At 43.3% G+C, this 144,179-nt stretch overlaps 2 protein-coding genes across 2 annotated transcripts; both read left to right on the forward strand.

The window, feature by feature from the left end:
• Positions 1-9,281: 9,281 nt before the first annotated feature.
• Positions 9,282-30,655, forward strand: STRAP (serine/threonine kinase receptor associated protein; the record flags this gene model as incomplete). Its single annotated transcript, XM_080705280.1, has 10 exons — positions 9,282-9,393; positions 9,975-10,110; positions 17,959-18,040; positions 18,900-18,972; positions 20,407-20,503; positions 21,009-21,146; positions 23,857-23,993; positions 26,095-26,244; positions 27,154-27,219; positions 30,594-30,655. The coding sequence occupies 10 exons, from the start codon at positions 9,282-9,284 to the stop codon at positions 30,653-30,655; spliced, it is 1,053 nt and encodes a 350-aa protein (XP_080561406.1).
• Positions 30,656-51,680: 21,025 nt separating this feature from the next.
• On the forward strand, positions 51,681-115,279 carry DERA (deoxyribose-phosphate aldolase; the record flags this gene model as incomplete). The annotated part of the gene is made up of 9 exons (XM_080705039.1): positions 51,681-51,720; positions 53,077-53,174; positions 54,484-54,631; positions 57,666-57,761; positions 60,130-60,264; positions 71,215-71,343; positions 109,988-110,100; positions 114,817-114,966; positions 115,223-115,279. The coding sequence occupies 9 exons, from the start codon at positions 51,681-51,683 to the stop codon at positions 115,277-115,279; spliced, it is 966 nt and encodes a 321-aa protein (XP_080561165.1).
• Between the last annotated feature and the right edge of the window lie 28,900 nt (positions 115,280-144,179).

The raw sequence follows: 144,179 nt of genomic DNA on the forward strand, positions 1-144,179 counted from the left end.
CTCAGCCTCCCAAATGCTGGGATTACAAGTGTGCGCCACCATGCTCTACTGAGTGAGTTTTTTTTTTTTTAACCGAGAGAGAATAAACATTTATATGTGTGGAGAGGTGATAGTATCTTTTTTTTTTTTCTTCAGAAAATTGCAAGTATCTCAATGCTGCTGGAAACTGAAGTTAGAAACTTACAGTTCATCCAGCTGTTCCACTCCTGGAGATCTTTCCAAAGGGCCTGAAATCAGCGAGTTACAGTAATACATGCATATCCATGATCGTGGCAGCACAGTTCACAAGAACCACCTACGGAACCAGCCTCGGTGTCCATCCACAGGTGAATGGATCACAAAACTGTGGGATATACACACATGCCATTCTCCTGAGCAGTCAAGAAGAACAACGTCATGTCACCTGCAGAGAAATGGATGGGCCTGGATAACATTGTGTAGGATTAGCCAGCTGCAGAAAGTGACGGGTCAGGCGGGCGTGATGGCGCGCGCTTGTCATCCCAGCACCTGGGAGGCTGAGACCGGAGGATCGCGGTTCGTGGACAGCCTCAGCTATTAGTGAGGTCCTTCGCAACTCAGTGAGACCCTGTTTCAAAATAAAGAATAAAAAAATAGGGCTGGAGGTGTAGCTGGGAGGTCAAATGCCTCTGGGTTCCTTCCCAGACCTGCAAAAAAAAAAAAAAAAGAAAGAAAGAAAGAAAGAAAGAAAGAAAGAAGAAAGAAAGTGAAGGGTCATATATTTTCCTCTCATAACAGAACCTACAGAGTAAGGGGGATACCAGAAGGACTTCAGATAGCAGAGGAGTAACTGCAGTGGAGCCAGTGAAGTGGTTTACGGAAAATGGGGAGGGAAAGGAAAGATTAATGAGGGAAGGCCGGGCGTGGTGGTGCACGCTTGTAATCCCCACGCTTGGGAGGCTGAGACAGGAGGATCGCACGGGTTTGAAGCCAGCCTCAGCTACTTAGTGAGGCCCTCAGCAACCTAGTGAGACCCTGTTTCCAAATAAAATATAAAATAGGGCTGGGAGTATAGCCCGGAGGTAGAAAGCCTCTGGGTTCCACCCCCAGTACCACCAAAAAAAAAAAAAAAAAAAAAAAGATTAATCAGGGAATCACTTCCATTGACAGTGTGAATATGTGAGAGAATTAACAGGACTTGGAGAAGTGAGTGAAAACCAGATGGAGAAAGACCGGGGCGATTGCAGCTAGCTCTATTGTCTGTTGAGATAGTTGGCCAGTGAGGAATTTGGGTAGTAGTTTGACATTACTAGATTTATACGTCACAAGACAATAAAATAATTTTATACCGATGTAGGGGACAGACTAAAATAGCAGCTGCCAAAGCCAGCTGCGTTTTAGAACTACCCAGGGAGGGAGCTTTAAAATCGTGGGTTTCCAGACCCCAGGCTCACTCAGTTAGAACAGGATTCTGGGGATGAGATATTTTTGAAAGTTTCTCAGATGATACTGTAATGTTCCTAGGAATGAGAATCACTAGACTAAAGGGAAATGAAGCCAGAGATGGAAACACCATTTAGAAGAGTGTTGTATTAATACTCATGTTTCTGGCAGCATGATTCACGAGAGTCAAACCATGAAGCAGCCTAGTTGTCTGGCAACAGATGGATGTATAAAGAAAATGTGCCATATAGACTCAGCGGGGTTTCATTCAGCCATAAAGATGAACAAAATTATGTCATTTTCCGGAAAAATGGATGAAACTGGAGAACATTGTGTTGAGTAGAATGAGGCCAACTCAGAACAGTGAAGAGTTGAGCCAGAGCTGGGCGTGGTGGCTCAGATGTGTAATCCCGGGACTTGGGAGGTTGAGACGGGAGGATCAAACACAGATTCATAGTGAGCTTTAGGAACTCAGTGAGACCCGTTTAAACAAATAAAATAAAAAGTTAGAGCCAGGCGTGGTGGCGCACGCTTGTAATCTCACGCTTGGGAGACTGAGACAGAAGGATGGCGCGGGTTCAAAGCCAGCCTCAGCTACTTAGTGAGGCTCTCAGCAACTTAGTGAGACCCTGTTTCCAAATAAAATATAAAATAGGTCTGGGAGTATAGCCTGGAGGTAGAAAGCCTCTGGGTTCTACCCCTAGTACCACCAAAATAATAATAATAATAATAATAATAATAATAATAATAATAATAATAATAATAACAACAACCACCCTTGGGCTCTGTACCTAGTACCACAAAAAATGGAAGGAAGGAAGTCAGTCAGTCAGTCAAGGGTTGTATGTTTTTTTTTTTGTTATATGTAGAAATTAGAAAAAAAAGAAGAGAAAAAAAGTTGGAGGATCTCATGAAAATGGAAGGGAGTCCAGTAGAGTAGAGAAAGGGGACCAGAGGGAGGAAGAAGAAAATCTGATCTCACATCTTATATCGGAAGTATAACTTTAATATTAATTTTTACGTTGACCTTATTTCTGAGGAAATAATAACCCTAGAGTTCTTGGGTAAGGATTTTCTGGCTTCTCTCTGGACATGTCCACATTGCTAGAACCATTGCTTTAGTTAGAAACTGTTCTGCACAAATCATTCAGGGAAATGGCACAGGCCTCAGATGGATTCTTCCTGATCATGTAATATTTCCTCTCAGTAAATAAAAGTGTCAGTCATGATGGTGGAAGGAAATCTTATGGTGTTCCGCTATACCATCTCTGTCTTTATCTCTGTTCACAAAACCACAAACACACATAATTTCCTCCAGAACATTCAGGTAGAAGCAATACCATGGGGATTTATACCAGGTCTCTCCCTCTTCGCTTCTTATATACCTTGGGATTTTCCACAATAAAAGCAGCTTATTTCATACCAATACTATAAACTAATATTAGCTAAAGTTGTAAGAATATACCCCAAACGATTTCTGATTAAAGAGGGGGAAGAAACATGCCTACCCTATTTTTGCACAGATAATAGGCTAAATGATTAGACTTCCCCTGCTTAAAGATGAGTGAAGTGGGATCTGTGCATTGAAACTTTTTTTTGTTTTGTTTTATTTTTGTTTTTTTGTTTGTTTTGGTGGTACTGGGGTTCCTAGAAACCCTTCTATCTCCAGACTACACTCCCAGACCTATTTTATATTTTTATTTGGAAGCAGGGTCTCTTAAGCCAGTGGCTGGCTTCGAACCTGAGCGATCCTCCTGTCTCCACCTCTCAAGCGCGGGGATTACCAGCGTGCGCCACCACGCCCGGTGAAACACGTATTGTTTTAAAATGAATGTAAGTGCAAAAGATGTGTAGAGAATTGTTGAGAAAAAGTAAGCCAATGTTTAGTCAAAAGCGTCCCTTACTGTCTAACACAGTAACAAGAACATAACTTCTTTACAACATGACAGCAAAAACTTAAAAAAAATTAAATGTGTTAATTTTTTTGGTCCTGGGGATTGAACCAGGGGAAATTTTACCTCTGAGTACACACCCAGTTATTCTGAACTAGGGTCTCACTGAGTTGCTGAGAGCCCTGGTATGTTGTTCAGGCTGGACATAAACCTGTGACTTTCCTGTCTTGGTCTCCCAAGTACCAGAATTACAGGCATATGCCACCATGTACAGTTAATTTAACTTAACTTAAAATAAAAATATAAAAACAAACGGAGAGCCTGATTTGGTAGCACACTGCTATAATCCTGGTACTTAAGAACCTAAAACAAGAGGATTGCAGGTTCGAGGCCAGCCTCGGCAAATTAGAAAGACTCTGTTTCAAAACTAAAAAATAAAGCCAGGCGTGGTGGTGCACGCTTGTAATCCCAGCATTTGGGAGGCTGAGACAGGAGGATTTGGGTTCTTGGCCAGCCTCAGCTATGCAGTAAGGCCCTTTGCAACTCAGTGAGACCCTTTTTCAAAATAAAGAATAAAAAATAGGGCTGGGGGTGGAGCTCGGAGGTAGGTTGCCCCTGGGTTCCATCCCCAGTACCGCAAAATAAATAAGTAAATTAATTAATTAATAATAAATATAAAGGGCTGGGGTGGAGCTCTGATGTAAAATTCCCTTGTAAAAACACATGGAGTGTAGTGAGAAAGATAACTCAAAGAGAAGAAACAACTGTGTACAGGAAAAAAGAAACCACTGGGTATAGAAAAGGAGAAAACAGCTGGGTATAGAAAAGGAGAAAACAGCTGGGTATAGAAAAGAAGAAAGCATTGAATACAGAAAAGAAGCAAGAGCTGGGTGCAGTGGGTGTGCCTGTGTCCCAGTCACTGAGAGAGCTAAGGCAGGAGGACCGCTGGAGCCCATCCTGGAAAACATTGTGGAAACCTGATTCAAAACAGATAAGACAGGAGGGATCCATTAGCATTGTGTGGTGACCAGATCAGGGTAATCGATGGATGCACCGTCACTGTTGTGGGTGTGTTTGGAGTGTCTTGGAAAGGGATTGTGAAATTCTACCCCTTCTCTCTGATAACATGTGTGTGTGTGTGTGTGTGTGTGTGTGTGTGTGTGTGTGCACGCACGTGCATTACTAGGGATTAAGTAAGCTCAGGGACATTCTACTTTAAAGATATCCCCACAGCTCTTTTTTTTTATCATTATTATTTTGAAACAGTACCTTGCTAATGACTTCTTTTCTACCAAAGGAAGACTTAGGCTCCATTTTGTAAAACTTCCAGTGTGTAACTTCACATGTGCTTGTATTCTGGTAAAGATAGATTTTCCTGGCAATCGTGAGTGCCAACTCCTCTCACGGCCTTCAGCCAATGGTGTAAAGGTTGTTCCCACTAATATGAGCATAGCACAGAAGCCCCTGAAAATAAAAAAAATAAAAAACCCCAGCAAGTTTTCATCATGTTTTTCTTGCACACCTGACTTTACTGGTGGAAGGATCCCTTATTACAAAAGGTAAAATTCGCCTTGCAGCGCTGCTTTCAAATGCGTGTAAATTTACTTCTGACGTGAAGTTGCTGAGGCAGGTTTCCAACCTGAGATGCTCTTGTCTCAGCCTCCCAAGTACTAGGATTACAGGGAGGCCATAGCATCTGGCTTCTCTCTGATTCCTGGTTCAGGAAAGGGAGCCCCCCCCACACATCTGTTCCTACTGTGATGGCTAGCTCAACAGTGGCCAGTCATTTATTTATTTATTTATTTATTTATTTATTTATTTATTTATTTATTGGTAGTACTGGGGTTCCTGGAAGCCCTTCTACCTCCGGGCTACACTCCCAGACCTATTTTATATTTTTGAAACAGGGTCTCCTAAGCCAGCGCGGCTGGCTTCCAACCTGCGGGATCCTCCTGTCTCGCCTCCCAAGCGCAGGGATTACAAGCGTGCGCCACCACGCCCGGCGTAGCCAGTCCTTTAAAGGATCAGTGCCATACATTTGTGGATTTTCATAAATATTTGGCTACAATTTGGTTCCTTTTTTCACTTCTTCATTAAATATTGTGTCTGTTTTTAAACATAGCATACCAAATTACCACGACATGAATCACTTATAAAGCTAAAAAGTTTGGGAATTCTGCTCTGTGTCTGAGATTATTGAAATGAAGGGATTGGCTGCTGTGTCCTCGCCTGAAGGCTCAACTAGGTGAACCCCCACCTACAAGCCTCTTCAGGCTTTCCCAGGGCAGTTGTGGGAAACAATTCCTTGGGGCTATATACTGAACCCCACATTTTCTTGCTGGCTTCAGCTAGGGAGTGCTTTCAGGCCTTGAGTGTGGGGGTCTTCCCGAAGCATGGTACTTTCCCTTCATGGCCCGTAGAAAAATCTCTGTGGTCTGCTACCATGGAGCCTTATCTGAGCCACACAGAAGTGAGTGCCCCAAGGACTGTCATAGAACTCCGATTTCAGATGAGAAGTAGACATTTTTTTAGAGCCAACATAGGAGTCATAGCTATGTTATCTATACACAGCAAACACTAAATGAACATACATCAGTATCTGACCAGTGTGTCCTTCATACCTGCAGGTGTCGTATTAATTCACCTCCATCGTATAAATTAGCTGCCATTGGTAATGGAGCAATCTATTTAATCAGTAAACAGTCATCTGCCTGACTTCCCAATGGTTGCTAAATGTCACTCGAGCCTCTTGACACCAGGGTACAAATGAAGACACTGTAAGCATTGCATTCAGGAGCTCATCACTTAAATATGCAAGTAGTGTGTATAGACATGTATGAAAGAGATGCGGGGTGGTGGCGCATGCTTGTAATCCCAGCATTTGGAAGGCTGAGACAGGAGGATTGAGGTTTGTAGACAGCCTTGGCTACTTAGTGAGGCTCTTTGCAACTCAGTGAGACCCTGTTTCAAAATAAAGAATAAAAAATAAAGCTGGGGGTGGAGCTTGGAGGTAGAATGCCCCTGGGTTCCAACCCCAGTATTGGGGGAAAAAAAGGAGAGAGAAACAGAGGAGAGGGTGTGTGTGTGTGTGTGTGAGAGAGAGAGAGAGAGAGAGAGAGAGAGAGAGAGAGAGAGAGAGAGAGAGAGAGAGAAGAGAAGAGAAGAGAAGAGAAGAGAGAGGAGAGGAGAGGAGAGGAGAGGAGAGGAGAGGAGAGGAGAGGAGAGGTTTGAGGAACTATGGGGAAAACTTGAACCAAAGAACAAAAGACAACAAGAAACCTATCTAGTAAGTGCTGTGAGTGAATAAAGAAAGCATTAAGGAAATAAAATGAAGACAAATGAAGACACAGTCCAAGTTCTCATTCAAGACGCTTGACTTTATTGGCGGCTCTGGCAGCGGCTGCTTGCCGTTGTCCTGCACGGAGGCCTGTGGCTTCACGCAGATCTCTAGCAATGGTTCCCTGGTTCCTGCCGCGGAAGGCCGCTGCTCTAGGGTGGCTCCCTGACACTAGTCTTTCTTGCATGACAATGACACAAAGCCTGATATAATAATTTTAAGAGAATTTAATAACTGGGGGTTTTGAGGAGGAGATAGATGACAATTCTACCGCCCTTCTGTAGTCGGCACCTTACTTTTACAGAAACTTTACACAGGCATCATATAAGCTAATCAAACACAGAAGCAAACAATTGTCACAGGTCACAATAAAGAAGAGCAGTAAGGCAGGCATGCGACAAGCCTGGAGGAAGGAGGGATCAGACATTACTGGGTGGAGATGACATCAAAGACCACACCGCCGAGATGACACCAGGTCCCTTGAAATTTGCCCTCTTCTGAACAAATCCCACAAAGCCAGATATCATGTGTTCAAATTGAGTTGGTCCAAGATAATAATCTCAATGTACCTTCTAAGATAGCCCTCAACATGACTTGAATCTTCAAGGACAGCAGATATTTGGCACAAAATGATGAGAAAATAGTCACACATTTTTTGCATTTATTAAATACTTAGAGCCAGGCGTGGTGGCGCACGCTTGTAATCCCAGCACTTGGGAGGCTGAGACAGGAGGATTGCACTGGTTCTAAGCCAGCCTCAGCAACTTAGTGAGACCCTGTTTCCAAATAAAATATAAAACAGGTCTTGGAGTATAGCCCAGAGATAGAAAGCTTTTGGGTTCCATCTCCAGTACCACCAAATAAATAAATAAATACATAAATAATGGTAGCCAGGTGTAATGGTGCACAGCTGCAAACCCAGTATTTGGGAGGCTGAGACAGGAGGGCTGCATGTTGAAAGCCAGCCTTAGCAATTTAGCCATACTTTCAGCAATTTAATGACACCCTGTTTCAAAACGAAAAGGGAAGGGGAGGTTGGTGTGTAGTTCAGAGGTAGAATGCCCCTGGATTCAATCCTCAATACCAAATATATATGTATACACACACGTATATATGCCATGGCCTAGGTAATAAAGTAGCAAACAAAACAAAAATCTTTGCTTTGGGGTTACATTTTAACATTAATGAAACAAAGAAACAACTTGCCCAGAGTAAACCTGTTTCCTTCTAAGGAACATTTCTGTGCAATCAATGACCAGTTTATCACGGAGCAGTGATGTACCAGCGTTTCTATTTCTTTGCTTATTCAGTTCTTTAATACTTCTATCTTTACCTGTTGTGCGTGTATGCAATTTGCCATGCAAATTATTACCCCTGAGTTGAGGGTGCAGGCTCAAATGTATTGATACTAGTATTTCATCAAAACAAAATCTCCAAGGCTGGGCGTGGCGGCTCACGCTTGTAATCCCAGTACTTGGGAGGCTGAGACAAGATGTTTGTGCAGGTTCGAAGCCAACCTCAGCTACTTAGTGAGACCCTGCTTCCAAATAAAGTATAAAACAGGTCTAGGAGTATAGCCTAGAGGTAGAAAGCACCTGGGTTCCATCCCTAGTACCGCAAAACAAAACAAAACAAAAAAAACCCTCCAGTTCTCAGAAGTTTTCCAAGGGCGGGGGGAGTTTGAATTTAACTATTTAAAGCCACATTGAGTTGCCCAGCAAAACTAACCGCTGGGGAAATTAGCTGTGTTAAGGGTCTTTCTGGTAGCCAAGCCCAGTCGCTGGGCATTTATTTAATTCATTTATTTATTTTGTGGTACTGGGGATTGAACCCAGGGCCACTCAACCAATCTGAGCCCCCCATCCCTAAAGAGGGTCTCGCTATCTTACGAAGAGCCTCGCTGAATTGCTGAGGCTGGTCTGAAACCTATGTTCCTCCTGTCTCAGCCTCCCAAGCAGTGGGATTACAGGCGTGGGCCACCACGCCCACTTGGCCACTCTTTTTTTTTTTTAACTAAAGTCAAAAAAGTTGGCAGACGATGTTTTCTGGTTTGGGCAGCTTATTTATTCAGAAGCGGCGCACTGCCCTAGTCCACAGCGGTCGCCATGTCCAGGAACTGACAGGGGTGAGAACCGCCTGTGCCCGGCCCCGCGGATTCTGCCCGGAAGGGCTGGACGTTGGGACCGAGCACTTCCCGGCGTCCAGCGCGGCGACCGCGAGGCCGGGGTCACGTGCTCAGCGAGCGCGCACCTCGCGCCTGCGCATTCCCGTCCTCGCGGCTCCTTTTCTTTTCTCCCAGATGAACCCGCCGGAGCGTCACCTCCGGCGGACGCCCGCGTCATCCGAGCGTCACTTCCGGTCGGTACCGGTGTGGACGGTGCGGATCGCGGCGGGGCCGGTTCTCGGGGCTCCCCCTCCCCTGCTCTCCTCCCTCCCTCCTTCTCTCTCCCTCCCTCGGCGCCGCCGCCCGCCGCCGCCGGCTCCCCGGCCCCTCCCTGACCCCTCCCGGCCGCGGAGCCGCCGCCCGCCCGCCCGCCCCGCTCGCCATCCCGGGCCCAGCCCAGTGCCAGGGCCGGGGGCCTTGAGCGCCCGAGGCGCCGCCGCGGAGAGAAGGAGGACGACGACCCCCGCGCCCCCCGGCCGCCGCCGCCATGGCGATGAGGCAGACGCCGCTCACCTGCTCCGGCCACACGCGGCCCGTGGTGGACCTGGCCTTCAGCGGCATCACGCCCTACGGGTATTTCTTAATCAGTGCTTGCAAAGGTGAGCAGGGCGGCCATCGCCCGGCGAGGGCGCGGGCCGTGGGCTCGGGCCTCTGCGGGGGCCCGCCCCGGGGCGATGGGGGGAGACTGAACATCACCCCCACCCCAGCCCAGGCCTCTCGGCTTTTGATGGCTCTTTCCGGGCAAGCCCGATTGAGCCTGCTTGGACGTTCTGCATCGCGGACACTGGAAATAGCTTTCCAGGGTGCGGGGGGAGGAGAAATTAGGCCAGGCCGAGGCATGGCTTTACGGAGATGTTCGCTCTGGCCCTCCCCGGGGAGTCTTTTGTGGGTCTACCCCCGGTTTTTAGATGGGAAGCGAGATGGAGGTTAAGTCCTTTTTGTCCAAAATGAAGGCCTCGCATCCTGATGGTTTGGGACGCACATCAGTGTTTCCATCGAAGCATGACTTCTCGGAGAGCGACCAGTTCGGCCTTTTTTTTTTTCTGGGTATAGTGACCGCGGTGAGAGGGAAGGGACAACAAAAGCGGGTTTTCACTTTACTGTTCATCATAAGCATTTTACGTTTGAGGCTTTCGACGTCGAGACTTGTGAATCACGTGTCTTTTTAAATGCTTTCCAGATGGCAAACCTATGTTACGCCAGGGAGATACAGGAGACTGGATTGGAACATTTTTGGGTCACAAAGGTGCTGTGTGGGGCGCCACGTTGAATAAGGATGCCACCAAAGCTGCTACGGCGGCCGCAGACTTCACAGCGTAAGTGTAACCAAAACGGGCAACTTTGTTCTCCGTGGACTGTGTCCGGAAACATTCACCATCCTCTCTGGCTCCATAGCTACCGGGTAGGATACATTGTATTTGATCTCACCCGGATTCCTCTCTGCTTCTGTGCTGCCTTGTTCTCGAAACTTTCACAGGCTTCCATGACTTAAGCTTTGGCTTTGACTATGATGCAGAAATCTGTGTTATCACCAAGCACCCCAGATCATGGATGATAGTGACCTCCTCTACAAACACTTCTCCCTTGTGTGCCCCCTAGTTATGCACATAACGGCCCTAGATTTTTATTTTTGCCTCTCTTTGCTAACTACCTCTAGACATATTTAGAACTGTGTCACAATTTTGTATTTATTTTCTTATTTATCGTGGTAACATACTGGGAATGGAACCCAGGGATGTTCTATCACGGAGCTGCACTCCCGGCCCTTTATTTTTTTTAATTTATTTTGAAACAGGGTTTCACTAAGGTGCTGATGCTGGACTCAAACCTTCAATTCTCCTGCCTCAGCCTCCCAAGTACTGGGATTACAGGTGTGTCCCGGGATTACAGGTGTGTCCCGTCACGCCCATCTTTATTTCCTAAATTTTTAAAGATTGGCATCTAACAGCTTCTGACTGTAGTGTTTCTCCTGTGTCCTTCCCATGCCTTGGGTCAGGGTTATTTTCAGCTCCCCACCCTCTAGTTCCCTTCTGCTCATCTTCCATCCTGCTGCCAGTTGTCCTCATGAGAACAGCTTGTCACCCTTATGACCTTCTTGTTTTCTTTCCCCTTTGCAGTTTTGGGGGTTTATGACTGTGGGTGTCCATTAGCATGGCCCAGAAAACAGAATAAATTCAAATGCACGTGTCCTAGAAATTGTGGTTTGGCTGGCCTGGGAGGAGAGTCCGGTCTCTGGTGTTTTCTCTCCCTGATGTTCTAGGTGCTGTGCAGCTGAGGACCATGGCCTAACGGAGACATTTCAGTTGTTGGCCCTTTGGGTTTGGCCTGGTCCTAGCACATTCATAGCATTTTCTGGCTCTGCACACTAAACCCTGAGGTCTCCCTGTAGTAGGTGTCCCACTGCAGGCATGCACTTTCCCTGCTCTGACATTGGTTTTGCATATATTAATAAACTGACTTGTGGTGGCCTTCTTTTGGCCCTCCTTGTTTTTTTGTTTTGTTTTTTTCTTTGTTTGTTTTTGTACTTTCTGTAGGTATTGTTTCTACCTGTGTTTACAGACACTTCCGTTTTAAAGTAAAATGACAAGGTCAAGAGCTGTTGGCATAGTGTAGACTTTATTAGACAAAAGAGCCTAGAGAATAAAAGTGGTCTTGTTGGGGTTCTAAACAGTGTCACAATAAGAAGCAGTTGTGAGTTTCCATCTTTACTTTAAGCAAATTCAATATATGAAGTTTAGTATGAAAAAAATGGAAGCGGATTGTGATAGACACATGCCCATATGTTCTTGTGGAGCCAGACCTGTGTATACCATGGAGTGGATTTTACTGTATTAAACTTTAAATTTCATTTTACAGGTAGAGAGTAAGTAATGCTACATGGTAAATTGGAGATGGCGAAAAAAACACCAGTAAGAAAAGTTATAAATGCCCATCTCTTTTTCGGTCCCTAATGAATAAATTGCTATCGTGCCACTGTGCATGACCCTTGCAAGGCTTTCATCTCTTCTCTGTTATATAATACAGAGTCCTGACAAAATAAATGACTTTATGGGAATCCTTCCATGTTGATATTTTCAGGCCAGATGTTACTTTAGATGTCAGTGTGCTTGCTAACTCATAATGCTGTGGTATACACAGAAGGTGAGAACAAGGGGAAACGACAGGCACTCTCAGGGAAGACGACGCAGTGCTGGGGTTACACGCAGCATCGTCTTCTCTGTGTTTAGACTTTTCTGGTCCTTTCTATTATGTGTCGTTTACAGTCAAGAGCTGTGTTTTATATCCCTGGTTCCTTACTATATACTTTCCAGATAAGTAATCTGAAAAAATTCTCTAAAGTATTTCAGAAGATGGTTAGCTCATCTTGATTTCACGTCTGGAACATTTGTGTCGATGCTTACCATTAGTTAGCCTTTTTTCTTCTTTGCTACTTCTTTTTTTTAACTTCATTTCAATAAAAACATGCCACTGGGAGCCGGTCATGGTGGCGCACGCTTGTAATCCCCGTGCTTGGGAGGCAGAGACAGGAGGATTGCGCTGGTTCGAAGCCAGCTGCGCTGGCTTAAGAGACCCTGTTTTGAATTTAAAAATATAAAATGGGTCTGGGAGTGTAGCCCAGAGGTAGAAGGGCTTCCAGGAACCCCATTACCCCCCCCACACACACACACAGAAAAACATGCCATTGGGGGGATAAATTTTGTCCATTTTCTTAATGTAGGAAACATTGGATCAACATGCACAACTTCAGATTTTAGATGCTTGGCAAACAAATTGGAAAATTTTTAGTATGAGAATTGGGTTCCTGTGTGATGGCAGTGACTTAATGAAGTGATATTTTGTTTTAAAATTTAAGTTGTAGGTGTGGACACTGCAAATACTAGTATTAAAAGGTAAGGTTTTAGATTGCAGTTCTGGAAAGATACTTTTGTGGATCTCAATTCGGCGGTTATTGGCCCTAACAGTGCTCACTACCTAAGCAGAATGCGCTGCCATTTCCTGCTTGATGATCCTGCTCTGGTTTGTAAGACTCGTCAGGGAGAGAGCCGTACTCCTAGTGAAATCCATGAAGACTTTTGTTTTGGACATTTCACCCAAATGTATTGCCAGCCCTCAAGAAAAGCCGTCAGGGCAGTAGGTAGCAATGACTGCTCCTGGGACATTGGAAATGGGGGGAGATGCCAGGAAACAGACTGAGTAGGTCACAGAAGCCTGCAGTCCAGATGTGCCTTGCCGGCCAGAAGACCACTTGTCTTTGCGTAGGTCACCTACAGAGCGCTGCTGGCACAGCAGGATTAGACATTTGAGGACAGGCTGGGGAATAGCGTTGTGTTTGTGCCTTGCCAACACCTCAAGGCAGTGTTGGTGTGCTTAAGTGGTGGTCGGAGCTTCAGCGTTGCAGGCACATGGCCTGTGTTTGAATTCTAGCTCCATCCTTTTCTGTCTCTAAACCTGTTTCCTGGCTTGTTATGAATGGTAAATAAGTTAATATGTTACAAATACTTAGAACAAAGCCGGAAGCCTAGTAAGAGCTACACAAGTATACACGTAAGGTAACAATGTTACTTAAAAGACAAATCATACTTGTTACTTTGAATCTACCATTGGGTTTCATTTAAAGAAAAATAGAGTTTAAATATCAGAGAGGGAGAGTTCTTGTTTGTTTTTTTTCTCTTTACATGCCCTGATGGAGTGGGGCGCTCCAGTCAGCTGCGCGGCAGGCCGCTTGAGTTCATGCACTTGCGGGTGCAGCTCGATCGTGGTGTCTTGAGCCCTGGTTTATTTCTGTAGGACAGACTGAGGCCACTGGAGCGGCAGGGAGCTCCTCCTCCACTGTGTGCCCAGGTTGGCGTCGTGCCTGCCTCTGCGACCTGAGATTTCTCCTCGCGTTTCTTTTATGCCTGCCCGTGAAGTGTGGGCGTATGTGAGTCGAAGTGTTATTGTCCCCATTTAGTGACTTGTACAGGTTGCTCTGGTAGCACCTGAGACACCTAAAGAGCCACTCCCCCGCTCCGAGACAGGATCACAGGGTTGAGGCCAGCCTCGGACGACTTAGCGACACCCTGAGTGACGTGGCAAGACCCTCTTTGAAAATGAGAAAAATAAAAAGGGGTATAGATTGGGGGCAGAATGCCCCTGGGTTCAATACTTAGCATCAAAAAAAAGTAGCTTCCTCCAACTTGCCAGTTAGTCTTAATGGGTACTAATCATTTTTAGTAACCTCCCCTTTCTTTCTTTCTTTCTTGCTTATTTTTTTTTTTTTTTTTTTTTGATACTGGGTATTGAACCCAAGGATGTTCTACCTCTTAGCTACATCCTAGCCCTTTTTATTTTAAAACCGGGTCTCGCTAGGTTGCTGAACCTGGTCTCAAAAACCAGCACTTTTCCTGTCTCAGCCCCCTCTCCACCCCATTCTTAGTTTATTTCTGTTTCTTGTGGCGATGTGTTGAGAGCAGACCGGTGGGTCAGTTTAGACTGTTGTTGGGAGTGGCTCTGCCATTGAGCTTGCAGTGAGTACAGTCTCAAATACCATCCTCCGGTCTTCTCATGCATGTGCTACGCGGCCTTCCCTTGGGTGCTCTCCTGGGCTGCACCTCTCTGAGGATCCTTTGGAGACAGTGAACAGATAGATGCCTGTGCTCTGCTCCAGAACCTGCTCAGGACAGACAGGAGTGGCCTGGGATGGAGGATAGTAGCTGTGGTTTTCCCCACCAGATTTCATGCTGGGCTCAGGCCCACTCTAATGGCCTTGCTGTGGTGGGACTTGAAGAGGTAGTCAGGTCACGGGGACACTGCTTCTGTAAATGGGCTAATACATTTTTCAAGGGACTGGATTAGTTCTCAGCAAAATCGGGGAGCTTCCCTGCCAGCCGTCTCTTGCACACGAGTGCCTGCTTCCCCTTCCTTCGTCGCTGTCAGGTGCCTCGGCGTGAAGCCCTCCCGAGCCGAGCCCCTGCGCCGCCATGCCCTTGGTCTCCAGAACCATGGCCGCAGGAGCCTTTCTCTCTAAGTTGCCGGTGGGTGAGCCGGCTTCCCTCCATGTTAACATGTACCTGAGGTAGTCAGCCTGTGGGGAGAGGGTCCGTGTTTGGCTCAGTGTCCGAGGCCTTGGTCTTTGATCAGGCAGCCCAGTTGCTTTGGGCCTGTACTAGCACGTGGCTAGGAAATGAAGGAGAGCGTGAGTCCCGGATCCCACAGCCGCCTCCCAGGGTGGGCACCCAGTGACCTGAAGACTGCCCACCAGGGCCCCTCTTAAAGACGTCTCAGCAGCGCCGAGCTGGGGACCAGACCTGAGCAGGACTTGGGGGCAGATCCTAACTGTGGCACCCAGCCTCAGGTTATTTGTTACGGCAGCAGAGAACAGACTGTGGCAGTAATCAGAGTGTATGCTTGGTGTTTGTTTTTGGTGCTGGGAATTGAACCCAGAGCCTTGTCGTAAACCTTCCCTACTGAGCTATCCCTCCAACCACTTTTTCTTGTAAAAGCCAATACAAAGATTTACCTTTTCTCGGAATAAGCTTCTTGATAAATCAAAGATGGCATTATCTCCTTGATATCTGAGTTGATGTGTCAAGGTAAGTAGGTTAAAATGCCCCTGGAATGGCGTCCTTGCTTTGTTGAAGCTTTAAGTGAGTGAGTCAGGCAGCCCTTCTTTTGAGACTTAGGCTTGGCACCTTCGCAGGATGTGAAGTGCACTGGACTGCCATTGAGTATGCCGTGCAAGGGACTGAGCTGGGAAAGGCCCCGTGGCTTAGGGCGCTGGCGAGTCCTCCTGGGTTATGCAGGAAGCAAGTGCTGCTGGATTCTCTGATGAAAGACGCCGTCAGCGCTGCCGCGGTGCCTATTCGAGTCCTGCAGCCAACGGTCGTGTTGGCCTCTTACATCAAGACAGAAGAGTGTGTCGGAAACACTGATACTGTTCAGATTCTTTTTAGGGCTTACTGTGAACCGGGCGTGGTTGCGCACGTTGTCACCCCAGCATTCGGGAGGCTGAGACAGGAGGATCACGGTTCGAGGACAGCATCCACTACTTAGGCCCTCTGCAACTCAGTGAGACCCTGTTTTAAAATAAAGAATAAAAAATAGGGCTGGGTGTGTAGCTTGGAGGTAGAATGCCCCTGGGTTCCATCCCCAGTACTCCAAAAAAGGACTTACTGTGAGTAATGGAAGCTGTCAGCGCTAGTGCAGGGGACTAAGCATGCCGTCAGGGAGCACTCGCCTCGCGGTCCGGGTGGAGAGGAGGACCGTGGGACCGTGGCTGCGTTAGCTTGCTCCGGTGCCCAGTGAGTGCGTGCGGTCTTAGCGGAATCTTACGACTTAGGAAGTTTTGGGGAGATTGTTTACTATACTGGAATGTAGCGTTTCAAAGAACATCGCTCAGAGTTTGCTGAGACTTGTGCAGATAACTTGGATAGAAATTTCAGGGGCTTTGGATGTTTTCTTCCCATTGGACGCTTCTGTCGTGCAGTCTTCCTGCACTAACCATAGCGTTAATACAGTCAGATCCTTGTGTTTGAGCATAAACACGTGGGCAAAGCCAGGTTAATAAGCATGTGATCAGTGAGCCGAGATCCGTGGGAGAACAGAAGGAAATGGTTAATTATTTGGACCTTAGGATTGAAAGAAGGTTAATGGGAAAAATAGCATTGAAAATGAGCCCCAGGCGTGAGAAGAACTTTGGTAACTAATAATACAAAGTATGGACTTCAAAGAACATTTTTGGCAAGGAAGGACTTAGGAACCTGGGGAAACCGTTCCGGGGATAGTTTGTATCCGGTCTAGTGGCAAGATTCAGAGAAATAATCCAAGTAAAGCTGGGGAGGCCAGTGGGCGGGATTCGGACGGCTGGGAGGCGCTGCAGCAGGCGCCCTGCGCAGAGCAGCACTCCCGAGCTTGGCAGTAGTAACCGCCTCGTTGGTGTTTCTCGTCTCAGCGCGTTTTCGGCCACACACACGGCACATCTGTAGTACGCAGGGCTTGAGAGCGTGCCTCTCCTGGCCTTTCCTCGCCATCCCCCCAGCTTCCAGCCCCGGTGCGTGTTTGCCTGCTCTCTAAGGCTCTACCTCTGGCTTGGCTTTTCCCCACCTGGCTGGCATCAGTAAGGTGGTTTTTTTTTTTTTTTAATTTTTCGGTAGGCATTTGTACTTGATTTTCAATTGTATTTACTAAATGTATCATTTAATGTGTGTTTTTCTCAGCTAAAGCTCTACTGAAGCTGGGGTTTTGCGTGGGATTACTTTTTTCTTCCCATTTGTGTCTTGACACTGAGTCTAGGAGGACCTATGATGCTTGGTATATTTATAATGTGCTTCGTAAACAGAAGGAAAGGTTGAGGCCCCATGTTTTGCTTTTGGGCTCCCTCTCTGCTCTAGTGTCCACTTTGTTCCTAAGTATAAATGTCAGTGGTATTAAAATGGAACTCTCTGAAGCATTTTTAACATTTTTTTTCTCCCTATGTGCAGTTTTCTGGTTTATTTTGTACTGACCTAAAATTCTTCTAAAAGCAAAGCTCCTCCTCCCTATTCTGGAATTACAGTCCTGTACTATCACACCCAGGACAGAATTTCTTTTGTGTGTGTGTGTGTGTGTGTGTGTTGTTGGATATTGAGTCATTCTACCTCCTACTATACCCCCAGACCTTTTTTTTTTTTTTTGAAATAGAGCTCATTAGGGTGCTGAGAGTGTCACTAAATCACGGAGACTGTCCTTCAACCTGTGATCCTTCTTTCTCAGCCTTCCAAGTACAAGTGTGTGTCACCATGCCTGGCAAAAAAAATTCTTACTTTTTATTTTGCATCTTCATGTAGGTAAATAATAAGAGCTGGCATGGTGAAACTAAAACTTGATTATAAAATGTTCGCGAGCATTCGAAAGGGCTCTGCGTGGCTGCAGGAAATGCTGATTCCTGAGCCTCGTTTATTTATATTCTTCAGATTGTTTGTAGTGTCAAAGAAAACTTAGGAGTTGAAGGCTTTCAGAGAGGAAATTTCTTTTCCCTTAAACTTTTAAAAATATTTTCTCAAATGAAGTCTAATAATGAACGTAAATCTCCTTTGTCCATCAAAGAGTTCACATATGTAACATATTTGAAAATAAGCAAAATTACATTATATATATTTTTTTATATACTAATGTGGCATGTCTTTCTTTTTCCCCTTCACTTTTAGCAAAGTGTGGGATGCTGTCTCAGGAGATGAGTTGATGACCTTGGCTCATAAACACATTGTGAAGTCTGTGGATTTCACACAGGTAGGAACATGGGATGGGCTGGGGCGTAGCTCAGTGGTGGAGTGCTTGCCTCACATGAGCCAGGCTCTAGATTCTATGAATGAAAGTTACATGATGTACATAAACTGCTGTTATTTTGCAGTATGATAAGGTTTTAGATTTCATTGGTTCATGTGTTTGGGGCCTGCATTTTGTCGAATATTTGGTATATATTGGTTCATATTTGATTTGGTTACATATTAAGCTAAACAAATTTTATTTTCTTAATCTTATAAAGCTGTTAGACACCCTGGAAGTCTTGTCTTAATCGTCAGCAGTAGTACTAAATATCTAGAAAAAGCTCAGGCAACCTTTCTCAATTGTTCGGAAGGAAGTTTTCTTCCTTTCTTTTTTGGTACTGGGATTGATCACAGGGGATTTCTCTCTCTGAACTATATCTCCCAGGCTCTCCATTTTTTCGTTTGCAACAGAGTCTTTATCCATTGCTAAGAGTCTCGGTTACATTGCCGAGGCTGGTCTTTAACCTGCCATCCACCTGTCTCAGCCTCCCACTTACTGGAATTACAGGTGTGCACTACCACACCTGGCAGGAGATGAATTTGAGATCATCAAAGAAATGCTACTCAGGAGAGGGGAGCAGAATGGGGGCACAATGAGGCTGTGGTAGCAGGTAGCAGAACACATTTAACTGGGAAGCTTACGGGCGGGAAGTTGTGGGAGTGCTCGGAAGTAACTGGTTGTGTGTTGAATCTCTTTTGATGTCTCTTGCAGTAATTAGATATTATTTGGTGTTGAAGTTTCAAAGAGATATAACAAAGTGGTAATCTGTTGGTAATCCCTAACGTTTTACTTTTTTTTGTTTTGTTTTGTTTTGTTTTAGGATAGTAATTATTTGCTAACTGGAGGACAGGATAAACTGTTGCGTATATACGACTTGAACAAACCCGAAGCAGGTAAGCACAGTTCATGCATCAGTTTATGGTTTTATGTTCTTTTAATTTAAATAACTATCCCATCATTCAGGAGGTTGAGACTGGAGGATCTCATTCGTGGCCAGTCTCAGCTACTTAGTGGGGCTCTTGGCAGCTCAGTGAAACCCTGTTTCAAAATAAAGGATACAAAATAGGACTGGGGGTGTAGCTCGAAGGTAGAATGCCCCTGGTTCCATCTCTAGTACTGCAAATAATAATAATAATAATAATAATAATAATAATAATAATATTTAACTGATAAGGAGTACATAAATTTAGAAAATGTAGTCACAAGGAAGAAAATTAAAACACAACTCACATGCATTATTAGTTACTGTTACTATCTAGTTTTTGCATTGTAACGCCCAGTCCTTTTTTTCCTATGAGGAAGCCCATTTTAATACAGATTTGCTTACAGCATTATTCTTATATAGCCTCCTTGCAGTTTAAAAACTTATTCTGGCAACGTTTTTCACTATATTGAGCTTTATAAGGTACAAAACGTTGCTACTGCATGTTGTTAATCTGTAGAAGGTGAAAATGATGAGAATTCTGTCTACATGCTAGTGTTTAGATACTTGAACCGCGTGAATATATTAACTGCTAAAAACGTCTTGTAAAGCTGGGCCTGGGGGCGCACGCTTATCATCCCAGTTCTTGGGAGGCTGAGACAGGAGGATCACGCAGGTTTGAAGCCAGTTTCAGCAACTTCCTGAGGCCCTGTTTCCAAATCAAATATAAAATAGGCTGGGAGTATAGCCCGGAGGTAGAAGGCCCCTGGGTTCCATCCCCAGTTCCAGACACAAAAAAGTACCAAAAGAAAGTTAATTAACATGCCAGGCAGTGTTGGATGGCACTGACTCTTGCATTCCTTCCTCCCAAAGGTAAAGAGGGCTTGCGTGAAATGTGCTTTTCTCGGTGGGAATCGCTTGTACTAGTGCTCAGTTCCCTTTTCTCCTCCCATCTCTTCCTTTCATTGCTGCCAGCAGTGATTTGGGTGAAGGCCCCCAAGCTAAGGGCAGTACAAGGGTTAGCGCAGACTCTGTTCCTGGGTCCCTGTCCTTATTAAACTATACCTCATTAGTAATCCTAAGGTACTTGTGCGTTGCGGTATAATGATGATTTTGGATATTGTTATTTGTATAGAAAATCAGCGTGGAGGAAATGAGTGGTTCGCTTATTATGCTACTTACAGCAAGGGTCAACATTTCCCAGTTCCTGTCATAAGAAAAATATACTTTGTTTCTTTGTTTCGGTATAGGAAAACTATACTGAAACAAAACACATATCCTAGTAAATGTCAAATTTGAATTATGCCGGGCTTTGAAAAGTTGTATTCCAGTTCAATTTTTTTTTTTACATTTTAAAATTTGTAAAAAGTCAAATATTAATCATTATAAATGTTTTCACTTTCAGAACCTAAGGAAATCAGTGGTCACACCTCTGGGATTAAGAAGGCTCTCTGGTGCAGTGAGGACAAGCAGATCCTTTCAGCTGATGACAAGACTGTTCGGTAGGTTGTTTTTTTTACATGGGAAAACTTGTCTGAACATTGAAATTTAAGTTGTACACAGGTCCTTGGGGCTGTGCATTTACTACAGTATGGAGTAGGATTCAGAAGAAGCGTAATAAAAGTACTGGCGCATAGCCGAGCAGGGGTTCCTAACCTGACTGGGGACCGGCTGGCTGAAGGGCGTCCCTGAAGCTGTCAGTAGTGTCCACAAAATGGTTTGTGTTGACACTTGCTGCGTTCTTCTGTGAAAAGATAGTTGCTCATCAGGTCGGCAAAAGAGCAGCACTAACAGCATTAGCAGTCGTGATTTTGGACAGTGCTGAAATCAACAGATGAGGACTTCAGAGCTTTCATGGTGTAGCTAGCCGACTTACTTGAAAGTGTATTTAGGGGTTTGGCATTTTATAGGAACTCAGAATTTCTGTATGTCGCCTGTGATTTGCCATCTGGAATGCAGTGTAGCTTCTGCGTTTCCCTTCTTACTGCCGTGTATCCTCCTCTGCAGCCTCTGGGATCACGCCACCATGACGGAAGTGAAGTCCCTGAGCTTCAACACGTCGGTGAGCAGCATGGAGTACATCCCCGAGGGCGAGGTCCTGGTCCTCACGTACGGGCGCTCCGTCGCCTTCCACAGCGCGGTGAGGTGCGTGCGTCCACCGAGCCTTCGCCTTCTTATTTGGGTAGCAGAGAAGTTAACTTAAGTGAAAACTGGAAAGTACTTGTGAAAGATACTTAATTCTTTTAAAGGCATGTTGTGAGCTTGACTAGGCATGGTGTCGCAAGTCTGTAATCCCAGCGACTTGGGTGGCTGAGGCAGGAAGACCTGCCTCAAAATACAAAGGGCTGGGGATGTAGCTCAGAGCTAGAGTGCTCCTGGGTTCAGTCTGCCTTCCAGAGTAGAGAGAAGTGGCCTGTTAAATAACATGAAGGCCGGGCGTGGTGGCGCACGCTTGTAATCCCAGCATTCCGGAGGCTGAGACAGGAGGATCATGGTTCTTGGACAGCCTCAGCTACTTAGTGAGGCCCTCTGCAACTTAGCGAGACCCTGTTTCAAAATAGAGCATGAAAAATAGGGCTGGGGGTGTAGCTTGGAGGTAGAGTGCCCCTGGGCTCCATTCCTACTGCCACAATAACAATAATAATAGTAATAATAATAATATGAAGGGAAATGTTTCCATCATTAATAATGTATTTCTTATGAATTTGGCATATACCAATCATATTATCAAATTCTATGTACTTAGGGCATGTATGGCATGCATTGGGACTATCCGACAACTTTAGTATTTTTCCGAGTTAATGTTTTTTACTTTCTAAAAACAATTAGAATCTTGATCTTGCTGTTTTAAAACTTTGGAGAAGTAATGATTCTTTTTTTCTAGTCCCATGTATGTGCATACTTAATGATTTTTTTAAACAGATGTAAATTTTGTGAGTAGAAACATAATAAGGTTCTTTCTTATATAAAAATGTACCCGTAGTCTTGGAATTAAACATTCTAGAATGATATTGTATTTCCTGCCAGTCTTTTGTCAAACATGTGTCTTTTCTTTAATTACTAGGACCATAATGAATAGGATGTTAACTTTTTTCAAGAAGTATTTTTAGCCATGAGAACTTTGATGATTTTTTCTTTTTGGTTGGTTGTTTTTAGTGGTACTGGGGTTGAACCCCAGCCCTTTTATTTTTTCATTTTAAAACAGGGTCTTGGCAGGTTGCTGAGAGTGTTGCTAAGTTTCTGAGGCTGGTCTGGAACTTAGTCCTCCTCCAGTCTCAGCCTCCTCATTACTGGAATCAGAGGTGTGTGCCACCACTTGACCAGAAATACTTTTTGAGCCATATTGCATGACGGGCTGTATTAAACAGTGTATCAGTTCCTCTGTTTTAGCCCTGCAGAGAGTAATATCTGACATCTCTGTTTTCTTATAATAGAATCCTGTAAGTAGCACTGTCAGTTCCAAGAATAGAAATGAGTTTAAAGTTCTTCTTTATACGCGGCACTACCTGATTTTCATAAGATTCCAGCGCAGTGCGCCCTGACTGCTACTTACAGAGCAAAGCTTCACTAAAAGGTAGAGAGCAGGCCGTAAAACCGGACATCGTAATTAGGTGAGGGCGTGAATTGGATAGTATCTTACCCTGCCCTGAGCCATCAAGTTGTGCAGCCGCAGTCCTGCGCGTTTCTGGACCAAGCCCATTTGGGAGCAGAGGCGTGTGGGCCTGTGAAGGTCCTTGGCAGCGGGCCTCTGTTGAGACGTGGCGCATGGGTTTCCCTGCTTGTAGCGTGTGCTGGTGAGAATAGGAGGGCGACAGGGAGGAGCTGGAGCACAGCGATTGTTTAAGGCGTTTTGAGACTTTTCAGGGTTGAAGTGAAAAAGAGCCAGTGTCCAAAGAGTAATTGATCTTCAGGTGGGATCTGAGGTTATACATTGATTTTCATCATGTAGCTGTAGCTGTAGTGTGAATTCGGTTATTGTCCTGCCTGGTAGCAAAAAGTCGCTGCTTATAGCTGTTTCATATTTTATGATATTAATTACCTAATATAAAACTTTTTCTTTTTACCAAGATAATAGCACATGGATTTTTTTTTTTTTTTTTTTTTTTAACCAGTACTGGGGATTGCGTCAAGGGCCATTCTACCTTCAAGGATACCCTTTTTTTTTTTTCCCAGTATTGAGATGGAACCCAGGGGCATACTTACCTCCGAGCTATGCCCCAGCCCAATTTTTTATTCTTTATTTTGAAACATGGTCTCACTGAGTTACAAAGGGCCTCACTAAGTAGCTGAGGATGTCCACAAACTGGGATCCTCCTGTCTCAGCCTCCCGAATGCTGGGATTACAAGCATGTGCCACCATGCCTGCCTCCCTTTTTTTTTTTTATTTCAAAACAAAGTCTCATGAAGTTGTTGAGGGTGACCTAGAACCTGTGGTCCTCCTGTGTAAGCCTCCCAAGTACTGGCGTTTCAGGCCTGTGCTGCCATGCCCGGCTAAAATATTTAAAATGAACAAACAAAAAAGATGCCAGAGGTTGGGAGAATGCTTGTCTGGAAGTGCAACAAGGCCCTGGCCTTGCTCCCCTGCCACTACCAAAAAAAAATAAATAAATCCAGTATGTATTATCCGTGCTGCTGTTACTTAAGAAGACACTGATTTTCAGGAACCACGCACCATTCTGAGGCATGGCTCTCTGTTGAAATCCTTTGGTATTCCTGAGGTGAAGCCATGTGTGCATTGCATTTTTTTTTTTTTTAACAGCACTGTTTCACTAAGTGATTACCAAGTGTAACTTTCCTTATGTTATTTATACACTCTTAATTTGTAAACTTTTACTTTTTTTATTTTTATTTTTAGTTTGGACCCAATTAAATCCTTTGAAGCACCTGCAACCATCAATTCTGCGTCTCTTCATCCTGAGAAAGAATTTCTTGTTGCAGGTGGTGAAGATTTTAAACTTTATAAATATGATTATAATAGTGGAGAAGAATTGGGTGAGTCGCCCTGTTTTCCTTCCTTAAAATGACCTGTTTGCCTTGGCCAGGTGCCAAGTTCCAGAACTTAACTCCTCATTTATGTGTGTGACATTGAAAGAAAAATATTTCGCTTTGAAGTGCGGAAACGCAGGTGTTTTCTCAGTTGTGGGTAGATGTCCCTGGCGCAGCGCCTCCGTTTATCTCCCCAGCTGGAGTTCATCCTGTCGCCGCCTGGTGCTCTTCCGCAGCGGTCTCCAGGCTTTGTCGGGGGACCCGTGTCCAGACCCCGCGTTATACGGCCGCAGGGGCTTCTGTGGGCACTTAGCGCGGGTGTGAGCCTCTACCAGCTCTCTTTTTTGCCAACATAGGAATTGTCAGACTCTGTGGAGCATGTGGGGACCTGTGGCTCATTATCTAGGTCCCTTTAGGAATCTGGCTTGGGGAGTGCTTTTGCTTGTTCTCATTGTTTTTTGGAGTCTTGAGTTTTTCTAATATTTTCCTGGTGATAGTTTTAACAAGGGGAGGAGTTAACGTAGTATTAATTTGAAGTGAACACACAAGCTGTTATTTGATTCCCCAGAGAGAGGTCAGAGTTCCATGTGGTTCTCAGTATATAATTTTAGCCTTCCCAAATAGTATTTGCTTTTAGCTTAAAGAGATCTGTTTGTCTTTTGTTTGGTTTTGAATTTTGTTTGTTTTCTTCTAGTATTAGGGACTGAGCCTTCGGGTACTCAACCACTGTGCTCCATTTCCAGTCTTTTTTATTTGTAGCAGGACTCCTTAGCTGCCCAGGCTGGCCTTGAACTTGTCCTCCTCCCCTCCCTCCTTGCTGGGATTCCAGGTGTGTGCTGCCAGACCCAGCTCTGTTTTTTAAGCTGACACTTTTTTTTGTTTTCGTGTCTGCTTTACCAACTAAAGAATTAAGCTTGCTAGAATTATACACAATGAACAGAAGACAACTTTATGTTGTGTTTCATAGTAAAACTGATGGTTTTGGATTGTATGAATACGTTTTAGAATGTTTTGGTCACATTCTTTTGAGATGAGAGGGCTGAGGGTGGAGCTTATTAGCCGAATGCATGTCAAGCATTTGTGAAGAGACCCTGGGTTCAGTTCCTCGCACAAAAAAGATAGAAAAAAGATTTTAAAAAATTAAAAAGAAAAAGTGGGAGGAGGGCTGGTGTGGAACATTCCAATGGCCCGAGGCCACAGAGTGAGCGAGCGCTGGCCGTGACCTGCCGCCCTTCTTCCACAGCCCCCACCTCTCTCCACTCACTGTGTCGTCTGGCAGTGCTGGCATCGCCCAGTGCCTGGCATGCTGGCTGGTGCTCTGCCTCCGTGGGCCCAGCGCCTCAGCTCTCCTAGGGGGCAGGGGTGGGGGCGTTGGTCTAGTGAAGAGCTTTGAATGTAAGGGAGGGTGTTTCCCAAGTAAGGTCTGACTTGAGGACAAACCCTTCCTAATCTCTGCGTCTTCTCACCAGAGCCCATAGATTCAGTGCTGGGGGATCGCTCTTGAGCCTAGATCTCCGGCAGCCTGGGAAGAGGCTGAGCCCAGCGCAAGGAGCCCCACGGGGGGCTCTCCAGTGCTAGGGCCCTGCCAGACAAACGGGCGTGAGCTGGAGTGTGGAAATGGGGCTGCACCATACACTTCGTTTGTTTGCTTGTTTGTACTAGGATTGAGCCCAGGGGTGTTCTACCTCTGAGCTACGCCCCCAGTCCCGTAAGTTGTTTTTTTAATGGTCTCACTGAGTTGTCCGGGCTGGCCTCAAATCTTGGTCCCTGTCTTAGCCTCCCAAGTGCTGGGATTACAGTCCTGCACCACCACTCCTGGTCACTGGTAAACTTTAGGTCTACTTTCTGAGAAGTTATGGGGTTTCATTAACCCCTCAGGTTTCATTCTTATGAGGACATGAAGGCTTATTTTCCTTTTTGAAGGACAGTGTGAAAGTGCAGTGCATGCTAGATGCGGAGGGCAGTTTTAGGGAGGGCAGACAGGACGTGCCCTTCTGACGAGAATCGCCTTTCAGTTAGGCGTGCTCTTTGTGTCGCTCTGGTGAAGTTTGTATCCCTGGTAATATGGCGGAGCTGTCGTAATTAGGAGCTTTGGGCTTCCTTTCAGAATCCTACAAAGGCCACTTTGGTCCCATCCACTGCGTGAGGTTTAGTCCCGACGGAGAGCTGTACGCCAGTGGTTCTGAGGACGGAACCTTGAGACTGTGGCAAACCGTGGTGGGGAAGACCTACGGCCTTTGGAAATGTGTGCTTCCTGGTGAGAATTGTTCAGTGTTCAAATCTAAATACATGGTTCTGTGTCGTTTCTCGTTATTAATTCTGTTTCAATGTTACTGCCTCATAAAGATTTTAAATTATAAGCCGGGCGTGGTGGCGCACTCTTGTAATCCCAGCATTCGGGAGGCTGCGACAGGAGGATCGCGGTTCGCGGACAGCCTTTTGCAACTCAGACCCTGTTTCAAAATAAATAATAAAAAATAGGACTGGGGGTGTAGCTCAGAAGTAGAATGCCCCTGGGTTCCATCCCTACCACAAATAAATAAATAAATGAAAATAAATAATACTTTTTTTTGATACTGGGGATGGAACCCAGGGGCATTCGACCTCCGAGCTCCACTCCCAGTCCTGTTCTTATTCTTTATTTTGAAACAGGGTCTCACTGAGTTGCAAAGGGCCTGAGTAGCTGAGGCTGTCCACAAACAGCGATCCACCTGTCTCAGCCTCCGGAATGTTGGGATTACAAGCGTGCGCCACCACGCCCGGCTTAATACAATGCGGCTTATGCAAAGATAAACCATGATTGTAATTGGCCACTGTGTCCTTCTGTTTGTTTAAAGCTTTTTGTTATAAAATCTCTTTACTCCTAAACTTCGGCTCATTTAGTGAGTGGAGGTAGAAGGCAATGTAAAGAATTTACAAGCACATTCACACAGTCTCTTAATCCATGTCAGTAAGGTAGGCGTGTTTTTAACAAATGCCTGGTTACTAGTTCCAGAGCAGTGGTGGTATGAACCTAGATGTATTTTTGAACAAAAACATACTGTTAGAATCAATGACTAAAAACAGTTGTTCTGTTAGCATGCATTGCTTGGACTAGTCTTGTGGATTAAGTAATAGAAATTGTGATGTTTTAATTCACTAATCACCATTGCTTTTCTTTTTATAGAAGAAGATAGCGGTGAGCTGGCAAAGCCAAAAATCAATTTTCCAGAGACAGCGGAAGAGGAGTTAGGTACGTGAATTGGCTTTTTTTATTTATGAAGTGGGAACACGTATGATCTATACATTTCCCCACACGTGTTTATAAGCCACGGCCCCGCGTAGTGGGGGTTGCCGAGGTTCCCGGGCATGGCTGGGCTGGCCGCTGTGGCAAGGCCGCGGTCCAGCCTTGGTCATGTACACCTTGTTGTCTGGGCCCGGAGCCTCCTGGAGCAGCGGCTTGAAGGGTGGGAGGGCGCAGGAGCGGCCGGCGAGGTGCCTGGGACAGCACGGCGGAGTGGTGCCGGAGAAAACGTTCAGAGGGCTCAGAAGCAAGAGGCCGTGGCACGGGAGCGCTGGGCACGGGCCCCACGGCTCCACTCAGAGCTTCTGAGATGCAGGCGCCTGGGGGCGGTGGCAACGGAAGGGAGACGGTGTCCTGTCGTGCGCAGTGACGACTCTTACACGATCTTCCTCAAGCAGTTTTATTACCCCAGGTTCTTGTACAGTTCCTCTTTAATGCTCTCTCAACGCCCTCTCAGGTAAAAACAACATCAGTCTTCTATCTCCTTCATCACTCCACCAACCCTCCTCCGTGGCACTCTACGTCTCTGCTGCAGCACACACCGGTCACAGTGGTGGCTTTGTGAACATGTCCGTCCCAGCTCGGAGCCCGGAGCAGTCCGCCAAGGAACTGCTCTTCCTGTCCACCAACCCTCTTCTCTCTCGCTAGGGCATGCTTGCTTTTTAACCTTCTCCTGGGCGGGCAGGTGGTAGCACGAGGCGCTGCGTCACTAATCATCCGTAAGGCGCCTGATAGGGCTCACTGCGCAGGCTCAGGGCACCGCCAGCCTCGTGAGCCTCGTGACTTGGCTGCAAGCCCAGGCGCCATCTTGAGTCCACGCTGGCAACAAGCCTGGGTGCCACCTCGGTCCTGCCGAGTGGGCCCCGACATATCTCCCTTTTTGTTTTATTAAAATAAGGCTCGGGATCGTGCCTGTCTTAGGTTGCCGACCCTCAAGGACCATTCTTACCCGTCATTGGGAGAACAATAGCATGATTGTTTCCCTGTCTTAGGTTGAAAGGTCCCGGGGACGATCTTACCCGTCACTGACTACCGATCCAGCATATTGAGCCATACATGGGGAGATAAGCCAGCTTCAAGGGCTGCCAGAGCTTGCACCAATACGCGCTGTTGTTGCAGTGCGCGTTGTCGAGTTCGCCTGATATATCCAACCATGAAACATCATGCTACCACCAGCAAGAATGCCCAGAACGCCATGCCACCCCAGTCTTTTAAAAAACCCAATGTTCCATGTATTAAGTCCATTCATTGTTGTACTGCGGCGACTTCTACGCGGGTAGAATTAATTGCAGCGATGGATGCTCATAGCTCAATCATGGTGTGTTCAAATTCACGGCTCCAAGTTCCTAGAAGCGTCTTGCTTAATTGACGAAACAAATTGCCTGCATGGGAGAAATTCTGATACTGCACATACGTTATACATATAGTCCAGATAATTGAGCTTGCTGAGCCATGCCAGCAGCCACATGTGAGGATAGAGCATTCATAGTGGCTGCAATAACTGCCACGGCCACAGAGGCCACAATTACAGCAATAAGAGCAGAAATTCCAAAGTCTCCAAGGGTGCATAGAAGCATAGCAGAAAGTCAGAAAACAGGTATCAATAAAACAACCTAAACTATCATTAACCAAGGTAAAGGAAGAGGGAAAGTAGAAATAGTTCCCCAAAGATCTTAAAGAAAACAACTCATCTCTACGGTACCGAGCAGCAGTTTCTTCCTTAGGAAACTTAACACAGAGCATATCTTCTAACATATATGCAAAAAACAAAAAACTTATTTTTTGACCCATTGTATATTTTTACAACTCTTACGTTAGGAACTAATCTTCTGACCTATCCTTTATTACTATTTACACATTAGGCGCCTTCATTTTCTATCTTAGTTTCTTTCTTCATTTTCTAAGTTTTTTTCCAGCTAACCTCAGGTGTCTTCCATCTATGGTGGCGGATTAGGAGAGGGAGGGGGAGGAGCGGAAGGTTTAGGGCGTTTCATTTTTTCTATGAATTCTAACAGAGCTTCTTCCTTCTTAGAAATCTCTTTCGCTTTCAAATTTTCTAAAATGGCTGCTTTCACTTTAGCAACCTTAGACCTTTTCGTCGCAACACCTGCGAACCTTCACAGCGCTGTCCCTCGCTTATCCGCGAGCCTCGCTTATCCGCGAGCCTTATTTACTCCTATCTTGTCGAATCAGGACCAGCCCGATTCTCTAACTTGCTTACACTAAAAAATATCCTCCTTAATGGAGCCCCCTTTGATCGGGGAAAATAACCCTCCGTAAACGGAGCCTCCTCCTCCCTTTTCGGAGTCAAAGGAGTACTTACCAGCCAGCTGCCCTGGACTGCCGAGGTTCTGATCAAAGACACGATCTTCCTCAAGCAGTTTTATTACCCCAGGTTCTTGTACAGTTAACCAGCCAGCTGCCCTGGACTGCCGAGGTTCTGATCAAAGCGAAGGTCCCCGTACGGGCCACCACTTGTCGGTCGCAGTGACGACTCTTACACGATCTTCCTCAAGCAGTTTTATTACCCCAGGTTCTTGTACAGTTCCCGTAGATCTTCTCCATCTTCTCCCCCATCACTCCACCAACCCTCTTAGCTCCCGCCCGCTAGGGCATGCGCGCTTTTTAACCTTCTCCTGGGCGGGCAGGTGGTAGCACGAGGCGCTGCGTCACTAATCATCCGTAAGGCGCCTGATAGGGCTCACTGCGCAGGCTCAGGGCACCGCCAGCCTCGTGAGCCTCGTGACTTGGCTGCAAGCCCAGGCGCCATCTTGAGTCCACGCTGGCAACAAGCCTGGGTGCCACCTCGGTCCTGCCGAGTGGGCCCCGACAGTGTCCAATGGAGGCAGTGAGGAGTCATGCGAGTGGAGGAGGGCTCCATACAGAGAACTTCTTTCCGGCTGCGATGTGAGGACGTGGGGTGGTTAGGAAGGAGTTCATCATGTATTCAGTTAGAGTCTTCTTAGGTTTTTAAAATTGTTAAACAACTCTTCGCAAAACCCCTCAATATTGTATGGTTAATGTCTTGATTGAATAGCATTAAATATTAGGGTTTGAGTCCCTAAAGGAGAAAAGACATGGCTTTAATTCCATGTTGATTGGGTAGCTAGAGTCTCGCAATTTAGTCTGGAAGGAAAGGACTTTGGGTTGCAGTTTGGCTTGAAGGAGCTAACCAATAAAAGACACGAACTCTTCCTGCGCTGCCGTTGCTGTGGCTGGAGTCATTACTTACAGCGGTGTTGCTCTGGCCTCTCCTCCGGAGTTTCTAAAAAAGTCTTTTTTCCTTTATAAGTTGGCTGATGTCACTTTGTTCTTTACTGTAGAGGAAATTGCTTCAGAGAATTCAGATTCCATCTACTCTTCGACTCCTGAGGTCAAGGCCTGAGCTGCGAGCCGTGCTGCAGAGAGCACGCAACTTACGGACTGAAGAGCGAGCAGAGGGCGGCCCCCCCCCCCGCAGACACCGCAGTAAACGGACGGAACTCGCCGCGGCCTCCAGCCTGGGGCGCGGGCGCGCGGTGCCTGCCCTCTCCTTAATGAACACGTGCGAGCCAACATCCAATTTCTCTTATTACAATTAAATTTCTCGTAGCTGTTTATGTTATTATGGAGAAGAAAAATATATTGGCCTATTTTTTGACTTTCCCTTAAGACAAAACTGAATGCCTTTTTTCTTTAGTTGAACAGAAGAGCGGACACGTGATAAAGTAACTGGTTCGATTTCTCTCTCACTGTACACTGCTTCTGAACAGCTAATTATTTCTAGTTGTCTAAATAAAATGCCTCTACAACAAAAACAACTGCTTGCTTTTTTTGGGAAAACTGGGAAGTTTGAATGTTCTGACTGGAATTAGCCAGAAAGTTTTTCAATATCGTAACCATAGCAAAAGACAATTGTATTTTAGAATTGTGGCAAACAGTATTGCCTAATTTTGAAATTAACTGCTTCTATAGGATTTTATACATTTTTATTCCTTTGCATTTCTACCTCTCCTCCCTTCAGATGGGGTAGAAATACTTGACCTGCCTTCTACAATGATGAACTATTTAAAGGATGCGTGCTAGTTATAAGACAAAATAAAGCAATTAGATCGCCGAAAAACCACTTCACCTCACCACTCTCCCCAAACTTAGCAAAGTGATGCACAGTGGTGCCTCTGCGTGCAAAGAAACAGTGACTCCACGGTTTGAGGGTAACTGCTGAGCTGTAATTCCTAAGTCAGACCGAAGTTTACCTTTGAGGTTGGGTGGCATTCAAAAAGACTTTGCCATCCTTCTATAAGTTGGATTAGCTGAGTTTAGACTTGTTGTACTTTATCTTTTTATTTATGACACTGGGGATGGAACCTGGGGCCATTCTACCTCCAAGCTACAACCTCTGCCCTGTTTTATTTTTATTTTGAAGTAGTCTTGCTAGGTTGATGAGTCTCACTAATTGCTGAGGCTGTTCTGGAACCTGCAGTCCTCTTATCTCAACCTCCCAAGTACTGAGATTACAGGAGGGATCTCCACACCCAGCTGGTACTTTATTTTTTATTAAGCCTGGCGTGGTGGCCCATGCTGGTAATTCCAGTCCAGTACTTGGGTAGGTTCAGACAGGAGGATTGCAAGTTTGCAGACAGCCTCAGATACTTAAGCCCTCCACAACTTAAGACTCTTTTAAAAATAAAGAATAAAAAAACAGGGCTGGGGTTGTAGCTTAGAGGAAGAATGCCCTTGGTTTCAATATCCAGTATCCCCCCCCGAAAAAAGAAGGGAACTTTTTTTGTGGTACTGGGGATGGACCCAGGGGCATTCCACCTCTGAGCGACACCCCCCCAGACCGATTTTTTTATTCTTTATTTTGAAACGGGGTCTCCCTGAGTTGCAAAGGGCCTCACTAAGTAGCTGAGGCTGGCCACAAACCACAATCCTGTCTCAGCCTCCCGAATGCTGGGATTACAAGCATGCGCCACCATGCCCTGCTCACTTCCTTATTTGGGAGGTATTTTATTTTCGCCTATGAAGCCGTGCCCCGGGCTTTCCCTGCTGACTCTTGCCTTCCGCCTTGACCTTTGTGCTGAGCTGTCTTTTACAGTTCTATCTACCTTCCCTGTTTTGTAACCAGCCTGTTGGCCTAAGCACAGGAATTTAGCGTGATGGTTGCCCGTCCGCCTTAAAGCATCTCCTCCCAGCACAAAGCTTGATTTCCCAGCCGGATTGTGTTCTCTGGGGAGCTGGCACCGCCTTAAACTTACTTGTGAGTCGGGAAGTCCTCGACTGCATCCTCTGTCCACTGTGTCTAGCCAGCCTGCAAATCGGGCGGCTCTTCTGAATCTGTTTAGTCTCCTTATGTTGCCGGCCCGGCTTTCTCTGCTGGCTTTGCCTCAGTGGCTTTGACACTGCTCTGGGCTCTCCCGTCCATCCAACATGGCGGCGATGGGGAAGGTCATTGGCTCGAATCTGAAGAGCGGGCCCCTGTCAAGACAATTATTATTCATTTTTTAATTTAGTTTAACTTACTTATTTTGCAATAGTGGGAATTGAACCCAGGGGCATTCTACTTCTGAGTAACACTGCCCGCTCTTTTTTCTTTCTCTTTTTTTATATTCTATATTTTGAAACAGGGTCTCTTAAAGTTGCAGAGGGCATCACCAAGTAGCTGAGGCTGGCTGTGAACCTGCGATCCTCCTGTCTCAGCCTCCCAAATGCTGGGATTACAAGTGTGCGCCACCACACCCGGCTAGTACTAGAGATTGAACCCAGAGACTTCTACCTTTGAATTACACCCACAGCCCGATTTTATGTCTTACCTGGAAACAGGGTCTCACTACTTGCTGAGGCTGTCTTTGAATCTGCGATCCTCCTGTTTCAGCCTCCCAAATACTGGGGTCACAGGCGTGCGCCACCAGGCCTGGCCCAGTTTAGAGTTTTGGCTCCAGGTTGGCCTGCACAGTTAACCCCTGAGTTGGTGCCATTTGATATTTGGTTTGCATAAGCATCATTAATTAAATTCATTAAAAATACAGATTTCGATCCAGGCGTGGTGGTGCACCCTTGTAATCCCAGCATTTGGGAGGCTGAGACAGGAGGATCGCAGGTTCATGACCAGCCTCAGCTACTTAGTCTCTCTGCGATTTAGTGAGACCCTGTTTCAAAATAAAGAATAAAATAGGGCTGAGGGTGGAGCTTGGAGGTAGAATGCCTCTGGGTTCAATCCCTAGAACCATTTAAAAAAATTGCCAGTGTTTGATGGGGGAACACCAACCTATACCCTCAGTACCGGAGATGGAACCCAGAAGCATTCTACCTCCGAGCTACACTCCCAGCTCCATTTTTAAATTTTGAAACAGGGTCTCATTCAGTTGCAGAGGGCCTCACAAGTTTGCTGAGGCTGTTTGTGAACCTGTGATCTTTCTATCTCAGACTCCAAAATACTGGGATTACAAGTGTGCACCACCACACCCTGCTTTATTCTGAAACAGGGTCTCACCAAGTTGCGGAGGCCCTAGTAACAGACACAAGTGCGCACAGACAGACAGACAGACACACACACACACACGGCCCTCCATCTCACACACACACACACACACACACACACACCAAGTTGTGGAGGCCCTAGTAACACACACGTGCACACAGACACACAGACACACACACACACATGGCCCTCCATCTCACACACACACACACACACACACACACACACCAAGTTGTGGAGGCCCTAGTAACACACACGTGCACACAGACACACACACACATGGGCCTCCATCACACACACACACACACACACACACACACACACACACACACACACGGCCCTCCATTGCTCTCTGCTGGTTGATGGCTGCCATTTCAGGCCAGAGCCCCCAGAGCTCTGAGCTTGCAGGTAACCCAGGCCATAAGACCCATCTTCCTAACCTCCATATCTAATTTTACAATTGCCTGCTCGGTGGCACACAACTTGTAATCCCAGCATTTAGAGGCTGAGACAGGAGGATCACATTTAGAGGACAGCCTCAGCTACTACCTAGTGAGGCCTTTTGAAACTCAGTGAGACCCTGATTTAAGATAAAGAATAAACAATAGGGCTGGGGGTGCAGCTCAGAGGTAGAATGCCCCTGGATTCCATCCCCAAGAAAGTAAAAAAAAATAAAAATAAAAAAAAATAAATAATAGGGCTCGGGTGTAGCTTGGAGGCAAATGCTCCTGAGTTCCATCCCTGGTACGGCAAAATAAATAAAAATAAAAAATAGGGCTGGGGGTGTATCTCAGAGGTAGAATGCCCCTGGGTTCCATCCCCAATACCGCCAAAAAAAAAAAAAAAAAAATCCTTAATTTTACAGTTAAACATGTCTACGAATGTTTTTACTCAGCGCCAATGGAAGCAATGCAATTTTCCCCCACCCCTAGGAGGGAAGGGCGGGGAGTGAACCCGGGGCCGCCCCTTTCCCTGGCCGCAGCCTCCGGGGCCTGGGGCGGCGCGGCGAAGGCCGAGGCATGGCGGCGCGCAGCCGGGGCGCCGAGCTGGGTAAGGGCCGGCGCGATCGCTGAGCGGGGCCGGCTCGGGGCCGGGGCCGGGGCCGGGCGGCGGGAGGCCGGGTCCTGCGAGCCCGGCCGGGGGCCCCGCGCGCGCACAGCCACGACACCCAAAGGACCCGCCTGCGGGCCCTGGGGCGCGGTGGGCGCCTGGCCCCGAGTGGCCGAGCTGGTCGGGAAGGTCGGCGGCGGGCCTGTGCCCAGAACAGCACATCGTAAGGCGCGTGGGATTGTATTTCTTTACTTATTTTTTGGGGGGGAGTACTGGGGACCGAACCCAGGGGCATTCTACCTCCGAAATAACATCCCCAGCCCTGTTTTTTATTCTGTATTTTGAAACAGGGTCTGAGTTGCAAAGGGCCTCACTAAGTAGCTGAGGCCGGCCGTGAACCTGCGATCCTCCTGTCTCAGCCTCCCAAACGCTGGGATTACAAGCCTGCGCCACCACGCCCCGCTGGTGTGTGTGATTTTAAGTGTTTACAAAAATTTGCAAAATTGCCTGTATTATTTTGCCACCTTTCCTTTTTTCTCCTTCCTTCCTTCCTTCCTTCCTTCCTTCCTTCCTTCCTTCCTTCCTTCCTTCCTTCCTTCCTTCTTTCTTTTTCTGTGGATGTAACCCAGGGACTTTCTACCTCCAAGCGTTTCTTTTTTGTCCTGGGGATGGAACCCAGGTTCATTCTACCTCCGAGCTACACCCCCAGCTCTATTTTTTATTCTTTATTTTGAAACAGGGTCTAAGCTGCAAAGGGCCTCACTAAGTAGCTAAGGCTGGCTTCAAACCGGATCCTCTCGTCTCTGCCTCCCAATTGCGGGATTTAAAGTGTGCGTCACCACGCCACGCTCAGACCTATTTTTTAAATATTTTATTTGAAAACAGGGTCTCACTAAATTGATGAGAGCCTAACTAAATAGCCGAGGTGGCTATACACCCGCGCTATCCTCCATTCTAGGCCTCCCAAGTACTGGGATTACAAGCATGCACCACCATGCCAAGCTTGCTTGCTTGCTTGATTAATTAATTAATTAATTAATTAGTAATATATTTTTTGGTACTGAACAGTGAACCTGGGGATGTTCTACCCGAGCTATACTCCCAGCCCTATTTTATTCTTTTTATTTTGAAACTGGGTCTCATTAAGTTGTTAAGGGCCTCAAAACAGGTTCTCACTGAGTTACAAAGGGCCTCACTAAGTAGCTGAGGCTGGCCAACAAACTGCGATCCTCCTGTCTCAGCCTCCCAAGTGCTGGGATTACAAGTGGGCCCCCCCCCCAGCTATTTTACTTCATTATATTTTATTTTTGATGATACAGGGGATGGAACCCCGGGGCATTCTACCTCTGAGCTACACCCCCTGCCCTATTTTTTATTCTTTATTTTGAAACAGGGTCTCACTGAGTTGCAAAGGGCCTCACTAAGTAGCTGAGGCTGTCCTGGAACCGCGATCCTCCTGTCTCAGCCTCCCAAATGCTGGGATTACAGCGTGCGCCACCGCGCCCTGCATACTTCTTATATTTTATCTTGTCTTCTCTCCTGGTGCTGATGCTGGAGCGTAGGGCCCTTAGGCTTTCCAGGCAAGCGCTCTAGTTTCAGGAGCTAAGTCCCGGATGCCATCTTTCATTTTGCTGGTATTAGTCCACATATTACTGGCAGGAAAACTTATTTCAGATGCCTTGACCATGGCCACTTTGTAAGTCAAACATAACAAAGCCAGGTTGAGGCCGAAGTCAGCGATTTAAGTATCCAGCTTGGCCACCTTTCTACCCTGGGTCTTTAAATTCCTGGCTGTGTGATGCTTTTTTTCTTTTTTTTACTCTGCTTAAGTTTGTCTTTAAAATGATTATTAAAAAGTACTTACTTTATAAGGTGGATTGGCAATTAAAGGAGGGGATACGTCTAAAGCGCTCCATACCCTGTGGGTACCTAGAAAATGTTTGCGAAAGAACAGTGTGTTCAAAGCTCTGTCTTTTGGGTTAATTTGGAGCAAATGTACTCCAAGTCTTCTATATGTAAAGCATATAGGTACTTTCCCCCTCCTCCTTTTTGTTACGGTTTGAAATGGTGGGGGTCCTTTTTCTTATTCAACTGAGGTTGGTTGAATAGAAAAATTAAAACTAACAGGCAGCGCAGTGCAGCTTTAACAAATCTTTATTACAAAATTAGGAAATAGAGCAGCAGGAAATAGAGAAGAGAAAGAAAAAGCAGCGTGCTGACCCGCATGCTGGGGAGCCGGAAAATGGAACTCTGCCCCTTTTGGGGACCCCAGCCTTTAAATAGATTTTGTATTCATGTCTTTCTCATCAGCGTTACCAGGGCAATGGGTTAATAACTTATTCCTTAGCCAGGTGGTGCCTCTTTGTCTCTGGAAAGTGCACCTACTAAGTGCAAGGGTCAAGAATCTACCTGGCTCTGTTGTATTGGGCAGTATTGGTTGCTCATCAACTAGGGTGCTTTGAAGCCACACACATAGCTGACCTTCCCTATGCCCAGGCCGGATCCCAGAGGAGAGGAGGTAAACAAAGGCACCGCTTGCCTCTATTGTAGTTTTACTGCTGAGGGTATCATTTAGTTGCTGAGGCTGGCCTAAAGCTGGGATCCTCCTGTCTCCAGTTTCCAATCACTGGGATCACACGGGTGGGCCACCAGGCCCAGTTCTTTTTCCAATTAACTAATTAATTTTGTGGTGCTGGGGATAAACTCAGGGCATTCTACTTCCAAGCAACACCCTAACCCCCATCCTCTTTTTTTTTTTTTTTTTTTTCAGTACTGGGAATGGAACCCAGGGACATTCTACCTCCAAATTACACCCCCAGCCCTATTTTTTATTCTTTATTCTGAAACAGGGTCTCACAGAGTTGCAGAAGGCCTCACTAAGTAGCTGATACTGTCTTTGAACCCAGATCCTCCTGTCTCAGCCTCCCAAATGCTGAGATTATAAGCATGGGCCACCATGTCTGGCTATTAAACTTTTTAAAAATTAGAATCACTTTTTTATAATTTGTTTAAAAAAAAAGCAATAGCCAAGCCGGGTGTGGTTGTGCACCCTTGTAATTCGAGTACTTGGGAGGCTGAGACAGGAGGATCACAGGTTCATGGCCAGCCTCAGCCACTTAGTGAGGCCCTCTGCAACTTAGTGAGACCCTGTTTCAAAATAAAGAATAAGAAATAGGGCTGGGGGGTGTAGCTTGGAGGTAGAATGGCCCTGGGTCTGATTCCCAGTACCGCAAAAAAAAAAAAAAAAAAAAAAAAAAAAGTAAATGGAATTGTCATGGCCGTATTTATCATATCTTTGTTTTTATTCACTTTTTTAACATCAGATATATTGCAAGGGTACTTTACTGACATTCATCTTTAATCCAGACAGGTTTAGCCTAAAGTGCTAAAAATAGGCCCTTATTTGAATTATTTGTGTACTAGAGAAAAATCATTTAGTATTAATTTATGCGTCGTATTAATTGATGATTTTTATAGTTTTTTTTAATACTGGGGATCAGACCCAGGGGCCTTCTGCCTCTGAGCTACACCTCCCAGTCTTATTTTTTATTCTTTATTTTGAAGCAGGGTGTCCCTAAGTTGTGGAGGGTCTCGCTACTAGCTGAGGCTGACCGTGAACCTGTGATCCTCCAGTCTCAGCCTCCCAAGTACTGGGATTACAAGTGTAGACCACCAGGCCTGGCTGGTGGGTGGTACTGTTTATTTAGGTAAGTGACATTAAAGTTTATCTCTCACATACAAAAGTCAGTCCCTACTCAGATTAATAAAAGAAGTAAAATAAGGTAGCGTATTCTTTTGTAAGTACATGAAAATTTGATTAATCCTTAGCTCATGTGATAAGGTCAATTTTTATTTTATTTTATTTTTTTAATGTGTTACTGGGGCTTAAACCCAGGGGAAGTCTATCTTTGAATGCCACACTCCCAGCCCTATTTTTTTTTTTTTCTTTTCTCTTTTGAAACAGGGTCTCTCTATGGTGACGAGAGTCTCATGACTTGCTGAGGTTGTTGGTAAGGCAGAATTAAAAAATTGTCAGATTTCTGCAGGAAATTTCTCAAATGGAGTTAGTATGTGTTCTTTTTTAAAAACAGAATTGAGCCTGGCGTGGTGGCGCACGCTTGTAATCCCAGCATTCGGGAGGCTGAGACAGGAGGATGGCGGTTTGCGGCCAGCCTCAGCTACTTAGTGAGGCCCTTTGCAACTCAGTGAGACCCGGTTTCAAAATAAAGAATAAAAAATAGGCCAGGGGGTGTAGCTTGGAGGTCAAATGCCCCTGGGTTCCATCCCCAGACCCGCAAAAAAAAAAAAAAAAAAAAAAAAACAGAATTTATTCGTATTTGTTCTGTATCTGAATCCAGTATGTTTTTCTCTTTAATACTTAGCCTGTAGATCCAATTGTCCCTTGGTATTACGGGAGATTGGTTCAAGGGCTCTCTTGGATACCAAAGTGTACGAATGCTCAAATCCCATATACAATAGGGCATAATACTTGCATATAACCTAGACACATCCTCCTGATAGGCTTTAAGTAGCCTAGATTACTTACCATGTCAACACAGTGTTAATACTATGTAAATAGTTAGTACACTGGAATGTTCAGGAAGAACCACAGGGAGGAGCATCTGCAGATGTTAAATACAGATGCAAACCCCCCCCCCATATCTTCCATCCGTGTTTGATTGAATTCATGGAGCCAGGATCCAGGCATACAAGAGGTGCCTGTCTATTTCTTTAGGTCTAATAGAGTACCTCTGTAAACATTATAAACATTATCTTTTTTTTTTTTTTGGTGGTACTGGGGTTCCTGGAAACCCTTCTACCTCTGGGTTATACTCCCAGACCTATTCTATTTTTATATTTTTATTTGGAAACAGGGTCTCTTAAGCCAGCCTGGCTGGCTTCCAACCTGTGCGATCCTCCTGTCTCCGCCTCCCAAGCCTGGGGATGACAAGCGTGCGCCACCACGCCCGGCCGTTATCTTCTTTAATTTCCTCGTCAGCATTCTCATTTAATGAATTTGAAAACTAAGGGTCAAAAGGAAAAGCAAAGGGTTTAAGGTCTCGCAGCTGCTCAGAGTTGAAGTCCTAACTCCAGTGCATTAACTTCCGACTACAAGTTTTGCCTTCTGCGGTGGCTGCCTCTTGGTGCGGGCTCTTCTCCATTTTACACCCTCCGGGCATCCTGTCTCCCCGAAAAAATTAAATCAAACACCCTCAGAACTGAAAGAGGCTGGGCAAGCCTTGGTGCACACCGGTCAGCCCAGCACTTGGGAGGATGAGGCAGGGGGGTCGCAGGTTCAAGGACAGCCTCAGCAACTTGGTGATACTCTTAGCAACTCAGCAAGACCCTATTTCAAGATTTAACAAAATAAAGTAAAATAAAGGGCTGGGAACGTAGATCAGAGATAGAATGCCGGAACCAAAACCAAAAAGCAAAAAGAAAAAACTCCGAGCTCCGTCCAGTCGCATAGGGTTCATTTAACTGTTTCCCCCTTTTCTATGTGAAGCGTGCCACAGTGGAGCCCTAGGACCCCCACCCAGTACCGGTTTCCTCTGGTTGGAGCTGTGAGTCTGGGATGGGCCCTGCCCCACCTGGCTGGTCCCGGGCTCACTGCCGCAGGCTGGGCCACGCGGACCCGCCCTTACCCTAGGAGTCGGCTGGGACCCTGCACTGGCCGTCTCTCTGTGTAGACAACCCCACGCCTGCGTGTGACCCGGCTCCCCTTGCCTCTGCACAGAGTCCTTGGGGCTGAACCCAGGGATATCCTACCTCTGAATTCTGCTCTCAGTTCTTTCTTTATTTTTATTTTTATTTTTATTTTTATTTATCTTATTTGCGGTGCTGGGAATGAAACTCAGGGGCATTCCATCTTTGAATTCTACTCTCAGTCCTTTTTTATTTAATTAAATTAATTAATTTATTTATTGGTGGTACTGGGGTTCCTAGAAGCCCTTCTACCTCCGGGTTACACTCCCAGACCTATTTTATACTTTTTTATATTTGGAAACAGGGTCTTTTAAGCCAGCATGGCTGACTTCGAACCTGCGCGATCCTCCAGTCTCCGCCTCCCAAGCATGGGGATTACAAGCGTGCGCCACAATGCCTGACATTATTTTTTTAACTTAAAAATAATTAAGCTACACCCCAGCCCTAACTTATATATTTTATTTAAAAAATTTTTTTTTATGATACTGGGAATGAAACTCAGGAGCATTCTACCTCTGACCCACACCCCCAGCTCTACTTTTTATTCTTTATTTTGAAGCAGGGTCCCACTGAGTTGCAGAGGGGCTCACTAAGTAGTTGCTGAGGCTATCCACGAACCTGCGATCCTCCTGTCTCAGCCTCCAACATGCAGGGATTACAAGCATGCACCACTAGGGCTGGCTTGGTTCTTTTTTTTTTAAATTTTTTTTATTTTGAAACGAAGTGGCTGAGTGTCCAGCTAAGTTCCTGAGGCTGCCTGCAACCTGCAGTGCTCCTGTCTCAACCTCCAGATGTGCGCCGCCGCCTGCGGCTTGTACACTAATATTTGGAGAGCCTTAGTGGCGTGCCTGACGTCTCGGTGCTGGTTCCTGGGTGCTCACAGTGATGGAGAGCCAACCTGGTCTCAGCTGTCCCAGAGCTCAGCCCTATGCTAAGGCTGTCCACGGACCGCTATCCTCTGGTCTCAGCCTTCAGAATGCTGGAATTACAAGCATGCTCCACTGCGCCCGGCTTAACGGTACAGCCTTTTATGAAGGCTTTTCATTCTACCTTTGAAGTCTTTTGCCTTTTGCTTATAAGCATAATAGATGAGGTGTAGCTTTATTATTATTTTTGTGGTACTGTGATGGAACCCAGGGGCATTCTACCTTCCCAGGGACATTCTACCTCCGAGCTACACCCTCCAGCCATGTTTTTCATTCTTTATTTGGAAACGGTCTCACTTAGTTGCAGAAGGCCTCACTAAGTAGCTGAGGCTGGCCTTGAACCTGCGATCCTCCTGTCTCAGCCCCTCAAGTACTGGGATTACAAGTCTGAGCCACGGTGAGGCGGCCCCTTTGTTATTCTGATACTGCTTTGCTTTGATAAATATAAAAACTATAACAATTGGGCTTTGTTGCATAATTAAATAATTAAAAGTCCTCCATGGTGCCTGCTAAGTTAAAAAACATTTTCTTTCTTTTTCCTTTTCTTTTCTCTTTTCTCTTTTCTAAGCACCGGAAGCCCTGCGGATTTTAATTATTAGGAAGGCAGGCACACTTCAAGCACTCGTTTCAAATGGGCTGTCTCTGTCAGGAAAGGGAGGCCGAGAAATGAGACAGGCGATAGCGGCCCTTAGAGGACGCGGTTGAAACATGTCACTAGAAATTGTTTAAGTGGAGAGTTCTGGTCCTTTTAAAACACTGTCAGTCACTCGAGGATCGGGTCACCTTGGAATGCGTTCCTCTTTGAGTTACAGGCATAAAAAGACGCTTTGAAATTTCCCAGCCAACTTTGCAGTGTGTGGCGTGTGTACCTCTCCTCCGCCGCAGCCGCGGTTCCCTGGAAACCAAAGCCCGTGCTGAGCGCAGGGGAAATGTTTAATCTCAGCACCAGCAAACGGTACAGATTTTTTATTTTTTAAATGTTGAGACACTCCGCTTGCATCTTCTGTCTGCCTTTGTACCGCCAGGCCTTCCTCCCAAAGCTGTGTCTGAGTGGAAGTTGCTGCCGATAATTACTGCCTAGAAAAAGTTCCACTTAGCCGGCGCCCAGCTTCTTTGCGAACGTTGTTGTTGACACCTTCAGCGTCGTCTTTGAAGTCCGGAAAAATATCCAAATTAACTGCTCACGGTCCTGGTTCTGAGATTTTTTCAACTGAACGCCTTAAAAGATGTACCACTAAGCCCTCCCAGCTTAAGATAGGTAGCTGTGCGTGTGTGTCTAAGTGTGCAATTTAATTCCCGTGTCTACAGGTTGACACTGAACTAGGTAGCTAGCACGGTTAGAGATTCCTTATCTCTGATGTGGAAGGCCTTGAATAAGTATTACTTCCTACAGAATGGTGCTGTTAGCTAAGAAAATGTAAGAGTGTCACATTTATCAAGGTATTTTGCTGTACGTGTGTGTGCTCGCGCACACACTTGTAGCCTTTTATGGCCTCAGATGCCTGTTAAAAATGAAGATGCCTAGCCAGGCGTGGTTGTGCACGCTTGTCATCCCAGTACTTGGGAGGCTGAGACGGGAGGATCACACAGGTTCAAAGCCAGCCTCAGCTACTTAGTGAGGCTCTCTGCAACTTAGTGAGACCCTGTTTCCAAATAAAGTATAAAATAGGTCTGGGAGCATAGCCTGGAGGTAGAAAGCCTCTGGGTTCCAACCCTAGTACCACCAAAAAAAAAAAAAAAAAAAAAAGAAGACTGCCGGGCGTGGTCATCCCAGCATCTGGGGAGGCTGGGACAGGAGGACCGCAGGTTTCCGCCAGCCTCAGCGACTGAGTGAGGCCCTCCACAACTCAGTGAGACCTTGTTTCCGAAGAAAGAATAAAATATAGGGCTGGGGTGTTGCTCAGAGGTAGAATGCCCCTGGGTTCTATCTCCAGTACTGCAAAAATAAATAAATAAATAAATCGATAGATAGAATGAAAGAAAGAAAGAGAGAGAGAGAGAGAGAGAGAGAGAGAGAGAGAGAGAGAAAGAAACCAAAACACCAGGAGAAGACCTAGCTCTTTGTTTTTTGGGATTTTTTTGTTTGTTTTTTTGGTGGTACTGGAGGCTATCTCCGGGCTATACTCCCAGACCCATTTTATATTTTATTTGGAAACAGGGTCCCACTAAGTTGCTGAGAGCCTCACTAAGTAGCCGAGGCTGGCTTCGAACCTGCGCGATCCTCCTGTCTCAGCCTCCCAAGCGCGGGGATGACAAGCGTGCACCACCACGCCCGGCAAGACCCAGCTCTTTGGAGAGTGGACCTATGGCCTGGCCAAAACTGAGCTTCCAAAGAACTTGTACCAGAAGAGAGATTGCGGCGGGGGGGGGGGGGGGGCTGCAGAAGTCCCCTCGGGTGGTATTTTTTATTCTTTTTTAGTTCCCACGACGGTGTTGGCCGTTCCTGCTCCCCTCACCCCAGTACTGGGGACAGAGAACCCAGGGGCATTCTACCTCTGAGCTACATCCGCAGCCTGATTTTTTATTTTGAAACAGGGTCTCACTGAGTTGCAAAGGGCCTCACTCAGTAGCTGAGGCTGGACTCCTGTCTCAGCCTCCCAAATGCTGGGATGACAAGTGTGCGCCACCACGCCTGGCTTCCGTCCTTGCTTTTTTTTTATGGAGCGGGGGTTTGTTGGCTTGGATGGGGGAGACAGTGCCAACCTAGGCAGTGTCTGCAGCCAAGGATTTTAGCCCGGGTTAGAGGCCCCGCTCTCTAGGGAGCCCCTCTTCCCCAGGTGCCTTCTACCTACGTGTGCATTTATATATTGAAGCCCAGATACAGGGCTTAGCGGGCAGCATGGGGCCGGTCAGTGGGGATCTAGAGCATTTGATGTCGTCTATAAGTCGAAGAGTAGTGAAGTGGCAAATGTATGTGTGTATAATATACATGGAGCTGCAAAACATCTTTTCCTTTCAAAACTTAGCTCACCCCAGTTGAAAGGATGGTTGGTTTGTTCTCCCAATTTTTTTGGGGGGGTGTTACTGAGTATTAAACCCAGGAACATTCTACCTCTGAGCTTAGCTATACCCCAAGCCCTATTTATTATTATTATTATTAATTACTAATTATTAATATTATTATTATTATTGTTTGTTTTTGTGGTTTTATTATTATTGTTGTTTTTGTGGTACTGGGAATTGAACCCAGGGACTTTCTACCTCTGGGCTATACTCCCAGACCTACTTTATATCTTATTTAGAAACAGGGTCTCACTGAGTTGCTGAGACCCTCACTCAGTAGCTGAGGCTGGCTTTGAACCTGTGCAATCCTCCTGTCTCTGCCTCCCAAGCTCTGGGATCACAAGCGTGCGCCACCATGTCCAGCTATTATTATTTATTTTTTGCGATACTGGGGATAGAACTCAGAGGATTTCTACCTCCGAGCTACATACACCTCCAGTCCTATTTTTTGTTCTTTATTTTGAAACAGGGTCTCACTGAGTTGCTCTGGGTCTTGCTTCATTACTGAGGCCGGTGTGGAATCAGCGATCCTCCTGTCTTAGCCTCCCAAATACTGGGATTCCAAGCACGTACCACTCTGCCGAGTGTGTTGTCCCAGTTTGACAATTTGGTTATGTACTTCTAGACTGCTCTTATTAAGATTTTTTGCAACTAATTTAAATAATGGGTGGTTATTCAATTAAATGTAGCCTCCTCTTCCTTTCTTTTCTTTTTTCTTCTTCTTTTTTTTGTTTTTGTGTGTGTGGTGCTGGGGATTGAACTCAGGGGCATTCTACCTCTGAGTTACACCCCCAGCCCTATTTTATTTTTTATTTGAAAACAGGGTCTTGCTAAAGTGCTGAGACTGCTTTGAACCTGCAAGCCTACTCTCTCTCCATTATAGCTGTGTACCACCATGCTGGCTTCTTTTTCTTTGAAAGGAAATTGGGCTTTGCTATCCAGATGCTCAGGATTCAAATCCCGTTTCTTCTACATATGATTTTTGATTTTTGAGGTGTAGTTCTTTTTTCGTGTGTGTGGTGCAGGGATTGAACCCAGAGCCAGTCCACCTCCAAGCTGTACCTCCAGCCCTTTTAAAAGTTAGTTTTTTTTTTTTTTTTAATTTTGAAACAAGATCTCTTGCTAAATAGTTTCTGAGACTGACCTTAAACCTGCAATCCTCCTATCTCAGCCTCCTAAGTACAGGAATTACCCTACCGGGCTGAATTTTGAGGGTTTTTTTTTTTTTGTTTTTATGTTGTATAAATGTATGCGTAAAGGCTAGGCCACAGAGAAACTGTGAATCTTAAATGAGGAATGTGTGGCTACCTGGCGTGGTATTCTAAAGACCATGAGCCGCGATAAGATTTACGAAAAATGTTGGAAAGTTGTGACCCGAAGGTTAACAAATCACCGATGTGAACACGGACATTTGCTGACTGGAACAAAATTAGGAGATTAAGAGAAAGTCGGAAGATTCCGGATGGTTGAAGCCTCAGTGCATGCTGGGATGTGGAGCAAGTTGAAGTTAGACATGTGTCCATACCTTTATACCGACTTGCTTTACTTCATATCGAAATATGATTAAAGACAGCCACTGCGCCCCCCACCATGGGAATTTATCCGCCCCAAGTTCTTTTATTTTTCTAATTTTTTTTCTTCATCAACATCTTTGAAAATTAACCAGTGGCCACACCACAGGATAGGTGTTCATGGGGTGGGTCTCCTCAGTACCATCTTGGGCATATTTAAGATGAGTAGTCAGGAACAAGGGCTCATACAAATATTGCTTGAGAATAGCATTTTTGTTTTACTGAAATAGACATTCAAGTATATAAATTTTAATAGAAAAATTGTGGTGATTCTCCATAGGTCCTTTGAAATATACTTGCTAGAAAGGGTTGGATCGGGAGTAAAATGAATTCACAAATTTTGGGAAATGGAAGTTAATACCCTCATACAATATGCTATTTATAACTTAGTGTGTCTCATTGTAGATGTAAAACTTAAAAGTAATTGGACCTGGGAGGGGTCTTGGTTTACCTTAAGTTCATGGTAATAGATTCAAGTATAATAGATTTTTCCTGAGATGAGATTTAAAAGAGGCACTCTGTGGCACTGGTAATGGAGGAAGAGGTTTTAGGGAAAATAGGCAAATTAGATAATCTTTCATTTCCACGAACATATTTAGCCATTACTATTGTTTTGCTTTTTAGTTCTAGTTGGGAGAATTTAAATAATATTTGTGATGTTTTCCCAGGATGCATTTGGGCAGGTCTGTTTGAGCAGGTAAGTTTCCTAGCAAAGAGTTTCTCCAGCTTTTATGATTAGCACAACATACATCAGAGGTTGCAGCTTTATGGATAATATCTATTGACTCAGAGTATGATTCAGATACGTAACACAGCATTTTGAGGTTTTATAAAATTTTAATTTTGAAAAGTCCTTCACCCATATCTTTCATTAAAAGGGAAGAGTTACCTGGTTTTTGTTTTTTGTTTTTTGTTTTCTGAAGCTCTTGGTTCTAGAATAATTGATCGAATTTCAAAGGGCTAAGAGTAGGATCTTTACCCAGCAGGGTCCACAGTATTCCAGCTTCTTGATGGACTTGTCTGTGGGTCTGATGAGCCTTTCTGAACACTCGGCACGTTTCGGGGCTTGGAGAAGCTGATCAGAAGTGCTCCTAAAGCACGTTAAGTTGGGCGGCTACCGGCTTGGAGATCCAATTGTGGTTTATTTAGTAAGTCTCTGATGGTGCATCTTCATGAGAACAGGGAAATGTCTTGTGACGCAGGATTTTATTTCATTTACCTGTTACTCATTTTCATGAAGATGTTAATTTGACAGAAGAACATGAAATGGTCTACTTTTTTTGTGTGTGTGGTACTGGGAATGGAATCCAGGGCATTCTACTTCCAAGCTACACCCCCAGTTATCATTTTTTTTAAAAATTTTATTCTGTGTGTGTGTGTGTGTGTGTGCATGCGTGCTTGTGGTACTGGGGTTCCTGGAAGCCCTTCTACCTCTGGGCTACACTCCCAGACCTATTTTATATTTTTATTTGGAAACAGGGTCTCTTAAACCAGAGAGGCTGGCTTCGAACCAGTGTGATCTTCCTGTCTCTGCCTCCCAAGCACGGGGATTACAAGCGTGCGCCACCACGCCTGGCTCTTGAGATTATCCTTTTCAGAAAACCAAGAAGTGTGAACAGTGCTCCCTCCCACACCAGGACAGAGCACTCGTGGGGAACACTGGAGTTCTAGGCTGTGGTTCTGTGATGTCCGTTGTCAGGAGAGTTGGAAAACATGGAAGGCTGTGTGCCAGGCCCTCCACTGCTTTACCCTGGTGCCCTTGGGTCCGTGTTGTAGGTCTTCTCTGAGTGACCTAACCACAGGCTTAGAAGGCCATCGTGACTGGGAGAAAGGAACCGGCCAACTGGCTTGACCGTCGCCATGTACTTGCTCTGTGGCAGCTCTAAAGCCACCGGGAGATGCCCCTGTAACTCCAACCCTGAAACGACGACGTTGGCCAGAGATGGGTTCCGCCAGCCACCTGCTCACACGGATGACTAGGAATTAACTGGCATCATGGAGAGGAAAGACATGGCTTAGAAATACCCATGGCTGGGGTATTTCTTAGGGGTAGAACTCCCTTAGGTTTGATCCCCAATACTAAAAAATAGCAGCAGCCTGTAATGCTAGTATTTAGATGCTGAGACAGGAAGATGGCAGATCTAAGGTTAACCTCGTCAACTTAGTGAGATAGATCCGTAGCAAATTAGCAAGACCATGTTTAAAGATAAAATAAATAAAAATAGGGCTGAGGTTGTAGCTCAGAGATAGAATGCCCCTGAGTTCAATCTCTAGTACCACAAAAATAAATAAAAACAGTGGAATAGGTACAAAATTCCCAGGTATTTCAACTTCTGCTGTTTAGACTTCTTTATTCAAGACAAGATGTATATTTCTTTCATGTGTGGATGGCTGAGGAATACTCTGGCAGGTTAGTAGTTCTTTGAAATAGTTATTGGAAGGCTTCATACTGGGGACCTGGTAGAAGTACTTTATTTAATTTCTAAGCAGCTTTGATAAAGTCCAACAGAGGAAAAATCCTGCCTCTCCCATAGATTTAGACATATTTGAACAACAGCAAAAGATAAAAACAGGGTATAAGTAAAAATTTGGCATCGCAAGCTGGGCGCGGTGGGCACGCTTGTCATCCCAGCATTCGGGAGGCCGAGACCGGAGGATGGCGGTTCGCGGACAGTCTCAGCTACTTAGTGAGGCCCTCTGCAACTCAGTGAGACCCGGTTTCAAAATAAAGAATAAAAAATAGGGCAGGGGGTGTAGCTCGGAGGTCGAATGCCCCTGGGTTCCAGCCCCAGACCCGCAAAAAAAAAAAAAAAAAAAATCTGGCATCCCTGGTGCTATGGTGCGCACCTGTAATTCCAGTATGTGGGAGGCTGAGAGGGGAGGATTGCAGACTTGAGTCCACCCTTGACAACTTAGATCCTGCTTCAAAATAAAAAAAAAATAATAAGCCAGATGTGGTGGCACACACTTGTAATCCCAGGACCTGGGAGGTTGAGACGGGAGATTGCAGGTTCGAAGCCGGCCTTGACAACTTAGTGAGGCCCTGTTTTTAAAATAAGAAATACAATTGGGTTAGGGTTATAACTTGGAAGTAGAATGCCTTTGAGTTCTATCCCCAATACCACAAAAAAATTAATAATAAAATAGGGCTGGAGGGGTAATTTAGAAGTAGTGTGTCTCCTGGGTTCAATGTCACATACCAAGAAAACAAAACAAAAACAGCCCGTTCTTAGTGAACTCCAGTTCATTATGGCAAATGGCATTTTTGTTGCTACCAAAAACCTTTGGAGAAAATTTTAGAAAAGCAGTTGTTGGTCACTAAGCTGATGCTATCTTTGAAAAGTTAAAAGTACTCTAGCGCTGCAAATAAATTGAGCTAAACTTACCATATCGTCATCTATTATTATGATACTTTATAATTTCACTCTAATTTTTTCAAAGAATTTTAACTGAATATAAGACATATGCAGATATATAGAAAAGTATAATAACCCTCCCTATATAGTTTTTTATTTCTATTTTTGGTTTTGTTTTGGTGCTACTGGGGATTGAACCCAGGGGATTCTACCTCTGAGCCACACCCCCAACTCTTTATTTTTTTGTTTGAAAAAAGGGTCTTGATAGGTTTCTGATAGCCTTGCTACATTGGTAAGGATGATAATTTAGGAAAACTTTTAGCAACTTGGTGAGACCCTGTTTCAAAATAAAAAAGAAAACGGGATAAGGAAGTAGTTCAGAGTTAGGATGCCTCGGTTCAATCGCCAACAGCTCCCCCCCCCCAAAAAAAAAATAAGAAAAAGAAAGCTAACAATGCAGAAATAATAGACAAATATTAATGTAATTAAGAAGGGTCAGCCGGGCATAATGGCGCACACCTATAATCCCAGCATTTGGGAGGCTGAGACAAGAGGGTCACAGGTTTGCAGCCCCCCTCAGCTGCTTAGTGAGGTCCTCTGCAACTCAATGAGACCCTTTCAAAATAAAGAATAAAAATAGGGCTGGGAGCCGGGCGTGGCGGTGCACGCCTGTGATCCAGAGCTAGGGAGGCTGAGACAGGAGGATCGCGTAGGTTCAGAGCCAGCCTCAGCTACTTAGTGAGACCCTGTTTCCAAATACAATATGAAATAGGTCTGGGAGTGTAGCCTGGAGGTAGAAAGCCCCTAGGTTCCATCCCCAGTACCATAAATAAATAAATATAAATAAATAAATAAGTAAATAAATAGGAATGGAGCTGGGAGTGTAGATCAGAGGCAGAATGCTCCTGGATTCCATCTCTAGTACTGCAAAAAAATAAAAAAATAAAAATCTCTTCTCCCAGGAAGGAGATGCTAAAGGGCACTTGAATGAAAGATTAAAAGTTATGAAAGATGTCACAAAGGCCAATCACTCTTGTCTCTTCCCCAGACCCCATCAGAGGAGAACAAGGGCCGCCTGATTAAATTAAAGCGTGGCAACGTGAGGGCTGGTCACATGAGACCGCCTTACGTAATTCAGCGGCGTGGGAGGGCACGGCGGCAGGTTCTGTGGCTTAAATCTGGGGTTGGATAATTTTACGATGGTTGATGACATTTTCAGTAGTCGAGGCTGGTTCTGGGAGAGAAGTCACCGTGGTACATTGCGCAGGAGACGGTTTGCAGGGGCTTATGGTTCTAACCTGAGGTGGGAATTGGACCAAAAATTAGTTTTTAAGGGGAATGTAATCACTACACATACCGTTCATTCTTTCGTTCTGTCTTTCCTCTTGTAGATCCTGAAGTCCTGTATGTATGTATGTATTTACTTCTTTATTTATTTTGATGTGTGTGCACTGGGCATTGAACCAAGGGGCATTCTACCCCCAAGCAACACCCCTAGCCCCTATTTTGATTTTGATTTGGAGACAGGGTCTCACTGGGTTGATGACAGTCTCACCAGTACCTGGCCTCAAACCTGTGCTCCTCCTGCCTCAGCCTCCCGAGTACTGGGGTAACACGCGCGCGCCACCACGCTCAGCCCCTGAAGTCCTTTCTAATCAGAAGCAGTTGACAGAGGCTTTGCTTCGGATGATTTTTGGGAAATTCTCCATTTACTTAATGAATGTCACCCATGTGTCAGGGAATTTGCTTGGGGCTTTAAAAACCTGTAGGAGTGGGCGGATAGCCAGGCGTGGTGGCTCATGCCTGTAATCCTTGTACTTGGGAGGCTGAGAGAGGAGGATCAAAGATTTGAGGACAGTCTCAACAAGTATTGAGACTCTCATGAACTTAGGGAGACCCTATGTCAAAATAAAAGTAAAGCCAGGCTTTCTGGCGCACGCCTGTAATCCCAGTACTTGAGAGGCTGAGACAGAAGGATCGCAGGTTCAGGGACAGCCTCTGCAAGCAGTGACACTCGCATCCACCTAGCGAGACCCTGTTTTCAAATGGGAAATAAAATCTGATGGGGGAATGGAGCTTGAAAGTAGAATGCCTCTGAGTTCAATCCCCAGTACCACAACACAACAAATAAAAATAAAAATAAAATAGGGCTGAGGGTGTAGCTGGGAGGTAGAATGCCCTGGGTTCCATCCCCAGCACTGCACACACATTAAAACAAACAAACAAACAAAAAAAAACTGTCAGGGATACAAACAACTTGACAAAGGAGAGCCATTCTGAGCCAAGGGGCTGAGCTGGACTAAACTGCAAAGTTGCTCAGAGGCACAGAGAACCAGAGATGCTCATCTGGCCAGCGTCGGGGAAGGTGCCCCCAGAGGGTAACTATTCATTCATTTATTTAGCAGTGCTGGGCATTGAGCCCAGAAGCATTCTACCTCCAACTACATCTGCAGCCCTTTATTATTATTATTTATTTTGAAAGGGGGGGGTGTGTCACTGAATTGCAAAGGGCTTCACTAAGTAGCTGAGGCTGGCCGCAGACCTGCGATCCTCCTGTCTCAGCCTCCCAAGTACTGGGATGACAAGCCTGCGCTGCCACGCCCAGCAAGAGGTGACTTTTCAACTGAATCTTAACCCGGGAGCAGGAGTTTGCGCTTCACACGCGGCGAGGAAGGACATTTGGGGCAATAGGTACAAACAGAACCAGGACCAGAGACAGCGGGACCGCCGTGTCTGGGAGGGGCAGCCATCTGGTCTCAGAGCACTGCACCCCACAGGTGGCGGGGGAGCGGGAGGGCGGGGACCCCAGGAGGAGGAGAAGGGACCCCAGGACGTTGAGCACCCTGGCTTGGCTGAGACCTGTCCTGGCATCCAGACTGGGGGTCAGTAGAGTGGTAGTGAGGATTGAACTCGGGGACATTCTACCTTCCAGCTATACGCCCAGCCCTATTTTTAGTTTTAGTTTGAAACAGGGTCTTCCTCGGTTGATGAGAGTCTCACTACTGGCTGAGGCTGCCCTCGAACCTGGGACCCTTCTGCTCAGCCTCCCAAGTACTGGGATTACAAGTGTGTGTCACCGGCTAGAGGCAGACATTTTAAAGGAGCATTGGTATCAAAGGATGAATGTATCCTTTCAAGGACCCTGTAAATATAAATATAAGTATATATATGCGTGTGTGTGTGTGTGTGTGTGTGTGTGTGTGTGTGTGTCTCCTTCAGATATATATGATTTTTTTTTGGTACTGTGGATGGAACCCAGGGGCATTCTACCCCTGAGTTACACCCCCAGCCCTATTTTGTATTTATTCTTTATTTTGAAACAGGGTCTCACTAAGTTGCAAAGGGCCTCACTAAATAGCTGAGGCTGGCCGTGAACTGCGATCCTCCTGTTTCAGCCTCCCGAATGCTGGGATTACAAGCGTGCGCCACCACGCCCGGCTTGTTTGTTTTGTTTTTGTTTTTGTTACTGGGGATTTACCCCAGGGACATTCTACTTCCGAGGTACACTCTCAGCCCTTTTAGTTTTTTTTGTGTGTGAAAATAGGGTCTCACTAGGGGGCTGAGAGTCTACCTAAGTTGCTGAGGCTGGCATTGAACATACAATCCTCCTGTCATATAATAAATAAAAATAAAATAAAAGGTAGTAGAATTACAGGTGTGTGGCACCACACCCGATGGAGGACTGCATTCTAGAAAACTTTCCATTTCAAAGAGTGTCTCTCCATCCCTTGCAGACCTCAGCTGGATCTCCAAGGTGCAAGTGAACCAGCCGGCAGTTCTGAGGCGGGCGCAGCAGATCCAGACTCGCAGACCTGTCAAGAAACAGTGGCAGGTTCGAGTCCCCCCCGAGCCCTCCTTCCCCGTAGTACTAGATGCGTGGTCCCTTCCTTCCAGGCTACAATATTGAATTTCGCTCAAGACGCATCTACACTTGAAAGATTGCAGTTGTCCCTGGCTTATTTTAATAATTCATATATGATGATGATGGGTTGGAGAAAGATAACACATTTATCCAAACAAGTTAAAAATCTTATCACTCTGGAGAGGCAAAGCCGCAAAGGACTTTCAGACATCTTTATTTATGAGCGAATTAAGCAGCGTGTTTTTCTCGACACGTTTAATTCAGTTTCTTAGACATGCCTCCTTGGTTGTCTCCCGTTTTAATTTTGTAACCATAACATGTAAGCCTGGGGTGCCTACCGTGGAGGCCCCGAGGTAGAAGAGTTGACCTTCTTTGATCGCCATGTTTAACTATTACTTTTCATAAATCATGTTTTCAAAGTTCCAGAATTATGCTTGCGGTCAGCGCCTTCTTCGGCGTGTGCCGACGGCCATGCTGTGCAGGGCCAGAAGCATTCCAGAGCTCACTATGGAGGGGGCAGCACGCTGGATTTGAATCCCGTAGAGGGCTGTTCCACATTTTGCCCATCCTTGGAAATATTCTGATTTAAAAGATGAAAGGAAATTTGTCAGACTGAGTCGTGAAACACGAATATTGACTTAAAAGTTTCAGAATTGGATTCAATTTAAAAAAATAACAAAGCCGGGCGTGGTGGCGCAGGTCTGTAATCCCAGCATTTGGGAGACTGAGACGGGAGGATCGCGGTTCGCGGACAGCCTCAGCTACTTAGTGAGGCCCTCAGCAACTCAGTGAGACCCTGTTTCAAAATAAAGAATAAAAAAAGCAAGGCAGGGGGTGTAGCTTGGAAGTCGAATGTCCCTGCATTCCATCCCCAGACCTGCAAAAAAATAAAAAATAACCACAAGAAACTTGGATACTTTTAAAAATCCTATCTCATCTCTGATCATAGACGGGAGAAGTTCAGATGAAAAGCTTCTCCGGCATTTTTCCATCTCAGGGCATCTTTGGCAGGTTCCCGAGGGATGAGACAGAGAAGTTGCAAGTGGGGAGAAAGACAAAATAGGGCTATTCTTATTTTTGTTTTATGCTGGATAATGTTAATCTCTTCGGGTCCTCTTGAGTTTTGTTTATATCCAATATCATGACCCACCTTGGAACAGTATAGACGTCACGTATTAATATCCCCATTTGTCTAATGATTCTCAGCTAAGTGCGCTGAAGATTAATTGAATTTTACTTTTTTCTGCCTTTGTTGTTACTCAACCTCCCTTTCTACCAGGCTGCGTGGCTCCTGAAAGCTGTGACCTGCATAGATCTTACCACACTTTCAGGAGATGATACGTTTTCCAACATTCAAAGGCTCTGCCACAAAGCCCAATATCCAATCCGAGAAGACCTCTTGCAAGCCTTGAATATGCAGGATAAAGGTAATGCTGTATAGACTATACTTGGCGTTTACCCATTTATAATACTAATTCTTAGATCTAAGGCGACATAATTAAGGTTCAATTACTCACATTATAACAGTGGTGAAACTCTAGGATGTCTGGCCAGGTGTATGGAAAAGTAATTGAGATTCTACTTTTTCTTTGCAGTACTGGGGATAGGACCCAGGGACATTCTATCTCCAAGCTACACTCCCAGCCCTATTTTTTATTTTTATTTTGAAACAGGATCTCACTCAGTTAGCTGAGGCTGGCCATGAACCTGCGATCCTCCTGTCTCAGCCTCCCAAATGCTGGGATTACAAGTGTGTGCCACCACGCCCGGCTGAGATGATTCTTCTTCTTTCTTCTTTCTTTTCTTCTTTTGTATTTTATTTTATTTTATTTTATTTTATTTTACAGCCAGGCGTGGTGGTGCACACTTGTAATCCCAGTACTAGGGAGGCTGAGACAGGAGGATCGTGCAGGTTCGAAGCCAGCCTCAGCTACTTCGTGAGGCTCTCAGCATATTAGGGAGACCCTGTTTCGAAATAAAAATATAAAATAGGTCTGGGAGTGTAGCCTGGAGGTAGAAGGCCTCTGAGGTCCATCTCCAGTACCAAAATAAAATAAGTTTTATTTTATTGGTGCACCATAGTCTCACATCATCATGTGGGTCACGTGGACGGTGGCAGATATTCACACAGTACTTTGTCCCTCCCTCCCGCCTCCCCTTTTCCCTCCCTCCCGGTACTGAGTGTCCAGGTTAACAATGTTATATTCATATGTATACACATATTCAAATGTAGCTTTTCCCTTAATCAACCTCCGCCTTCTTCCTCCCCTCCCCTTCCATTCTAGCTTTGCTGAGGTCTCCCCTCCATTACCTGGAGTCCCTCTGGTGTCCCTAATACTCCCCAGCTTGAGCATATTAGAGAAAACATAAGTCCCTTCTCTTCCTGTACCTGGCTGATCTCACTTAACATAATGTTCTCCAGGTCTTTCCATCTTCTTGTGAATGACATGATTTTGTTCTTCTTTATTGCTGAGTAGAATTCCATTGTGCTCATTTCTCATAATTTTGCAGTCCATTCTTCTGAGATTCTTCTTTAAAAAAACAAAACAAAACATAAAAACAGGAAAGAAAGAACCTCGTCTTATTTTTAGGTCAGTTCCTCCTGTCCACGGATTGGAGTTGCTGGTGAAGAGTTTCTTCCTATTTCTTTTCAGTTCTTCAGTTTGAGAAATATTCTCTGTAGTGACTCTAGAATACCGACTCTGAGTCCCTAGCAACGTGTGAAGAAGCCAGTCTCATCACTTAATAATCTCATACATAAAAGTATTTCCTGCGAGTAAATGAAATACTTTGGAGAATAAAATGCAAATGGGAAATAGCGCATGCTTGTCTATTAGGTTAGTTACAAAAATAAAATCATATCTGCTTCTTTAGTAGACATGAGAAGGAGCTTTCTAAAGCTGCCAGAAGTATAGAACCGTAACATTTAGAAACAGAGATTTATCAGAGTTGGTTTCCTTCCTTCCTTCCTTCCTTCCTTCCTTCCTTCCTTCCTTCCTCCCTCCCTCCCTCCCTCCCTCCCTCTCTCTCTCTCTCTCTCTCTCTCTCTCTCTCTCTCTCTCTCTTTCTCTCTTTCTTTCTTTCTATCTTTCTTTCTTTCTTTCTTTCTCTTGCGGTACTGAAGATTGAACCCAGGGGCTCTGCCTCTGAGCTACATTCCCAGCCCTATTTTTTATTCTTTATTTTGAAACAGGGTTTCACTAAGTTGAGGAAGGCTCACTCAGTAGCTGAGGCTGGCCACGAACCTGTTATTCTCCTGTCTCAGCCTCCCAAGTACTGGGATTATAAGCATGCACCACCACGCTTGGCTAGATCTCTTTATTTTCTAAGCGAGGAAGCTGAGATTGAAGGCTATAGGATATTTCCACAAGGTTATTTCCTGCTACTTGCTGGGCTGGTTTTAGGAGCCAGCTCTCCTCTGGGTAGAGGGCTGCTTCCTGGCTTTTGAAAGTATTTATTATTTTGAGTTGACAATAACAGGTGTCTTACTGGGGCTGAAGGTGTAGCTCGGTGACAGAGCACATCCTTGGCATGTGCAAGGCTCTGAGTTTGGTCCCCAGCAACCAAACGAAACATAACAAACCCAAACCCAAACCAACAAACAAACAAAAAAAAACAAAAACAAAACTCACTTTTTTCATAGCAGTTATAAGTAACATCTCTGCATAAGGTCTTATGACACTGCTTGGTTTTATGGTGGCTATTTGATATTTTGATTTTTTTTTTTTTTTTGCAGTATTGGATATGGAACCCAGGGGCATTCTACCTCTGAGCTACACTCCCAGCCCCATTTTTTAGTCTTTGTTTTGAAACAGGGTCTCACTGAGTTGCAAAGGGCCTCACTGAATAGCTGAGGCTGTCCGCGAACCCAGATCCTCCTGTCTCAGCCTTTCAAATGCTGGGATTACAAGTGTGTGCTACCACACCTGGCTGATATTTTGATTTTTAAATTTAAGAGCTTCTCCCTGAACATAAGGGCTCCAGTCCAGGTTCAGATTTTATTATTTCTTGGCAAAAGAAAGCAGAAGTCCAGTTAAATGTCATTTTGCTGTAGCACGCTGCAAATTTCCCTCACATTTTTTCTCTTCTACCGACTGCCCCATTTCAATGCCGTGCAAGCTGAGATTCTGTTATCTACATGAGATAAAATCTTTTCATTGAGTGGTGGTGACCAAATCTACTCTTTAGGAAAAAAGGAAATCATAGTATATTGTTAATCTCAAAGAACGGCGTATGGGAAGTATTTTTCTGATCGTCCTGGTTGGAAAATGGTCCACGTTTTCAGGAACGGGAAGGGAACGAGGGAAGTAAAAACCTTTGATTTGCTGCAGCATCTTGGGGATATTATTTCTTATCTCATTTTGACTTCTGACAGTGTTGTAGTATAAGTAATAACAAAAAGCACAGTATGTGAGTTGGACTTCATATAAAGAAGGCTGCTCTGATTCTTTTTCTTCAAAGGCATTACTACCGCGGCTGTATGTGTTTATCCTGCCCGGGTCGGTGACGCTGTAAAAGCATTAAAGGCTGCAGGTTGTGACATTCCTGTTGCTTCAGGTAACTGGAGTTGTGGCTTTGACTGATATATATATTTTTTAACACCTTTCTGGCTCTTCAACTGGGACACCGTGGGATGTTTGTTACACATAATTTTATACTAGACTTCAAATTAATTTAGTATATTTAACTAGTTGTATCGAGACCTGATTTTGGCATTTTTAAATTCTTTAGTGAGGTGCAGACGTTGAGCTGGATGCCGTAGCGCGCTCTTGTAATCACAGTACTGGGGAGGCTGGGAAAGGAGGCTCTCAGGTTCAAGACCAGCTTCAGCAACTTAATGAGGCTCTCAGCATCCTAGCAATACTATGTCTCAAAACAAAATATAGTAAGGGCTGGGTAGCTGGGTGTGGTGGTGAAGGCTTATAATACTAGTATTTGTCAGTAGTAAGGAGGTCAAGACAGGGGTATCACAGATTGGAGGCCAGCCTCGGCGGTTTAATGAGGTTTAGCAACTTAGCATGACTCTCTTTCAAAATAAAAAATTGGGCCCTGAATCTAGCCTGGAGGTAGAATGCCCCTGGGTTCACTCCCCAGTATGACACACACACTGAAGGCTGGGGGTATAGCTCAGAGGTAGAATGCCCCTGGGTTCAGTCCCCAGTACCACAAATAGACAAAAAGAACTCAGTTATCTAGTCACCATCAAGTGAGCTCCAACACTTTTGTCTCTATGCATCCATCTGGGTGAGCCTTCTGTTATCTATGTGTGAAATACCGTAGTAAAGACACACAGAGGTGCAGTGGTACCCGGCAGTGAGTGACGTCCTATGCTCAGGTTGATGACCGCCAGAGCATCCATCATTGCCAGATGATGATTGCATTGGGTCCTAAGGGTCAAGGGCGATGGGCGTGTTAAGGAGGAAGGGGATGACTTTTAGATAGAGGAACTCATAGGTGTGAAGGTGCAGAATCGGGTTCAGAGGTTTGCATTCATCGGGCCCCCCAGGAGGATCAGGGGAGCGGTGGGAGATGAAGCTGGAGAGGAGGGCCATGGCCGTGGCTCAGGGCTGCAGTCCTTGCTGTGGTATTCGGGCTGTATCCTCCTCGTGGGATGGTCCTGGAAGGTGTAAACAGAGGTGAGGCGAGTCGGCTTCCTGGCCTAGTGAGCTGGCTGATGGACTAATTAGAAAGGAATGGAATGGAGATAGGGAGACTCATTATGGTCCATGTGGGAAGGATGTGAACCCTCCCAAATCTAGAAGATTTAGGAAAGAAAGAACATGCCTGGGCTACGGGTTTAAGACAGATGAGGCAGGACTTGGTACAAGGGAGAGAAATGCTTAAAAACCTCAGTTTAGTGACTATGTATTTTTCCCCCCCCAGTACTGGGGATGGAACCCAGGGGCACTCTTCCTCCAAGCTATACCCCCAGCTCTGTTTTTTATTCTTTATTTTGAAACAGGGTCTCACTGAGTTGCAGAGGACCTCACCAAGTAACCGAGGCTGTCCGTGCACTACGATCCTTCTGTCTCAGCCTCCTAAATGCTGGGATTACAAGCGTGCGCCACCACGCCCAGCTGTTGCCTATGTATTTGTGTGTGACTGTGGATAGTTGGATGGATGGATGGATGGGTGGGTGGATGAGACAGATATGAAATTAGATTCTAATTGGGTTTTTTTTTTTTTAGTGCTGGGAATTGAACCCAGGGATATTCTCTGAGGTATACCCCCAGTCCTATTTTTTATTCTTTGTTTTATTCTTAGAGTCTCACTAAGTTGTGGAGGGCCTCACTAAGTAGCTGAGGCCGGCTGAGTACCTGTGATCCTCCTGTCTCAGCCTCCCAAGTACTGGGATCACAAGCGTGTGCCACCACACCTACTATTTTCTGACTCATTGTGATAACGCGCGCGTGCGTGTGTGTGTGTGTGTGTGTTACTGGGATTGAACCCGGGGGCATTCTACCTCCGAGCTACACTCCCAGCCCTATTTTATTTTTATTTTGAAATAGGGTCTTAATAGGTTGATGAGAGTTCACTACATACTGAGGCTGTCCTCGAACCCGTAGTGCCAAATTCCAGCCTCCCAAGTACTGGGATAACAGGCCACCAAGTGTGGCCATATTTTCTTAATTGCTAATTACGTAATGAGCCCCCATAAGCATCTCCGCAGCAACTTAATATCAGGTCTTCCAGAGAATGTAATGTTACTAATTGTTTCAAACACCAGTATCTAGAAATCACATTTTATTTCTTCACACAGTCCTGTTCTTAACAATTATTCACACTTTGTTTTCTAAGTGCTGGTTTTTTTTTAAATTTCTTTGTTGAGCTGCTTACCCATTGAAATATCTCCCCTCACCTATCTGCTTCTGTCCCTCTCTGCTTTTCTTCTTTCCTTTCTTCCCTTATTTTGAGTCTCTTCCAGTGGCCACTGGCTTTCCAGCTGGGCAGACTCACTTGAAAACACGACTAGAAGAAATCCGACTGGCTGTGGAGGACGGCGCCCGGGAAATCGACGTGGTGATCGACAGGAGCCTGGTGCTGACCGGCCGCTGGGAAGGTAGGCAGGCGTCCTGGGTTTCACCTGGGGTCCCTGGATCAGAGGGAGGACGCAGGGGAGAACAGGGCTAAGATGGCTCGTCCTTGTACTGGATCAGAAATGCACCTGCTTCATGAACTTTGTATATCCTGTGGGCACATAGGTGAATAATTATTTTAGTACAATAGATTCATCATCATCATCTTATTATTATTATTATTATTATTATCATATTATTATTAATTATTATTATCATCATCATCATATTATTATTATCATCATCATCATCATCATCACCATCATCATTATTTGGCACTAGGGATTGAACCCAAGGCATTCTGCCTCCAGCTACATCCCCAGCCCTTTTCGTTATTTATTTATTTATTTATTTATTTATTTATTTATTTATTTATTTTTGCAGTCCTGAGGATGGAACCCAGGGGCACTCTACCTCCGAGCTACAGCCTGGCCCTATTTTATTTATTTATTTATTTATTTATTTATTTATTTATTTATTTATTTTTGTGGTGCTGGGGATGGAACCCAGGGGCATTCTACCTCCAAGCTATACCCCCAGTCCTATTTATTTTTATTTATTTATTTTTTTGTGGTACTGGGGATAGAACCCCTCTACCTCCGGGCTACACTCCCAGACCTATTTTTATATATTTTTTATTTGGAAAATAAAAAATAAGCCAGCGCGGCTGGCTTCGAACCTGTGCGATCCTCCTGTCTCCGCCTCCCAAGCGCGGGGATGACAAGCGTGCCCACCACGCCCGGCTCCAGCCCTATTTTTTATTCTTAACTTTGAAACAGGGTCTCACTGAGTTGCAGAGGGCCTCACTAAGGAGCTGAGGCTGGCCGTGAACCGCGACCTTCCTGTCTCAGCCTCCCAAATGCTGGGATTGCGAGCGTGCGCCATCATGCCCGGCTCCCACCCCTTTTTTATTTTGAAATAGGGTCTCACTAAGTGGCTGAGGTTCCCGCTAAGTTGCTGAGGCTGACCTCAAACCTGGCATCCTCCTGTCTCAGCCTCCCCAGGACTGGAATTACAGATGTGTGTCAACACACTCAGCTCTTATCAGACTAATTTTGAAAAGATTTCCCTGTCTTTATGTATTAATTTTGTTTGTCTGCTTTTAGTCACAGCTTCCAGCCAAGATTTAAGACTAGAGTAAGAGGAAAAAAGGAATACACAATTTAAAACAAATTTGGAAATAAGTTGTATGAATTAGTTGGATACAAACCTTTATGTCCTTTATGTCTTTTTATTAAGCATTATAGATACATATGTACAGCTTATAATTTGTGCTTTTCTCTCTTGAATACAGTACTAATTGGAAAATTAAACGCAATGGGGGGCGGGGTTTGATGTAATTGGCTACCCCTTAATGAACTAGGAATGCTTATTTTCAAGAACTGATAATTCGCCAATAACAGGCATTCACACAAAATACAATAACACCTCTTTGTCCTGGACCTTACTTTTCTATTAACTTTTTTTTTTTTTATGGTGCTAATAACCTTTTGGCCCAAAACAAATTGAAAAGAAACATTTAATAGCAGAATTTTTGCTAACTAGAGAAACCTGCAGTGGCTTAGGACTGCAGTATTTTGTCTTAGTTTTGATTCCCAATTTTATTATACATATTATATTTGGGTGTTGTGTTTTAATATTGGGCATTTGCTAAAATGGGCTGAAATTAACTTTGGAATGTGCTGATAAAAATGTGTATCAAGCTGTTATATTTTCAGATCTAAGGCTCTCTCCTCTGTGCTCTGAGGTTTTAGGGTAATTTGTAAAGTGCATTAGAAAGAATTCCACATTACACTTTATTTTTAGGGTTTTTTTTTTTTTTCTATTTTTTCGGGTCTGGGGATGAAACCCAGAGGCATTTGACCTCTGAGCTACACCCTGCCCCATTTTTTATTCTTTATTTTGAAACAGGGTCTCACTAAGTTACCCGGGGCCTCGCTACGTAGCTGAGGCTGTCCGCGAACCGCGATCCTCTGATCTCAGCCTCCCGAGTGCTGGGATTGCAAGCGTGCGCCACCACGCCCGGCCACACACGTATTTATATTTACCAAGGGACATAGAACTGCTATTAGATTCAGACCTTGCTCGGGAATCTTGTTCCTTGAGCTCATAATCCAGAGCTGGCTTTGGGAGGTCCATTTCTCACTGAAGCCCTGCAGACAAGCCTCCGAAGGTGGCCACGGCCGCGGTGACATCTCCCCAGCAAAGCGTGTTTAGTGAAACATGTATGTAGCCATGCGTTTTGAGTCTCTGGCTTCCATGGGCTCCTGTACCCCTCACTGCTCTCAATGGCTCTCCTAAGATGTTCTTGTAAACTTGGTTTTAAAGTACATACCTTATAACTTTCATGAGGTTTGGAGTGAAAGAATGACATCTCCTGGCCAAAGCAACAAGATGTTTCATTTTCTTTTTATATGAAGGGGATTCTTAGCCGGGCGTGGCGGCGCACGCTTGTCATCCCAGCATTCGGGAGGCTGAGACAGGAAGATCGCAGTTCGTGGCCAGCCTTCGCTACTTACTGAGGCCCTTTGCAACTCGATGAGACCCTGTTTCAAAATAAAGAATAAAAAATTGGGCTGTAGCTTGGAGTTAGAATGACCCTAGGTTCCACCCTCAGTACCACACACACACAAAAAAAAAAAAAAAGAAAAAAAATTAAATAAAAATAAAGTGGACTGTTAAAAATTCTCTTGTCAATAATATAGTTTTCTTATCTGCTTATGTTTAAGCAAGAAGAATGATCAACAGAACCTCTCTGAAAATAAATTGCTATTTTTTATAGAGCTGTTAATAATAATATCTCATCACAAAGGCCGTTTCTAAATTTATATACGCTTTTGGGGAGGAATCACATAATCTATAACCTGTGGTTTCTTTGTTTCAAGAGTTATTTGTAACAGAAATTCCGGAGATATACTTACAGCAGTTGGGTGGCTTTTATGGTTTTTGTTTCTATGCCATGATTTTTCAAAACTTCAAATACTATTGACAGAACCGTGTGTGTTTTATTTCTTATAGGTTATTTTACTACCTGGTGTTTTAGCCCTTCTCTATCTTAGTCTCTCAAGTATAATTAGTTGCTTTGGTAGATGAAACTGTGTTCTTGAATATTTTGTGACTTTTTTAGTATTAAAGATTGCCGTACTATCTTCTATTAAGTGTTTTACTGTACATATAATTATCTTAAGAGTTATTTTCAGGCCATTCTTGTGCAGTGTTGAACATCTTCCAGGCACTCAAAAAATAATTGCTTAGATATGTTCATTAGCAATTATTTTTTAACTGCCTTTGAATATCATAAACTATAAAAGGAAATCTGCTTTATGACTTTTTTTTTTTTCTTTTTTGCAGTACTAGGGATTGAACTCAGGGGCATTTTACCTCTGAGCTACATCCCCAGCCCTATTTTGTATTCCTTATTTAGAAATAGGATCTCACTGAGTTTCAGAAGGCCTCACTAAGTAGTAGCTGAGGCTATCTGCAAACTGCAATCCTCTTGTCTCAGCCTCCCAAATGCTGGGATTGCAAATGTGGGCCACCACGCCTGGCTGCTCTATGACTTTTAACTTTTTTTTTGGTGGTACTTGGGGGGATTGAACCCAGGAACATTCTACCTCTGAGACACCCCCCCACCAGCCCTATCTATTTTGTGTGTGTGTGTGTGTGTGTGTGTGTGTGTGTGTGTGTGTGTTACTGGGGATGGAAGCCAGGGGCATTCTAACCTCTGAGCTACATCCCCAGCCCTATTTCTTATTCTTTATATATATATTTTTTTAATTTTTGGTGGTACTGGGGTTCCTAGAAGCCCTTCTACCTCCAGGCTACACTCCCAGACCTATTTTATTTTTGGAAACAAGGTCTCTTAAGCCAGCACGGCTGGCTTCGAACCAGTGTGATCCTCCTTTCTCCGCCTCCCAAGTGCGGGGATTACAAGCATGGACCACCACGCCCGGCTTATTCTTTATTTTGAAACCAGGTCTGCTGAGTTGCAAAGAGCCTCACTAAGTAGCTGAGGCTGTCCTTGAATCGCGATCTTTCTGTTTCAGCCTCCCAAATGCTGGGATTACAAGCATGTGCCATCATGCCCCACTTCTATTTTTTATTCTTTATTTTGAAAAAGGGTTTCACTAACTCGCACAGGGCCTCACTAAGTAGTTGAGGCTGCCTGTGAACCTGTGATCCTCCTGTCTCAGCCTCCCAACGAATGTAATTACAAGCCGGTGCCACTATACCCGACCGCTTTATGACTTTTAGATAGAGGACATAGTTTCTAAGCACTTAGATTTTTACTTAAGTCACAATTCTATTTATGCAAGCTTTAATAATATGGCTTTCTATGTCTAAGGCAGTACTGTTCTAGAAAATCTAACGGATTCCCAGCTGTTTCAAGATTAAGAATAAAGCCAGGCATGGTGGTGCACGCTCCTAATCCCAGTATTTGGGAAGTTGAGATGGGAGGACCACAGTTCGTAGACAGCCTCAGCTACTACTTAGTGAGGTCCTTTGCAACTCAGTGAGACCCTGCTTCAAAATAAAGAATCAAAGATAGGGCTGGGGGTGTAGCTTAGAGGTAGAATCCCCCTGGGTTCCATCCCTAGTACCGCAAAAAAAAAAAAAATGATTCAGAATAAACTTTCATGGCCAAGTGTGGTGATGCGTACCTGTCATCCCAGTACTTGAGGAGCCAAGACAGGAGAATTGCAGGTTCAAGACCAGCATCAGCAACTTAGTGAGGCCTTGTTTCAAAATAAAAATTGAAAAGGGCTAGGGCATAGCTTGGAGGTAGAATGCCCCTGGATTCAATCCCTAGTAAAAAAGAAAAAAAAGAAAAGAAAAGAGAAATATCCTTACAAAACTTGATGCAGTATACCCATCCACTCCCAGCCAGTCCTCAGATCCACGCTCAGACGTGCACAGGCCATTCCCAGCAGGGCTGCGATTTCTGATCCCCATCAGCAGACACTCCACAGTGAGAGACAGCCTCCCCTGCATGTCAGCTGGGAATGCCAGAGGTCGGGTTACGCCGTGCTTCTCATCAGCGTGGTGGGGGTAGGAGGGACGCGGGGCACAGACAGGAGACGCGTCCTCTGTAACCTGCGCCGCGATATTGATTAAGCATCCACAGTGTCATAGATCCCGGGACCTGCTCCACCCACTTGCACTACTGCTGAGGCCTCGTTAGCGATCAGAACGTTTATCATCAGGATTTTAACGTAGCGTCGCCATGCCGCCGGCCACTTCGCCGGCGTGTGTGTGTGTTGTAAAATTTTGCGTCTCTTTGACTACTCTGCAGTCCAGGCGTTTGAATTCCATTTTCATTTGTCAGTCACCTTTTATAATAAATAGCCTTCCAGATTATTATTTCATTCTGGTACGTGGCAAGAATTATTTTTTCTTGGCTTTATTTTTTTCCCCCTTTGTTTAATGGGAATTTTCAGTGTGGTGATATTTGAGTTTTTAACAGGGAACATATATTACAGGTGAGTATGTGAACAGAAGAAGTAGTAAAGACCCTAGGGAATAAGGGCCTTGATGTACGCAAGGACTTAACCGTAAGGAGTTTGCTGAAGTGTTATTCATAATAGCAAAAAATCTGGAACCATAAGTATCTAATAATAGAAAAGCGAGTGAGTAAATTTTTATGTCATATGATGGAAGATTGTGTGGCCATTAAAAATTGTGCCGTAGACCTATATTTATAAAAATGGAAATAGAGGCATGATGATGGGGAAAAAAGCAGATAATAAAATAGTATGTTCTCTATATAAAATCAGATTCTCTTTCAAATTCTAAAAAACCGTTCTGTAGTCGGTGGTCTCAAGGGACCCTCCTAAGCATGCTGGGAGCGTGGTGCTGAGTGAGATTAGCCAGTGCAAACAGCGAGCACGTTGTGCATCTTCTCTCCTGTGAGGAAGCTCAAGAGAAATTGGGAAGCGAGATGGAGGAGCTGAGACTCCAGTGGAGTGGCGGAGGGTTCAGGGTTCAGAAAGAGGATACCAGTTGAAGGCATGCTACGCACACATACAAATGACCAAAGCTGTGTGCATGGAAAGAAAGGGAGGGGTGGGACCCAGAGGGAAAGGCACCAGGAGTTGTATGCATGTGTCCATCATTCTGTACCTCAGGATGATACGTCATTATAACACTTCAAGAAAAGTCTAGAAAGCCGGGCGCAGTGGCGCACGCTTGTAATCCCGGTACTTGGGAGGCTGAGACAGGAGGATCGCAGGTTCGTGGCCAGCCTCAGCTACTTGGTGAGGCCCTCTGTGACTTTCTGAGACCCTGTTTCAAAATAAAGAAAAAAAAATAGGGCTGGGGGGGTATAGCTTGGAGATAGAATGCCTCTGGGTTCCATCCCCAGTACCACACACACAAAAAAATGTCTAGAAAAAAAGGATGCTTAGATGCTAAACAAATTCCAACAAATATATCAAGCCTACATTTTATTTATTTATTTATTTATTTATTTATTTATTTATTTATTTATTTATTTTAGGTACTAGGGATGGAACCCAGGGACAGTATACCTCTGAGCTATACCCCCAGCCCTATTTTTTATTTTGTTTTCTTTTGTTTGTTTGTTCTTTTTTTTTTTTTGGTGGTACTGGGGGTAGAACCCAGAGGCTTTCTACCTCCAGGCTATACTCCCAGACCTATTTTATATATATTTTTTGGAAACAGGGTCTCACTAAGTTGCTGAGAGCCTCACTAAGTAGCTGAGGCTGGCTTTGATCCTCCTGTCTCAGCCTCCCAAGCGCGGGGATTACAAACGTGTGCCACCACGCCCGGCTTTTTATTTTATTTTTTTAAACAGGGTCACTGAGTTGTAGAGGGCCTCACTAAGTAGTATCAGAGGCTGTTCTTGAACAGTGGTCCTCCTGGCTCGGCCTCCCAAATGCTGGGGTTACAAGCATGCACCACGCCTGGCTAGGATGGTCTTGTTCTGTTTCCTTCTTTAATGATAGTTTGCATTTCTGGAAGTATATAAGGGGGAAAAATATGGAAAATGGGGAGGAAGAAATATCTATCAAATGCCCGATCTTGTTCTAGTTGCAAGGATTATTTTATTTAGTCTCAGAAACATGTATGCAAACTAGGTTCCCAACTCTTAGATAGGAGGATTGTAGATTCGAGGCCAGCCTCAGCAACATAGTAAGATTCTCAGCAACCTAGAAAGGCCCTGTTTAAAAAAAAAAAAAAAAAAAAAAAAACCTGGGCATGGAATACCCTTGTCATCCCAGCATTCGAGAGGCTGAGACAGGAGGATCGTGGTTTTTGCAGACAGCCTCAGCTTTGCAATTCAGTGAGACCCTGTTTCAAAATAAATAATAAAAAATTGGGCTGGGGGTGGAGCTTGGAGGTAGAATGCCCCTGGGTTCCATCCACAGTACCAAATAAATAAAATAAAAATAAATAAATAAATAAATAAATAAATAAATAAAGTGGGAGGGATAGGAGTATAACTCAGAGGTGGAATGTCCCTGGGTTCATCCCTCAGTACCACAACCACATACAAAATAAAAACAAAAAGGCTGGGCGTGGTAGTACACAGTTGTAATCCCCGCGCTTGGGAGGCTGAGACAGGAGGATCGCACAGGTTCGAAGCCAGCCTCAGCTGCTTAGTGAGGCTCTCAGCAACTTAGACCCTGTTTCTAAGTAAAATATAAAATAGGTCCTGGGAGTATAGCCCGGAGGTAGAAAGACTCTGGGTTCCATCCCCAGTACCACAAAAATAATAACAATAATAATAATAATAATATAAATAAATAAACAAATAAATAAGTAAATAAATAAATAAATACAGTCTAAAAAGGGTTAGTGGCATAGCTCATAGGTAGAATGCTCCTGGATTCAATCCCCAGTAACACACACACACACACACACACACACACACGAAAAAAAACAAAAAACAGATCATGGTGTCTTCTGTTTTTATACTCTGCAGTGAGTAAGGTATCAGCAGTAACAGTAGCCACACCACTACCAACAACAGTAAGAAAGACAGTAGCTGACATCCCTACACCATTAACTGTTAAACCGAGGAGAGAAGAGAGACTTTCCTTTTTTTTGTTTCTAATGATGCTGGAGATTGAGCCCAGAGTCATTTTACTTACAGGCTATACCCCGGCCCTATTTTATTTTATTTTTATTTGTAAACAGGATTTTGCTCTGTCACTAAGAGCCTCCCTGAGTTGCTAAGGCTGACTTTCAACCTGCAATCTTCCTGTCTCAGCCTCCCAAGTTCTTTTCTCTCTATGTATATATTAACCTGTTCAGCACTCAGCATAACTCCATGCTGGTATATACTTGGCTTATCCATCCATCTCTCCCTTCCTCCCTTCCTTCCTTCCTTCCTTCCTTCCTTCCTTCCTTCCTTCCTTCCTTCCTTCTTTTTTACGGTACTGGGGACTGGTGGAACTCAGGGACATTCTACCCCTGAGCTGCACTTCCAGTCCTGTTTTTATTCTTTATTTTGAAGCTAGATCTCATAAGTTGCGGAGGGCCTCATTAAGTAGCTGAGGCTGGCCGCGAACCTTCAACCCTCCAGTCTCAGCCTCCCAAGTACTGGGATTACAACCGTGCGCCACCATGCTGGGTCGGATTATCCCCATTCTGTAGATGAGGAACCTTGGACAAAGGTTAAGAATTAAGTCGCTTGCTCAAACTGAACACACATTAGTGTATAGCTGGGCGTACGCACGCCTGTGCTGATGTCCGTTGGAACTTCCTTCCTTAGTGTTTGTTAGGCTAGAGTTATGGGTTGAAAATGAGTGAAACCCATTGATCCGGGGACCTAGGGCAGCTCACTGAGTAAGAAGGAAGCCTGGAGAACCAGGTGTGGAAAAAGAGTATCCCCACGGAAGCCCAGGGAGCAGGGGACACAGCCGGACAGTGCAGCGGGAAGCGCCTGGTCACTGCCATGCCTGTGGCTCCTCTGCTGGCTACAGGCTATTTCACTGCCGGCTGCTGGCCAGCCACGGCACCTGCTGCTGCAGTAATAAAGAAAATTGAAATCTTCTTCTTGACATCACTCCGTAAGATTCAGAGGTCCTGGTAGAAGCAGTCCCTCAAAGGAGTCAAGGTTACCTTCAAAAGAGGACAGCTGTGGTATACTTTTCTTATTCTGTCTTATTTCATTTTTTTTTTTTTCAGTACTGGGGATCGGACTCAGGGGCATTCTGTCTCCGAGTGACACCTCCAGCCCCTTTTCTAGTTCTTGTTTTGAAACAGGCTCTTCCTAACTTGCTGAGGGTTTTGCTGACTTGCTGAGGCTGTCCTGAACCTGTGCTCCTCCTGTCTCAGCCTCCCAAGTACTCGAATCACCGGTGTGTACCATCATGTATGGTATGTTTTTTTATTTTAATTGTTCTGTTATGTTTTCGGCAGGATGGCAACAGAAAGAAATGCTAACTTTTCCAAATGCTGACCCTTAAAGATGAAGATATTTTCCAAGGAAAACTTGATCTGGTTATGTAGAGAAATCATTACTAAAACGAGTGGAGAACAAATGATTGAGAAATTGGCAGAGGCTGCTGGTTGCTTATTTATTAAATCAGGCTGAGCTCTAAATGACCACTTTTTGCTAACTGTTTAGGTCATAGATGAATGAACATAAGCTTCCAAATGGCTGATTAATGGCCAAGTCATAAAATGCATCCGTTTATTCTGGTTAATTCTAATGTAGGTAACTGAAGAAATTTAAAAGGTTGTACTTTGTACTTTTTTTTATTTTTGGTATTGGAGACTGAACTCAGTGGCCTTTTACCTCTGAGTTATACCCCTAGCTTTTTTTAATTTTTTATTTTGAAGCAGAATATTGCTAAGTTGCTGAGGCTGGTCTTAACTCTGGTATCCTCTTGTCTCAGCCTCCCAAGTACTGGGATTACCAATGCGTACCACTACACCTATTTAAAAGATAGTCCTGGTTAGCAAAAAGATGATAGTTTTATTCATAAATATGGTCACATTACATGTGTTAAGAATTTGTTATAGGGGGCAGAGGTCACTTTAACAAATGCTATAATAAAATATTTTCAAGCCTTATCTGATGACTCACTGATTATAAGTACTAATCCATACAACAGAATTTCTCTTTGGTACGGGGATTTGTGTCAGGCCATGAAATAAGGTTTGACTTATCACACATCAATTAATGGGAATTCATTCAACTAGAATTCTGAAGTTAATAGTAGTGATTAAACCCTTTGAGAACTTATGTCAGACAATGTACAAACTACTATATTTTTATTTTTTTGCAGTACTGGGGATTGAACTACCTCATAGCTACAACCCCCCAACCCTAGTTTTTATTCTTTATTTTTGAAACAGGGTCTCACTAAGTTGCAGAGGGCTTCACTAAGTAGCTGAGGCTGGCCATGAACCTGCAATCCTCCTGTCTCAGGCTGCCAGGTACTGGGATTACTGCGATTACAAGCATGTACCACCACTCCCAGCTACAAACTACTATATATATGTATTCCAACAAGAGAACCTATTACACATGTGTGTATTTCAACAAGAGAACCTTCTATACGTTCATGGAAGAATTAATAGGGACCTGAGGATTCTTTTTTTTTTAAGTCCACAAAGTGGTATACCACTGTATGCATGTTAGATCAATTTGCTATTTTTTAGGAAGAGGTAGGAATTATTTATAATTTGCACGTCGTTATGATGACATTTTAAAAGCTCCCTGACTCTGGACCTCGGGCCAGGGCTTAGAAATAGATCCGTGGTGGCAATCTAAGCATACCTCCTAACAGGCTGTGAACTGCTCTAGGCGGTATTCAATTGGGGTGATTTTTAGCAAGTAACAAATGTCTTGTGTTTCCGAAATCTGAAATGGGTCCTACCAGCTCTAAACGGCTGCCAAGTTAGGTACCACTCTCCCGTGTAATGACTGCCTCAATTATTTCTTTTTATTTTTCCCCCAGCCCTGTATGATGAAATCCGGGAGTTCCGCAAGGCCTGTGGAGACGCCCATCTCAAGACCATCTTAGCAACGGGAGAACTCGGGTCGCTCACGAATGTCTACAAGGCCAGTATGATAGCAATGTTGGCCGGTAAGTGATCTGTGTCCAGATGATGCTTTTCAGGAGAAATATGTAAATATGTAACTTGCTATTAAAAGTGCTAACCACTCGGCATTCCTGGGGAAGGGGCTGAGGTGTATTGAGAACGCACCTACCGCCTGCAGGAGGTCCCACAGGATGGAAGGTTCTTGGCTTCCTTCTGTATACTGTGACATCTCGCTGCACTCTCCTTGGCCAGCAGTAGATGGCGCTCTTGTTAGCGAATTGCCTGTGGTATCATCTGATTATTCACCCATCAGCCTGTGTTAGGCAGGAATTTCTTTCACGCAGACTTCTGTCTCCCTGTGAATTTAAGCTTTGGATTTTTCTCAGAGATGTGTGCCCACGCTCTCCGAAGGCAGCCTCTGCTTTTGTTTGTGCTAATTAAATTTAAAAAAAATTTTTTTAGTGTGGTATTATTTCTTATATTTTCAGAGGTAGGTTGACCGGTGTAGCTGAACAAGTTTCAAACCCCCGGGTCAGGCTTGATTCATTTTCTCATGAAAATCAGCGACCAAGTCTCCAGAGGTCCCCTTGATACGGTGTCTAATACATCTCTCCATCCTGGCATCCTCCGAATGATGAATACAGTTCACTTCCCTGCTCCTACATTGGTTCTCTTCCAGTTTGTTTTCTATGTTGTTGCAAAAATAATCTGTTAAACTTGAGAATTTGGCCGGGCGTGGTGGCGCACGCTTTTAATCCCAGCATTTGGGAGGCTGAGACAGGAGAGTCGCAGTTAGTGGAAAGACTCAGCTACTTAGTGAGGCCCTTTCCAACTCAGTGAGACCCTGTTTCAAAATAAAGAATAAGAAAAAAAATAACGCTGGGGATGTAGCTCAGAGGTAGAATGCCCCTTGATTCCATCCCCAGTACTGAAAAAAATAAAAAATAATAAATAAATACATACATGAGAATTTGAAGCTGGGCGTGGTGGCGTATACCTGTAATCCCAGGACTTGCAAGACTGAAACAGGAGGACAGCAGGTTCACGGCCAGCTTCAGTGATTTAGTGAGACCTTGTTTCAAAATAAAAAAAATAAGAGCTGGGTGTGGTGGTACATGCTTGTAATCCCAGAGTTTGGGAGGCTGAGACAGGAGGATCGCACAGGTTCGAAGCCAGCCTCAGCTACTGAATGAGGCTCTCAGAAACTTAGTGAGACCCTGTTTCCAAATAAAGTATAAAATAGGTCTGAGAATATAACCCAGAGGTAGAAAAGCCCCTGGGTTCCACCCCTAGTACCACCAAATAAATAAATAAATAAATAAATAAATAACAAAATGTGCTGGGGCAAAGGGTGTAGGCTCAGTGGTAGGATGTCCATCGGGTCAATTCCTAGTACCAGAAAAATTAAAGAAAATGTTTTAAAAAGAAAATATTTATTTATTTATTAAAGTATAAAATAGGTCTGTGAGTATAGCCCAGAAGTATAAAAACCCCTGGGTTCCACCCCCAGTACCACCAAAATAAATAAATAAATAAATAAATAAAGTATTACTTTTTCTTTATGTTATTTTGGAGCTCTGTTATTAAGTATATGCTCTGTTAGAACTGTTTATTTTTACCTTTCAAATCAGCAAATTCCTCATCATGAGAGGCCCTCTCTATCTCTGTTTCTAGTCCTAGTCTGAGTCTCCCCTTTGCCACACAATTCATTCAGCCACACAATTTTTCTCGAGCTTACCACTTACGTGTTTCTTTTTATTATCCTCCCATCTGTGTGAAGTGTACATCTTGAAAGAAGGAAATCCTGTCATCTGTGGCAACATGGATAGAACTGGAGATCATTATGTTAAGTGAAATTAGTCGAGACAAAGACTGCACGATGCTATCACTCACCTGTGCGATACCCAAAAGTGGATCTCCTAGAAGCCTAGAAGGGAATGGTGGCCCCAGAGTCTGGGGAGAGTAAGAGAGAGGGAGAAAAGTCAATCAATGGGCGCGAAGTTACAGATAGATAGGAGCAAGACATTCTGATGTGGAAATGTGCAGGACGGTAGCTACAGCGAACAGTAAAGTACTGTACATTTTAAAGATATAGGAAAAGGAGTTTTCATATTTTTCTTCATAAAGAAATGGTAAAATGTTTGAGAAGATAGGTATGTTTAACCAGATGCAAGCATAATGCGGTGTAGACATATACTGAAGTATTTCATATTAGCCCATCAATGCGTGTATTTTTATGTTCTTATATATTAGTTGCAAATAAATTTAAAAGAAAGTATCTTTTGTAGGCAGGTTTTAAAAAATTGTGATAATGTCTACCTTTTTTTTTTTTTTTTGGTGGTACTGGGGTTCCTAGAAGCCCTTCTACCTCCGGGCTACACTCCCAGACCTTTTTTATATATTTTATTTATTTTTATTTATTTTTTTGGTGGTACTGGGGTCCCTGGAAGCCCTTCTACCTCCGGCCTACACTCCCAGACCTATTATTACATTTTTGTTTGGAAACAGGGTCTCCTAAGCCAGCGCGCGAGGCTGGCTTTGAACCTGTGCGATCCTCCCGTCTCTGCCTCCCAAGTGCGGGGATTACAAGCGTGCGCCACCACGCCCGGCCGATAATCTCTACTTTTTAATTGGAATATTTTGACCATTTACATTTCATGTAATTAATTGATGTGGTAAGATTAAGTCTGTCATCTTACCAATTTGCCTTAATCTGCTCTCTGGTCCTCTTGTCACCTTTTGGGTTTGCTAAATATTTAATCACATTTTTTTTGTATTTCTTCTATTTGTGATCTCTTTGTATTTGTTATATAGAGTTGCCAGCAATCACAATTCACAACCTAAATCTAATCAACCACCCGCCTAATATTTAATTTGATCAATGTATTTATCATGGTCTACATAGCGTTACTACTGTTCCATTTTATACTTTACAAATGTAACTTGCAGTATTTTCATTTGTACCCTCCTCACTGGTCCCTTGAATTACTTTAATTTTCTTTATATATATTGTAAAACCCCATATCACAGTGATGCAATTTAATTGCAATTCATCTTAAGGAATCTAAAAGAAGAAGAAAAAACTTATTTTGTAAAAACTAAACTAAGGTCCAGTTTCATGTTTTTTCACATAAAAGATCATTTCCATCTTTATTTTCCTATAGATCTGAGTTTTCCTCTTAGGAAACTCAGCCTTTAAAACCTCTATAGGTATTTACTTATTGATTGGTTTGTTTATTTACTTATTTTTTGCACTGCAAGTCTGCCGGTGATGAATTTTTTCAGGTCTTGTTCACCCAAAAAATGTCTTTATTTCACCTCTATATTACAAGGATAGTTTGCTTAACATAGAAATCGGGTTGACAGCGTAATCCCTATTTCAGCCTTTGAATATGCCATTCCATTTCTTTTTATATGCCTATGTGTAAGGGCTCATCTTACTCTGACTGTGTTCGTCGGTATTTCCTCACTGGTCTCTTTTCGCTCATCTTACCCCCATGTTCATAAGCGTTTTTCTGTGTATTGAACCTTGGAGTTTGCTGAGCTTCTTGGAGATGCAAGTTGGTGTTTTCCAACAAATTAAAACATGATCGAAGCTATTTTTAAAAACATGTTTTCTGGCCCATTCTGACTTGTAGAACCCCAAGTACATTAAGTGTTAGACTGTTGGATATTTCAAGTCCTGTGTATTTTAATTTGTTCTCCAAATCCGCTGAAGTATGACTGACATTTTTTTCTATTTTTTTGGCGTTTTATTTTGCATCTCATGTCTGCTTTTAAGCCCATCCAGGGAAATTTATGCTACTGTATATTTTTAGTCTTAGTATTTTAGTTTTGATTTCTCTACCTAGATTTCCCTTTTTTTTTTAACTAATTGAAGTCACGCTTTTCTATAAGCCTTTGGACATATTTATAGTAGCTGATTTCAACTTCTCGTCTGCTAATTTTTTTTTTTTTATCTGAATTATCTTCAGGTCTGTATCTTTAGCTACCAATTTTCCAGTGCTTGGAAATATTTGACCCATTTATGTAGTGGAAAGGTAAATCTGATAACAGTCTGTTGGGTTGGCATTCTTCATCCTATTTTTACTGTCATATTAATTTAAAATCTAATTCTCAAAAAGAGAAATGAGCTTATTATTGACATTTAAGACTTATTTTGTAATTTTGATAGCCCTTTAGATTGAAAATATATTCTTCTGGAGAAACAGTGGGCAGATATCTGTTGAGTCTGGTGTTACATATCATTTTAAGTAAAAACTTCCTTATTGCAGATGCTTGTACTGTGGCCAATGCTATGGTTTGAACAGCCCCCTCGAAAACTCATGTTGAAATTTAATCCCTGGTGGGATAGTACTGAAAGATGGTACCTTTCAAAGGCACTAAGGTATTTCCTCATGGATGGATTAATGTGATTCCCACAAGAGTGAGCCAGTTACTGGGAGAGTGGGTTTGTTGCACCTATGCCCCCCAGTCCCTCTCTGTCCCCTGTGTGTCCTCTGACATGTTAAAATGCAGTCCAGAGACTCTTGCCAGATGCCAAGCCGTGTTCTAGGACTTCCTAGCCTCTAGAACTGTGAGCCAAATTAACTTCCTTTTTTTTTTTTTTTGGCAGTACTGGGGATGGAACCCAAGGGCATTCTACCTCTGATCAACACCCCCAGTCCTATTTTTTATTCTGTATTTTGAAACAGGGTCTTACCGAGTTGCAGAGGGCCTCACTAAGTAGCTGAGGCTGGCTGTGAACTGTGGTCCTCCCGTCTCAGCCTCTCGAATGCTGGAATTATAAGCGTGCCACCATGCCTGGCCCCAAACTAACTTTCACTGCTTACAATTTACGCAGGCTGTGGTATTCATTATAACAACAAGAAACGGATTAAGAAAGTCAGATAAATGATTAGCAGCCTATTTTTGTTTTAATTTTGTTTAGCAATCTTTCCGACTATTTTATGGGGAAAAGGGGACATCTCAGGAGTAAGAAGACTTGGGCTCTTGTTTTATATCGCAATTATTTTGAATTTGTGCAAAAAATGAACTGATCATCAATTCAAAGTAAGGTATATGAATACATTTTAAGTTATAAGCACCTTGCTAGTTACTAAAAATACCAGGATATCTTCCATCTCATCCTGCTTTGCTGAGAATGGAAACATAATTGAATTTTTTTCCTAGACTTTTTCCATGCATTATCCAGAACATCACTTTTCAGAAACCATTTTGCATAAGCTGTAGGAGATACATGACACTTAGTTGTATTTCTTTTTGTATTGATGCCAAAGCTTACCATATTGGTAGGATTGTTCAACAACTCTTAGTTATGAACTTGTTTAAAAAGAGAGGTATATTGCTGGGTGTGGTGGTGCACACTTGTAATCCCAGTACTTGGGAGGCTGAGACAGGAGGATCACAGGTTTGCAGCCAGCCTCAGCTACTTAGTGAGGCTCTTCACAACTTAGTGAGACTCTGTTTCAAAAATAAAAAAAATAAAAAATAGGACCAGGCATGTAGCTCCAGAGTAGAATGTCCTTGGTTTTAATCCCGAGTGCCACAAATAAGTAAATAATAAAAATAAAAAACAAATAAAATAAAAGTAAAAATAAGAAAGAGAAGTATAAGGAAAATGTGCCTGAGAATCACGATTAGATGTGACCCCGTGGATGGATGTTTATGATAAACTTCTGAGTCGTGTTTGTCATCTCCAAGTTTTATCCTCCCAAAGCTATAGTAGCCACATCAGCTCTTCAGAAATGTAGTTAGATAAAATATCATTTAACTCCAGATTGCACAGCCACGGAACTCTAGAACCAAGCCAGGAGCCACACAAGAAATGAAAATATTTTGAATAAATGAACAATATATGACATATAATCCATTATACGATGGTTATAGCTATGATTTCTTGGGTATTTCCTCTGTGCCAGGGACTGTTTTAAGGGCTTTATGGACAGTTCCAGTCAATCTTCACAATAACCCTATGAGGTAGGTACTATTACGTGATATAATAAGAAAATCTGTTTAAAGGGTCTTTTTGCTGCTGTTCTGAATGGTCAGTGTTGATTTTTGGAAACATTCCAGGTACTTCTGTCCTTGTGATATCATTTCTTCTGTAATAGCCTTTCTCCTTTCCCCTAGCCATTTTAAAGGATTTGGTAAAATGTCCACACATCGTCAGAACTCTCTTGATCATTGAGAGGCAGAATTAATTAAATGATCGCACTGTTGTGCTCCCAGCACATTTGTAAGTCCCGGTACCATCTGACATGTAGCATCTCCATCAGTTGCTTTGCCTGGGTAGATTTTTTTTTTTAAACTATGATGCCCAAAACCAAGGACTACAACTTACCTTTATTCCTCTGTGATTATGACCATGCCTAGCATCTAGTAGAGCCTGAGAAAATATTTTCAAATGTAGAAATGAATGAGAGAGAGAGAGAGAGAGAGAGAGAGAGAGAGAGAGAGAGAGAGAGAGAGAAGGAAAATGAAAAGAGAAATTTGAAAACCTAGATGCATCTTTCCAGATACGTCACACCCTTGTAGAAATGTGAATGTGCTATTTTACAGAACAAACCTTTTTTATTTTTTAAGTGGGACAAAAGAATAAAAAGAATAGCTAACTTATACCTTGATGAGGTGATGGTATTTCTAGGGTGTTTTTAGGCAATGCAAGACAGTGCTGTGACATATTAAAGGTATATGAGAATTTAGAGGTGGTCTGTTCCAGTCAGCATTCTTACTGCTATAATGGAAAAGGTTGACCACATAACTTATAAGAAAGAAATTTATTTTCTTATAGTTTTGGATTCAGTCCATGTGAGGCTGGGGACTGCAGATCTCACGTGGAGAGAAAGAGAGACAGAGAGACAGAGACAGAGACAGAGAGGAAGAGAAGAGTAGAGAGAGAGAGAGAGAGAGAGAGAGAGAGAGAGAAGAGAACAGAAGAGAAGAGAAGAGAGAGAGTGAGCAAGTGAGCAGGTAGAGAAGGAACCACATACCACATATATCCCCAAGTCTGCAGCTCCAGGGACTCACCTCTAGCCACACCCTACTGACCTAGGTCATCACCCAGATAAATTCAAATTAAATTATAATGCATTTATCCGCTGCTGCGATTACAGTCATCGTGACTCAATTACATCATCTCTACACATTAAGAAATGAGCTCTTTAGGGGACATTCTAATGTTAACTATAACAGGGTCCGAGAGTCAAGGAAGACCTATGGGAGAACCTTGCGCTTTGGCTGTTGGCCTAAGGAGCATGGATCTTCCACTTACTTGGGGGTTTGGGTGAGAGAAATGCATGAAAAGGAGGGGGTAAGGTAGGAGTAAAGCATTTGAAGGAAATATAATCAGGGGAGAAAAATGAGAGCTTAATTTTCTTTTTCATCAAACAATCCAAGAACAAGGTGATGGGAAGTGGGATTAGAGAAAGTTTTGGCAGGTCATTCTGCCGCAAAGGGGTTCAGCCCAGCACCCGCACACACAGTGTACATTTATGAATAGGGCCGAGTGTAGAAGAATAGCTTTATCTTTCCGAGGCGGCGGACTGTCGAGACACCCGCCCTAGCTAACAAGCTCTCCTCTGAAGTTATCCTAGACCTTATCTCTGAAAATAATACAGGCATGATAAATAAGGTTGGAGGAGAAAAAAGATGCAATCATAGTGTCATCAGGTTTGAATTGCTGATGAAGATATGCAGGAAGACTACTCACACGAAAAATCTGAGGCTGGAAAAGACACGGGCCGCGGAGGAATGCATGATCAAGTTTCAACTTGGTGAGAAGTTTGCACCGTGTAGGAAATCAAAAGGAAGGGAGCAAGAAGCAGGGGAGGGAGGATTCGAAACAGAATCCAGTAAGATCAAAGCCATGCAAAAACAATGCGACGAAATAAAAATAAGAGGAAATGTAAGGGAAGCCATCAAATGATACCATAAAGAGGGGACGCAGTGGAAAACTCACTATAGCTAACTAACAGGAAGCCCAAACTCCAAAACCACGCAGTGATTCATGGCCAGTTAGCATCTAAGATGTTTCAGAAATTTAAATATGAATCAAGTAACAAATGACAGCGTGGATTTATTTTTCCAAAGACTGTCACGAGTCGCAGGGAGTCTTCTGTCTTAGGCTGCAAATCTTTGTATACTCAAGGAATATTGACCCAGATGGCACAGACCCCTGTGGTGTTCCAGCCTGGTTTTTTTTTTCTCTCTAATAAGATCTTTCCTTTCGTTAAAAAAGGTATTTAATTTATGGAGAGATGTGCTGTAATGGAAAGATCATCGCCAGAGAAAGCTGAGAATATAGATGTGTTCAGGGCTCAGAGTTCAAGGACTTAAAGTATAACTTTATTTACAGTTCCTTAAACTGACCCTGGAAATTAAACCACCTACCTATAGGGTGAAAATTAATTAACTTGCCACTCATCCATGGAGGATATTTAAATGCAAGCTTCAAGCAAAAAAAAAAAAAAATTCAGAGAGTTTACCTCCTACTACCCACTCCTTGGCTTTCCTTTGTTGACAAAGAAATAAAGAAAATTGGAAAAGAAAGAAATGATCAATTTTCCAGCCTCCCAGCACTTCGGGAAGTACATACTGATGGGGCATTCTGGTGTGTTGTGTATCATTTTAATGAAAACATTAATTCTAGGACATACATTTAAACAATTTTTGGGGTTTTTTTTTTTTGCTTCTTGATGGCTGGATTTCTGGGGTGGGGGAGAAAAGAAAAAGATCATAAGATTCATTTTTTAATGCAGTGCACATGCTAGTCTGTGTAAAATCTTACTGTACGAATTTTTTTTATAAAATGCAGCCCTACTTATTTTAAAATCACATCGCTGCCTCTTCCAGGCCTAACTGGCCGAGAGGAATTTGGGCTGCCAAATTACTCCAGGAAGTGCTTATTGCTAGACGTAGTAGGCATCAGACACGGACAGGAGCGGCAATAGATCTATTTATGAACAACTTCGAAAATCGACTTTTAATAGGGCTGTATTTTCCTATTAAAAGGCACACGAAGCAGCTGCTCATGGTGGCACACACCCGCAAGTCCAGGACTTCGGAGACTGAGGAGGATCACAGGTTCAAGGCTGACTTCAGCAATTCATTGAGGCCCTCAGCAACTTAGTGAGACCCTGTTCCAAACTAGAAAATAAAGTAGGGCTGGAGGTGTGGCTTAAAGGTAGAATGCCCTTGGGTTTAATTCCCAGTACCAAAGAAAGAAAAGAAAGAGGAGAGAGGGGGAAAAGAGGGAAGAAAGGGAAGGAAGGAAGGAAGGAAGGAAGGAAGGAAGGAAGGAAGGAAGGAAGGAAGGATTGAGAAGAAAGAAAAAAAGAAAGGAAGAAAAAGAAAGGATTTTCTTTTTTTTTTTGTGGGTCTGGGGATGGATGGAACCCAGGGGCATTTGACCTCTGAGCTACACCCCCTGCCCTACTTTTTATTCTTTATTTTGAAACAGGGTCTCACTGAGTTGCAGAGGGCCTCACTAAGCAGCTGAGGCTGTCTGCGAACCACTATCTCAGGTCTCAGCCTCCCGAGTGCTGGGATTACTAGCGTGCGCCACCACGCCCGGCAGAAAGGATTTTCTTTTTATTACCAAAGTCAAATTCCAGGTAATTCTCTCACAATTTTGGAGGCTGAAAGTCCCAAGTCAAAAGTGCTGGAATGTTCTCTGGGAAACAAGAGGCTCTTTCTTTACCCTTGCTGGCTTCTGGTGTTTGTTGGGACTCACTGGCTTTCCCGGCTTGCGGCTCCAGAGCGACAGTTTGTGCCTTCATCGTCATCCGTCTGTTCCCCGTGTGCCCCAGCACTTTAAAATTGGGTTATTTACGATCGGTTCCAAGTAGTTGCTGAGCAACTCATGAACTTAAAGTGCTGGGAAATTGGAATCTTTGGCTCAATCCCTGAAGATGTGGTGTCAGGTACATGCACATCTGTTGAATGAATAAAAGATTAATGATAAATAAGTCATGTGAGGTCGGTAGCTTTCAATGTCTTTTCATAGTAGTCCCAAGAAGAAGGTAGAAGAGGTATTTTATAATATTTTCCCCTTCCTTCCTTCCTTCCTTCCTTCCTTCCTTCCTTCCGTCCTTCCTTCCTTCTTTCCTTTCTTTTTCTTTTTCTTTTTCTCTTTCTCTTTCTTTTTCTTTTTCTTTTTCTTTGTGTGTGTATGGTACTGGAGATTGAACCCAGGGACATTCTACCTCCAAGCTACACCCTGAGCCCTTCTTCATGTTTTTTATTTTATTTTATTTTATTTTATTTATTTATTTTTTTGGTGGTGCTAGGGTTCCTGGAAGCCCTTCTACCTCAGGGCTACACTCCCAGACCTATTTTATACTTTTTTAGAAAAATTTAGAAACAGGGTCTCTTAAGCCAGCGCGGCTGGCTTCGAACCTGCGTGATCTTCCTGTCTTCTGAGCGCAGGGATTACAAGCGTGCGCCACCACGCCCGGTTCATGTTTTTTATTTGAAACAGGGTCTCTCTAGATTGCTGAGAGTCTTACTACTCTGCTGAGGCTGCTCTTGGATCTTAGATCCTTTGTCCTGGCCTCCCAAGTACTGGGATTCCAGGTGTGCACCAACACACCCAGCTGGTAGAGGGGCCTTACCATCTTCCTTTAGTGGTGAATATCTGAAGCTCAGCAGTTAAGTGACTAGACCGAGACGACAGACTGAGGAAGTGGCAGAGTCCTAATGGTCTCCTGGTGCCAGATTCCGTGGTTTATAGTCGCATCGTCCTCCTGCCCTGCCATGAATCTGTGCCTGGGATATTACATGCAAGCTCTGTTGAACCTCATGAGGCACAGATACGTTCCTGGAGTTTCTGGATGAGACTTTTTGTTGCCTGTGCTATTCTGTTGAGGACTGGAGAAGAAAAACAGCAGAGAGGTATGGTATTTGGAGGAAAAGTATAGAGGGTGGTGGACACAAAATCATCAGGAAAGAAAATAAAATGAAAACAAGCCCGGGTCCCACCACTAGTAATACAGTGGACCACCTTACTCAGCGTGGCCTCGTCTGAGCTCATCTTAATTAATTCCGTCTGCAGAGACAGTTTCCAAATAAGGTCACTTTCTGAGGCGCTGAGAATTGAGATTCTGACTGCCATTTTCAGGACACAGTTCAACCCCCAGCGAGGAGAAATTGGCTTCTTGCTCTGCAGCTCTGTTCTTTCTATAAGGACCTGAAGAAGTTAGAGAAAAACGTTTTGAGTCAGACCAGCAAACTTGAATTCAGGTACCAAAGATTGATTTTTTTTTTCCTTCTGAGCAATGCTGTATGGTTTTGTGGATTGGGGAAATCTAGTAGATATTAAATATTTTTATCTGCGAAGAGCATTTGGTAAGGTTTTCAATGGGAGATTAATGGCTAAAATAAAGAACGAGGCATTAGGAGATAAATTTGCTTATGAGCAAGAGACAGAGACTAACGGTGGAAGGAAGTACGTTTTAGATTAGAAAGGAGTGACATACAGCTGAAGCCAGAAATCAGTTTTGGGACCTATGGGTTTTTCACTTTATTTTTTTATTGGACTTTGTAATAAAAATACAGATCTTCAAACAGTCCAAGACAGAGTGAGTAATACTACAAGCATCAGTAATCAAAAGTTATTCTCTCTCATAAAGTAAATGACTGATAATAAATACTGACACCAGACTACACAATGTACCATAATATTATAAAGCAGAGCTAGCGATTCTCCTGTGTTCTCTTTTCTTCTGCATGGGTGAATATTTCTTTATTTGCTATTGGGGGGGAAATATATATATATATATATATATATATATATATATATATATGTATATATATGGATACATAGTGGCAGGTTTACAGGTTTATTTTATCAGCCAAATAAATGAAAAAATATATTTTTTGAAATTTGGCAAGATATGTTAACTGAAGGAGATATGGGTGGAAGCCAGACAATGATTATATTGCCATCTCTAGAATAAAGGAATTAGGGACCCCGTGTGTGTCAGATTGTTCAGCAAGCTATTCAGTGAAGAGGCTGACGGAGTGAGGGGGCGTTACAAAAACCATCAGCTTGCTCCGCAGCCATGGACTTTAATGGAAATATGCACAAAAGACGTCATTGTTAGACCGATGAAACTACCTATGCGGGGGAGTGAAATAGAGCACGGGCCTTTATTTATTTTTTCTTTTCTTCTTAATTTTTAAGAGGGCTCTTAAAAAATCCATAAAATTTGCTGATTGCATATGTAATTTTTTGTCTTCCCAGGAACCATTAAGTAGGCGGAAATACACTTTTCAAATTCACATTTTGCTGACAACTCTGTCTAAGTCATTCAGAGGTCTTTGGAAATTCATCTGCATTTCCCCCATTGTTTGTCAAAAGAAATAGATGAAATAAACATTCAGAAGTTAAATGTGAAATGGGTAGAAAACTATAAGGGTAATAATAAAGTATAAAAAAAGGTTCATGAACCCAGAACCTTTGATTTTTATAGATGAGAAAAGCAGGACCCTACATGATCAAATTCACAAAGAATTCAAATAAATTTAAAAAATACATAAACTAAACCAAATGACTGAGGTCAGAGCAGGCTAGAACAAGGTTCCCCAGCTAGACTGTGTGTCGGAGTTTTCTGAAGAGTGTTTTAAATATGCTTTTGGAAAGATCCAGAGAGTCACGTTCTCATTTATCGTTAGCGCAGCCCAGGGAATTCAGACTGTTTAAACAGTACTTTATCCGGGCATGGTGGCGCACAATACTTGGGAGGCTGAGATACGAGGATCTCAGGTTCAGCAACATAGGGAGACTCTCGGCAACCTACCAAGACCCAGTTTCCAAATAAAAAGTAGAAAGGGGAGGGGTGCATCTTGGAAGTAGAATGCTCTGGTATTCAGTCATAAAGAATACCTTAAAAAGTACTTGATAAAACTCTCAGGTGCTTCTTTTGGGTGGGTTAGAAGGAGAACCTCTCTTCTAGTATCTAGATTTCCTGATAATAAGACAGGAAGCCTTTCTACTTTTATACTTTAGAAAGTATTTAGAGAAAGGTTTTCAAATTCTAGGGTGAACCCTAAGCACACACAGTCCACAGTCAACACACCGACCTTTCTCATAGTCATTTACTTTGCGAATTGCTTCTTCCAGAGGCTGAACCTGGGCTCCCAAAGAAATAAGGTCACACATGGGAATTTGGTCTCCAGATTAGCCTGGAGGCCACAGTGCTGGAGGTGCCAACGCACATGACAGTGCTTTTGTGAGGACATGGATTTATATTTGCATTAGGTCCCTGAGAAGATCTATGAAGGCAATACGGAGGATCCTCCTATTTTTAATCTACTAGATGAGGATTTGAGTAGGGACTTTCTCAATTCCAAGCCGTACTAGGGAATAGGAAGAAATGGGGTGAATCGGGTGGGTTGAAGACTGAGGAGTGGGCAAGAAGGAAGGAGGCTGCCTTCAAGGAGGAGAGGGGCCAGGATTTCTTTCCTTCAGCTGGCTCATCCACCAAGATTCTTTTTTTCTTTTTGGTCCTGAAGGGGCATTTTACCTCCAAGCCACACCCCCAGCCCTATTTTATTTTTATTTTGAAATAGTATCTCCCTAGGTTGATGAGAGCCTCGCTATTTGCAGAATCCGGTTTCCGGCCTCTGATCCTCCTGTCTCAGCATCCCAAGTACTGGGATTGTAAGCATGCACCACCATACCCAGCCACCAAGTTCTTAATGAACATTAAATGCTTCCTGGACATTATTCTGGGCAGTAGAGAAGGATTACAGAGAGAATAGAGTGAGAAAAACAAGTGTGACATCCTTCCTGGCATTTAAAAAGTGACACCGTCTCTTAAATAGGGAATTTAAAAATGGAGTCTAGGGCTGACCCTGTTGGGAATGAAGGCGCCTTAAGGGTACCTTTTTCGGGTGCTACAGAAACAATGGCAGCCCTCTCTGGAGGAGCCAGAAAAGGAGTTACGAGACAGGGGACTTTTGGATGAGAGACATTAGGTATAGACGGAAAGGAAAGTATTTCAGGCAGAAAATCACCAGGTCTTTTAACAGAGAGGGTCAAGAGCCTGTGGTGGTGAGGTGACCACTGTGACTGGGTGTGGGGAGCCATTAAGGTTTTCCCCTAAAATAATATTTCTGACTCAGTTGACTGTCCTTCTCCCAGAGTCAACAAGGTTTGGGGTTATGGAAAGTTCAAAGTAAAAGGTCTGGGAGAAGATCAGGTGGTGATGGCCTGAGGGCACTGATTAACCTACCTGTAATGTATGTGCTTTGAATTGGTCTTTATTGTATTCTGGTGGTGATAGCGCGAGGATGTTGATTGACCTGTGACTGTATAAATACCTCTAGGAAAATAAACCCATTGTCATCCCAATAGAGAATACTGACCCAGGAGTGGTCATCGACCAGTAGAAAATATTGACCTAGGAGCAGGGGTTGGCCAGTAGAGATAGTAGGCTGGAGGCTCCCCCCAACCCGACATTAGAATTTAAAAAAATATTCTGAGAATCAAATTCTTAGAGTTGAATTCTTCATCCTCACGCCTCTCTTCAGAACCCGTAATTTTGCCAGCTGGCTTTGGCAGTTGGGGTAGAGAAGTGGCAGGAGAGAGAGAGGGGAGACATGAATCTTGAAAGTAGCTGGTTGACACCTGACTTCCTGCAGATACTTTGTAATAGCGGAACCATCTTTGGGGTCTGACCTTCAGCAGGGTGTGACTAGAGATGGGGCACCCCTGGGGGGAAGCAGTGATAACAGTCTGACTGGCCAGGACTGGAGCTGGACGAGGCAGGGCACAGGGAGAGAGAGGAGCTGGGGGCTATGGGACTGAGCAGGCCAGAGCTTATAGGGCTTGCATTGGCAAGATGGCACACACCTTTAACTTCAGCGATGCAGGATGCTGAGACAGGAGGATTGCAAGTTGGAGGTCAGCCTGGGCAATTTAGGAAGACCCTGTGTTGAAATTTAAAAAAAAAATTGAATAGAGCCGGGTATAGTGGTACACACTTGTAGTCCAGTACTTGGGAGGCTGAAACAGGAGGGTGGCAGGTTCATGGCCAGCCTCAGCTACTTAGTGAGGCCCTTTGCAATTTAGTGGGACACTATTTCAAAATGAAATAAAAAATAGGGCCGGGGGTGTAGCTCAGAGGTAGAATGCCCCCGGATTCAACACACAGTACTGAAAAGAAAAAAAAAAAAAAGATGATAAAAAGGGTCTAAGAGCGTAGATTGGTGCTAGAGCCCCCCGGGTTCAATCTCCAGTACCCAAAATAAATAAATAAATAAATAAATAAATAAATAAATAAATAAATATAAATAAATAAATACTTTGGAATGTCTGTTGAGCCAGGGAGCTGAAGGACAAGGACTCTCTTAAAAGTGCTTTTTGTTTGCCGGTATGGTGGCTCACTTTTTTAATTCCAGCATTTGGGAGCCTGAGACAGGAGGATCGTGGTTCAAGGACAGCCTCAGCTACATAGTGAGGCCCCTCTATAACTTAATGAGACCCCGTTTCAAAATAAAGAATAAAAAAATAGAGCAGGGCATGTACCTCGGAGGCCAAATGCCCCTGGGTTCCATCCCCAGACACACACACACACACACACACACACACACACACACACACACACACTGCTCTTTGTTAAGACAGGTAATTTAGGAGAAGGGAGTTGTTCTTCCAGCCCAGAAATGAGCCGTCATTTACCTTTGTAAGACTAAGGCTTTTCTTCTCCCTTGCTTGTCCCAGAGTTAAGGAAGGATGCATGCGGCAAGTCCCCACTTTCCTGTTCTTGTCATAGGGAGAAAAAAAAAAATTAACATTTTTAAAGAAATCTGATGAAGGCTCTGAAGGTAACAGGCTGTTTTTCTTTTGAGAGAGTTGATTGAGATAGCATTCTCAAGACAAAGCCTGCAAATAACACTGGAGAACCTTTCGGGTTGCTTTAGTGACTTAGGAGGAGAAAGGAATTCATGCTTTTACTTGAATTATCAGGACGAGGCTTTGCTTGCCGCTGACCCAAGAATGGGCGCACTAGGATGCTATTTGTAAAAAATGTATTGCCAACTGGGGCATCACAAGGAAGTTTCCTGTGTTAAGAAGCCGCTAAATTGGGCAGGGACGGCGGAGGTGGCCCTGAATAGTCAAGGAAATTGGAAAGGATTTGGATCATCCCTGTCACACGAAGCCGGCACCAAGCTCTTTACAGAATGTAGCCGCTATCACACTGCTTTGATATTGATATTCTCGTGAATAATTAAAATCTGCCTGTTTATTTTTTAATAAAAAAGCATATCAGTTACTTCTGAGTTTCTCATCATACCTATAGTCAGGCCCATCGGTGTGGAGGTTTTTGCCGGGATTGTGGATCAGGTGACTTGGAAAATCCCAAAGCAAATGGTCTTCCTTTTTCTACATTTTTATTTTACGTATTCTCTTTTATATTGCCTTTAAAAATACACAATTTCTTAAAACTGCCTTGAGGCATTCTCCTTATGGCTGATATTTCCGTGGCGGCGCACGCTTGTAATCCCAGCGCTTGGGAGGCTGAGACAGGAGGATCACACAGGGTGGAAGCCAGCCTCGGCTACTTAGGCTTTCTTCAACTTATTGAGACCCTGTTTCCAAATAAAATATAAAAAACAGGTATGCGGATATAGTCCAGAGGTAGAAAGCCCCTGGGTTCCATCCCCAGTATCACACACACACAAAAGAAACCTAAATTGAGTGGCTATTAAATATATTTTCCTGCTGTAATAATAATAATAATAATAATTATTATTATTATTATTATTATATAATTAATTATATAATATAATTATTATAATAATTATTATTATTATTCTGGGGACTGAACCCAGAAGCGTTCTACCTTCAAGCTACATCCCCAGCCTGATTTTCTTTCTTATCTGAAGACAGGGTCTCACTAGGTTGCTCGCCAAGTGGCCGAGGCTGGCTTCGAACCTGTGATCCTCCTTTCTCAGCCTTCCAAGGACTGGGATTCAAGCATGCATCACCACGTGTGGCTGAAATCATTTTTTAAGCCATTTCATCTTGCACGTCTCTTCCCTCTGCACACACGCCTGGGCGTCGCTGCTGAACACTAGTTCTTTTTTGTCTCGCTTTTGACAATCCAGCCTCTCAAGAGGCGATCGGCCTCTTCCTTATAACCAAATGTACCTTTCTCTTAAGCCTCCCTTGTCCGCCATTTTCACTGGTCTCTCCTGGAGGGTCAGTATGGAGAAACTGTGTTTTATTTAAGACAAGTGGCCCCCAAAAGAGTAACTAAAGCTGGGTGTGGTGGCCCACTCCTGCAGTCCCAGAACTCAGGAGGCTGAGATAGGAGGATCGCAGCTTTGAGAACAGCCTCAGCAAGTAGTGAGACTCATCAACCTAGCAAGACCCTGTTTCAAAATAATAATTTAAAAAAGTAAAATAAGGATGCGGTATAGCTCAGAGATAAAATGAAAATGTATTTTAAAGCACATAAATTTAGAGCTGGGGGTATACTAAAAAGAAATTAGGATGAATTACATTTATTAGTTTTTTTTAAGAAAGAATATATGTGTTTTTTGTTTTGTTTTGTTTTTTTTAGTACTGGGTCTGGAACCCAGGGGCATTCTACTTCTGAGCTACACCCTCAGCCCCTTCCTTCCTTCCTTCCTTCCTTCCTTCCTTCCTTCCTTCCTTCCTTTTCTTTCTTTTTTGTGGCACTGGGGATGGAACCCAGGACATTCCACCTCTGAGCTGAACTTCCAGACTATTTTCTTTCTTTCTTTTTTTTAATCTTAATTTTGAAACAGGGTCTCACTAAGTTGTAGAGGGTCTCACCAAATTGCTGAGGCCAGCCATAACCTGCGATCCTCCTGTCTCAGCCTCCCAAATACTGGGCTTAAGAGCGTGTGCCACCACACCCGGCTAAGGAAGGCTCTCTTACCATAAGTTAAGATAAAGATGCCTGTGCTATAATTAGGTATAAAATGTTCCCTAAAGGGCTCCTTTACTAATCTTTGTAGTTGATGTGCTTGAGTCATGAGGGGTGGAATGGCAGTGGATTAATCTTTTAGGATGGATCCATCTGGGTGGTGACCCAGGCCAGTAAGGTGTGGCGGAAGGTGGTCCCCGGGGGTGGGATTCTATATGTCCGGTTCCTCCTGCCTCTGCTTGCTCTGGGCCTCCATGTTGTGAGGCGCACGGCCCACGTGCTCCTCCTCTCTTTGCCTTCCCCCACCATATCCTCAATCTGTGGTCCCAGCCTCACAAGGACTGAGCCCCGAACTGTACGAAAACCAGTCTTCTTTCCTCTAAGTCTCATGGTCAGTCTTGCTGCTAGGATGCTGTCTGGAACAGCTCGGGTATTTCTAAAGCCAGGGTCAGGAGCCGCTGATTTATAAAGCTCAGTGGGTGTTTCCTATTGCAGGAGGTTCGAAAGCTTTTGATTTTTTTTTTTTTTTTTTTTTGGTGTGTGTGTGTGTGTGTGTGTGTGTATGTGTGGTACAGGGGCACTCTTCCTCCGAGCTACATTCCCAGCCCAATTTTTTATTCTTTGTTTTGAAACAGGGTCTCACTGAGTTGCAGAGGGCCTCGCTAAGTAGCTGAGGCTGGCTGGGAACCTGCGATCCTCCAGTCTCAGCCTCCCAAATGCTGGGATCACAAGCGTGCACCGCCACGCCCGGCTAGCTTTTGATAATTTAATGGTATTCACACCTGTTTTAAGAATCAGAGTCAGTGAATAACTAGATAAAGAAGAAACAGCAGCTGAGGATTTGGCTTCTTGCTCTATAGAGTTCAAATAAATTTCACCAAAAGACAGTTCTGAGGTTGAAAAGACTCTGTTCTTTCTTTGCACGCAGTCTCCTTGCGAACTCATTTCTACCCGCTGGTCATCGGGTAGAAGGAGGAACACAGGCCCTCGGCTGCCCTGGAGCCCGGGGAAGTAGAGTCAGGAGTGAAAAGGTCACTCTCAAGACCAGCTCGCCGCCATCCACCCAAAGAAAGAAAGATTCAGCACTGCAGAATCCCAAACTGTGGTTTCTGAAGTGTGTTCTATTTAACTGTCTTTCACTGAATACCTCTCCAACAAAGGGGTGTCATGTCTGTGGCTTTGGGGGACACCGGATGCTACGTACCCCCGTAAGCCATGGTACACATGCATTTCCAGAGAGAACCCATACGTTTACGGAAAGGAAACTTGTGTGGTTTTGATTAAGCCCATCTTCCAAACTTATTTTTAAGTTTGGGAAAGTTTTTTCTTAGGTACCATTATTAGTATTGAATCAAAGAATAATGAATACTTACTAGATTCTGTCAGGTCCTGTAGACAGAAGATTATGCTCTGTGGGAGGATAATTTTTTTTTTTTTTTTTAGCAGAAAAGATTACAATGAAAACATAACTCTAAGAGAATAAGCATGTAGGTGAGAGGTGGGCCAATTTTAGAAAGCCTCTTTTACAGTCTTTTAAAATATCATTCCCATGCCTGTCATCCCAGTACCTGGGAAACACAGGAGGCTCTTAGGTTCAAGACCAGCCTCAGCAACTTAGTGAGACCTTAGCCACCTATTGAGACCTAGTTTTACAATAAAACATAAAAAGGACTAAGAGTATAGCTCGGAGGGAAAATGCCCTTGGGATCAATTCCCAGTACCTAAATAAATAAATAAATAAATAAATAAAGCAAGCAAGTAATTAAGTACCACCCCGTTTTTATTACCCTGGCTAATATCCCCTACTCCATTACACTTTAGAGTAAGCTGTTAGAATTTAAATCTATTTGGAGAACGTAACATGTTCAGCCAATGTTTAGCGTTGTTGTGGAAAATTAATTGACAGCCGAAGAGAACTAGATGAGGACTTTGTGAAAATATTTAATTAAAAAAAAATAAATCCAGTGAATTGAGACTTTAGGTTCCAACCCCTTACTCTACCTTCCCCTTCTCCTTGCAGTGAAAGACGTCAGGACGTTTGTCCAACCAGAACCAGAAACTCTTCAACAGAAAAAAAAAGAGAGGAAATGACTCTTTAGGCTGAAAACAGTGTTGCAAACTGAGATATTTTATGTTCATGCTCTGACTACTAAGTAGTTGGAAAAAAAAAAAAGGGAGCACAGAAGAAGTTTAATACAGATTTGTTCAGTTAAACTGATATCAGGATACAGAAACAGCACTTCACCCACCAGATAGTGAGCACCCTGAGTTTAGGATGCGCCGAAACCATTGCCCCATCTGAAGACAGACCTCGGCCGATCCCTTCCTCACGCTGTACAGCCTCCTGGACTTAAATCTGCCATGGAGTCCCGATTGCACTTCCTGATGGTTCCGCTCCACGTGGTACATGTAAGACAGAAGCCAAAGCTCACTTATCACCGTTGAGCACACAGCAGATCTCTCCGGCAGGACCGAAGGGGGTCAGGTGTGAGCCTGTACTGTCACCAGGGACTCCCAGAGATTCCCTCTGGGGTACTGTAGCCTTAAAATATATCTTTTCCCTGTGGTACTTCTAGACTTTCTCAGCAAGACGACTTTAGCAGGAGCCTGAACTGTCATATAACGGCTTATTTCTTAAGATGTGCCAGGTTATTTTTAAAACTCTTAAAACAGTGCCTGGCACATGGTAAGTGCCACATAAGTGCTTATTAAAGAAAATAATTATATAAAAACCCATTTAAAAAATACAAGTAGGCAGGTGCATCTGGGGAGTCGTTAGAGAATAGTCTATTGTAGACATTATTCTTTTGGCTTTTTCCCCCCTGATACAAAGGATTGAACCTAGGAACAATCTACCTCTGAACTGTTCTGCTAACCCTCTTTTTTTTTCCTTTTTAATACAGTGTCTCAAACCAGGCGTGGTGGTGCACACTTGTAATCCCATTACTTGGGAATCTGAGACGGGAGGATCGCAGGTTTGGAGCCAGCTACTTAGGCCCTCCCAACTTACTGAGACCTTGTTTCAAAATAAAGAATAAGAGATAAAGCTGCGGGGGAGGGAGGTGTGTAGCTCAGAGGTAGGATGCCCCTGGGTTCCATCCCTAGTACTACTAAAAAAAAGTTATTTTGAGACAGAATCTTACTAAATTGCCCAGGTTGGCCGTGCACTTATGATCCCCTTGCCCCAGGTTCTCAGTTAGCTGGGATTGCAGGTGTGCTTAGCCACGCTCCACTTTTATATAGCAACAGTTTCAGATCCTCATATTTGAGAAATTTTGTAACCTCTAGTTTCCATATATACGTGTGTGTGTGTGTGTGTGTGTGTGTGTGTGTGTGTGTGCTTTTATTGGTGCATTATAGTTTCACATCATAATGTAAATCATGTTGACAATGGCCCGTTAGCCCGGAAAACCTTCTCAGTGCTAAATTCATACTTGTGAGAGGATTACCCGGAGGACAGGGACCTTCAGTCTACACTGACGCTGTCAGCGCCTCCCACCCAGTTCTCCAAATGTCTTTTTACTTTAGAGGTTATCGCTGCGAATCTCACTTCCCATTTTGGTAATAAACTTAACAGCCGAAATTTTTTTTCTTCACCAGGTTTTATATTTCTGAGTTATCCGTGTCTTCCCTTCAGATTTTGACATTTAATAACTCCCCTGAAGTGCCGGCGAGGATGACACCTTACGACACAGAGGACTGCAGCATGTGCTTTAAAGGGGAGGTTGTAAACACCGCCCTCCGAGCAATTCCACAGACAGATTAGACACATGAAACGTGAATCAGAAAGTTAAAAGGCAGGCTCAAAAGAAAGGGCGGTCAAAGACCTACTGGCAGCATGCACGTAAAGAACCTGTATTCTAGCAGGGCGTGGTGGTGCACGCTTGTAATCCCTCTACTTGGGGGGCTGAGACAGGAGAATCGTGGTTCGCGGACCGCCTCAGCTGCTTAGTTGAGGCCCTCTGCAACTCAGTGAGGCCCTGTTTCAAAATAAAGAATAAAAAAAAAAAAAATAGGACTGGAGGTGCAGCTCAGTTGTAAACCTATTGTATTTTTTTATTTTGAAAATAGACTCTCACTACATTGCTGAGGGCCTCGCTAAGTTGTTGAGGCTGGTCTCAAACCTGCCCTTCTCCCATCTCAGCCTCCCAAGTACTAAGATTACAGGCATGGGCCACCACTTGTGGCAACAAATGGCCTCTGAATCAAAACCATTAGTTTTGTTGTTAGGAAGTTCTGTGAGAGACGGATAAAAGTTGTGTCTTAAGTGTATAGTGCCATTTGTTTGCCTGAGCTGTATGCGATGACTGAATGATTGTATGTCACCTCTACTTAAAAGCTCTAGAAAAAGAACCAATAAGCCGAACGTGGTGGCGCAGGCCTGTAATCCCAGTACTTGGGAGGCAGAGACAGGAGGATCACAGGTTCAAAGTCAGCCTCAGCAACTTAGTAAGATTCCATTTCAAAAATAAAGAATAAGCCTGGCGTGGTGGCTCACGCTTGCAATCCCAGCATTCAGGAGACTGAGACCAGAGGATCACGGTTCGCAGACAGCCTCAGCTACTTAGTGAGGCCCTCTGCAACTTAGTGAGACCCTGTTTCAAAATAAAGAATAAAAAATAGCCAGGGGGTGTAGCTCGGAGGTCAAATGCCCCTGGGTTTCATCCCCAAACCCGCAAAACAAAACAAAACAAAACAAAACAAAAAAATAGCCGAGCATGGTGGCTCACTTATAATCCCAGTACTTGGGAGGCAGAGACAGGAGGATCGCAGGTTCAAAGCCAGCCTCAGCAACTTAACGAGACCCTTTTTCCAAATAAAATAGGGCTGGAGGTGTAGCCTGGAGGTAGAATATTCCTGGTTTGATCCCTGATAACACACACATGCACACACGTGCACACACACACACACACACACACACACACACACAATGAAAGGAAGGAAGGAAGGAAGGAAGGAAGGGTTATAAATCGAGACCGCCAAACAGTTAAGGCTAGAGGTTTAATTAGCCACGTGATGGCTACTGTCCTCCAGAAAAGGCGGATAGGACAGCAATCCTTTCAGCTCACAGTCCCACTTTTATGGTGTAAGCTATGTACAAGAGCGAGACTTTCTGGGGTATTTTTTAAACTTATTAATTACAGAAATGTTTTCCTTTTTTGGAAGTGGGGGAAAGGGTGTGCATGCATGCCTTTTGATTTTGCAGGCTCTCAGTTTAAGGATGACTTGGCAGTTACACAGTTTTTGTTTGTTCATTTAGCGGTACCGGGGATGGAACCCGGGGGCATTCTACCTTAGAGCTACACCCCCAGCCCTAATTTTTATTCTTTATTTTGAAACAGGGTTGCACTGAGTTTCAAAGGGCCACATTAAGTAGCTGAGGCTGGCCGTGAACTGCGATCCTCTAGTCTCAGCCTCCCAAATGCTGGGATTACAGGGTGTGCCACCATGCCTGGCTAGTTACACACTTTTAACATAGAAAAGCAGGCGATTTTGTTAAATGAGGCACATTACCACAGAAGAAAGGAAGGAAGGACCAACCAGCTGACAACAGTGAGTCTGTATTCATGGGCCGGGCAGAGTGGCCCCCGGGAGACCCTGCAGGAGTTCCAGCACACATTCATGGGCGTCAAGGCCAGCTTGCAGCTGTGTCCGATGGACTCAGGTCTTTTGCAACATCTGGATGGGAATGGTGCTTCCTCCTCGGATCTTTCTCCCTCGTGTCCTGTCTTCCCCCCTTGTCTCCTTGCCTCGGGAATCTTTGAGGATGTTTCTGAAAGCTTCATCCCAACCCCACACAGCGCGCCCCAGCCGCAGCTGCCGTGACCCTTTCTGATTGTCCTCCAGCTCCCAGAGGAGCCGTTCTGGGCTCCGTAGCGTTCTCCTTTTTCAGCATGTGCCTCTTTTGTTGAAAAATCATGGTCTCTGGTGGTAGCTGAGTCAAAAATAATAAAGATAAGACCCTAGACGTGACTAGTTGAGAAATAGGGGTGGGATTTTAGCTTGAGAGTTGCTTGTGAACGGAAGGCGCGAGGCCGCAATGTCTTTGGAAGTGGCGGGTAAGTGGTACCTACGGGAACCTGCCCGGCCAACCCAGAGCCACCCATGGGGGATGCTGTCCACCGAGCTTTTTCAAGGTCTGTCCATCTGTAGATCTGCTAGTGGAGAGCACACGAGTTCTCCAGCGCAGGGAAACAATCACTTGGTGATAAAACTCCCCACAGGAAAAATTAGCACGACTCCTTTTTATGAAAGACAGGTCACCATAAAAAGTAACTCCGTACACTTATCATCCATTGTTGGGGGCGGGGAAGACTTACGATGACATTGAGGTATGATAATCTCAACTATGTTCTGCATTGTTTTTAAAAAGCTTTTGTGTTTAAAATTCATAGCACTTTCTAATCCTGATAAAGTGGCCTCATTTTCTAGCTTGCTTTGTTCGGGAAAATGTATTTCTAAATCCATTTTAAGCAGCTGTTTCTTCAATTTGAGTAATTTTCCCTCAAGTTAATAGATTCCGCAGAAGCACACCTGACTTTTGATGTTAATATATGCTACGTGTTGCAAACTTGCTAGTGACAGTAGAACCCACAATCAAAATGAAATTCAGTTGTTTAAAGCACAACGTGCTTGTTATTTTGTTAAAAACGTGTCTTCATTTTACTCCTCTTGCCCCACCGCCTGGCGATACCGAATCGTATTTTATCTCGGCTTCCTTCCCTCGCCGCCAAAGTGAAGGAGAAAAGCGTGTTAGGTCTGGTTGTGCCCGTTTTGGATGTGACGACCTTAGAACCGCCACATCCGTAGAGACCATCTGCCTGAGTCAGTGTGTCACCACACCTGTAAGTTCAGGTAAGTTGCTCGGCACGATGCGTGTTGGTTTGGCATCAGTAATTTGACTTAGAGGTAAGGGTGTTTTATTTTCCATTGCGTCTAAAGCCCTTGAATGTTTTATCCAACCTATTATACTTCTTTTGTGGCAATACCTGTGGATATTTTCTTTTGATCATAGGATACTGATCGAATTGCAGCAATCTCATTTTTTTCTTTCTCATCACGATACTCTGGATGTGATAGAGACAGATAAGATTTTTTTCTAAATGAGGTGCTGAGACCAAAAGGAAACACGATGTAGATAACGGAGTCGGTTTCCCCTAACGGGGCAGAGGGCCATGAAGAATGGCTTTGTGGATACCACCGCGTCCAAGGCACAGGCAACAGCAGGTGCTCAGTGAACATTAGTGCCTGGACTCTGGGGGACCAGGAGAGGGGTTAGGATGAGCACAGAGGTGCGAGCACACATCCTCACAGCCAGTCCTGGGTTCATACGTTCAGTTTCAGAGTTAATCCCTGGATCTGAGAGTCTAAAGTGGGGCCAGTTCCAGAACAGGATGAAGGGGCCACTCAACCGTGTGTCTTCCCAGAGGCGCTGAAACCGTGGAAGATATTCACGCCAGAGAAATTGGTTGCATTTGCTAGAATTCCTCTGTGGCCTGTGAAGTGGGGTTAGACACAGGTATTCTGGGGATCTTCTCACCTGCTCCCCTAAACAAATATCCTGTGCTCTGTCTGGAAGATGCCCCCCCACCCCCCGGGATTTATAGAACTTTTGTTTTGCTAACTGAAGTTTTCCAATTTGGGGGCAGAGCCCAATTGTTTGGTGGTACTGGGGTTCCTGGAAACCCGTCCACCTCCGGGCTACACTCCCAGATTTTGTTTTTTAATTTTTGGAAACAGGGTCTCTTAAGCCAGCGAGGCTGGCTTTGAACCTGCGCGATCCTCCTGTCTCTGCCTCCCAAGCGCGGGGATTACAAGCGTGCGCCACCACGCCCGGCAAGCCCGATTGTTTGGAAGGAACAGTTAGGTGCAATCTCTGGGGATTTTCTTATCTGACTGTACATCTAGGCAGCTTTTTTTCCTTAATAAGTTTTATTTTATTTATTTATTTATTTATTTATTTATTTATTTATTTATTGTGTGTACATGGTACTGGGGATTGAACCTAGGTACATTCTACCTCTGAGCTACACCTCTAGCCCTATATTATTTTTTATTTGGATACAGGGTCTCTTTAGGTTGTGAGCGCCTGCCTAAATTGCTGAGGCTGGCCTTGAACTTGAGCTCCTTCTATCTCAGACTCCCAAGGTAACAAGCATGGGCCATCACTCCTGGTTCTCCTTAATATATTTTAAACTAAAATTTAAGTAATGTTGGCCTAAGCAAGTAATAAATAATTACCTACACAGAGTGATTACCTGTTTAGATATCTAACTAAAGCCCTAGACCAGTACTGTCTAGTAAAGATAAGCAATTTCAAACTGGGGGTGGAGCCAAGTGTGGTGGCAATGGCTTGTAATCCCAGTACTCGGGAGGCTGAGACAGGAGGATCACAGGTTCGCGGCCAGCCTCAGCTACTTAGTGAGGCCCTCCTCAATTTAGTGAGACCTTGTTTCAAAATAAAGAATAAAATAGGGCTGGGGGTGTAGCTTGGAGGTAGAATGCCCTGGGGTTCAACCTCCAATGCCACCCAAAATAAATAAATTAATTAAATAAATGGGGGTGGAGAGGAACTACATTACTCAAGTAAAAAGAAACTGGTAAGATAGTAATTGTAATAATATTTTTAGTTAATCCAATAAATCCACAATGTGTCACGTCAGAATGTACTTGATTTAAAAAATATCGCAATATTTTACTATATATATTTTGGGCTAAATCTTCAATGCCTTGTGTATCTTTTATACTTACATCTCAATTCAAAGTAATTGTACTGTGTGTGTGTGTGTGTGTGTGTGTGTGTGTGTGTGCGTGCACGTACAGAGGGGTGTTCTACCTCTGAGCTATATCCCCCCAGCCCTATTTATTTTATTTTTTAAATTTGGAAACAGGGTCTCACTAAGTTGCTGAGGGCCCCTCTAATTTACTGCATCTGGCCTCGAACCTGCAATCCTCCTGTCTTAGCCTCCCAAGTAATAGAAGTACAGGCCTGCAGCGCCACCACCACCACGCCTGGCTGACTAAGTAATCGCCTGTCCAGGGCTCAGTACTTTTAACTGGCGAGTGACCATGCTGGGAGCGGTCCAGCCTTTCAGTTCCCAGAACAGGGCCAGGGCCCCAGCTGGCACCTCTGAGCTCTTGAAAGGCCCTTTGCACAGAGTTCTTTCTGTCTGGCCAGCATGAAGTTCCCAGTGTTGCTACCTCTCTTTAAAAAGTCCTTCTCTTAACTAAATATTGTTGAAAAATAATAATTACATGGAAAAGAATAAAATTGGACCCTTACCTAATCCCACATACAAGTATTAACTCAAACTAGATAAAAGACCTAAATATAAATCTTAAGACTATAAACTTTTAGGAGAAAATCTGGGTCATAAAACCTCACAACATTGAAATTGGCAGTGATTTCTTGGATATGATTTCAATGGCACAGGCAACAGAAGAATATACAAACTCCCTAAAAAATAAAAGAAAATATTGTATATCCAAAGACAATGTAAACAGAGTTAAAAGTTACTAATAGAATTGGATAAAATATTTCCAAATGCTATATCTGAAGGTATATTAATATTCCAACTAGAAATCCTAAAAATTAACAACAATAAAGGCAAACAATACAATTTAGAGATAGGTAAAAGACTAACATAAATAATGAATCTCCACAGATAACCAATCTTAGTTGTCTGTTGGATGGAAAATCTTGTTTCTCTGGTTCTGGTGAGTGTTACCTATTTCTTCTTTGTAGTTAATCTCTTTGAGTATTTTCTCTAGCGCTGGTTTTGAAGACATAAATTCCTTCAGTTTCTGTTTGTCATGGAAGATTCTTATTACCAAATCTTCGTGGAAACCTTGTCAAAAATAACTTGACAATATAGGGAAGAAGTTAGCTCTAGGCTTGTATTTAACTCCAATGGTCTATATATCTGCCTTTAGAACAGTACTACACTGTTTCAATTATTGTAGCTTTATATGGTTTGAAATCAGAAAATATACATCTTCTAGCTTTGTTTTTGCTTCGAGATTGTTTTGGGTATCTAGAGTCCATATTCCATATCAGGATAGATTTTTTTCTGAAAAATAAATATATGATAGTTTCACCTAAAAAAAAGAAAAAAATATTCTCTGGTAAGAAAGAAAGCAAAAAGAAATATTGAAATGTTATCTTTAAGACATCAAAAGCTTGGTATCAGACAAATGAAACTGTTATGTGAGATTATCATTTTTAATTTTGGATAAATTGCTATAATACTAGATGTCAACCACTAAGCCAAGCATGGGAGGGAGGGATGGGGAGAGAATGGGGTGGGAATCGGGTGGGGGCTGACTGGGCGATGTGTGCATGTATGTCTACAAAAGTTTGTATCCCACTATGATGTATGAATACAGTGCACCAATAAAATAAAATTTAAAAAAAATCAAAAAAAAAAAAAAAGTCCTTCTCAAGCCGGGCGTGGTGGCGCACGCTTGTCATCCCCGCACTTGGGAGGTAGAGACAGGAGGATCGCGCAGGTTCGAAGCCAGCCTCACTGGCTTAAGAGACCCTGTTTCCAAAAAATAAAATAAAAAAGTATAAAAGAGGTCTGGGAGTGTAACATGCAGGTAGAAGGGCATCCAGGAACCCCAGTACCACATAAATAAATAATAAAAAGTCCTTTTCACAAACAATTATGAATGTATTGAAGTATCTTTAATACCAATGTTTTAGGTTGAATCTAACCTAAATGCTTGGACTTGAATGTTGTGCATTTGGCGGACCTTATCTCCTGAATAAAACCCCAGTATGAGTGGGTCTGTTCAGATCAATGACAGCTGTGTTCTGGTGACTAGAGAGGGGACCTGAATTAGGGATGTCATATATGGGAGCTATTAGGAAAGTATTTACAGAGAAGAGAAGCAGCCTTAAAATCGGGGTCTGGGAGAAGAGGCAAAGGTACAGGTGGTTCTATCTACTTGGATTCATCAGGCAGTCATTACTTAAGAGTTCATTTACTGGGTAGTTTTTCTTTATCTCCTCCTGTGTCCCTGGTGAACTCAATCCCACTTGGGTTTTTGCTCTTTGAAGATATAATTTTTTGTACAAAAGTGCATACTTCATCATGCACTAATAAAAAAGCTAAAAATTTAATAAATTGTACACTTCAAGGGTTTTTTTAGCAGATTCACGAAGTCCTACCACTGTCACCATTGTCTAATTCAGGGTGCTTTGTCTTGATTACAAAGCTCCCAGGATTTACTTACCCTTAACTTTCCTTCCTTGATAGCCTTACTAAGAAAAGGGTCCAGCAGCTGAGTGTTGTGGTGCACACTTTTAATTTCAGTACTTGGGAGGCTGAGACAGGAGGATCGGAGGCTCGAGGACAGCCTCGGCAAGTAGTGTGACTCTTATCAATTTAAGAAGACCCTGTTTCAAAATAAAAATAAATTAGGCTTAGAGGTTTAGGTCAGAGGTCGAATGTTCCTGAGTTCAACTCCCAGTATTCAAGAAAAAAAAAAAGAAGAGAATGAAGAAAGAAAAATTAAGAAAGAAGAAAGGTAGCAACTTTGGGGGGAGCCCATATGTTAAAGTCTGGGTCTGAGATTTCCCCTGCAAAGCTCATGTGTTGAAAAAAATGTTCCCATGAGACAAGGTTCAGAGACGGGGTTGTGGCTGAAAGAGGTGAGCCCCTGGGGGTGTGGCCTTAAGGATTATATCTGTGCCCAGTGGCTCCCCACCTCCTGATTTTGGCTTCCGTGAGTTGAGAAGTTTTCTTTGCGTGTCCAGCTGCCATATGTCTGGCCTGGAGCCAGCCAACTGTGGACTGCACTTCTGAAACCATTAGCCAAAAAAAGCTCTGCTCCTCGAAGTTATTTTCATCACAGTGATGGAAAAACAATCAAATTAAAACACCATATTTGAACTCTTAACTCTTTGCATTTGGGAGGCTGAGACAGGAGGATCGAGGTTTTTAGACAGCCTCAGCTACTTAGCGAGGCCCTCTGCAATTCAGTGAGACCCCGTTTCAAAATAAAGAATAAAAAATTGGGCTGGTGGTGTAGCTAGGAGGTAGAATGCCCCTGGGTTCTACCCCCAGTACTCCCCCCCCAAAAAAAAATTACAGAAGGTAGAAAACTAAGTCCAGGAGATATTTCCCAGCTAAACTCTTGGTCCAAAATGTTGACCAAATGGCCACCTAAACACATGAATTAAGTGTCTTTTCCCAAACTTGGAGGAAAAGAAAAACCTTAGTGTTTGTGGGGTAAAGCTACTGAAGTTCACTCTTAAAAACAGAAGTTATTTGTACTGGTCAGCAGCGTATCTCCAGCACTGCTACAGCTCTGAAAGGTATTTTGAACAACCTGAGTTGTAATGTGGAAGGAAACTTCTGGCTTAGAAATCTTGAGTTAAAGAATCTTATTTGTATCTAGGTTCAACCACATAGCTTTAAATGGTAAGGGTAACTGCTTAGGATATTCCCCCAGTGACCGTCCTAACAGTCACCAAGGATTATAATCCTTGCGGTTCGTATTTGAGTCCTACCCTTTGCACTCTCTTTCAGTGGCCACACCTTCGTTTTTATGGGGCCAGAAGGTAACTGCAAGAAACATGGTTATGTCGCATGGATCTCACCCGTGGGGTATTATTGAAGATATTTTCTAATACTAAAATAGTGATGGCTTTCTGATTGCACTTCTGAACTCCAACATGCCTTACTGTTTAATTGTGCTGCCCGGTTGTTTATTTCTGTGGTAGACCCGACCCACAGACAAGGATTTCCAGAGCCCACTGTTTGGGTGGAAAGAAAGAACTGGAGAAAGCAGGTCCTTTTTTTAATGCTTTTCCTCTCTCTCTCTCTCTCTCTCTCTCTCTCTCTCTCTCTCTCTCTCTCTCTCTGTCTCTCTCTGTCTCTCTTTCTCTCTCTTTCTCTCTCTCTCTCTCTCACTCACACACACACACACACACACACACACACACGCACAGAAAATGTCCCATATTCCACTCCACCCTTCTTACCAGGGTGGCTATCATGCCTGGATCATGTAAACATCTTTGGGGAATAACTGTGCGCAGATTTGAGTACTGGAGCTGCACTGATCCCTGCATGGGGACCTGTGGCTTCCTTCAAATTACCCTGGCCGGTTCTTCAACCACGAAGCTTGATCTTTCTATCTCCCTCCCAAATTACATTCCAACCTTACAGTGAGCGAATGAAGACCCTAGCGGAAGACTCTGTTATAATTGGGGCCTTCATATATTTTTTTTTATAAATTTGTGTTTATTAAGAAAAGTGTCTCATTGCAGACTGCAAGTATGAATTAGTGTCAGAATTACCATACAAAACACTCTTGCTAACTTTAATCGGTGATTTCTTAGAGAACGGTAGAAAGCGTGGGGCTAATGAATACTGTGCCCAGAAGCTCTTATTATAGGGTCGGCATGAATTCCGCTAATGACAAGCTTTCTCAAGCAGCAGTTGATTTTAAGTCCTATTTTTCATCAGTAAGTATAAAATGTTAATAATACCTTCTGTTATGCTGTTCTTTTCTGGTATACCAGCTCATATCTCCCATGTCCACCAAGACTCCTTTTAAGATCTTGCTAGTAACTTTCTATATCATAAATAAGATTTGTTCAGGAAATAAAAATGTATGTTTTTCCCATTGTTAGCGATGTTTTTTTTCCTCTAATAATCACATCTGAAGCTTATTATGCAGTAATAGCCTTAAGATATTATTTTTTTAATGCACTACTTTGGTCTTAATACTAGTTTTTAATCTCTTCTTGTTTCTGTGAAGTCTGAATGAGATTTTCAAAATTGAATAATAATTTGATCCGTTAATCTTTTGAAGCTAGTAATTTTATTTTCCTCTCTTTGCAGTCTCTGAGGTTCGCAAATGAATAGAGCTTCATTACTGCAGTCTGCATTTAATAACCATTATCCATTATCTTGTAATTAAGACTCCCTGTAACGAATCATGAAGACAATGCAAAAATACATAGTACATTTCTTTAATGAACTGGAAAATGTTCATCTTGTTCTATTTAGTAATGAGTTGCTGAATAGTCATTAAATCCACTGGAGAATAGAGCTAGATGGATTTTGAAGACTGTCTTGAGTTTGTGGTTAATCTATTAGAATTAAAATTTCATCTTCTATTTTTATCAACAGCTGATTAGAAGTCATTCTGTTTGACCAAATTGATTAGAAGACCATATACAAGGGCAGCTGTTGTTTAATGAAAGTTTTTAATGAAACTGTACCATAGAGACTTGCAATTATAGGCCTTGGAAAATCATGGAGTAGCTTTAGACCAACCACACACACACACACACAAAGAATTGTGCTAAAGATTTCAAATTAGGAAAATAAAAATAGGATCTAATATAACCCGATAAATTTAGTATTAATTTTCGTTTCACCTAATCACACTTGAGCACTAGGCTGTGCAATGGCTAACTGAGACTTCTCCAGACCATCCATCTCCGTGCTTAGTCGTTTTGTTGACCGGGAACACCTAGGAGAGAGCATTTGGACAGACAGCCTCTTTTAATTGTGGAATGTTTTCTCATAAGGCACTCTCCCCCAGCTGAGCAAAGGTAAGCGTGGTTAATGTCGGATTTACGGGAGCTTTGGGGAGTCTGTAGTGGTCTGTGGTGCTGGTAATTTGAAAGGTAGCATTTATTTCTCCAAGGTAATTTTGTTATCACAGAGGGCCGAGGGAAGCAATATTAAAATGTGAAGTGAAGCCAAAGTTTGCTCCTCCTTTGTCCCATTGCAAGAGCCACTGTCCTTCTGACCAAAGTAAAGCATTCTAAAGAATTTTGTGTAACGAGATCTAGATCAATTTTTTTAGTGGATTTCAAGAAATAGCCAGATTCTGCATGGCCGAACTCTGTGCTCTCTGACTCTCCGTTGTTCTTTCTCATCCAAAACCTACAGTCAAGTCAGCCGCTAAGGTATTCATGCATTTCAGGGTGCCTAAAGGACAAAACCATAATGATGTTCAAAGCTTCTAGAGCGCTTGGCGGAAGGGATGTTACCGTCACGTATTCTAAAACGTGTGCTCCTAGCCCACTTTTCTAGCAGCGATTCCTTAGGCGTCTCCATTCCTTGTTGTTTGAGTGTGTACCAGCCTTTATCAAATGATGAGCTTCTTCTCACCTTTCAATTTTATCTTTTCTTCAAGGACAATAGCAAATCCTACCTGTCCCGTGAAGCCTTCCTTCCTGTATTATTCTAGCTAAAGTGGATCTCTTCGAACCGTTTCATTCTTATTAGTCATGATTCTAACTTGGTAGATGTCCAGAATACCTTCTATACCATAGATATCCTTATTTCAATCCACACCTGATTTCTGGACCATAAAGAGTTGCTTGGCTTGAAATTGAAGGGTAGCCTGTTCCAGCTTGGACATCTGAAGGGCCTGGAGGTTTTACTTTCATGCTCTTGCTAAAGCTGAGTAAGTGGAAAGATAGTGACTAGTGACTTTTTTTCAGAAGTAACAAAGAGCTGGAGTTAGGTTAGTTAGCAAAACAAATTACCACCCCACAGTCCAAAAGACAAGTCAAATCCCGAGTCTTGAGGGAGATGTGCTTACCTGGAGCAGAAGCTGCTGGAGCCAGAATCTAGTAGGAGCACATAAGTGGTCATTTTGATAGTTTTCAGAAGCTGAGTGTGGTCCCCACACTTTGGGGGTTTTACTGTGGGGAACCCCACCAAGTTGTCACAGTGAAGAGCTAAGAAAGATTTCTTCTTAGCTGCAGCAGGGAAAAGGGAAGATAATCATTGAGAAATGTGCCCAGAATGTTCTACATAGCAAAGCCCACTGTCCAGTTCAAAGACTTTTCCAGAGTCTTTTCCCACTTGAGATAAGACATTCATTTCCCTTCTTGTACTTTTTGTCCCACCAAAATAGGGGCAAATTTTGTGTGGTTTTTTTTTTTTTTTTAAAGTTGGTGAAAACTGCAGCCCAGGGACTGTAAGGCTTCTGTGCTATGGGAGTCCGTCATAAGGTTATGAAATACATCTCCTCCTTCTTCCATTCCACCACGGCGACATGGCCCCAGTATAATCCTGGTGAATCACAGTGGAGAGAGCTGATAAACTCTCCACGGAGGAGTTTTAGGAGCGCCCCAAGCAAACAGGGAAGGCAAAAGGAAGGACGCCATGCAGATTTGCAAACTGTGGCAGCCACAGCTACTGTAGACCTTAGACATAGTGCTTCTCCTAGTCAGAGGAACGCAGAACCTCGCCCTAGGGGAACAGGGGAGGCCTGTTCACTTCACCTCTTGTTACCGAATACATCACGTGTGTGTTCAACAAAAATGACAACAGCTACTCAAAAGGTAAATTTAAAAATCCTATAGTGACAAACATCAAAGCCGTATTCAGTTGGAATTAATGGAGGGAGAATCTAAAATATCTCTGGCTGTTATGTTGAGGGTTTACTTGGATAAATAGACAATAGGAAAAAAGCATAGGTAATGTAATTGGAGAGAGAGAAACTCTAAAAAAGAATCAAAAGGGAATACTAGAAGTTAAAAGTGTTGGAACCGAAACAAAGAAGGCCTTTAATGGGCTCATCAGTAGATTGGATACAACTGAGGAAAAAAATAGTTGATCATGAAGATAGTCAACAGAAACATAAATAGAAAAAACAATGGGGTGGAAAAAAAAAACCAAAAAACAGAACAGAACACCCAAAAATGTTAAGATAGTTTCAGAAATGTACAACACATGCTATTGGAAGATCAGAAGGAAAAGAAAGAGAAAAGATAGAACAACAGAATACTAGAAGTAATAAAAGCCAAGAATTTTCCAAAAATCATGGCAGATAGTAATGACAGGTCCAGGAAGCTCAGAGAGGGCCAGGTTGGAGATGTACACTATATAATGTCTATCTATCCCTGCACCTAAAAATGTCATATTTAAATGGAAAAAACTCAAAGGCAAATAGGAAATCTTGAAAAAAGTGAGAGAAAGAACATATATTATCCATAAAAAAGAAAGGAGATAACTGCAGTGCTATAATGTCTTGTCAGAATTCGTATCAACAAGGTGTGAGGAGGGTGAAATTCTTAAATGTGTTTTAAAACAGAAACCCAACAGCCTATTATTCCATGGACCATGAAATTATCTTTCAAAACTGAACTCAAACCAAAATGGATGGATTCACTCTCAGAAGACCTGCTCTGGAAGAAATGGTAACAGAAATCCTCAGGAAGGAATAAAATAATGTAGATCAGAAGTTCTTACAGTGCTTCTAACTTAAATGCTGATTTTTTTTTTTTTAAAAGATCAGTAAAATTGGTATACTGCTAGCTAGGCTAACCAAGAATAAAAGAGAAAAGACAGCAAATGCCCATACCAGAAATGAAAGGAGGGATCTTACTACTGCTCCCAGGATCATTACAAGGGTCATAAAGGAATATATGGACAACCCTTTGCCTATAGATTGAATAACTTGTGTGAAATGGATTAATTCCTTGGAAGTCATAAGCAACCCAGACCGACAAGAACAGATACTCTGAACAGGACTATATTTATTCAAGAAATAATTTAAATTTTATCTTATTTAATAAAAGAAGTACAAAGCATTTTATGAAATCACTGTAAGCATATTGCAAATATTTTGAAAGTATTTTAATTATAATATCTAATATATATATTTTTTAATTATAAAATCTAAAATTTATATATATATATAAATTTTTTTTTAACCAGGTATGGTGGGACACACTTGTAATCCCAACATTTGGGAGGCTGAGACAGGAGGATCCAGGTTCACAGACAGCCTCAGCTACTTAGACCTTTTGCAACTCAGTGAGACCCTGTTTTAAAATAAAGAATAAAAAATAGGGCTGGGGGTGTAGCTCAGAGGTAGAATGCCCCTGGGTTCCATTCCCAGAATGTAAAAATAAAAAATCTAAAGTAATTTTATTCTCTTTTGTGTGTATGTTCAGGATTGAACCTAGAGACATTTTACCTTCCAAGCTATACCCTTAGCCCCAAATTTGTTATTTCTTTTTTGGAAACAAGGTCTCACTAGATTGCTGAGAGCCTTGATAAGTTGCCGAGGCTGGCTTTGAATGTACAATCTCCTGTCTCAGCCTCCCAAGTACTGGGTTTACAAGCATGTGGCACCACACCTGGCTTATTTGTTTTTTACTTAACAAGTAAGTCAATTGTTTAAAAAAAAAAACAATAGTTATAACCTTCCAAAAGAAAGCACTGATTCTAGGTGATTTCACTGGTGAATTCTACTATTTAAGTAAGAAATAATAGTATGCCAATCGCTTGAAAAGGTAGAAGAAAGAACACTCATTTTATGAGCCCATTATTACCCAAGTACCAAAACCTGATAAAGACACTACAAGAAAGAAAACATATAAATTATTATCTTTCAGAAACATATATACAAAAATTTTCTAAAAAAAATTTTAGTAAAATATTACCAATGATCTATAAAGAGAATTATATACTGTGACCAGACATGAGTTACACTGTATACCAGTCTGTTTCTTTGTAGTGTAATCCACTGTATCAGTAAACTTGAGGAAAAGAAATTGTATGATTATATGTCTGACAAATTCCAATATCTGTTCATAAAGAAAACTCCCAGAAAACTGGGACTAATGGGGACTATCCTTGACTTACTTGACTTAATATAAAACCTCTCTAAAGAAACTTCAGCTAACATACTTAATGGTAACTGAATGCTGCCCTTCACACGGTCCTCTAGAACAAGGTAAAGGTGTTCTTTCTATCATTGTTCAGCACTGTACTGAAGGTCTAGCTAGTGTAATAAGACAAGAAAGAAACAAAGAAAAGGAAGAAAATGAAAGAGAAAGAAAAAGAAAGAAAGAAAGAACTAACGAGAGGAAGGAAGAAAGGAAGGTATCATAGGCTGATAATGTCTAACTAAGATATAGCCACATCCTAATCCCTAGAACCTGTGAATGTTACTGGGATTTTTTTTTGGGGGGAGGGGGGTCATTGCAAATATGATTCTATTAAGAACCCTAAAGTGTCATTATAAAAGAGATAGAGAAATCAGACTCGTGGACAGAAGAGAAATTCATGAGCTGGGCATGGTGGCACACCGTGGTAGATACTCTGGTCCTTCCAAATACATTAGGATTAGATTCCCCTGCTCACCCAACTCCAGACTTCCAAAGGAGGTTGACTCTTTGAGCAACTCTTTATGAATTCTTAAGTGACCGTGCATTTTTTTTTTTCAGTAGGCCTGCAAATGTGGCCTTGGTCCATCTTAATAATGTTCTTTTCTAAAATGCCTAAAAGAATTTAGATGATATTCCGTGTTGTACGCACATGAACAGGCTGAGCAAAGAGAAGAGACCAGAGCCTGCACACGGATGTAAGCAGGCAGGGAAACAGCCCCAAAGAGCAGTCCATCAGAGGCTACTCTGACATGTTAGGAATTGTGAGTTGGGGGCTGCTCCTTGCCTGCTTACGTCTGTGTGAAGGCTCTGCTCTCTTCTCTTTGCTCAGCCTGTTCAAGTGCTTTTTGGAGACATTGTGCAACTCGTTAAGCTTAAATCTCACACGTGCGTGTCTTCTTATTATGGGACCTCCTGCAAGTTACTTTTCTGTGCCTCGGTTTCTTCTGTATAGATGGAGATCACAAAGAACGCAGTGAGCACAGTTTGGAAGATTGACTAAGTCAGTACTTGTGAAGCCTAGATCTGCAATGCACAGGGCCGGCACTTAGAGCATCCTAGCTACTATTAGCCTTTCTTTGTCTCCTTGTGCTAGTCTGTTAGACTACATAAACAGGTTTAAGATGTAATGGAGAGGGGGAAGTTCTTTAAGACAGCATGGTATCTTTCATGAAAATACTAATCTGGTTGGAAGATAGAACTTTCATTAACGAACACAGTAGAAATGAGCTGATGGAATTTTTGTGTTACCACAACTGTACTGTAACTGAGTTTTCTTTTGTTTGGCTTGGTCCTAGGAATCACACCCAGGTGTATTCTACCTTCACACTGTACCCTCCAGCCCTTTTTTCTTTTTATTTTGAAACAGGGTCTTGCTAAGTTGCTGAGGCTGGCCTTGAACCTGCCATCCTGCTGTCTTAGCCTCCCAAGTATAGGGATTACATGCGTGCACTACCATGGCCTACTTGTACTAAGTACTTTCTACCAAGCTTGGGGAAATGACAGAAGAATGCCTCGGCCTCCAGTTCTGTGGTAAAGTGTCATGATATATGGTACTGAACTCAACATAAACTCATTTTTATTTCTTTCAGCTTTGCATTAAATAAACCAACTTAAACCGGGCGTGGTGGCGCACGCTTGTAATCCCCGCACTTTGGAGGCTGAGGCAGGAGGATCGCACGGGTTCGAAGCCAGCCTCAGCTACTTAGTGAGGCTCTCAGCAACTTAGTGAGACCCTGTTTCCAAATAAAATATAAAATAGGTCTGGGAGTACAGCCCAGAGGTAGAAAAGCCCCTGGGTTCTGCCCCCAGTACCACCAAAAAGAAAAAAAAACAAATAAACCAACTTGATTTCAATTGGTGTTGTGTAACTATAAAGGCAGAGGTACCACAGGTCCAAAAGAATCTCCTGAGTCCCTAATGTAAGTCATCTGATGGTAAGGAAGGAAAGAAATATAAATAGAATTATTTTAAAGGTAGATTTTGGTTTTAGCGTTTCAGATAATTAACGCATCGTAAAATTGTGTTCCTCAGGGGAAAAATGTACACAACTCATTTCTTTCAGGAACTTATGTGTAAAAAATAAGTTTTTAATTAACACGGGAGTTTTTCTTGCTTTTGTTTTAGGATCGGATTTTATTAAGACTTCTACTGGAAAAGAAACTGTAAACGCCACCTTCCCGGTAGCTATTGTCATGCTACGGGCCATTAGAGATTTCTTCTGGAAAACTGGAAACAAGGTACTTTCTCGCCAGCAAACCTTTCCTCGGAGGAATGTTATTTATAATATTCGTTGCAGCCACCAGGAATGACTGTCCTTTTTGAATGCAGGAGGTGTGAATGAGTTCCCTTTATTAAGATAAATGTTTAATTTACCTTTCCTTAAGAAAGAACAGATTTGTGTGGGGGGGAAATGTGCGATTAACAGAAAGTGAGTGCCGGGTGTGGGAGTAGGTGTGTGTGATCAAGATGTAAACTCGCTTTATGTCCTTTTATTAACCGAAGACAATTTTATCACCGACAAGAGGTTCCTAAATGGGTTCTTTAACGAACTAATTCTGTGGCACCACAGAGCTTCCTGGCAAGGCGTTGGCCGGTGAAAACAGGTTAATGCAGAAATTAAACTTCCTTGAGGAATGGAAAGAATTGCAGAGTAACATTTATTGAATGATAAGCTGTGCTGGAGATATGAAAAGTACGCGGTATAATGGGAAATAATCTTTTCCTGTCATTATTGAAGGACACACATAAATTGGTTTTTCTGTTGGGAAACCCCCGGTCCAGAAAAACTTATTACTTTTAATAATATGAGGTGAAGAGAAAATTCTCGAGGAGATGAACTTATTAAACAAAATAATGAAATGCTGCGAAATACCAGGGAGAAGGTAGCGAGACGCTGTATAGCTCTTGAATTAAATATCCATTTTTGCGTTTTGTGGCGGTCGGAAGCACTCTTCGGAAGGCTGTTAAGCTGAGGAGGGTCTGTGCTAGCTTTTGGCAGCTTTTCGAAAAATAATACATAGAGTTTTTTGAAACCTATAAAGTTAAAAGGGGAAAATGTGTATGAGGTGTTTTTTTTAAAAAATGAATTTGGATTTTACCTTTTCACTTCAAGTTGCGTGTCTGGCTGCAAATTATCTCAGAGGAATTTTTAGGTCATTGGGGGAAAAGGGGGGGAGAGAATGTTTGTTTAATGGAATTTTCTCTTTTGTTTTTTGGTGTTTTGGGGGGGTACTGAGGATCAAACCCAGGGGCATTCTACCTTCAAACTACAGCCCCAGCCTTATTATTATTATTTTTTTTTATTTGAAAAGAGGCACTTGGCCTGGCGTGGTAGTGCACACTTGTAATCCCTGCGCTTGGGAGGCGGAGACAGGAGGATCGCGCTGGTTCGAAGCCAGCTGTGCTGGCTTAAGAGACCCTGTTTCCAAATAAAAAGTATAAAATAGGTCTGGGAGTGTAGCCCAGAAGTAAAAGGGCTTCCAGGAACCCCAGTACCACCAAAAAGAAAAAAGAAAAAAAAAGAAAAGGGGCACTTGTTAAGTTGCTGAGGCTGGCTTTGAACCTATTATCCTCCTGTCTCAATCTCCCAAGTACTAGGATTACAGGCTTGTACCATCATGCCTGGTTGAGAGAGGCATCTTTCAAAAGCCCTGAGAGTTTGATCCTCAGTACTGAATAAATAATAATAACAGCAACAATAAAAATACTAGTACTACTACTACTACTAATAATAATAATAATAACAATAATAGCCAATTTTTTTAGCTGGGCATGGTGGTACACACCTGCAATTCCAGAATAGCTGAGACAGGATGATCACAGATTCATGGTCAGCCTCTAGAACTTAGTGAGTTTGTTGTTGTTGTTGTTGTTGTTGTTGTTGTTATTTGTATGTTTTGTTTTTTTTATGTGTGTGTGTGGGTCTGGGGATGGAACCCAGGGGTATTTTACCTTCGAGCTACACCCCCTGCCCTATTTTTTTATTCTTTATTTTGAAACAGGGTCTCACTAAGTTGCGGAGGGCCTCACCAAGTAGCTGAGGCTGTCTTCGAACTGCCATCCTCCTGTCTCAGCCTCCCAAGCGCTGGGATTACAAGCGTGCGCCACCACGCCCGGCTGACCCTGTTTTAAATTAAAAAATAAAATAGGGCTGGAGTATGTGTAGCTCATTGGTAGAATGTGCCTGAGTTAAATTCTCAGCACCATAAAATCCAAAAAAAGCCAATCTCTATTCCTGCCAAATAGAACTCCCTAAAAGATCTTTGTTCCTTTACGAATTGGATGTGACAACTTTCTATGTGATGATAGCTTCAGGTTTTTTTTGTTTTTGTTTTGCAACTGGAAACTTTGGGGGAATGCACTGGTTTTGAGAGGAAATCAACCTCTTGTAGAATTCCTCCCTCAGGATAAACTCCCATCTTAAGTACAAATAGAAAAAAATAATAGCAATTGTAAGCTACCTGTAACAGCTGGTCCAATGTTTGAGTCCCCTCTACTCTGTAGCTTGTCTGCAGTGAGCCAAGCAAGTTAATTTTTTAAAATAAAAACTATAAAAATGAAGCCGGGCGTGGTGGCGCACACTCGTCATCCCAGCATTCGGGAGGCTGAGACAGGAGAATCGTGGTTCGCAGCCAGCCTCAGCTACTTAGTGAGGCCCTCTGCAACTCAGTGAGACCCTGTTTCAAAATAAAGAATAAAAGATAAGGTAGGGGGTACAGCTTGGAGATTAAATGCCTCTGGGTTCCATCCCCAGGACCCCCCCCCACAAAATTATATATATATAATGTATATATACATTATATGTATAATATATATGAAATCTGTCCTTGGTCCCTTCATTGAAACAGCCACCACTCATTAGACCAGTGGTTCTTATTCTTTGAAGATGCGAAGCTTGTTACACGTGTTGATGCCCGGCCTCATCCCTGGCCATTTGGGTGATTCCTCAGACATCTGTGGTCCGCAAGCTCCGCCGTTGTGTCCAGACTCAGCACAACCTGCTTTGTTCTCCACCGACATCTGGGGAGTAGCTAACCGTGTGTCGGCCTCCTTGCCCTACGGAAAATCTCAGAACGCAAAAATAAACAAGCTCCTCCCTCAGGAGCAGTGTAGACAACAAGCCAACTATTTCTGAAAAAAAATTTTAAGTGCTTCCTGTTCCAGAGCAGATTTCAGAGGGAGGGACATTTGGGTGTCTTCAAAATCTTTTGTTGTTGATGTTGCGTTGACTTTTCCCTCAGTTATTGAACAAAGTCCAGCTAGTTGCTAAGGAAGAGACACGGGTCAGATTCTTGTCACTGAGTCAGGCCTGATTTCAAGCCAGGAGGTTGTGTCTGTACCTACAGGTCAGGACCAGCCTCTGCGCTGCTGACACGTCGTGAGGGCGGGCGGCCATTAGACCGTGATATCCAGGCGAGGTCGATGGACCCAGGGTTTTACACCGTGAGCGGTGGCCCGATGGCCCCGATTGCTGTCACCTGGAGAAGCAGGGACTTCATATTTCATAACTGATTTAATTGCAGATTTATATTTTCCATATTCTCTCTTTAAAAAAAATAAGATTAACTCATACAAGAACCTTTCTTTGACGGTTTTACCAAACACTTGCTCGCACAAATCAAACTATATAGAAAATCTATATGAAGCCCTGGCTAATCAACAGAAAGGCTCCTGTGATTAACATGTATGCTAATGTCAGCTAATGGGTAGATTTTTTTTGTACTGGGGATTTAACTCAGAGGTGTTCTACCTCTGAACTACACCCCAGCCCTATTTTATTTATTATTATTATTATTATTATTATTATTATTATTATTAATCAGTAGTAGTAGTAGTAGTAGTAGTAGTAGTAGTACTGGGGATGGAACCCAGGGTCTTTCTATCTTTGGGCTACACTCCTAGACCTATTTTTATATTTTATTGGAAACAAGGTCTTACTAAAGTTGCTGAGAGCCTCAGTAAGTAGCTGACGCTGTCTTTGAACCTGTGCGATCCTCCTCAGTACTGAGATTAGAAGCATACACCATCACACCTGGCTTATTATCATTATTATTACTATTATTATTATTATTTACAGTACTAGGGATTGAACCCAGGGGCATTCTACCTCTAAGCTACACCCCCAGCCCTATTTTTTTCATTCTTTATTTTGAAAAAAGTTGCTGAGAGCCTGGCTACATTGCTGACGCTGGCCTTGTACCTGTGATCCTCCCGTCTCAGCCTCCCAAGTGCCTGGATTACAGGCATGCACCACCACGCCTAGTTTTGTCCTCCATTGACACTGGTCTCTCTTTCAAATTCACAGCTACAGTCTACATGTTAGAGGTTTATGACTTCCAATATGTGAAATGTTAATGAGGGTCATTAGCCTTCATTAGCGTCTCAGAAGCAGGCGGGGCCTTCTTCCTATGAATATCAGGAGTGAGTTGATCTTATGTATATATTCATTTGCTGGATTAAAGAGAGAGAGGGGGAGAAGCCTTTTTTTCATTACTAGGGATTGAAACCAGGGGCATTCTACTTCTGAGCTACACCCCCAGCTTTATTTTTATTTTATTTTATTTTTTGCTTTGAAACAGGGTCTTGTTAAGTTACTGAGGCTATCCTTTAACCTGCAATTCCCCTGTCCCAGCCTCTCAAATATTAGTTTAAGTGTACACCACCATACCCAGCATAGTACCAGTGGTGTGTGTGTGTGTGTGTGTGTGTGTGTGTGTGTGTGTGTGGTACTGGGGATTGAACCCAGGGGCATTCTATCTCTGAGCTCCACCCCCAGCCCTATTCTTTATTTATTTTGAAACAGGGTCTCACTAAGTGGCTGAGTCTGGCCGCGAACGTGCGATCCTCCTGTCTTAGCCTCCCAAGTATTGGGATTACAAGCATGTGCCACCGCGCCCAGCTAGCAGAGTGTCATCTTTAAAGCCACCCAGTAACAACCATCTTTTTCTGCTCAGGTGGGCTTTAAGCCTGCAGGCGGCATCCGCAGTGCCAAGGATGCTCTCACCTGGCTGTCTCTTATCAAGGAGGAACTCGGGACGGAGTGGCTGACGCCAGAGCTCTTCCGCATAGGCGCCAGCTCTCTGCTTTCAGACATTGAGAGGCAGGTGAGTAGCGACTTACTGTCCTTGGAATTATTGATGAGTGATTTTTGAGAAAGGCGTGGAGAACTGGAGATTAAGGCTTCCTTACTAACCTCAGCATGCCAAAGACTCCTTCTTCCAAACCAACCCCCAATCCGTAGTGGGTTGGGCGGAGATTTTGCTGGCTGAAACATATTAAACATAGTAATATATGATGATGAACTGATAGGGATAATTATGTGGCCATTATTAAAGCACCAAACTCTGATTTCTCTCGCAGATTTACCACCACGTGACGGGCAGATACGCAGCATATCATGATTTTACAATGTCTTAAGTTGGCAACCTGCTCCAGGAAAGTTCTTTGCAACAGTTGTGTTTGCAAATTATGTGTTGTCATCATTGCTAAAATTATGTAATTAAAAAAAATAGAGGAATGGGTCACTGACTTCCCCCACTTTAAAAAAAAGAAGTAAAGGAATCTGGATCAGGCACTTGGGAAATGGTCTTAATTTAACAGATCTACAATATTAAATTTGTGAGAGTCTTACGCTAAAAACTTTGAATAAAATATAAATGACAGCATGAGCAAATCCAAATTCCAAAGGGGAAAGAAAGTGAAATTACCAAGGAAGGGCCGGGTGTGGTGCCGCACGCTTTTAACCCCAGTCCTTGGGAGACTAACAGGAGAACCCAAAGCCAGCCTTGGCTCTTAGCAACCTAGTGAGACCCTGTTTCCAAAAAAGAAATAAATTTGGGAGCTTGGAGGTAGAAGGCCTCTGGGTTCAATTTTCAGTACTAAAACAACAACAACAACAAAATTGCCCAGGAAGCGTGCTTTTGCCCAAAACAGAAAGTGCCTGAACCGTGGCAATGAAGACACCAGGACCCGCCGACCCGGCTCCAATTTCCCACCAAAGCTGCCTTTAATTTTTTCACCGATGAACCCTTTAGTCCTTGTTTTGTTAATGACATTTTTGACATCTTTGTATGGAAGGATGACATGTTGAACTTCTTAAATAAAAAGTCACTGTGGTGGTTTGTTTCCGTTTATTTTTGTTTCTAAATTGGTGTATCATGATTTTAGCTCATAGTGGGGTTGGTTGTTACGTATTTGTACATACACTTTTTTTCCACTTTCACTCCACTCTGGCTGTTCACTTGTAAAAGCCTTTTTACCTTTTAGAAACTAGAGATTAATGCCGGCCGTGGTGGCGCACGCTTGTAATCCCTGCCCATGGGAGGCAGAGACAGGAGGATCGCGCAGGTTCGAAGGCAGCCATGTTGGCGTAAGAGACCCTGTTTCCAAATAAAAATATAAAAAATAAATCTGGGGGTGTAGTCCAGAGATAGAAGGGCTTCCAGGAATCCCAGTATCACCAAAAAAAGAAAAAGAAACTAGAGATTAAACCCAGAGGCATTCTACCTCTGAGCAACAACCCTGCCCTCTTTCTTCCTTTCTTCCTTTCTTCCTTCCTTCCTTCCTTTCTCTTTCTTTCTTATTTATTTATTTATTGGTAGTACTGGAGGTGGAACCCAGAGGCTTTCTACCTCCGGGCTACACTCCCAGACCTATTTTATATTTTATTTGGAAACAGGGTCTCACTAAGTTGCCGAGAGCCTCACTAAGTAGCTGAGGCTGGCTTCGAACTTGTGCGATCCTCCTGTCTCAGCCTCCCAAGCACGGGGATTACAAGCGTGCGCCACCACGCCTGGCTCTTTTCTTTTTATTTTGACATAGAGTTTCACTGAATTGCTGAGCTAGCCTTGAACCTGTGATTCTCCCGTCTCAGCCTCCTAAGTACTGGGCCTACAGGCTTATACCACCACGTTGGGCTAAAAACCACTTTATTTATTTATTTATTTATGTAGTTATTTATTTATTTATTGTGGTCTTAGGGATGGAACCCAGGGACATTCTACCTCCAAGCTATACCCCCGTCCTTATTTTTATTCTTTGTTTTGAAACAGGGTCTCACTGAGTTGCAAAGGGCCTCACTAAGTAGCTGAGGCTGGCTGTGAACCACGATCCTCCTGTTTCAGCCTCCCAAATGCTGGGGTTATTTAATCTTCGTTTAATCCCTGTAATACCAACAGCGGTACAGTAAGATCTTTAATCGTTACAATGGTAAGGACTGATGGTGTCATCATGCTATACTGATGAGGGTCTGGCACCACAATTTAAGCAATCTTTCAGGCTTTCCAAGATGAACAGTCAAGAGTGGAGCCCAGGATGGGCAGGCCGGGTGTGACCATCACACAGCCAGGCACCTGGGCCACCCTCAGCATGGGTGGTGGCGTCCTCTTCTTCTCTACTGATTCCTTTGGTCTCTCTCTCCCACCTCGAGGCTATCAGCCGGCTAGCACCTCCGCCTCATAACAGAACCCAAGAGTCCTTAAATGGTGGTTTTTACCATCTAAGTCTTTTAGATTTCTTCCCTGAACGATGTGGCAGTTACTTATAAACAAAAATTGCAGACTGGGGGAGAAAGCCTGGGTTTCATCTCCTCCTCCTCTGTGTTCCCGACCCTGCCTCCTGTCTGGCTTCGCGACCTTGGTCCAGTCTCTTCACATCCCTTGACCTTGCTTTCTTCATCCCTAAAATATAGGAGTTAGGGCAGGGACTGCCAAGGTCCTTTCTAAAATTACACTCTCCCAAGGATAATTAGACCAAATTCAAGAAAACCCCTTATAGACAGAGAGCAAAAAACACTTTGTACCCATCCAAATTAGAATTCGCCTCTCGGGAGTCAATTAAGCAAGTCCCTCAAAGCACCTCTCTAACTGTAAAGGAAAGGACTAAAATAAGAACGAAAAGAAATCCTGCTTTCCCCCGTGTCCTGGCAGAACGCTGACTCTTGTGCCTTCGGATACGGTGTGTGGCTTGGAATGCCGTCTCCAACTTCACAACACGCTGGCCGCGGCGCCCACCAGTGTTACGGCCGTCACCTCTTGGAGAAGGAACACTACAGAAAAATAATTACATTCTCTCACCTTTAGAGCTGTTCTAATTTCACCGGGGTTTCGGTTTCCCTCCCATGAAAGCCAGCTGGTCATTTTAGTTGATCAAGTGAACAGCCATCATTATCTTCCATTTTAATTTATATGAGCCGTCCACAGAAATTGACCTCTGCGGACGATTATAGATGCACGAAGGAAATTAAGATGGGTGAGTCGCTCCAACCTATTAGAAGCTGATCAGCATGGCCTGATCCGGAGGTAAGTGGTGTTATGTTGTGGGGAGAATTGATTTCAAGGGCTTGGGAAGCTCTTCATGGCGCCTGCCTGCCCCTCTTTACCTGGCTCTTGAAACCAGATAGAGCGCAGATGACTTGGACGGGCACACCCAGTTGACGTTGATTGCCAGGAAGATATACGAGTGACAGAGGTCATTTCTGAGGTGACAGTGGCTTACGACAGGCAGATTTGTGAACTTAACAGGTAGCAGATGGTTCATGGCATCAGAAAATGAGTTGCAGTGTTCTATGTTTAAAGCGCCAGTGTTAACAGAAACTCTCTTCTTCCTCCTCACCAGAATGGTTGCAATTGCTCAATGATAGACCTTAAGACTATTTTTAAGACAACTGATCTAATAATACGGGAGAGGGGCCGGCTTAAAGGGACTTTTGAAAATATTGACTTCAACCGCATCATTTTTTCCATGGGAAAAGAAAGGTAGAGGACAGAAGTTACTCACTCAGGCAAGGCCACTAAGGAAGGACTGAGGACAGAAGCTACGTCCCCACAAAACGGCCAGGTCGTGGGAATTGAAAATCCCTGGCTTGTTTATATACCTTGCAGTGCCAAGTGTACTTTGTCAGCAGGTGAGAAACATTTTTATTCACTCTGAGAAACTTGTTTTTCTAGGAATATTTTAAATAGGGTATATATATATATATATATATATATATATATATATACACACACATACATACACATACATATACATATATTGTGTGTGTGTGTGTGTGTGTGTGTGTGTGTGTGTGGTGGTACTGGGGTTGCTGGAAGCCCTTCTACCTCCAGGATACGCTCCCAGACCTGTTTTATGCTTTTTTAAATAGGGTCTCTTAAGCCAGGGAGGCTGGCTTCAAACCTGCGCAATCCTCCTGTCTCCGCCTCCCAAGCGCGGGGATTACAAGTATGCGCCACCATGCCCGGCTTTTATTTATTTATTTATTTATTTATTTATTTATTTATTTATTTATTTATGTTTACTGGGGATTGAACCCAGGGAAATTCTATTTCAGAGCTATACTCCCCAGCCATATATCCTTTTTATTTTGAAATGGGGTCTTGCAAGGGTGCAGAGAATCTCACTACTTGCTGAGGCTGCCCTTGAATGCCTGATCCTCCTGTCTCAGCCTTAAAGTACTGGGATGACAAGTATACACCACCATACACAGCTCTAAATGGCATTTTTAAAGAAGACCAACCATCCCAACAGCCTATGTGATAGTGTGGTTGATTTCACTTGTTAGATTGTGTGTGTGTGTGTGTGTGTGTGTGTGTGTGTGTGTGTGTGTTACTAGAGATGGAACCCGGGCTACACTTCCAGGCCTATTTTATATTTTATTTAATAACAGGGTCTCACTGCATTGCAAAGGGCCTCAATAAGTAGCTGAGGCTGTCCATGAATCACGATCCTCCTGTATCAGCCTTCCACGTACTGGGATTACAAACATGTGCCACCATGCCTGGCTCTGTGTTAGGATTTATAATTTGGGGTGGGTGACCTATACATTTTTTTAAAGGTTGAATTATTTTTTGAAATTTTGAGAGGGGAAAAAGGCCCATTAGAATTCTAATTTGCATACATATGGGGAGAAAATTACTTAGGTAATCACAAAACAATTTTATAATGATGTTTTTTTTTTTGCCTCGTTCTGGATTATTCCAACATGAACAAGAAATTCAGATGAATCAATGCATGTGAAAAACTGTTTCGAAGAAGACTTGCACCAAAGTGGGGACTCTTGCAGGTAGACGGAAGAGTGTCCATGAAGGCTAACACGAGACAATCCCTGTCCCCACGGGGCCAAATACTTTGCAAAAAACCCAGCTTGCTCTTGTAGAACACAGAGGGGAAGCCAATATAGGTGGGTTTTTTTTTTTTTTTGCATCAACCCAACAATTTAATTTTTTATTTTAACACAACATAAACAGCTATAGTACAGAGCTAAAAAAAAAAAAAAAAAAAAGGAGGGGAAATCCGAATAGCTCTTACCTTCACAGTAAATGAAACGATAAGCCAGGTGTGGTGGTGCCGGCTTGTAATCCCAGCATTCAGGAGGCTGAGACGGGAGGATTGTGTTTTGAGTGAGGACGGCCTCAGCTACTTAGGTCCTTCGCAATTCAGTGAGACCTTGTTTCAAAATAAATAAAGAATAAAAAAATAGGGCTGGGGGGTATAGCTTGAAGGTAGAATGCCCCTGGGTTTCATCTCCAGTACCACAAAAAAAAAGAAAGGAGAGAGGGAGAGAGGGATGGAGAGAGAGAGAGAGAGAGAGAGAGAGAGAGAGAGAGAGAGAGAGAGAAAGAATATGAAATGTGATGTCCATTTTAGTATGAGGCAGAATGTGTGCAGAGAAATCAATTTCTACATCTCTTTTCCTGATTGCGCTCAGGAGCCTTGGCTCCCAGAGGGAAAATGCATGTGTTATCACTACCACGAAGTGGTCCTTTCCAGAAATGACCACAGGTAACATCTGGCTGATATATAAAATATGTAGTAAAAATAATCATTTTTAATTAACTGAAACCTGCTCAGGAGAGAGCGTAGAGGAGGATCCATCTGGTCAATTCTTACTTAATTGGGCAAATGAGGATCAGGATGTTTAATGCAATGTATGTGGAAGAACTCAGTGACCTTACAATGAACTAAAACTTTTTTTATTTTTAGGAAAAGGAACGGGGATTGAGAAGAAGGAATCAGACTATCTAGAATGGACAGACTTAGAATTTGATTTTTATTTAGGTCCGTCTTGGGAGCTAGGTGTGTGGTGCATACCCTCATCCCAGTACTTGCGAGGCTGACAAGAGGAGCATGGGTTTGAGGTCAGCCTCAGCAACTGAGTGAGCCCTGTTTAAAAAATAATAATACTAAACTAGACGTGGTGGCGCACGCTTGTGATCCCCGCGCTTGGGAGGCGGAGACAGGAGGATCGCGCAGGTTCGAAGCCAGCCTCAGCTACTTAGTGAGGGTCTCAGAAACTTAGTGAGACCCTGTTTCCAAATAAAATATAAAATAGGTCAGGGAGTATAGCCTGGAGGTAGAAAGCCTCTGGGTACCCAGCTATCCAGTACCACCAAAAAAAAAAAAAAGTCCTATATTTGGTCTGTAGAAAAAAAAAAGTTTGGGCTATATTCAAAGTGAGGTTAGTTCTGGGAAAGACCTTTTAGTGCTCTGAAATGTGCTATTAAGAAGGCAAATCTAAGCTGGGTGGGGTGGTACACATAATCCCAGTACTTGGGAGGCTGAGACAGGAAGATCACAGGTTGGAGGACAGCCTCTGCAAGTAATAAGACCCTGTTTCGAAATAAAAATAAAAAATAGGGCCGAAGCCAGGCGTGGTGGTGCACTCTTGTAATTCCAGCATGTGGGAGGCTGAGACAGGAGGATCTGAGTTCTCTCCAACCTCAGCTACTTAGTGAGGCCCTCTGCAACTTGAGCCCTGTTTCAAAATAAAGAATAAAAAATAGGGCTGGAAGTGTAGTTCAAAGGTAAAATGCCCCTGGGTCCCATCCCCAGCACCACACACACAAAAAAGGGCTAAGAGTGTAGCTCAGAGGTAGAATGCCCCTAAATTCAATCCCTAGTACCAATAAAAAAGGAGAGAGAGAGAGAGAGAGAGAGAGAGAGAGAGAGAGAGAGAGAGAGAGAGAGAGAGAAAAAAAATTATTGGAGAATAGAAGAGGGTTTTGAGAGGTTTATTTGTTTCTTTGTGTGTTCGTTTGGTGCTCAGGATAGAATCCAGGGGCATTCTACCTCCAAGCTACTCTCTCAGCTTTCTTTATTTTTCATTTTGAAAATGGGTCCTCACTAAGTTGCCGAATAATCCTCCTGTGCGATCCTCCTGTCTCAGCCTCCCAAGTACGGGGATTACAAGCGTGCGCCACCACGCCTAGTGAAGAGTTGTGTTATAGGATGCTGCGCCCTACTAGAAGCATTTCCTTTTCAGTAGTTTGGCTGTGGGGCCGAGAGTTTGTATTTTCAACGAATGCCTGGGTGATGTTGATGCTGACCAATACTCTGCGGACGCTGGACCACAAAAGCCGGTGCTCAGCACCTAGATTGTAGAGTGCCCCGTGTATCCATTAAAGAGTAAACCCCCTGGCTTCAGCTCTCTTTCCTGTGAAACCTCAGAATAAATGTGATGTTTCTTCTCAGAGCCGAGATTTATTGGAGAGAAAATTACCCTTAACCCTTCACAGTAGGTGATGAATTTGACTTCACTGGGGGCTAAAAAGCAAGTTTTGGAGCCTAAAACACATACTTTAGACAGGTTTAGAATTGTTATCCGTAAAATCTCCGAAGGATTTCAGCCCACCAAGATCATAAGATTCAACTGTATTTGATTTCACTAATTCGGAATGCTTTGACGTCAGGTGATTCACGTATAAAAAAAAATGCACTTAGACCTATTTTAACAGAGCCCTTCTTAAGCTGTCTTTAGAACAGGTAAGATGTCCTAGAAAAAAGATGTTTGCAGATGCTTGGCTACTTAGTTGGAAGGTTCTGTGTAGATGCTTTCTGGAGCTAATGAAAATGTTAGTTCCTTGGTATTTTATTTTAATTTTTGGTACTGGGGATTGAATCCAGGGGCATTCTACCTCTGAGGTACACCCCCAGCTTTTTTATTCTTATTTTGAAACAAGGTTATCACTAGATTGATGAGTCTTGTTGTTTGCTGAGGCTGTCCTCAAACCTGAGATCCTTCTACCTTAGCCTCCCAAGGATGGGATTACAGGAGGAATCCCAGCATGCCTGGCTGTTCTTTGGCTTTTTCAAGAAGTTTCCGATGTATCTTTGATCTTAAGTGTGCACTCTGTCAGTACTATACATAGCCAAGCATGATTTTTTAGTTACAGTAGAACTTCCTAGTATAAGCAGAGAAGCTACTTACGTTGTGAAGCTTGCCTAGAACTTCACAGAATCCAGGAAGGCCAGATAGTTGGACACAGAGGCAGACAGCTATGAATAACACATGTGCTGCTCTAAGAATCTCAGCATTCCTGCCTCTGGGAACTGGTACCTAAACTTTTGTTGTGCCAACCTGGAAGGCGCCTTTATCACGGTGGCCAAAGATGGATTGCTGGGTACAATATGCCCGTGCAGTGTGCCTGCTAGTTAGACCCTTAGGCACATGGCTGTAACTTAGCTGCCACATTGACTGAGGAGTCGTGGCACCTTCTTAGAGAAATAGAGCCTACTATACTCAAAAGACGTTGGGTGTCCCAGATCAAAACAGTTCCCAACTACAATACACCAAAATGGTGCTGGAGAGAAAGCGCATACATTTTGGTAGGAAAGGACTCAGCCCTTTGCCTGTATTTGCATTTTTAGTTAGACTCTTAAAATGAACTCAGTAATTTGTTCTTAGCCCAATTCACACAGGTCCAAAGAAATCCTACGGAGTTCTGTTGAGAGAATTGTACCCTCGCCAGCAATATTTGACAGTGATCGTTCCACTAAGTACTTAAGCTTCAATTTGCTTCTCTCCTCCTTCCTTCCTTCCTTCCTTCCTTCCTTCCTTCCTTCCTCTCTTCCTTCCTTCCTTCCTTCCTTCCTTCCTTCCTTCCTTCCTTCCTTCCTTCCTTCCTTCCTCTCTTCCTTCCTTCCTTCCTTCCTTCCTTCCTTCCTTCCTTCCTTCTTCCCTCTCTTCCTTCTTTCTTTCTCTTTCTTTCCTTTCCTTTTTTGATTGAACACAGGAACATTCTACTTCCAAGCTACACCCCGAGCCATATTTTCTTTTTTATTTTGAAACAGGGTCTACATAAGTTGGCGAGAATCTCACTGAATTGTGGAGGCTGACCTTGAACCTGTGATCCTCCTTTTTAAGCTTCCCATGTACTGGGATTACAGCCTCATACTACCTTGCTCGGTTTTAAACATTTCTCCCTCCCTTCTCTCCCTTTTTCTTCCTTTCCTTCTCCTCCTCCTCCTCCTCCTCTTCTTCCTCTTCCTCCATCTTCTTCCTCTTATGGTACTAAGGATTAAATACAGGGGCATTCTACCTCCAAGAAACATACTCAGACAGTTTTGAATTTTTGTTTGTTTCAAAACAGGGTCTCATTACATTGCTGAGGCTGTCCTACACCTTATAATCCTCCTGTCTCAGCCTCCCCAGTACTGAGATTACAGGTCTGTGCCACCACACCCAACTATTATTTTATAGACAGCTCTCTGTTGACTTCCTACCAAGAATAATCATTTTTTCTATTCCCTGCCCCCCTTTCCTCCCTCCTAGAATCACCTGACTGCCCATGATTATATAATTGTAATGACATATTCTTTAGACTTTGAAATGTACTTACAACTTTATTGTAGGGTTTATCAGCTTTAATTATCTTTCTATACTGTGTTCTACCAGATGAGAAAATCAGCATACACACCCACCTCCTGGCCCCTTCATCTCCAAACATCGCTATGTTATTTTTATATCACTGAAACTTAGACCATTTAAATTTTGTTCTGTAACTGTGACCTCTGTGCTTGTTTATTCTCAGATTCTCAGTCCTTATTGTATGGAGTTAATGCTCATAACCAGTACTCCATTTATCTCTTTGATTTTCTTTTTCTTTTCTTTTTTCTTTTTTCTTTTGTGTCACTGGGGTTTGAACCCAGGGGCATTCTACCTCCGAGCTACACTCCCAGCCCTATATTTTATTCTTTATCTTGAAACAGGGTCTCACTGAGTTGTAAAGGGCCTCACTAAGTAGCTGAGGCTGTGCTCCAACTGTGATCCTCCTGTCTCAGCCTCCCGGATGCTGGGGTTATAAGCGTGCGCCACCACGCCTGGATCTATCTCTGATTTGGCCATGAGTAGTTTCTTGAAGAAGGGCTTGGGGATTATATTCTCTCAATGTCTGCAGATTCAAAACGTTTACTGTCTACCAGGCTCTGTGGTAAGTACTTGCGATCCCGGTACTTGGGATGCTGAGACGGGAGGATCCCGGACTGGAGGGATCGGCCTCCGCAACTTAGCAAGATCCTGTTTCAAAGCAAAAAACAAGTGTGGAGATGCATACTTGTAACCTCAGTACTTGGGAGGCTGAGATAAGAGGATCGCAGGAGGGAGGACAGCCTCAGTAAGTAGTAAGTCTTCATCAACTTAGCCAGACCTTGTTTCAGAATAAAAATAGAATAGGGTTGAGGGTTGCTGAAATGTAGAGCACCCCTGGGTTCAATCCCCAGTATCACTAAAATAAAATAAATAAATAAATAAATAAATAAATAAAGGCTTGAGAGTATAGCTCAGAGGCAGACTTTCTCTAGGTTCCTTTCCTGTACCATAAACAAACAAACAAACAAATAAACAGGCTAGAGATATAGTGCAGAGGTAGAATCCCCTTGCGTTCAATCCGTAGTACAACCCCTTGCACCCACAACACACAGGATTTTTTGCTTTACACTTTAATGACTCTTCATCCACGTCCAGTTCTTGGGTCACACACTTTATTTCCCCGAGGACCTTGTTCCGTGGTTCCAATGTCTCCTCATTTTTAACACAGATGAAGAGTAATATTCTGACCTAAACGTTGAGCCTCCGAGCGCAACCGGTGTCTCTCTCCATTCCGCTCACCTTTCTAAAACACGACTCAGGGATGGGTGTCTGGGGTGAGTATTTCCCGGGTTCCAGCATGACCTCTCAAGTCTATAGACTCATGACTCCCATTTCTGAAAAGTTACTGGTAGTGTACCTTTGACCTTTATCCTGGCTTTATTGATCTTCTTCATGATGCTAATTATGACATATATCAAAGTTTTCTTGTCTGTCCCATCTAGCTATTATTTTCTCTAATTCTTTCCATTGTTTTTCCTGCTTTGTTTCATATTCATACTCTTTTTCTATCCCCATCACCCTGGTTACTGACCATGTTGTTACACAGTCTGGTTGCTACCAGTTTCATCTCCCCCCACCACCCCGGGCTACGCTAAATCACGTCTGACTTCCTACTGTTTTGCAATATCTTCCCTGAGGTGTTTTTATTTGATTTGAACTCTTACTTTATATAGAAAGTAGTTTTTATAGGTTGCTGGGATGTAGCTCAGTGGTAGAGTGTTTGCCTATCATACACAAGACCCTAAGTTCAATTTCCAGTGCCACAAAAATAAATAAATAATAAATAAAGTGCACGCCTCCAATCCTAGTACTTTGGAGGCTGAGATAAGAGGATCACACTACAGGTTCAAGACTAGCAAGTGCTAACTTAGACCCTATTTTAAAATAAAAAAAAATAAAACAGGGGCTAGAGAAATAGCTGAGAGCTAGAGCTCCCCTGGGTTCAATCCCCAGTAAAATAAAAATACATTTTGCAATACATTTAGTTCCATTTTGTATCTGCACTATGGGAATGTCTTTACCCATGAATATTCATTTTCCAATTTCTTTCCATTTATTTCTTATATTCTTATAGTAGCTTTGCTTAGATGCTCTTTTTTGAAAATATTTAAAAATATTTTTTTTGGAACCAGTTGCAGATGGGAAGTTTGGGTGGGAGATATGTCAGGTTCTAGGCCAGCCAGAATCCTTGTGGATGGCAGACAGTTCCTTAGGGACATCGAATTTGTGTTTGAGGTGATTCTTCTCTCTCCCTCACCACAGAGGTCAGTGGCTTTAGGGCCACTCACAGTGCCACCCTATCAGGCTGCTTCCTGCAAATACAGGTTTATGGTCTGAACCTCCTCCTGGATTCTAGAAACTTCTGGAGCCAGCCATAGACTATTTATAACAATTTTTTTTTTTTTTTTGCGATACTGGGGATGGAACCCAGGGGCATTCTACCTCTGAGCTACACTCCAGCCCCATTTTTTAATTCTTCTATTTTTGAAACAGGGTCTCACTGAGTTGCAAAGGGCCTCACTAAGTAGCTGAGGCTGTCCATGAACCGTGATCCTCCGGTCTCAGTCTCCCAAATCCTGGGATTACAAGCGTGCGCCACCACGCCCGGCCTTATTTATAACAATTTTTACTTCAGCTTTTTGGTGTGGGCCACCTGTTTTGATCAGCTGTCTTTGAGGCTCAGGAGCTGAGATTTGTCTGGGTCTTAGATTTGAACAGGAAGAGTTGTTCTGTTGGGAATGAATATAAATTCTGATTATCTTTGAAATAGTAGACGCAACAGCAGCTCTAACAGGGAAAGCACTGGAAACGGGACTGGAGCCACCGCACCTCCAGCATCTGTCATTATTCAGTCTTTCCCTTCAGATAAAACGTATCTTCACACTGGAAATGTGGAGGAGAATAATAAGTCAAACTGATTCTGGGAAGTGCCTGGCATGTAGAAGCTGTGTTAAAAGTTCCGGTTATTCTCTAAGAAAGAAGGGAAGATGGAAGAAATACAGAAAATCAGATGTGCAAAAATAAATTATTTGAGTAAAAAAAATCTAATCTTTGACCAGTATTAATACATCGAAGAGAGAATGCGGGCCATTGAGAGAGAGAGAGAGAGAGAGAGAGAGAGAGAGAGAGAGAGAGAGAGTGCTTTGGGGTTCCACAGTTCTTTTATGGGACACCCCATGAGGGGCTCGGTGGGGGCATGCACCAGGGATGCATGACTTATTGTCAGCTTTGGGCCCACTTTCTGAGTGTTTGAGCCCCTCTTTCGCCTCTGTTTTGTGTTCAGGTGTCAGAGTGGTGGTTATCACAATAAATTAGCTCTGTGTAGGCGCAGGTTTCTGCGTTTTCCGGCCCTGGGCTCCATGCTTTCTGTCCTGGGCTCTGTTCTCTCAGGCCCTTCAACTCTGCGCTGCCTGGGCGTGGGTTCTGTGCTTTCCATCCTTGGGCTCCACGCCTTCCAGCCCTGGGCCTGCGCCTCCCTACCCCGCTACAGCGGAGGGCATCCAGTGTAATCTTGAAGCATCCCCCTGTGACCCCGTGTGGGTGCTGCGCCCTGTGCACTCTGGGCCTTTCCTGTGTCTGTAGGGTCTAACCTGACCCCCTCAGGAACGGGCCACCAGATCTTAGCTCACCAGGTCCCCGAGGCTGCCCCGGATGGTCGTCCACTGAAGAACCCGGTTACCTTGCTGCCCTGCAGGCCGAGGCTCTGGAGGACACATCGCGCCTCTGTGGGTACCGGCTTTTGCTGAGCACACGGGCTTTTGAATCTTTTCCTCCGTCCTTGAAGTGCGGTGCTGGTGGCTTAAGATGTTGGAGCTCTTGCCACCGCTTTCTGCACTTCCTCTACTTGCCAGGATTCCTTGGAGCTGCAGAGCCGGCTCTGGCCTCCACACCAGGTAAGTGATGTGCTCAGGATTTTTGCTGCGGGTCTTGCGATCTGAGTTTGGGATATTTTTCTGCTGTGGTTCTCTTTTTTCATGTTATCGTTCATAAATACCTTCACTGCTTTGATTTTCTTGTCAAGGAGCTACCTTCTCGGCGTTTGATTTTTGTTTGTTACAGCTACTGAGATGTGCTGCGTCTCACAGTCACCATTTTCTTCCTCCTCCCAAGCATCTTTTCTTTAGGTTTAACGTTATTGTACTGATTTTCTCACTTTATTGGAGGATCCATTAACTCTTTACGTATCTTTAAAGTTACTGATTTAGCAAGGAAATTCTCATAATCAAAAGGAAAATCTTCTACAAGAGTAGAAAAAAAAAAAGATTCCTAATTAGCCAGGCGTGGCGACACACTTGTAATCCCAGTACTTAAGGCGGAGACAAGAGGATCATAGGGTCCAGCCAGCTTCGGTAAATGAGCATCCTTTACGTTCACCTGTCACTAAGCAGCTCAGAGAACAAGGTCCAAACTAGAAGCTATTTCTCTGTTTTCTGACTTCCTGCAATGACTGCTTTCGATTGCTTGACATCATTCTCATAATAAGCGTCTGCTTCTAGTTCATGTTTTGTGGCAGCCAGGTTGAGGGGCCAGGAGAAGCCAAGAGTGGGGAGGGATCTGGGTTAGGTACTGTAAGTCTAGAACTTGTAAAGGAAGGAGGTGATATGACTTTATCGGAAGAAACTGGTGCTAAAGAGCCTCAACCTTTACTCCCCAAACCAGTTCTCTTTCCTAGGCTCTCCTAAACATCTGGGAAATCTGTAGATCCTAGAATTAGCTGAAAGAAATTACAATTGCCTGTGCTTTGTTAACAAGACAGGATATCATGAGAAACCTATAATTTAGGACACTCTCCAGCCCATCTGTCAATGAGATAATGAAGACCTTGATCAGCCTTAGGACCCTAAAGATGAGCAGACCCCTAGGAGCTGTCTCGAGACTACCAGACTGAGATCCTCCTCCCTACAGCTGATGAGATGACCAGGGCACCACAAATTGCCTCAAAGACTATGGGACTGAAATTTTCTCACTTCCTTTAGCCCACCCCTCAAGAAAATCCCCTCTAAGAAAAGAGGGCCTCTCTCCCTTGACTATGTATTTTCTACTTTCCTAAGTAAACCTCTATCCGTGTCTCTGACCGGTGCGCACTGAAATTAATTTCTGCCACGGTAGTCAAGGACCACACAGGTCTTGAGTCCCTGAGTTGAGGAAAGGACCCATCACACCAACAAATGTAGAACTAACAGTTGTATATCTGTTTTTCTTGTATTGTTTTATGCCCATCCTGCCTCAGAACCCTTTGAAGGGCAAGCCTGAAGCAACCAGCTTGATACGCATCACAATATCCCAAGCCGCACCTTACAGAGAACATGTGCCCTGGATTTACTTGTTAATTTAAAAGATAATTATCTTTTAGATAAGTGTAGGTGATTACAAAATGTGAGGGGTCCACAGGATAAGCAAAAAAGTGGTGCCTCAAGGGAGACCAGTGTGCAGCGTTGCTAGTGAATTAACTTCCAAATAGCAGTTTTTTCATACAAATAACAACAGCTGATGTTGGAGAGATTTTTTTAACTTTGGGGGCGTGGTGGAGAAAGGGCACATTTTTCCCAATGGCTTTTCTATATTCAGACTGCTGATACTTGTTGAATGATTTGAAAATGTATGAAAACATTGTTTGGGAAAGCACTTTTTATTTATTAAGTTGTTTGCTTTGATAGACAAAGCACTTATCTTGTTTTTAAAGCGATGTTTATTTTATGTTTTGAGTGGCAGCTAAAATAATTGTGTGTTTGAATTCTTTGAAAGATGGTTTAATGCTTTTAAAAGGACGTAAGAACTAACGTGCTGAGTTTATCCATGGGTAAACTACTCTATGGTTAAATGATAGTTTCACATCCTAAGTTCCCTGGAGCTACTTAACATGTTATTCAATTATCTCTTTTAAGCTGAAGTTAGTATCTGGTGGACTCATTAGTGCATTTGAGCAAGTTTTTTGGCAAAGAGATGTTATAGTTATATAATGCTTTGAGCTCTAGAAAATAGATAGGAGTTACTTTTGGGCTATAACAATTACGTGAACATGGTCTTACAATTGGATTTGGGTTGGTCAATTCAGTATGTGTATGCCTGGTATTCTGGAAAGGAGTTTTCAAAAAACATGAACCGCCCTTCTAATTTGAAAAAGGTTTTGTTTTGGTAAGATGTGGGGAGGGGGCATTTAAAAGGTTTGAGTGAGAACCATAAAATCCAGACTCAAGATCGGCCTCTATCATTTGAGCGCCTATTAAAGGTGTATTTCAAGTTCCCTGGGGTAGGGATGGGGTTCAAGGAACTGTGGGATTCCTTGGGCCAAGCCGTAATTGCTAAGTGCCTATACATTTAGTATGTGGTGACTGGTCTGTTTGTCTGTATCATGTAGCTAAAGCAACTTCTCTGTGTTATTTATGTGATCCTGCAACCAACCCATGAGGTAAGTTTGCCTATCAGCATCATTTTATAGATGTGTTGATGAAGGCGACTTGAGCGGGTTCCGTGCCTGGCTTTTAACAGCTGCCACTCTGTGAGCTGGGCACTAGCAACGTGTTGTCCTTTTTTTCTAACTTCCAAGGGCTTCAGGGCTTCCAGAGCACACCCCCAAAGTCATTTCGTCCAACCATCCGGCCAAAGAGTGGGTTCTCACACAGTCTGCGGGCTGCTGTGGAGACAGCAAAACCTCTATAATGAGTCAGCGGGGGCAAAAGGATGCCCTCCTCTATATTAACCACGGGTCTCGGGATCTGGGATTTCGCCCATGCTATTTCCAAATCCTTCTGGGATGAGCTGTGATCCTGCAGCTTTCCACCATCAGAGCTGTAAACACCAAATAACAGCACAACACAGCATCCACTGCAGGGCAAAATTATGAGGAAAACGAGGACTTAAAAAAAAAAAAACACTGAATCTTTGAGCCTGGGGAATAATTACTGGTGACGTGGGTCTGAGTAGATCCTGATGGGAAATGAGGATTAGTTTGGAAAGATTTGAGAAGCCGACCTGTGAGGGTGGAGCGAGGTAGGCAGGTTTCAGGTGGTGCGGAGACACCTGAGAAGTATGGCTTAGTGAAGTAAGGATGCCCGAGTGCCGGGTACTTCTAAACCTGCTGAAAGAATAAAGGTCAGGAGTCGAAGCTGAGATGCTGTATCAGAGATGCTGTCGTGGATACCTTTGGAGCAAGTTTTAAAGATGGAAGTAGTATCTTACTTGTATTTATACCCTTGGTGCTTTGAAAAAATAAGCCTTAATCTCTTGAATTTGTTCTATGTTAAAAAAAAAAAAAAGCCACATGGCAGAGGGGAAAAATATGTCTGGGAGTTAAAGTTTCAATCAAGAGGCAGTGTCTAGCTACATGTGGTGGCGCACACTTGTAATCCCAGTACTTGAGGGGCTGAACAGTACTTGAGGATCACAGGTTCAAGACCAGACTCAGCACCGTAACAAGACTCTCAGCAAACTAGCTAGACCCTATTTCAAAATAAAAGAATAGAATATGGTTGGGGTTGTGTGGCTCTGAGGTAGAATGCCCCCGGGTTCAATTCCCAGTACCAAAAAAAAAAAAAAAAAAAAAAAAAAAGAAAAGAAAAAAGAGCTTGAAGCTAGGTATGATGGTGCATGCCTGCAATCCTAGTACCTGGGAGGCTGAGGCCAACTTCAGAAACTTAAACAAAAAAATAAAAAGCTGGAGGCGTAGCTCAGAGGTAGAATGTCCCTGGATTCAATCCTCAGTATCAAAAAAAGAAAGAAAGAAAGAAAGAAAGAAAGAAAGAAAGAAAGAAAGAAAGAAAGAAAGAAAGAAAAGAAAAGAAAAAGAAAAAGAAAAAAAGGGAAAAAAAAGGCAGTGAATGCTGGGGTCTGAGTGGGGATTATGCTGATGGGGAAAGTGGAATCTGCTGAGAGATGTTGTGTAGAAAATATGCTGCGCCCCAGACCTGCTTTCTTTCTTGTAAAGGAAGGTCATTAGGCCATCACTCTGGTTTCTCTCCCAGTCCTCACTCACCAGCAAGATGGAGTGGTCTGCCTTGCATGGGGCTATGGGATAAGAAGGACATGAAGTGGACATTTGTTTGTGGCTGGAGTCTTTCCTCCTCCCTCCCCTGGGGAATGAGCCCTTTCTCTATTATTATCAGAATTTAATAATGATCAGAATCTACTTGCGGGGCTGATCTAGCACGGCCTGCTCCAGGGCAGGTGGCTCTGCAGATTGTAGGGTCAGGATATTAGGAAGCTTGTTGTTGGCATCTGGTGACTGAAGAATTGATTCTAAACAATCTGATGGCAATTTAGATGCTACCAGCTTCTCTTTCTCTGACTTTCCATCTGCCTCAGTTTATTTCAAATTTGGAGAAGGTCAGTGGGACATAAACTTGCAGTCCCAGTCCTTGGGAGGCTGATATCAGACGATCGCAGGTTGGAGGAGAGCCTTAGCAAGTAGTGAGACTCTCGTCTATCTACCGAGACCCTGTTTCCAAATAAAACTAAAATAACGGTGGGGTGTGGCTTGGAGGTAGAATGCCCCTGGCTTCAACCCCCAGTACCACACACACACTCAAAAAAGGAATTTGGAGGAGGCTATTTGTTGGGTAATCCCGTAAACCTCAAGAGAGCAACCAGGGACAGGCATTCTTTTTTTTTTTTTTTTTTTTTTGGTGGTACTGGGGGTGGAACCCAGAGGCTTTCTACCTCCAGGCTATACTCTCAGACCTATTTTATACTTTATTTGGAGACAGGGTCTCACTAAGTTGCTGAGAGCCTCACTAAGTAGCTAAGGCTGGCTTCGAACCTGCGCGATCCTCCTGTCTCAGCCTCCCAAGTGCGGGGATTACAAGCGTGCGCCACCACACCCGGCCTAGGGACAGGCATTCTTAAACGGGGAAACAGTATGCACAGAAGCATATAGAACTCAAAGTCTGTTGTGTATGGGGAAAGAGTCAGAATTCTGAAGGGCTTTACGATGGAAAGAATCAGGAGGGGAACCGAGGAAGATGTAAGGGTGAATCACAATGGGGCTTGTGTGGCATGCCTAAGAATCAGACTTCACTCTTGGGCTGTATTGTTCTTAAAGTCCAGATATTTCTAGGGGACCGAAGAAACTTCCAGGAGGTTCATGAAGCCAAAACCACATCCAAAGGCAGCTAAGACAGTATTCCTACAATTTCCCTCTCGCCTCCTTATGAGTTTACAGGAGATTTTTTTTTTCAGAGGCTACGGGATTGCATCGATTAAATGCAAAAGCAGATGTGACATTTCAGCCTCTATGGTAATAGAATATCTTCTTTTAAGCCAGTCACTAAGGATTCAAAGCAATTCCTGGGACAAAACTTGCTACTAGTTGTTTTTTTTTTTTAAATAGCTGTCTTTCATATGTTCTTTGTTTTAACATGAAAGGAAATTCTTTTTAATTATTTAAAATTAATATCTGTACACATTGATGATGTATGTTCATTTTTAATACATAAAATATAAGCCGGGTGTGGTGGTGGCGCATTCTTGTAATCTCAGCATTCAAGAGGCTGAGACCAGAGGATCGTGGTTTGTGGACAGCCTCAGCTATTTAGTGAGGCCTTTTGCAACTCAGTGAGAGCGTTTCAAAATAAAGAATAAAGCCGGGCATTGTTGTGCAGGCTTGTAATCCCAGCATTTGGGAGGCTGAGACAGGAGGATCCAAGTTCGTGGACAGCCTCAGCTACTTAGTGAGGCCCTTTGCAACTCAGACCATGTTTCAAAATAAAGAATAAGAAAAGAGTGCTAGGGGTGTAGCTTGGAGTTAGAATGACCCTGGGTTCCAGCCCCAGTACTACAAAAAAAACCCAAGAACAAAACCCATAAAATATGAGCAAATGTAACCCACAAACCCACATGAACAAAAGCTCTTTGGGGCCTCAATAAGACCTTTAAGAGATCCTGACACCAAAAAGTTTAAGTCTGGCTGTCACGGGTAGTGAGGGGCCTCTGGAGGCTTGATAGTGGGGCATCAACACAATGCTATAAGATGCCTAATTCTTCAAAAGCTACAAAGAATGGCTGTGCCTAGTGTTGGCAAAAATGTGGGAAATTAATTGTTTTTGTTGTTGTTGTTTGTTTTGGTGGTACTGGAGATGGAATCCAGAGGCTTTCTACCTCCGGGCTATACTCCCAGACCTTTTTTAAATATTTTATTTGGAAACAGGGTCTCACTAAGTTGCCAAGAGCCTCACTAAGTAGCTGAGGCTGGCTTCGAACCTGTGCGATCCTCCTGTCTCAGCCTCCCAAGAGCTGGAATTACAAGTGTGTGCCACCATTCCCAGCGGAAATGAGTATTTTTATGTCCCACAGTTAGGACTAGAAATTGACAAAGTATTCAAGGAGGGTCTTTGGCCTTGTATACCAAGAGACTTTAAAAGTTAATACCCTGGCTTGGAGATTCTACGTCTATGAATTATCTGAAGGGAATGCCTGAACAGATGTTAGAGCCATAAATGCTGTACATGGACACTCATTGTAGTAGTGTCGCTATTGATTAAAATAGATTGGATCGGAAAATAGAACAAACCTCAGTGACCATGTTTTATGTTTTACAAACCTCAGTGATCATGTTTTAAGTTTTGCTAAATGTAGAAATCACTCCACTGCCAGGACCAAGCTGTGGCTTTATACAAGTTATAATATGATGGCAACTTAAAATCCCCCCCCCCTCAGACTCGATGTAGTGGTATCATTTCACAAGAGCCCAGGAGACAATAGGGATGGATAAATTATTGATGGCTCATGGCTCCGGGTCTGCAAATGTGACCGAGTAGCTTTTCCTGGAACAGAACTCTAAGTCTACAGTAAAATCGTTTCCTATTGCCATTTTTTTTCACAAATCTTATGAAGATATATATGGAAATGCACAGAATAACCTCGTTAAATAAACTAAGTAGGTTCTAATAAAAAGATCCACCAAAGAGGCTCATTATTCAGAAGTGCAAATGTGTAAGATTTCTTAGTGTAAGAAAACACTACTCTTGACAATATTAGGTTTGTTCCCCAAAGGAGAAAATAATTGCATCGTTGGCAATAGAATTTTCAAGCCCATTTGGGATTTTCCTAAGAATTACCAACAATAATCCAATATCAAAGAACTGGTAAAACTGTCATGTGAGTCAGGTGTGGTGGTGCACATTTGTAATTCCAGTACTTGGGAGGCCGAGACAGGAGGATTGCAGGTTCAAGAACAGCCTTGGCAACTTAGTGAGCCCCTGTTTCAAAATACAAAATGAAAAAAATGCTGGAGAGTATAGCTCAGAGGAAGAATGCCCTTGGATTCAATCCCTAGTACCATAAAAAAAGAAAACCAACCAAACAAACAAAAATATTAAATTGAATATAAATACAATGGATGTCCAGCAACTTCTAGAATAAGGATATAGAGGTGATTTTTCAAATGGAAGAAGTTTATAATATGGTATTAAGTATGAAAATATTGCTTATAATTATAAGTAATATGCTTGTGTGCTTCTATAATGATTATATATTATTCTATTACATTGGATGTTTCAGGTTACAGAGAACAGAAACTAGGCTAATGTGCAGTATTGGGGATTTATTACTTCCATATGTTGATACCAGGAAAGCAACCCAAACCGTGCCATCAGGCTTCACAAGAGAAAACGCAGCACTGATCCTGCTGGGCTTCCTAGAGCAGGCCAGGCCCCACAAACATCTTGGTCCTTCCTCCCCTTCTCTTAGCAGAATCCATTTTCTACCTCTTCCTGGCATTCCAGATCTGGCTTACCTGTATAGTTTCCACTACTTGTTAATTTTTCTGTTTTGGTCTCTTTTCATCTTTCTAAATTAAATATTCGAGAGAACATCTGGCCCAGCACATTGATATCTGTGTTCTCTGAACTGTACCACCCAAAGGCCAACTGTGCAGCTGGCGTCTGGGTAGCCTGGTCAGCCACTTTGCCCAGTACTGCTCAGTTATGGTTAAGGAAGAGAAACTGTATGGTGTAAAGAAAAGGTGCCTACAGATAAGGGATCATTTAGAGACACGTTTCCTCAGCAACAGAATGAGCATTTAGTACCATAGATGAAGGCTATGGACATGGCACCACATGATGCTCCTTGGCTTGTTTAACAGAAAAATGCTTCCCTGTGTAGTTAAGTCTAGAAAAACTCTTTACTTCAACAGTTTTCTTTGGGTTGAATGATTGCAGATACCTTCAAATTTTTCTTTTTTGCCTTTTGAATTTTTTTGTTTGCCTTTGATTATTTTTGCCTTTGATTTTTTTTTTCCCCCTTCAAGACGATGTCTGTGAGATGTAACCATATCATTGTTGTGTCAGGAATTTGTTCCTTTTTACTATTGAATAGCATTCCGTGGTGTGTCGCGGATTTCTTGTTCAGTCATCTGTGAATTAGTATTGTATTATTTCCAATCTAGGTTTGGATTTTTATAGTCATAAAATCTGCTAGGAATATCACTGTGTAAGCTTTAAAATTTTTTGTTATCGTTTTTCCCGGGTAAACACCTGAAAATGGAATTGTGGGATCATTGTATAGGCTGCATTTAAAATCTGGACTCAATGGGGCCATCTCTGTAGGCTCTATTGAACTTTATGAGAAACTACTTCCACGCTGATTTCCAAAGTATTTGCACTACTTTCACGCTCTCACCAGAAACTTCTTTGTATTCTCATTCTTTCCAAATTCACCATCCTTTGGTAACACCAGTCTTTGTAGTTTTATCCATGTGGCCAGCTAGGCAGTTGTCCAGTGACTTAACTTGTATTTCTTTGGTGACTAAAGATGTTGAGCAATTTGATGTCAATTTTAGCCCTCTGCCCTGAACCCTACATCCATGGTAAAATGGCAGTACTAGAATTTATAATCCAGGACCTCGACAGTATAAAAATAATTGTTACACTCAGCTGGCTTATTGATTTGCCCTTATTGCCACCCAGTTGAAGTGTTTTGGAAGATACACGGTTAGGACATTATGTGAGTTTTTGTCTCTTGTGTGCATTTTATCCCCTCCCGTTATTTAGCTGGATTTAGCACAAAGTAACTGCTCCCTAGGTAAAAATCCTCCTGGTGATTTATATGATAATCATGAAGTGGAGACTTTCAGATGCCTTAATGCTTTGCATTTGAAACCGTCTTTCTTGAGGAGTGCTCAAATACCTTTGAAGTTAATATTCTCTGCATCTCTGTGAAGTAGGTGGGAAGTGCTGGGAGAAGAAACTGGAATTCCAGAAGGTGAGGCAACTTAGCCCAAATCTCAGAGTGAACCACGGAGATTCTGACTGATGCCCAGGTCACAGCCATTGAATGGGCTGGTGTGGGGGTGGCAAGGAACCAGCTGTAACCGAGCAAAATCAAGTTGCCTCTTTTTATCGGGTGATGAAGGTTTCAAATACACTCGAGCAGCTTCATTTGCTGATATAATAGAGCTCCCTTCCCCAAACTTTCGGAACAAGAAAGCGACCGTGATCCTTGCCATGGGGAGCCTCTGTGGATTTTGTGCACTGATGGTTATAAAGAAAAACAGAATCATTCTGCCCGCAGAAAAAGATGTGTGAGAATTCAGTAATAGAAAAAGAAAAAAGTTTCAAAGAACAATGCAGGGAATCTATCCTCTCATGCACACATAAATATTTTCAAATAAGAAGACTCTGGCAGCAGAAGAGAGGAGACCTCTAGCAGCAAAGAGATAAAACACACGCGCGTGCCAGGTTTGCGCGTCCTGTATCTGAGCGCGTTGCATATTTAAAGAGTAACTCTAAAGTAATATGCCTGATGTTCAGCAAATATGTCAGAAGCCACGCATCCAAATAGGTGCTCCTCCTCCCCTTCAAAGGACGCACCTTGGGATATTAGACGCCGACTGCCATGTTACTGTGTCACCGATAAAAAAATGTCTTTGGAGTTGTGGCTTTGGAATTGCCTTCAGAGCCTTAGAAACAGTCCTGAATATCTTCAGGGTCCTGCAGGTCCTTAAAAGAGACGCTTCAAATATTCTCCCACCGTTCTCTGGCCTCCAGCCTCGGGTTTATTTGTCCTTGGTCTCTTTTCACTTTACATCTCCGTCGGATTGATCCCAACCCTCTACTTTAAAAAAAAAAAATTGTATCAACATAACAGGCGTATGGATTTATAGGCACACTGTGATAATTTAATGCATGTATACAAGGGGTAATGACCAAATCGGAATATTTAGCATTTCAACTTCAATCATGTATTATTTCTTTGTCTTGTGAAACTTCAAATTCATCTTTTCTAGAGTCCTTTAAAAACCAGATAAAAGCCAGGTGTGGTTGCGCATGCGTGTAATCCCCGCGCTTGCGAGGCGGAGACAGGAGGATCGCGCTGTTTCGAAGCCAGCTGCGCTGGCTTAAGAGACCCTGTTTCCAAAATAAAAATATAAAATAATAGGTCTGGGAGTGTAGCCCAGAGGTAGAAAGGTTTCTAGGAACCCCAGTACCACACACACACACAAAAAAAAACCCAGATAAAATATTTTATAAATGGTCACCCTTCTGTGCTATAGAACACCACTACTTTTCCATTTAGTCTGGCTGTATTGGGGTACCTATTTCAGAACCTCTGATTTTTCAAATCCATTGCATAGTGTCCCTTTGGCATCTCATATTTGGAACGTGACAATGAACTTCACAATTTTAATTTTTTTTCCCGGTATTTGGAATGGAACCCAGGGGAAATTCTACCTCCAAGCAACATCCCCAGCCCTATTTTTTTATTCTTTATTCTAAAACAGGGTCTCACTGAGTTGCAGAGGGCCTCACTAAGTAGCTGAAGCTGTCCTCAAATCGTAATCCTCCCGTCTCAGCCTCCCCAATGCTGAAATTACAAGCATGTGTCACCACGCCCAGCTTCAAAATTTTAATTTTAATCTTCACTTCTCAAGTACTGGGACTACAGGTGTGCACCACCACACCCGGCTACGTTGACACTTTCAATTTATTTTCCTAATTGCATTTCGCTTGAATTAAAATAAAGAATGAATTTGCATTTTCTTCATGTGGGGAAGCAGACTACCCGAAACAGAAGCAGGGAAGCGGGCTCTGTCTGCCAATATTGCTCCTGCTTGAAGATGTACTTGTGGACTCTTTGGACAGTGCTCATACATATTGGTTTGGGCTAAAAATCCAGCGTGTGTCATTTGTAGTGCTTCTCATGATTCATTTGAAGAATTTGATTTAGAAACAAAAGGAAACTGGCCTCCCCATAAAAGTGCCAGGATTTGTAGACATGCAGAAGACAATCCCTAAGAACATGTGGCAAGAAAGTCCTTATCAGCAGGTGGCGGGAGGGTGGGTAAACCCGGGCGGGGCAGACCGTGGGGAGAGCAGGGAGCTACCCTGCCTTTTTCTCCCCTCCGCACACTTAGCTCCGGGTTTCCTACGTGCAGGGAGAATCTGGAAAGGGCTCTCTGTCAAAGCTCCGTCACAGCCATCCTACAAAGGAAACAGATATTAAAAGCCGCGAGAAGAATTTATGACTTCGGGGACCTTTGCGAGTCCTTTTATTAGCCTAGTCCATCACCTCTCCCCCATCCTGCTGCTGACAACGCTTCTCAGCCCTGCTCTGGGTTTTTTTGTCAAACTGGGCGAGGGTATAAAATGAACTGACGAGAGGACTGATGGGTCCCGTGTGTGCCTGCATTAGGAGCAATTTTACCCTGCTAAGAGGTTCTCTTATGCCGTCTTCCAGCGAGGGGATCTCGGATTGTTTCTGACAACCATGTGTTTCTAAAGAGTTTTTATTTTTTTTTTTATTCTTCTTCTAATGGTCTTTCCGAGAACATAAATCAACACTTAAAGAGTATAGCAATAGTTTTACGAAAGTTATTTGAAAGTTTGGGGATGGTTCTGATGAGTGGGGCTTGGTCATTATGGTCTGTAAATGGTACAAGTCCCTTCTGCTGGGCTTTAAGGTTGACTGTCTTTCTACTAAGTCTCCACTACGAATGTGCGGTTCGTGGGGACAACTCAGATGTTACCTCCTCTGTAAACTTTCTCATTTCTCCAAGCTGCCATGAATATCTTATTTTTCTGTATTCCAAGGACAAGACAATAATAGTTGCAAAAATCTGATCAGCAGCTACATGTCTTATTGTAATGGTTTGGATTTAAAATGTCCCCCTGGTCCTCAGGAACACAAAGTCGCAACTTAGGAGGCTGGGCTTGCTTATAATCTCATCAGTGGGTAAACCCCTTGTCCTGGATTCGCTGGGTCGTAACCTAGGCAGGTGGAGTGTGTTGGAGAAGGTGGGTCCCTGGGGGTGTGGCCTTGGGGATTATACACACTTCCTCGTTCCTTGGAGTACTTTCTTTACTTCTAACCTCCCTGGTGTGGGGAGCGGAGAGCCTGTGCTCTCTCTCTTTCTCTTAGTTTTTAGTTTTCAGCCACCATGCTCCGGGATCCAGACCTTGGCCTCAGATGAACCAAAGTCTTCGATCCCCAAAACAACTTTTAAAAATTAAATCTTCCTTACTCTAAGTTGTATGTCCAGGCCCACTGGGCTGTAGCAGTGAGGATGTTTATTAAGACTCTGATGGACATTATTCCGGGCACGCTGAGTCCTTAGTTCTGTACAGGGTGGTCCTGCTGCTCACGTGGGGAGACCCCGCCCTTCCCATTTCTGAGCCATGAGTATTGATATTTACCTTGAAGAACCATTACACTAAGTGGAAGGCCAACCGGGGGGCCCGACACTGTGAGTTTCTCTTTATCTGTGTATCATGAGCTACTGTTTTATGTGAGTAGCGGAGAACTCGGCCTGACAGATTCTATTCTGAGGTGCCATGCGGCCGAACAGAAATTCAAGGTGAAGGAAAAATCGAGAGTCTTAATCATGTTTATTCTCCTGTTTTGATCATGTTACCAACATCTAGTTATGAAAAAGAAATGCCGAGCCAGGTGCAGTGGCACATGCCTGTTAATCCCAGAATTTGGGAGGCTGAGACAGGAGGATCACAGGTTCTACCTTGGCCTCACTTAGCGAGGCCCTCAGCCAATTCATGAGACCTGTTATTGTTTTTTTTAAAGAATAAAAATAGCAGGGGTTGAAGCTCAGAGATAAAATGCCCCTGGGTTCAGTTCTGAGTACCAAAAAGAAATTACAATTATTATTACATAAAAATCTGCTAAACGGCCGGGCGTGGTGATGCACACTTGTAATCCCTGCACTTGGGAGGCAGAGACAGAAGGATCGCGCAGGTTCAAAGCCAGCTGTTTCCAAATAAAAATGTATATAAAAAATAGATGTCTTGGAGTGTATCCTGGTGGTAGAAGGGTTTCCAGGAACCCCAGTACCACAAAAAAAAAAAAAAAAAAAAAAAAGGAAAAAGAGCTAAATGTGCTAGGTTGTCAACATTCCAGAATTTGTACAACAGCAGTCCGGATATTTCATTGTGAAATCATTTTAAAGTTTGAGCTAATGGTTAGTTTGGCCACACATATTAGATTTGAAATCATTATTAATTTTTTACTGCCGCAATAACATGGATTTAGATGACCCTTTGTAACATACAAAGCGTGCGGTATTTAGGAATAATTAACATCGCTTAATTAGGAAGAACTGCCAAGCAGTTTTCTCTCTGGGCTCTGTTCTTGCCCGTACAGCTGGATAAAATTGAATCACGAAGGAAGCAGCTCGCGTTTTATGTTAAATTTGCCTTCAATGGATCAAAAGTATTCTTTACTATTCTGTTTTATCAGGAAGGGGTACATATGAACTCCAGTGTTACGGAATGCGTGTAGCCCCAGTGCCATAAACCTTTCCCCTGGACCCACACGTGTCGGATATAAAGCACAGAGACTTGAGGTATCCGCCCGCCCCGGGAGTTGAGTGCATCTGAACGCTGGCTTTGCTGTCTCCACTGTCCAAGGCTCACCATCTCGAGTTGCAGGTCCTCGCGGGCATCCAGAGGCAGTGGTCCTCCTTGCTAAGCACAGAGGCCCGGAGGCAGCGGCTGGGGATGAAAACTGCTGACATTTCCTGAATTTCGAACGACACGGGGAACGCTCCTGACGTTTGCCGCGTGACTCTGGAGCGTATGGCTCTTCAGCTGGTGGGTGTTATTTCAAAGTGTGCAAATCACACCATGAACATGTCCCTCTGGTGGGCTCCTGGAATACTTAGCAACTATGAATTTGAACTCACAGTACGTATAGGAAGAACTTAAAAAAAATAGCTTCTTTTTTTTTAATTTTTTATATTTTATTTTATTGGTGTACTGTATTCATACATTATAGTGGGATACAAACTTTTGTAGACATACATGCACACATCACCCAGTCAGCCCCCACCCGATCCCCACCCCATTCTCTCCCCATCCCTCCTTCCCATGCTTGGCTTAGTGGTTGACATCTAGTATTATAGCAATTTATCCAAAATTAAAAATGATAATCTCACATAACAGTTTCATTTGTCTGATACCAAGCTTTTGATGACTTAAAGATAACATTTCAATATTTCTTTTTGCTTTCTTTCTTACCAGAGGATATTTTTTTTCTGTTTTTTTAGGTGAAACTATCATATATTTATATATTTATTTTTCAGAAAAAAATCTATCCTAATATGGAATATGGATTCTAGATACCCAAAACGATCTCAAAAAAGAACAAAGCTAGAAGATATATATTTTCTGATTTCAAACCATATAAAGCTACAATAATTGAAACAGTGTAGTACTGTTCTAAAGGCAGATATATAAACCATTGGAGTTAAATACAAGCCTAGAGCTAAATTCTTCCCTATATTGTCAAGTTATTTTTGACAAGGTTTCCACGAACATTTGGTGGTGGAAATAATAATCTTTTAACTAAATATGTTGAAAATAATAATTACATGAAAAAGAATAAAATTGGACCCTTACCTAATCCCACATACAAGTATTAACTCAAAATAGATAAAAGGCCTAAATATAAATCTTAAGACTATAAACTTTTAGAAGAATATCTGGGTCATAAAACCTCACGACATTGAAATTGGCAGTGATTTCTTGGATGTGATTTCAATGGCACAGGCAACAGAAGAATATACAAACTCCCTAAAAAATAAAAAAATATTGTATATCCAAAGACAATGTAAACAGTTAAAAGTTACTAATAGAATTGGATAAAATGTTTCCAAATGCTATATCTGAAGGTATATTAATATTCCAACTAGAAATCCTAAAAATTAACAACAATAAAGGCAAACAATACAATTTAGAGATAGGTAAAAGACTAACATAAATAATGAATCTCCACAGATAACCAATCTTAGTTGTCTGTTGGATGGAAAATCTTGTTTCTCTGGTTCTGGTGTGTGTTACCTATTTCTTCTTTGTAGTTAATCTCTTTGAGTATTTTCTCTAGTGCTGGTTTTGAAGACATAAATTCCTTCAGTTTCTGTTTGTCATGGAAGCTTCTTATTTCTCCATCTAATTTGATAGAAAGTTTTTCTGGGTAGGAAATTTTTGGCTGGAAGTTGTTTTCTTTCAGAATTTGGAATATGTTACTCCAAGCCCTTCTGGCTCTCATGACTTGGTTTGGGAAGTCTGGAGTGATTCTAATTGGTTTGCCTCTGAATGTCACTTGGCCCTTTGTTTTTGTTGCCTTTAAGATTCTCTGCTTGGCTTCCACATTGGTCATTTTGACAATGATGTGGCGTGGGGATCCTCTTCTCCGATCCTGTCTAAAGGGAGTTCTATAAGTTTCCTGGAC

Source organism: Muscardinus avellanarius (assembly GCF_963383645.1).
Source record: "Muscardinus avellanarius genome assembly, chromosome: 11".
NCBI lineage: Eukaryota > Metazoa > Chordata > Mammalia > Rodentia > Gliridae > Muscardinus > Muscardinus avellanarius.